We start from the raw sequence: 141,872 nt of genomic DNA, 5'->3' as shown, positions 1-141,872 counted from the left end.
CCCCCCCCACCCCATCCCCACTCCCCGTGAGTCTGCGCCAGTGGTAGAGCTGCCATTACGGCAGCTCCGGCAGCCCCACCATTGTCAATCCCCTCCCCCATCAATTCTGTTTCCTCGTCTCGCCTCCCACCTGATTGCCTGTGCTCCTCCCCCTGCCCCTTCCTCCGAACTCACCTCCCCCTCCTTTTCAGTCAGGCGATTACACCTGACGAAGGGCCCAGGCCCAAAACATCGATGACCCTTCCTATAGATTTCCGCATGACCTGCTGAGTTTCTCCAGCACGCTTTGTGCATTAAAGGAGAGTCTTAAAGTGGAGGAGGGGGAGAGGAAGTTCCAGAGCTGGGGGTGGGGGGGTGGCGGGTGGGGCAGGATTAAAGGTGGGAATGAGTTAAGAAGCCAGAATTGTGGTGGAGCAGAGATTTGGAAGGTCATCAGCATGGAGCAGATTTCAGGAACATGGTGGGGGGAAGGGGATAAGGAGAGAGTCTGAGGCCCAGGTTGAGGAACACAAATCTACGTTGTGGACGGGGATGGGATTCAGGGTGGGGGAGAACTGGCCGAGCAGGAGATGGGACACGGACAGCAGGGTGTGGTTGAAGGAACTGCGACGTTGGGCTGGGGAGACTGGCCCCATCGCTCTTCAGCTTGTCCCTGGGACCCCACTTTCCGAGCGATAGAGAGTGCCGGAAAAGGAAAACCCATTTAGCCCTGGCTTCATTCTCCCTGATGTGAATCGTTGACCCCTTGACAATGGCAATGATCCTCGTTTCCTGATCCATTATGTAGACTGTCCAGGACCTTCAGCCCATGATGTTGCGCTGCCCTATGTAAACCGATTCTACAACAATCTAACCCTCCCTCACACCCATAACCCTCTATTTTTCGTACCTGTCTAAGGGATGTTCCTATTGTTCCAGTCTCCACCTCAACCGCCCAGCCATGCACTGCAGGCACCCGCCACTCTCTGTGTGAAAGGCATACCCCTGACGTCTCCCCTAAACTTTCCTCCCCTCACCTTAAATAGGTTGACCTCGGGTATTTGCTCTTGTCATCCCGGGATAAAGGCGTTGGCTGTCCACACCATCCAAGGCCCTCATAATCTTGTAGACCTCTCATCCTTCTTCGCTTCAAAGAGAAAAGCCCCATCACCATCAACCTTGTTCTCTAATGTTCTCCAATCCAGACAGTGTCCTGGTAAATCACCTCCGCTCCTCCTCCAAAGCTTCCACATCCTTCCTGTAAATGAGGCGACCAGAAGTGAACCTAGTACTCCCAGGGCTCCCCAGGATAGGAGTGGGCAACATCAAAATGATTGACCTTCACACTAACGTTCCTTCAATCTCCAGAGAAAGCAGAGCATTGAGAGAAAAGAGGCTTGAAGATGTTCTGACAGATCCCTCACTGGGCCTTATTGATACCAGGCTAGGTCCTTTTCAGAGATTAACCTCAGCCCCAAAATCTCCTATCGACACTCTGTGTCACAGAAGCATCAGAAATGGGACCAGGAGGAACCCATGGGTCTCCTGAGAAGAACAACCACTCAGTTGGTGTTGTACCTTGCATCTGCTTTGCCATTGATAATCTTTTGTCTGCAGTATGGTTGGGCCCTGAGGAATGAGGTAGATCAGAGGGATCTGGGAATACAGATATATTGTTCCCTGAAGGTGGCATCACAGGTAGACAGGATTGTAAAGAGAGCTTTTGGCACATTGGCCTTCATAAATCAAAGAATTGAGTTCAGGAGTTGGGATGTTATGGTAAAGTTGTATAAGACATTGAGGCCAAATTTGGAGTATAGTGGGCAGAAAGATAAATAAGATAGAAAGAGTGCAGAGAAGATTTACTAGGATGTTGCCTGGACTTCAGGAACTGAGTTACAGGGGAAGGTTAAACAGGTTACGACTTTATTCCCTGGAGTGTAGGAGAGATTTGATCGAGGTATTTAAAATTATGAGGGGGATAGACAGGGTAAATGTAGGTCGGATTTTTCCACTGAGGGTGGGTGAGATCCAAACCACAGGACATGGGTTAAGGGTGAAAGAGGAAAAGTTTAGGGCAACATGATGGGAACTTCTTCACACAGAGAGTGGCGGGAGTGTGGAACGAGTTGCCAGCTGGAGTGATGAATGTGGGGTCAATGTTAACATTTAAGAAGAATTTGGACAGGTACGTGGATGGGAAGGGCACAGAGGGCTATGGACTGGGTGCCAGTGAGTGGGTCAAGACAGAAAAATAGAATGGCCGAAGGGGCTTGTTTCTGTGGTGTAACGTTCTATGGTTCCAATACGCTGATCAACAGTGACGTGGACTGAGCCAATTGCCCATGGTGAATTGGAGTTTAGGTGATACAGGAACTGGAGGACATGGGCAAGGGTGAAAGGTGGGATGTTTAAACAGAACATTTGGTGATAAGTGTGTGGAACGAGCTGTCTGCCGTAGCGGTGCAGACTTGAATTTGATATTCCACAAAAATGTAAATAGGTATATTGCTGGTCTGTGGGTAGGTCAATGGGACAAGGCAGAGTAATAATTCAGCATGGGTTCCATGGGCCAAAGAGCCTATTTCGGTGCTACAGTGTCCTAAGGTTTTGATAGAATCCCAATCCTGAGAGAAGAAATTTCTGCTCATTTCGATCCTTGGCCTTGCCCTGGAATCCTCTCTGCACCACTGCGGCCAGACCTCAGTCAGAATTCTCACTTCAGTCATATTGCTGCTTGCTCCCTTCAGCTTCAGAGCAGTGGTCCTCTCTGCTTCATCTCCCCTCCAACAGAAGGATACCTCCCCAACCTCGTGACCTCCGCCCAACCTCCTTGTGATGAGACATGAAGGCGGAGAACATCAGTTAACCTCCTGCAACATGCTGGAGTCAGGCATGATCAAGGCAAGTGCTGACCCAGTGGCCCTCCACGGTAACATTAGTGAAGTCCGCGGTCAAGGAATTCAAGGTGTTTTACCCGACACAAGACCCAGCAAGTAGGTTGTGATGCCCCCCCCCCACCTCCACCAGAGCCACGATTTGCCAATGGCTACTCCCGCAAAGATCAGGGGTCTCTGGTCATTCATTGTATTGTTGGGTCCCAGGAAATTGGTGTGAACTTCAGATTCACCTAAATTTGGTGTGAACACCAGATCCACCTGAACCGGGTGTGAACTCTGGGTTCACCTGAACTGGGTGTGAACTCTTGGTTCACCTGAACTGGGTGTGAACTCTTGGTTCATCTGAACTGGGTGTGAACTCTTGGTTCACCTGAACTGGATGTGAACTCCTGATTCACCTGAACTGGACTGTTCAGACATCAGACTCCATGTAGCGACCCAAGGCCAGGTTTCTGACCAGGGTTCTCAGTAACCCAGTGGATAACAGATGCACATTGCCCAAACTGAGACAAATTGAGAGAAAATGGGCAGTTCCAAGATTATGGCCAAATTTCCTTTGACTACTATATATCTACTGGCACTTTTGTAGCACCTTGCACATCCTGATGTCTAAGCCAGATATCCAGTGATATCTTTTGAAGTGTTACCTCTGTCGTAGAAACCCACCCCCCCCCCCCCACCCCCGGTCAATTTGTGCACAGCAAGGTCCCACAAATGGGATAATGGCTGGCCAACCAGCTTTGGAGAGGGTGTCTTAGCAGTAACTATTGGCTGGGGACAGGGTGGTGTTTTATTTCCACTAGAGAGGAAGCAGTTGTTCCCGAGGGAATGGGAACCCCACTGACAGTCACCAGGGGAGGAGAACCAGATGTAGTGGCCTGGAGAAGTCTCTTTGTGCCCGTATATTCCCATGCACAGGAGCGAGAAAGCAAACACTTTCCTTCCCCGTTTCACAGCCTTACATGGACACACAGGAGTCCTCCACCATGCCCAAGGGCTCAGTCTGTCCGAAGTGGAAATAATAAAGGTTAAGGATTTAATTTAAATTTAGACATACAGGCCATTTCAGCCCACGAGCCCATGCAGCCCAGTTGACCTACAACCCCCAGTACATTTTGAACAGTGGGAAGAAACCGGAGCCCCCGGGGAAAACCTACGCAGACACGGGGAGAGCGTACAAACAGACAACCCAGATCCCGATCGCTGGCGCTGTAAGGATGTTGCACTAATCGCTACGCCAACCATGCTGCCCAAAGAATTGCTGGAGGAACTCCACAGGTTAGACAGGGTCTGTGGGGAGGACTCAACAGGTTAGTCAGTGTTCAGAGGTAGGACAATATCCATGGGAAGGGCATCAGGCTGCACTCCCCCTGCTTTGTGCCTGGTGTTGAGCTCATACCTTGAGGTTCAGAGTATATTTACACATCATCCCACCAGACAATTTTCTTCCCTAAATTCCTGTGTGAGCTGGGTTCTTTCAACAACCCAATAGTTATAAGGACATTTTTTTATATATACAAGATTCAAGATGATTTCATTGTCAATTAATAAAACAGAAAATATGATATTACTTGAAATTTCCTTTAGTAAAGCAGACAAAGGTTCACCATCAGCAGAAATTGCCTGGTGCCCCCTTACAGCCAGAGAAAGAGAAGCAAAAGTCTCCTCGGGGTCATTGAACATCTGTGGCTTTGCCTCCAGAGCTCCTGCAGCCTCCCCAACCTTCAGTCCAAACCTTTCGCATCCCGGTTCCGATACCTGGTGCCCTTTTGATCAGTTTCGAGCCAGTCTCCAGCCGTCCACAGCCTGGTGCGAGTCCCTTGACCGCAAATGCCAACAGCTCGCAGCCTGCGCGTTCCTCAGCCGCAGAGCCCATCACCGTCCCGTGGGGTCACCATCTCTGCTTCTCCTCAAATGGGGGAGGGGGAGGGGAGGTGGTTTCTCCATTTACTGGTGCCGTACACCCCTCATGGCCGCTGACGAACACAGGCACTGCTACCTTAGCCCAAACCCCGCGGCTGCAGGATTTTAAATAAAACCACTGTCGGCTCCTTTAACAGGCTGCTCAAAGCCAGTGCAGAGCTGATGGAGTCGGTCTGGGTGGTTGGACCCAGACTTCGCTCCCCACTCTCCGAGTTGCCATGGCCTAGATTTGAATTCACGTCTTCAGTTCCAAGTGGCACAACCACTGCTTTTAGCGACTTAAAATTGGCCGCTCTACCCAAGGATAGGTTGCTGCGGAAACCTTGTACGCTGTATCTCAGCACCCACCTTCCTCACCCCACACTCTCCACAGATCTTTTAATGACCGTATCCCCCGCTGCTATTTTGACAATCGTTGGGGATTTGTGTATGTCAGTGTATATTTATAAAGGATTTTATTGAGGATAGATGGAGCCAATTAAAAAGAATGCACCTCAAGACTGAAATTATTGACGAGTATCCTGGTGTGTGTGCTGTGTTCACCGAGATGCCTGGGCGCTCTGTATTTTAATGCCAATAATTTTCCAGATTGTTTTACCTTCTGTACACTCAGAGTTGTGGCCATTCCTTTCAGGGCCCCTCTTTAATAAAATCTAGTGGGTTACAATCACTGAGTCTTCTGTATTGTCTTTCCATTGTAGAGGTGTATTTAAGAGGTCCATCTCGAGTGGGATATCCTACCAAGGTCCTCACTGGTGGTTCAAGTTTATTATCAGCTGACTGTAAGTACAGTAGAAGTCCAACAATCCAAATTGCCAGAAATCCAGACCACCTGACAATTTGGACGTTTGGAAAACGCTCAAACTTTGAACATTTAGCGGGTTGTTGTGTGCATGTGTGCGCACGTAAGCGCCACAGATGCAGAGCGGCAACAAGCAGCCACTTTATTTTCTTTAAATCTGCTTGTTTTGACAACGGAATCACGCTGTATTTGCTAATGAATAAACTATCAACGTTTACCTGTTCATCTCTTCTTTATTCCTCTTTCAATTGGAATTTTAAAAGCACTGCCCAAAAATCTGGAAAATCCAAAAATCCAGACTGACCCAATCCCTGAGCGGCCCGGATTTTAGGACTTCATATTCACTTCTCAGCTAATTGTACCAGTACAACCTGACAGAACAGCGTGTGACGCGACTTCGGAGACAAGTGAGGAGTAAATTGTTATGTTATGTTATTTGTGCAGGGAGGTGGGACTAGAGAGGGGTGTTTGGTTCGGTGCGGACTAGAAGGGCCTAATGGCCTGTTTCCGTGCTGTAAATTGTTATGTTATGTTATTTATGTTATAAACACGCTTTTAACAGCTTACAATCAATGGCCAGTAGACACAATAGTCCTCAGGTGAATCTGAGGTAAGGCAGGAAACCCAGGGTTTATATTGGGGTAGGTGAGGATGGAGCCAGGCATCAGAACAATACATGGACAGTGAATTCCAGTTCACTCTCTGGCCCTTGGTACAAAACATGAAGACACTCATACAGGCATAACGCACATATAGACAGAACCTATATACACGTCTTTTACATATACACACAGGACCTATCTATCTATATTTATATATAGATACATATATATACAGAACCTATTGTGTATATATATTTATCTATAAATTGTGGGGCGCTGAGGTAGCAGCGAGCAAGCACAAAACTTGAAAGACTACAACAGGCTTTATTCCAGTAAAAGTCTGAACACCAGTTTATGCTTCGGTGGCTCCTGTGTGACTGGCTCAGGAGGGGCCGGCTCAGGTCTATATTCAGGTTGGCAGGTGGTCTTCCTGCAGATACAGAGATCGCCCCCGTGTCGTAAGCTGGTGGTTGGAAAATGATAAGGGGAACCTGAGGGGAAATTTCTTTACGCAGAGGGTGGTGGGGATGTGGAATGAGCTTCCGACAGACGTGGTCGAGGCGGGTTCATTGGTTACATTTAAGGAAAGACTGGATCGTTACATGGAGAGGAGAGGACTGGAGGGGTATGGACCGGGTGCTGGTCAGTGGGACTAGGAGGGTGGGGATTTGTTACGGCATGGACTAGTAGGGCCGAACTGGCCTGTTCTGTGCTGTAAGTGGTTATATGGTTATATGGTATCACCACATATATAGATATAGATACATACATACACACACACTGTATATAGAGAGATAGATAGATAATATTATTAATAAATAGCAGAGTCTGTTCATTTCGTTGTTCAGCGTTCTCACTGCCCGTGGGAAGAAGTTGTTCCTCAGCCTGGTGGCGCTGGCTCTGATCCTCCTGTGTCTCTTCCCCGACGGGAGTAGCTAGAAGATGTGTGTAGGATGGTAGGGGTCCTCAATGATTTTGTGCGCCCTCTTTAATCAACAATCTCAGGGATCCTCTCTGCTGTTTTCATGGTCCTGTGGATTAGCCTCCGATCCATTTCTCTGCAGCCACTGTACCACAATGTGACACAGCCGGCCAGGACACTCTCGAAGGGCTCCTGTAGAAAGTTGAGAACGGATAATATTTTTCTCCGATCGGTTAAGTTGACAGAATGGTGGCCGGTCGCTTCACTGCCTCAGTCTTCTTGCTGTTGCCCCTTGCTGACAAGTGAGGAGATGTGTGTCCATGACAGGTCACTTCTTAAGTGGACTTTGAGGAACTTGGTGCTCTCCACTCCTTTTTTTTTCGAAACTTTATTTATTAATTTTAATATCTGAAGAAAGTAAGTAATTCACATACAGAAAAAATACAAAATAAAGAAATACAAGTACAAAGTAACATAGTTAATACAATACCAATCTCGGCATCTCCCCCTAACAACTAAAAACTAAGACTAAAAAAAAACTATTTTTAACCCCTAAACCCCCCCTCCCCACCCCCACGATAAAGAGTGAAGAATTAATACTATTAGTATAATAAAAAAAATAAAAAATATATATCTTAAAAAAAGATCGATATATATATAAAAAAATATTAATTAAGTATTAATTAATCCAAAAAATTTTATTATATAAGAATATATATGAAAAAACAAAAACAAAAAGAACTTAAACGAAAAAAAAACAACTAATAATAAAAAAAACTAAAAAAAAAATAAAAAAATAGAAAAATAAAAGAAAACATATATATAGAAAAAATATATATATATCTCCACTCCTGAGCTATTAATATGTAGTGGAGTGTGGTCAATATAGACCATCAGATTTTTTTTTGTTTTGATTTTCAATGTTTCACCGGCCCACAGTGCGCACACATAATATACATATTAAAGTCACGTATACACGTAATGATAACATATTAAATATATAACAATATTTGGAATAATTTACTTGGTAATAGGATATTGTTATTCAATCTCATGTCCAGAGGACAGGGGTTAAGGGTGAAAAGTGATATGTTTAAGAGGAACTTCTTCACACAGAGAGTGGTGGGAGTGTGGAACGAGCTGCCAGCTGAAGTGGTGAATGCGGACTTAATTTTAACATTTAAGAGAAGATTGGATGGGACATGGATTGCAGGGCTCTGGACTGGTTGATGGGACGAAGGGGATTAAATAGCTCCGGATGGACTAGATGGGCCAAAGGGCCTGGTTCTGTGTTGTAGTATTCTATGATTCTACTTTTGGACAATACAGACACAAGTGGGCAGAATGGCCTCATTTTGTGCTACGAATTTTCACCATGAGATTACTATTGGAGAAATGTTGGAACATAGAGCATTATTACACATTACAGCCCACCATGTTGTAAATCGACTCCACAACAATATAACCCTTCCCTCCCTCAGTCCCATAACCTTTGATTTTCTTTACATCCGTGTGCTAGGAGTCTTTGAAATATCTCTATTTTTGCCGCCGCTGAAGAATCGACCAGGACAGTGGGAATATCTCAGAAAAAGTGGCCAAAGAATTTCTAACCCAAGTGATGAGTTGAGGCCTCATTTCATTTCATTTCTGACAATGAGGCATCTCAGTACTGCAGTGGAGAACAATACACAAACAGTGAATTCCAGTTCACTGCACAGCACTCTCTGGCCCTTGGTACAAAACATGAAGACACTCATACAGGCATAACGCCCTTGAGAGTCACAAAGTGTTAGTGGGCAGGTGCAGCAGGAGATCGAGTAGGCCAATGGGACGCTGGCCGTCGTTGCTGGAGGGGTCGAATTTAGGAGCAGGGAGATTCTGCTGCAACTGTACAAGGTCCTGGTGAGGCTGCATCTGGAGAACTGCGTGCCGTTCTGGTCTCCTGACTTAGGAAAGGATTGACTGACCTTGGAGGCGGAGCAGAGGAGGTTCACCAGGATGGTTCGGGAGATGTGGCATTGATCGTATGGATGACCAGAGGCTTTTTCCCAGGGCTGAAATGGCTAAGACGAGGGGGCATAGTTTTAAGGGGCTTAAAAGTAAGTACGGGGTGGGGGGATGTAAGAAGAAGGGTTTTGACACAGAGAGTGGTTTAATTTCATTTAGACAGACAGCTCGGTAACAGGCCCTTTTGCCCCACGAGCCAGTGCCGTCCAAATACTCCTGTTTTGGCTGGTGAGAGGAAAGTGGAACCCCCGGAGGAAACCCACAAAGACACAGGGAGAACGTACAAACTCCTTACAGACAGTGCAGGATTCGATCCCGGGGCACAGGCAAGAGTGGTGGGTGCATGAAATGTGCTGCCGGCAACAGTGGGAGGCAGGTACAATAGAATCTTTGAAGAGTCCATTAGATGGGTACATGGAGCTGAGAGAAATGGAGGGTTATGCAGTCGGGAAATTCTATGGGGTTAGAGGAGGTTATTAGGTTGGTGCAACACAGAGGGGCAAAGGGCCTGTACTGTGCTATAGATTTCTATGCTCTATGAGGAGAGATTGAATCACCTGAAACTATACTCACTGAACACTGTTCCCTTGAAGTTGTGCACGCGAGAGCGCATATACACGTTTTACAACCAGTGCACTAAGGAAATTAATGTGTGCACTAAAGGTTAGTCATCTAAAATAACATAGCAATTAATAATTATACTTATTGAAAATAATCTTTGTTAACTAGTTAAACAAGTTAATCATATTAAAATGTGCCAATAGTTTTATTAGCCATAAGAGATGGTCTGTGCCCAAATGGTCTCGAAACAATTTCAAGTTTACATTTGCACAAGCATTCAGTCCACACATACTTTTGTCACAGGAAACACATTTGCACAGCATAAGATTTTTGTGCACGCTGACGACTAAAACTTAGAGGGAACGTTGTGACCTGGAGTTTCGAAGGATGAAAAAGGATCGTATAGAGACATTAAATTATAAAAGGAAGTGATCAGAGAGAAGCAGGGAGGTTATTTCCATTGGCAGGCGAGACTAAAGTGAGGGGATATAGCCTCGATATTCAGGGGAGTACATTTAGGATGGACTGGTGAAGCCTCACTTAATGTAATTTTAATTTAGATATACAGCGCGATACCATCCATTTGGGCCCACGGGACCATTCTGCCCAATTTACACCCCATTAACTGACAATCCTACACCCCTGGTACATTTCAAACTGTGGGAGGAAACGAGCACTCGGAGAAAACCCATGCAGACACAAGGAGAACATACAAACTCCTTACAGACCGTGTGGGATATGAACCCAGGTCCCAATCGCTGGCGTGGTAAAGGCATTGTGCTAACCACTACACCAACCGTGCTGCCCTTGGAGTATAGGGTACAGTTTTGGGCACCTTATTGAAGAAAGAATGTGGTGGCATTGGAGAGGGTTCAGAGAAGATTCACAAGAATGACTCCTGGAATGAAGGGATTAGTGTATGAGGGACGTTTGACGGCTCTTGGACTGGACTCCTTGGAGTTCAGAAGAATGAGAATGGACCTCTTAGATTAATTTTAAATGTTGAAAGGCCTGGACAGAGTAGATGTGACAAAGTTGTTTCCCATGGTAGGGGAGGACAAGGGGGCACAACTTCAGGATTGAAGGGCACCCATTTAAAGCAGAGATGAGAAGGAATTTCTTCAGCCAGAGGATGTTGAACCTCTGGAATTTGCTGCCATGGGCAGCTGCGGAGTTGGTGTATTTAACGCAGAGATTGTTCGGTATCTAAATAGTCAGGGTATCAAAGGTTATGGGGAGAAGGCAGGGAAGAGGGGGCCAAGTGGGAGAACGGATCAGCTCATGAAGGAATGGCGGAGCAGACTCGATGGGCCAAATGGCCTACTTCTGTCCTATATCTTATGGAAATAATTATGAACTTTTTCTCCCAGAGGGTAGTGAGTCCATGGAATTCTCTGTCCGAGGAAGCAGTAAAAGCTCCCTCATTAAATGTATTGAAACACAGATAGTTTTATTGGGGAAATTAGTTCCAGGCAACAGGCAGGAAAGTGTAACCAAGTCCACAGGCAGGTCAGCCAAAATCTTATTAAAAGGCGGAGCAGGCTCAATGGCTGACTCCCGTTCCTGTTCAGCTAGATTTTCACACTGGGCTACTAGGAGTGGAATTTGAACCCACAACTTTGTGAGATGAGGGAATTGCCCATGGCTGAAGCTCATAATTAACTCTTGTGGAAAGCCTTGGCTGTGGGAATGGCCGATGGGGGTTCCGGAGATGAGGAATTGATCGTGTGGATGAACTGAAGAGAAGGAACAGACAGTCGAACTGAGTGCCCCTGAGTGGCTTGCTGGCCGGACCTCTTCACATCCAGCTTGCCTCAATTCAAGGAAGTCCCTTGTCCTCTCTGGTCCAGGTGACCAAAGATTAGGAAGTTAAAGCTGAAGATGAGGAACAACACATTCATACATTACAGGTCAATCTTAAAGAGGGCTTTTGGGACGTTGGTCTTCATAAATCAAAGTATTGAGTACAGGAGTTGGGATGTTATGGTAAAGTTGTATAAAACATTGGTGAGGGCAAATATGGAGTATTGTGTGATAGGAGGCCTGTGATTAGTGATGTGCCTCAGGGATCGGGGCTGGGACCATTGTTGTTTGTCATCTACATCAATGATCTGGATGATAATGTGGGAAATTGAATCAACAAGTTTGCAGATGTCACTGAGATTGGAGACGTTGTGGGCAGCGAGGAAGGTTTTCAAAGCTTGCAGAGGGATCTGGACCAGCTGGACAAATGGGCTGAAAAATGGAACGTAGAAGAATGAGGGGAGATTTGATCGAGGTATTTAAAATTATGAGGGGATCGACAGAGTAAATGTTGGTCGGCTTTTTCCACTGAGGGGAGGTGAGATACAAAACAGAGGACATAGGTTAAGGGTGAAAGGGGAAAGGTTTAGGGGGAACTTCTTTATATAGAGAGTGGTGGGGGTGTGGAACGAGCTGGCAGCTGAAGTGGTGAATGTGGGCTCAATTTTAACATTTAAGAAGAATTTGGACGTTTATGTGGATGGGAGAGGTCTGGAGGGCTATGGATTGAGTGCAGGTCAGTGGAACTGGACAAAAATAAGTGGTATGACACAGACTAGAAAGGCTGAAGAGGCCTGTTTCTGTGCTGTCATGTGCTATGGTTCTAGGTTCAGACTTTATTCCCTGGCTTGTTGGAGAATGAGGGGCGTCATGGATGGCATAGCAGTTAGGTCAACTACTTTACAGCACCAGTGATTTAGACTTGGGTTTGAATCCCACACTGCCTGTAAGGAGTTAGTACATTCTCCCCATTTCTGTGTGGATTTTCTCTGGGGGCTCCAGTTTCCTCCCACACTTCAAAAACACACAGGGGTGTAAATTGGGCTAAAATGGCCTGTTACTGTGCTGTATGTCTAAATTTAAAAAAAATTGATAGAGGTATACAAACCTATGGAGGATATAGACAGAGTAAATGCAGATCGGCTTTTTCCACTGAGGGGAGGTAAGATACAAACCAGAGGACATGGGTTAAGGGCGAAAAGGAAAAAGTTTAGGGCAACATGATGGGAAACCTCTTCACACAGAGAATGGTGGGAGTGTGGAACAAGCTGCCAGCTGAAGTGGTGAATGCGGGCTCAATTTAACATTTACAAAGAATTTGGATGGGTACATGGATGGGAGAGGCATGAGAGAGGGCTGTGGACTGGGTGCAGGTCAGTGGGACTAGGCAGAATATTAGTTCGGGACAGAGTAGCAGGACCGAATGGTCTGTTTCTGACCTGTAATGTTCTGTGGTTCTATGATTCTAGAGCCAAAACAGGACTTTCTGTCCAACCCATCCATGCTGACCCGGTTGCCTATCTGAGTAAGTTCCATTTGCCTATGTTTGGTCCACATACCTGAACCATTCTTGCTCAATTATCTGTTTGAATACCTTTTAAATGTCCCCATCTCTACCATCTCCTCTGGCAGTTCATTTCACACACCCACCACCCTCTGTGTGAAGTAGTGCCCCTCAGGTCCCTTTTAATTCTTCCCCTCCCACCTTAAGCCTATGTTTAGTTCTGGGCTCCCCTACCTGGGAAAAAGCCTGTCACCATTCACCTTGTCTATATTCCATATAACCATAGAACTATTTACGGAGCAGAAACAGGCCATGTTGGCCTTTCAAGTCCGCACCGGTTCACTGATTTTGTGCACCCCCTTCAGGCATTGGTCCCGGTCCCTTCGAGATTTTATAAACCTGGATATAGCCACCTCCCAGAAGTAAAACACAAAGGTTTGCAGACACTGTGGTTGAAGTAAAAACACGATGCTGGAGAAACTCAGCAGGTCAAACAGCGAACTTTATGTAGCAAAGATAAAGATACAGAACCAATGTTTAAGGCTTGATCCCTTCATCAACATATGGAAAAGTGATGGCAGGTGTCCAAGGTAAGGGGCGAGGGGTGGGAGGAGGAGCTTGTACCCAAAGGCAGGAGGTAATAGGCGGAGAAGGGAGGGAGGGCACAGCAGCGAGCAGGGGGAGGGGGATGGCTGGGTGAAGGGAGAAGGAAGGGGGTGGAGGAAAGGAGACAGTGATGGGGAAGGGAAGAGGAAAGGAGAGTGGGCTAGCAGAATATTGGGCCCCTTGAGGATTAGAGAGGTCAGCTCTGTGAGAAGTCTGAAGAGATGGGGGAAATTTTAAATGATTTTGTTTTCTTCAGTATTCACTAAGGAAAGGAATATCGAGTCAGATGAAGTGGGGAAATCTGGTCATGAGGTCATGGATAATATACAGATTAATGAGGAGGTAGTACTGGCTATTTTACAGAGAAGCAAAGTGGATACATCTCTGGGTCCTGATAAGATATTCCCTGGGACCCTGAGGGAGTTTAGTGAACAAATAATGGGGGCTTTGACAGAATATTTAAAATGTCACTGTCCATGGGGGAAGTGCCAGAGGATTGGAGGGTGACTCATGTTGTTCCACTGTTTAAAAAAGGCTCCAAAAATAAACCTGGAAATTATAGGCCTGTGATTCTGATGTCGGTGGTGGGTAAATTAATGGAGAGTGTTCTTAGAGATGGAATATACAATTATTTGGAAAGACAGGGATTGTTTAGGAGTAGTCAACATGGTTTTGTACATGGTAGATCATGTTTTACAAATCTTATAGAGTTTTTCGAGGAGGTTACTAAGAAGGTTGATGAGGGGCAGGTGGTGGATGTTGTCTACGTGAACCTGACAAGGTTCTGGATAAGCAGTTAGTTCAAGCATTACGTATTAATGTTGAAGTAGTGAACTGGATTCCACAGTGGTTGGATGGGAGATGCCAGAGAGTAGTGATGGAAAATTGTTTGTCAACTTGGAGGCCAGTGATGAGTGGAGTGCCTCAGGGATCAGTACTGGGTCCACTGCTGTTTGTCATATATATTAATGATAGGGTGGTTGTAGAGCTCGTCGAAAGAATCAAAGACTTGTTGACCCAAACCAAGGCTTTTATTAGCAAAAGACAGGAGCTCTTCACAGGTGGCCGACCAGTCTGGAATGATCCAACCTGGCTAGGGACACAACCCTTTAAGGCCCAGACAGTAGGCGTGGCTAAGCTCTCAGCCAATCGCTGTAAGCACAGTCTAGATACTGTAACTATATACACTATGTACATTGGTGATAGATCTGTACTATCACAGCGGTAAATTGGATTAGTAAGTATGCAGATGATACAAAGGTTGGTGGTGTTGTGGACAATGAAAAAGGTTTTCAAAACTTGCAGTGGGATATAGGCCAGTTAGAAGAGTGGGCTGAGAGGTGGCAGATGGAGTTTAATTCTGAGAAGCGTGAAGTGCTATATTTTGGTAGGAATAATCAGTAAAGGTCAATACACATTAAATGGTCGACAATTAAAGGGTGGAGTAAAACAAAGGGGTTTAGGAATTCTGGTACATAATTCCCTGAAAGTGGAGTCACCCGTAGATAGGGTGGTGAAGAAGGCATTTGGTATGTTGGCCTTCGTAAATCAGAGTATTGAGTTCAGGAGTTGGGATGTTGTTGAAGTTGTATAAGGCATTGATGAGGCCAAATTTGGAATATTGTGTGCAGTTTTGGTCACCGAATTATAGGAAGAATATAAACAGTATAGAGAGAGTGCAGAGGAAATTTACAAGAATGTTGCTGGGGTTTTAGGGTTTGAGTTACAGGGAAAAGTTGAGCAGGCTGGGACTTTGTTCCCTGGAGTGTAGAAGATCGAGGGGTGATTTTATAGAGGTATTTAAAATTATGAAGGGGACAGATAGAGTCAATATGGATAGGCTTTTTCCACTGAGAGTGGGGGAGATTCGAACAAGAGGACATGGATTGAGATTGAAGGTGGGGGGGGGACGTTTAGGGAAAACATGAGGGGGAATTTCTTCACCCAGAGGGTGGTGGGAATATGGAATGAGCTTCCGGCTGAAGTGGTAAATGCTGGCTTGATTTTAACATTTAAGGAAAAGTTGGATAGGTAAATGGACGAGAGAGGTATGGACGGTTATGCGCCAGGTGTGGGTCAATGGGACTAGGTGTTTGGCATGGACTAGAAGGGCCGAACTGGCCTGTTTCTGTGCTGTAACAGGAGCAAGGGGGAGACGGCAGCCCCGGCCTCGGTCGAGTGAGGCAGGCGGAGGCCCCGATCCGGGCAGGGAGTTGGAGGCGGCGGCCCTAGTCCAGGCACAGGGAGAGCAGCAGCGGCCCCGGCCCCGGTCCGGGCGAAGGGTAGACGGCGGCGGCCCCGATCCGGGCAGGAGCAAGGGGGAGACGGCGGCCCCGGCCTCGGTCGTGTGAGGCAGGCGGAGGCCCCGATCCGGGCAGAGAGTGGGAGGCGGCGGCCCCAATCCAGGCACAGGGTGAACTGCGGCGGCCTCGGCCCCGGTCCGGGCAGTATGGACCGACCTAGGAGGGGAGGCAGGCCCCTCCAGCCCGGGTAAGAAACCTGCATAGGAGAAGGCCACTCCGATATAAAACCTACGACCCAAGGACCTCGCTGCCACGTCCCAGCTTGCTTGGCCACGGCACACGAACCATGGGTGTAAAGGGTGGGGCCAGTACTGCGCGCACTGCACTCCACCTAAAAGTTCCGTTGCGCAGGCTAGAGGACAGGTCCACGTCCTCCCCCTCCACGTCCTCCCCCTCCACGTCCTCCCCCTCCACGTCCTCCCCCTCCACGTCCTCCCCCTCAAAAGATGCTCACAAACTCAAGCTAGCATGCTGGAACATCAGAACCATGCTAGACAAGGCTGACAGCCACCGACCTGAACGTCGGTCTGCCCTCATTGCACATGAACTCCTCAGACTTGACATCGACATAGCCGCTCTCAGTGAAGTCCGCCTGGCAGATGTAGGCAGCCTCCAAGAACGCGGCGCGGGCTACACACTCTACTGGTCTGGCAAGCCTTCGGATGAACGACGCCTATCTGGTGTAGGTTTCATGGTCAAGAGCTTCATTGCCTCCAAACTCGAAAACCTTCCGACAGGCCTCTCGGACCGAATCATGTCCATGCGACTCCCACTTCAAAACAAGCGTCGCATCACCCTCATCAGTGTCTATGCTCCAACCCTCCAGGCGGAACCAGCAGAAAAGGACAAGTTCTACACCGACCTGCGCAACCTCATCCAACGCACCCCTACAGCCGACAAGGTTGTCATCCTGGGCGACTTCAACGCTCGTGTCGGCAAAGACTCAGAAACCTGGCCAGGAATCCTGGGCAAGCATGGTGTCGACAAGTGCAACGACAACGGGCGCCTCCTGTTGGAGCTCTGCGCAGAACAGCGGCTTGTCGTTACAAACACCCTTTTTCAGCAGAGGGACAGCCTTAAGACCACCTGGATGCATCCCCGATCCAAATACTGGCACCTCCTGGACTACATCCTGGTGCGAGAAAGTGACAAACGAGATGTGCTCCACACCAGGGTCATGCCCAGCGCGGAATGCCACACTGACCACCGGCTGGTTCGCTGCAAGCTCAACCTTCACTTCAAGCCAAAGCCCAGGAACAATAAAGCCCCCAGAAAGAGGTTCAATGTTGGAAACCTGCAGTCAGACGAAGCGAGAGGAAACTTCCAGGCAAACCTCAAAGCAAAGCTCGACGTTGCAACCCGCCTCACGGACCCGTCCCCTGAAACCCTCTGGGATCAGTTGAAGACTACCATACTGCAATCCACTGAAGAGGTACTGGGCTTCTCCTCCAGGAAAAACAAGGACTGGTTTGATGAAAACAACCAGGAAATCCAGGAGCTGCTGGCAAAGAAGCGAGCTGCCCACCAGGCTCACCTTACAAAGCCGTCCTGTCCAGAGAAGAAACAAGCCTTCCGTCGCGCATGCAGCCATCTTCAGCGCAAACTCCGGGAGATCCAAAATGAGTGGTGGACTAGCCTCGCCAAACGAACCCAGCTCAGCGCGGACATTGGCGACTTCAGGGGTTTCTACGAGGCTCTAAAGGCTGTGTACGGCCCCTCACCCCAAGTCCAAAGCCCGCTGCGCAGCTCAGATGGCAAAGTCCTCCTCAGCGACAAGATCTCCATCCTCAACCGATGGTCAGAACACTTCCAATCTCTTTTCAGTGCCAACCGCTCAGTCCAAGATTCCGCCCTGCTCCAGCTCCCTCAACAGCCCCTAAGGCTAGAGCTGGATGAGGTTCCCACCCTGGATGAGACATATAAGGCAATTGAACAACTGAAAAGTGGCAAAGCAGCAGGTATGGATGGAATCCCCCCAGAAGTCTGGAAGGCTGGCGGCAAAACTCTGCATGCCAAACTGCATGAGTTTTTCAAGCTTTGTTGGGACCAAGGTAAACTGCCTCAGGATCTTCGTGATGCCACCATCATCACCCTGTACAAAAACAAAGGCGAGAAATCAGACTGCTCAAACTACAGGGGAATCACGTTGCTCTCCATTGCAGGCAAAATCTTCGCTAGGATTCTACTAAATAGAATAATACCTAGTGTCGCCGAGAATATTCTCCCAGAATCACAGTGCGGCTTTCGCGCAAACAGAGGAACCACTGACATGGTCTTTGCCCTCAGACAGCTCCAAGAAAAGTGCAGAGAACAAAACAAAGGACTCTACATCACCTTTGTTGACCTCACCAAAGCCTTCGACACCGTGAGCAGGAAAGGGCTTTGGCAAATACTAGAGCGCATCGGATGTCCCCCAAAGTTCCTCAACATGATTATCCAACTGCACGAAAACCAACAAGGTCGGGTCAGATACAGCAATGAGCTCTCTGAACCCTTCTCCATTAACAATGGCGTGAAGCAAGGCTGTGTTCTCGCACCAACCCTCTTTTCAATCTTCTTCAGCATGATGCTGAACCAAGCCATGAAAGACCCCAACAATGAAGACGCTGTTTACATCCGGTACCGCACGGATGGCAGTCTCTTCAATCTGAGGCGCCTGCAAGCTCACACCAAGACACAAGAGAAACTTGTCCGTGAACTACTCTTTGCAGACGATGCCGCTTTAGTTGCCCATTCAGAGCCAGCTCTTCAGCGCTTGACGTCCTGCTTTGCGGAAACTACCAAAATGTTTGGCCTGGAAGTCAGCCTGAAGAAAACTGAGGTCCTCCATCAGCCAGCTCCCCACCATGATTACCAGCCCCCCCACATCTCCATCGGGCACACAAAACTCAAAACGGTCAACCAGTTTACCTATCTCGGCTGCACCATTTCATCAGATGCAAGGATCGACAATGAGATAGACAACAGACTCGCCAAGGCAAATAGCGCCTTTGGAAGACTACACAAAAGAGTCTGGAAAAACAACCAACTGAAAAACCTCACAAAGATGAGCGTATACAGAGCCGTTGTCATACCCACACTCCTGTTCGGCTCCGAATCATGGGTCCTCTACCGGCACCACCTACGGCTCCTAGAACGCTTCCACCAGCGTTGTCTCCGCTCCATCCTCAACATCCATTGGAGCGCTTACACCCCTAACGTCGAAGTACTCGAGATGGCAGAGGTCGACAGCATCGAGTCCACGCTGCTGAAGATCCAGCTGCGCTGGATGGGTCACGTCTCCAGAATGGAGGACCATCGCCTTCCCAAGATCGTGTTATATGGCGAGCTCTCCACTGGCCACCGTGACAGAGGTGCACCAAAGAAAAGGTACAAGGACTGCCTAAAGAAATCTCTTGGTGCCTGCCACATTGACCACCGCCAGTGGGCTGATAACGCCTCAAACCGTGCATCTTGGCGCCTCACAGTTTGGCGGGCAGCAACCTCCTTTGAAGAAGACCGCAGAGCCCACCTCACTGACAAAAGGCAAAGGAGGAAAAACCCAACACCCAACCCCAACCAACCAATTTTCCCTTGCAACCGCTGCAATCGTGTCTGCCTGTCCCGCATCGGACTTGTCAGCCACAAACGAGCCTGCAGCTGACGTGGACTTTTTACCCCCTCCATAAATCTTCGTCCGCGAAGCCAAGCCAAAGAAAAAAAAGATAAACTGGAGAAGTCGATGTTAATGCCATACGGCTGGAGAGTGCCCAGAAGGAAAATCAAGTGTTGGGCTTGATTAGAAAAGTGGGCTGAAAAATGGCAGATGGAATTTAATGCTGATAAGGGTGAGGTGCTTCATTTTGGTAAGAAGAATCAGAACAGGACATACGTAGTAAATGGGAGAGCATTGATGAATACAGAAGAGCAGAAAGATTTAGGAGTAACGGTACATCGTTCCCTGAAGGTAGAAACTCATGTGAATAGGGTGGTGAAGAAGGCTTTTAGTATGCTGGCCTTTATCAATCATTGCATGGAATATAGGAGTTGGGAGGTGATGTTGAGATTGTATAAGACGTTGGTGCGGCCTAATTTGGAGTTCTGTGTGCAGTTCTGGTCGCCTAATTATAGGAAGGATATAAACAGAGTGGAGAGAGTGCAGAGAAGGTTTACCAGAATGTTACCTGGGTTTAAGCATCTAGAGTATAGGGAGAGATTGGACAGATTAGGTCTTTATTCTTTGGAGCGTAGAAGGTTGAGAGGGGATTCGATAGAAGTATTTAAGATTATGAAAGGGATAGACAGAGTGGATGTGGATAGGCTATTTCTGTTAAGAGGAGGAAAGATGAAAACAAGAGGACATGAGTTAAGAATTAAGGGGCAGAGGTTTAGAGGTAACATGAGGGGGAACTTCTTTACTCAGAGAGTGGTAGACTTGTGGAATGATCTTCCGGGAGAAATAGTGGCGGCGGAGTCAATTGTATTATTTAAGAAAAGGTTGGACAGGTATATGGATGAGAAGAAGATGGAGGGTTATGGGCATTGTGCAGGGAGGTGGGACTAGAAAGGGGTGTTTGGTTCGGTGCGGACTAGAAGGGCCTAATGGCCTGTTTCTGTGCTGTAAATTGTTATGTTATGTTATGTTATGTTATTCCTCCAACTTATGGGTGATCTTGGTGGGAAGGTACATGAGGCCATGGTCAAACATGTGAGTCTGAGAGTGGGATGCAGAAATAAAATGGTTGACCACTGGAAAGTCCCTGTTACTGATATGGACAGAGTGAAGTGATCTCCCAGTCTGTGCCCAGTCTCTCCAACATAGAGGCCAGAGGGTCGCCCCTCAGCCACCGACACGCCTGGGAATGAATCCCAAATCATTCTATCTCCCTTTAAAACTCAAGCCCTTCAGCCCTGGCAGCATCCAGGTGAATCTGTTCCATTCCCATTCCTGGGAGGGACAGATCTTTGGAGGGAAACACGAATGTCTGCCGATGCTGGGGTTGAATGCAGTACACTACAGTGCTTGAGAAACTCAGACGTTTACACAGCATCCGCAGGAAGTAAAAGGCCTGGGCCCTTCATCCGGAAAAGCAGGCGGACTCCTGAATAGAAAGGTAGGGGGAGAGGACAAAGGAAAGGGCAAGGGGGAGGAGATAAGAGATAACAGATGGGACAGTGGGAGAGACAGAAGCTGAGAAGTGATGGGGAGAGGGCAGAGGGGCTAAGAAGCTTCCTTTAGACCAGCCATTCTCGGTGGTACATACAGAAGCTATTAAAACTTGACTGCTTCACAGGGAAAGGGGGGGGGGGGGGGGGCATAATCTTTGAACAAAACCCTAAGGGGCCACAGCCCAAAATGATGGCTGCTTTAAACCCAGCGTCTCTCCTCTTAGTTTGGGAGAAAATCAATTTGAACTTTAATAGAGGCAATTAAAATGTCACAATGACTTTGTGATGCATTGACATTGTTAATTGCTGATTGGAGAGTGTTTAAAACAGGCCTCGGTGATTATTGGAGAGATTAGTTTAGGCAGTGCGTGTCTCCTCAAAATTTGGCTCAGAATGAGGTTTGCTGTAAAATACCAACAATTGCGTGGTGTGGTCAGAGCTAAGAAGAGGATGAGTTTCAAGCGGAAAAGCCGATACTCCTCCTATATCTTCAGGGTGCTGAAGCAGGTAGGGTTTCAGCTTGATTTCTGGCTAGGGTGTGAGCCCAGTCTACTGGGAACTGGTTATGTAAAGTTTCATTAGATGGACAACAAAAAGCATCTTCTGGAGGGGAGGGGAGGGGAGGCTAAACATGAAAACCTGCAGATGTTTTTGATTTAGTTCATAGAACAGTTCATGCCCTTGATGTTGTGCTGACCTATATTTCCTTGAAAAAAACCCTCCCTACCCTGTAACCCTCTTTTTCTTCCATCCATGTGCCTGTCTAAGAGACTGATGTTCTAGCCTCCACCATCACCCCTGGCGAGGTGTTCCAGGCACCCACAACTGTCTACTTTTTAAAAAAAAAACCACTTATCCCTGATGTCACTCTCTCTGAACTTTCCACCCTTCACTAAAAAAACTCAGCAAGTTATGAAGGCATTTTTGTGTATATATAAAAAAAAACATTATTTTTAATGTGGAACTAGTCCTTTGTATCTGTTTGTTAATTGACTAAGATATAGGAACAGAAATAGGCCATTCAGCCCAATGAGTTTCCTCTTTCATTTTTCCCTTCTCCCTGTAACCTTTGATGCCCTGGTTCACCTATCAATCTCTCCCTTAAATACACCTGCCTGAGGCAACATATTCCACAGATCTGCTGCCCTCTGGCTGAAGAAATTCTCAAAGTGAGATGCTCTTCAATCCTAAGGTTTTTTAAATTTTAAAAGTTAAACCTACAGCATGGAAATGGGTCCTTTTGGCCCATGATTCTGTGCTGCCTGAGTACACCCAAATGACCTACAACCCCGTATGTCTTGAATGGTGGGAGGAAAGTGGAGCCCCCGGGGAAAACCCATGCAGACACAGGGAAAACATACAAACTCCTTCCAAACAGTGTGCGATTTGAACGCTGGTCCTGATTGCTGGCTCGATAAACAGTCTAATGTCAACTGTTCTGCTGGTTTTGTCCTCTTGTTTCCCTCCAGGGGAAACAACCTTTCTACATTGGAGTTGTTGAAGTTGCATTTGTATTATGGGACTGTTCTCCACTGGAGAATCTTAACCATACAACATTCCCTCCAAATTTGGCATCGAAGCCTCTGTTCTATGTTTGTCTGCTTCTAGCATGGAAGTCTGTTCCAACCCCCTATATATTTTTAAAATGGCTCGCATTCTCCTTTAACCCCTCCCTTCCCAACCCCTCCATTTAAATATGTGCACCATTTTTACCCAGGTAGAAAAGATTCCAACTATCCGATCTTGTAGCCGTGCTGTGGAAAAGGTCCTCTTGGCCCAACTTCCCCACACTGACAAAAATGTCCCACCCGTGCTTCCTCCAGCCTTGGCCCATCTTTAAAATTCTAACTTCTGCTGCTGCTCCTCCTCAGGTCACCTGACCTCTCTTCCTCCAGTCAGCTGACTTTTTCCTCTGGATTAGTAAGTGCTGAAGGTTAGGGGGTTGAGAGGAAAACCGTCCCAGCTAATTTTTGTGGTGGGCCTGATGGTGTTCCTTGGTCTTGTGATCCAAGGTCTTCATTTTAAATCTCAACCTTTTCAAATCTTTCTCACAGGTGCACCCAGAACATGGTTCTGTTGGTATTGTACGGATGAACTCTCTGGAGCAGATAGCAACCGAGGCAGCCAGGTTGTCCCTCTGCAGCAAGAGACGCACCATCACCAGCCAAGAAATTGGCAATGCTCTCCACCACCTTCCTCCTGGGCAGTGATCTGCATTTGCTTCATTGAGTCAATCCTTTGTAGAAATTAGATTTTTATCAATAAAACTTAATTTTAATACCTTAAGTGACTAGTCTATTTATTGTTAATTCCTTGAATGGTGCTGCCTTTTGTTCCACAAGATCTAGAAGCAGAAGTAGGCCATTCAGCCCATTGAGTCTACTCTGCCATTCCACCATGAGCTGATCCATTCTCCCACTCAGACCCTCTCCTTGTAACTTTTGATACCTGACTATTCAAATACCTATCAATCTCTGCCTTAAATACACCCAATGACCTGGTCTCCACAGCCACCCATGGTAGCAAATTCTGGAGATTTGCCACACTGGCTAAAGAAATTCCTCCACATCCTTTCAATCCTAATGTTATGCCCTACCATGGGAAACAACTCTGTCCAGACCTTTCCACATTCACAATGCTTGAGGTCCCCCTCATTCTCACGAACTCCAAGGAGCCCAATCCAAGAGCAGTCAAATGTTCCTCATATGCAAACCTTCCATTTCAAGAATTATTCTTGTGAATCTTCTCTGAACCCCCTCCAACACCAATGCATCCTTTCTTAAATGAGGAGCCCAAAACTGTACACTATACTCCAAGAGGCCTCACCAGTGCCTTTAAAGACTCAACATCACATCCCTACTCTTGTATCTCATTCCTCTAGAAATGAATGCCAACACTGCATTCGCTGCCTTCACCACTGACTCAACCTGCAGGTTCGCCTTCAGGGTCTCTTGCATGAGAGCTCCCAAGACCCTTTACACATTAGAATTTTCTACCCTTTTATTCCTTCTACCAAAGTGCATGATCATACACTTTCCAATGTTTTATTTTATTGCCATTCTTGACATCTAAGCCCCTCTGCTTCTCTTTATTATATTCAGAATGTTCTGGAAACTTACAACCACGAAACCTATCTGGCTTGCTGATCAACTTCAAAACGGGTATGAAGCCAAGCTGCTAAAACGTCAGGAAATTTAGAGCAAACGCTCTGCTGCAGGAACTTGGCAGGTCAAATTCATCAGTGGGAGTAAAAGAATGGTTTACATTCCCAATCAAGACTTGAAAGGTTCAGACATGAATGTTAACCATTCTTTTTCTGTTTCTCAGGCAGTTTGGGTTTTTTTTTGGCTTTTACAAATCTGTCTAAAAATGATTGTACTTTGGGCAACATGGTTAGTGTCAGCGATTGGGACTGGGGTTCAAATTCTGAGCTGTTTGCAAGGGCTTTGTATGTTCTCCCTGTGTCTCTATGGGTTTTCCCCTCAGGGTCTCTGGTTTCCTCTCTCTGTTTGAAACGTACCGGGGGGGGGGGGGGGGGGGCGGGCAAGGGATTATGAACTGAAAAGGGCCTCTTACAGTCCTGTAAGTCTATTTCAAAATAAAATGTCCAATGGGAAGACAGGAGCAATTTGTTTATGGCAGCATATATTACCATAGATTTGTTTTTAAAAATCTAACCATGTCTGGCAGGCAAACCGTGACTTAAAAAAAAAAGTCCTTGCCAGAGATGGCCTTAACTTTAGAAGTGGTTTAGGGGAGGAGAAACCAATGCACTAAGTTCAAGTGGGAAAAGTATCACCAGACTTTTTTCAAATCTGGCCTAAGACCTAGGATTAGAAATGAGCCATTCAGGCCTATCATTTAATCATGAGCTGATCTGTTTTCCCACTCCCTGGCTTTGTCCCAATAACAGTTCAAGTTTATTGATCATCTGATTGCACAAGGAAAACCCGAAGGAACAGCAGTCTCCAGTCCCCAGTGTGAACACGCAACCAGACATAATGCACATACAGACAAGTGATATATATGCGGAACAAGTATTTGGACATTAAAAATAAATAATTTAAATGGGAAAAACCCTTGGGTTCTTGATTAGCCAGGGAATCGATCCATCTCTGCCTTAAATACATCCAATTACTTGGCCTTCATAACCACCAATAGCAACAAATTCTACAGATTCACCATCAAAAGAATATTTTTTGCATCTGTTCTAAATGGACGCCCTTCAATCCTGAAGTTTTGCACTTTTACTGCTTTCGAGTTTCAGGGTTAAATACTTTGCAAACATTTTCATTTGAAAATCAGATACTCGTGTCCATACAAATCTTAAAAACCACAATGCTTCATCGTCATTATCTTTCTGTTCTTCACATACGCATAGAATGCCTTGGGGTTCTCCTTCATCCTATATGCTAAGGCTTTCTCCTGCCCTCTTTAAGATCTAAATCCTTTCTTAAGCTCCTTCTTGGCTGTGGTGATACAACCACTACTATAGCCACACTCCTACCGGCCTGCTGCAGTGGGCAATCAGTGTACCTGCTGGTAAGCAACCTGGGAGGCTGGCCCCACCTGCCGGCTATCTATCACCTCCTGTCTAAAGACTCGAGCCAGCCCCTTCGGGGACAGTCAGACATGTGGAGCCAGCAATACACTGAGACCTGGTGTGTACAAGTCTAAGCTAGTTGAAGTTTGTGGACTTTGCATCAGAATTATTTGCTCAGAATTTAATGAGCTTAAAATTAGAAGACCACGGAGAAGTTCGACACCATCGAGAGGCTGGATATCGACCCTCAATATCCAGACGGTCCAGCATACTTCGAGATCTGGAAGCACGCGATCAAGGTGGTCATCCACGCGCAGGCTGAGGTCGTCAATACAAACCAGAAAAAAACTCATGCACTTCACACCAAGCGGGGCCTGCGCGCTTTCCAGGCTATCCGAGACTACACAGATTCAAACCAGCAATGGCCACCCTGGAAGCCATGTACCGGCCCCCAACTAACATACTCTATGCCTGGTACCTGCTCAGTATCAGGATACGGCAGCCAGGTGAGATGGCAAACACTTACCTGGGGGCACTGCGAGAACTAGCACACCCGTGCACAATTAAAGCTGGGGTGACCACTGGCGAGGTGGAGCGACTCGCCTGAGATGCCTGCGTGTGAGGGTTGCGGTCGAGGGCGACTCGACAGAGACTGTTGGAGGAGAATAATGCCTCCTTTACCAGGATCATGGAGGTGGTCCACTCCCTAGAAGCTGCACCTCACCAAGTAGAGGTCTTCAATGCTCGCCTCCCCCATCCTCTGGTCTGGCTAACGCCAATGACATCAGTCACTGAGGGGGCCAATGTGGGTCCTACCTTGGCTACCATATATTTCTCATGAGCCCTTCTTGTTTCCTGCTTCCTCCTTCCTCTTGACTAGTTGCCTGACAGCCACGATTCCCTTTTCCTTCTCTCAGTGGGACAAACCTATCCTGAACACAGCACATGGTCACTAAACTTCCTCCATATTACCTTTGTGCTTTCACCCTTGAACATCTGTTTCCAATTTACTTTCATTAGTTCCTGCCTTGTCCCTTCATAATTAGCCCTTCCCCAGTTAAACACTTGCCCATTTTGTCTACTTTTATCCTTTTCCATAGCTATGTTGAAGCTCAGGGAGTTGTCGTCACTCTCTCCAAAATGCTCCCCCACTGAGAGGTTCGCCCCCTGACCAGGTCCATTACCCAGAACCAGATCCAGTCCGGCCTCTCCTCTCGTCGGTCGGTCCACAGACTGTGCCAGGAATCCTTCTTGGACACACCTGACAAATTCAGCCCCATCCATCCCTTTCACAGTCAGGAAGTGCCAGTCAATATTGGGGAAGTGGAAATCCCTCATAACTACAATCCTGTATTTCTCGCACCATTCCCAAATCTGCCTGCTTATCTGCCCCTCAGTGTCCAGAGGGCTATTTTGGGCTCTATAGACTATGCCCAGCACAGTGAAAGCTCCTTTCCTATGTCTGACTTCCACCCACACCTACTCAGTGGACCTTCCCTCTGCAGCCTCTTTCCTTTCTATAGCCGTGATTCTATCCCTGACCAGTAATGCTACTCCCCTCCTTTCTACCTCCCATCCTATTCATTTTAAAATACCTAAACCCCAGTACCTGCATCAGCCAATCCTGCCCTTCCTCCAGCTAAGTCCCTGTAACATCCACAACATCGTGGTTCCACGTACTGATCCATGATCTAAGTTCATCTCCTTTATTCCTCATACTCCTAGCATTGAAATAGAAACATTTCAACCCTTCGAACTGGCTGCCTTTGTTTTGTCCCCGCTTGTCCTTCCTCACTAGCTCAGAGCACATAGGATCATTGCTTTTGTCCTTCTACCCTAGTCTCTCCCCTCACATTCTGATTCTCCCCCCCCCCCCACCCCCAACCACCAAACTAATTTAAACCCTCCACAACTGCTCCAGCAAACCTCTCTGCCAGGATATTGGTCCCCCTCCAGTTCAGGTGCAGCCTATCCTTTTTGTACAGGTCAGACCCTCCCCAGAAGAGTTCCCAATGATCCAGAAGTCTGAACCCCTGCCCCAACTCTTCAGCCACGCATTCATCTGCCACAACGTCCTGTTCCTACAGGCAGCAATCCCAAGATTACCGCCCTTGAGGTTCTGCTTTTTAACTTCTTTCCTATCTCCCTATATTCCCTTTTCAGGACTTCATCCCTACTCCTATCCATGTCATTGGTCGCCACGTGGACGACAACATCCGGCTACACACCCTCCCCATCTAGAATGCTATGAACTTGATCAGAGACGTCCCTGACGCTGGCACCTGGGAGGCAACATACCATCCGGGAGCCTCGATCTTGTTCACCAAACCTCTGATCTGCTCTCCTAACCAACAAGTCCCAAATTACCGAAGATCTCTTCTACCCCCCTTCCCTTCTGAGCCAAGGGGCCAGCCTCTGAACCAGAGATGTGACCACCACAACTTGACCCTGGTAGATTGTTCCTCCCCCAACAGTATCCAAAACAGTAGACTTGTTGTTGAGGGGAGTAGCCACAGGGACGTTCTGCACTGTCTTCCCCTTCCCTCTCCTGCAGTCACCCAGTTACCTGTCTTCTGACTTTTAGGGGTGATTGTCTTCCTGAAGCTCCTATCACTGCCTCTGCCTTCTGAATGATCCCGAGTTCATCCAGCTCCAGTTTCTTAACACAGCCTCCCAGGAGCTGCAGCTGGATGCACCTCTTGCAGGTGCAATCATCAGGGACAATTGTGCTGTCCCAGATTTCCTACATCCTGCAATCGGAGCATTCGACTGCCCGAGCTGCTCTCTCCATTATCCCTTCCTAATTTAAGTTCTAAGATCTTACCTTAGTGGAATCAAGCTTGTTAAAGCCTCATGAGCCAAAGCCTCCAAGTCCCACTCTTACCCTGAGCCTCTCACACACTGGCCGCTCCGCTTGAGCTACCCCTCTTTTGTCACTGCCCCTTATCTTTATTACTCCTCCCACCAATCACCATTCTGTTTAATCATTAACTTGCTTTTTAAAAGCATTCACCTCCAGCTGGCTCCCGACAATCCCAGCTCTCTCAAGTCCCACGCTCCTCCTTTTTCGGTAACAGTCCCGAGATGTACCTCAATCTATTGATGACTGGCCCAAAACGTTGGTTACTTCCTATGGACGCTACAAGACCTGTTGAATTCCATTAGCATTTTAGTGATTTTATTAATGATTGCTGTGTCTTCTGATGTGGACCTGAACTCCACTACACCTGTCTTGCTCCACCTTGCGATCCCCTTGAGGTGGTTCTGTACCCTATCTCCACCATTCACATCTCTCGGTGATTGGTATCAGCCATACTGATCACAACTTCTTCTGGTTTTCCTGTTGTGGTCTCTACATCGGAGAGACTGGACTCAGACTGGGAGATTGCTTTGGCGAGCATCTCAGCTCTGTCTGCCACAAAAGCAGGGACCTTCCAGTGGCCACCAATAGCCCCCCCCCTGTTCCTATGCCGATATGTCTGTCCATAGTCTCATGCACTGCTAGACTGAAACCACCCACAAAGTGGAGGAACAACACCTTGTATTCTATCTTGGCACCCTCCAACTTGATGGCATTGACGTCTCTGAATTCAATTAGCCCCCTGTGGTGCCACCACTATACGTATGTATTGTATGAGCAGGCCCATCCCCTGAACCTGTGACTCCTCTCTCCCGGAAATCCTTATAAAGGCTGTTACGCCCAAACTCCTCCCTCAGTATCTTCCTCTAGTTTTGTCTTTCTCTTCCCCTTTCCTTGTCTCCTTTCCTTCAGCTCTGCATTCACAAATACACCCTCTCCTCTGATCAATTCTCACCTTCCCTCTCCTGCCCTCCTACCCATGAACAATGAACACAGTCTGTTGGTCTTTGTTCTTTCCCCTGCATTTTCTCCCCAGCCTTGTAAATCAGGAACTCGTCTCTTCTTTTTACTCAGACCTTGAAGAAGGTGTGGTGATATGTAATTACACCACTAGGTCACCAGGGATCATCCCGGTGACCTTGTCTATAAAGCAGTCCAGAGCTACAGTCTAGCCTTCCGGGTTCGTCTTGTAGAGAGACAAGACCTCTTAGTGTACATATTAGCTTATTAAAGCTGTCTTATACTCCCACTGCTGTTGTGGTTATTGTCAGTACAGAAGGGCTGAGGCCTGAAACGTCAGTTCTATATTTTTACCTCCTAAGGAGGCCTCGAGACCTGCTGAATGCCTCCAGCATTTTACTACAATCACAGCGTCTGCAGACTTTCAGTTTCACTTTATCCTGTTGGAATCTGCGACGACCTTCTACACTATCCACAACGCCTCCAACCTTTGTGTCATCCGCAAACGTACTGACCCACCCCGCCTCCTCCACTTCCTCATCCAAGACCACAAAGGGCAGGGGGTACCGGAAAACCCATGAGCCACCAACCTCCAGGCAGAATACATTTTATCTACTAGAGCTCTCTGCCTTCTGTGGGCAAGCCAATTTTGGATGCTGTGAGACCTGCTGAGTTCCTCCAGCATTTCTGAGTTTTTACACCCTTCTGTCAGGCAGAAGATGCACGTTTGACATTGCACTACGAGATTCATGGACTTTTTTTTCTTTCCCCATGCCGTTATCAGACTATTGAAAAGTTCTCATACAAAATGATACTGTCCTTGCACTGTTTTAATGGAACTTTCTCTGAAACACCATACTCTGAACTTTTATTTTGCAGAACTTGCCTCTCCTGGATAGCATGCAGCACAGTATTTTTCACCTTATCTGGGCACAATTCAATGTGGCCACAAAACAAAACATCCCAGAGTGGTGACCAAAGCCAATTGTGCGCACTTCAGCAGTTTAATGAGAATTTAAGGTTGTTTGTAGGGGTTTGCCTTGCTGGAGGTCAGGATAGGTGCTTGATCTGCTTGGAAGGTGGAGAAGGAAGAGAAATATTCTGTAGCAAAGGTGAGAACGTCCTGTGGCTTGCGGAGGAGCAGTGACTGCAGGAAGTCTGCCAGGATGCACTTCAGTTCGGGGTGGTGTCTGACGTAGCTGCTGTAGTCTGCTTTCAGAGCCTCCTGAAAGACCAGACGCACTGTCAGTGACTGTTGGTATCCTTCGTCATTTCCGCCATCTGCAATTTGGACCCCATCACCCTTCCAGCTCTCCCCAACCATTTGTGTCCGGCAGGGACTGCTCCCTTCCACGTGCATCCCTCCCTACCCGCCTTTCAGTCACCCATGGAAATGCAGGACGCAAAAGGCCTGGACAGTAAATTTAAATTTTCGACATGCAGCATGGTAACAGGCTATTTCAGCCCACGAGCCGGTGGTGCTCAATGACACCCAATCAACCTACCACCACAATACATTTTGAATAGGAGGAAACCGGAGCCCCCAGCAGACAAGGGTAAAATGTACAAACTCCGGTCCAGATCAGCAGTGCGGAAACGGCATTGTGTTAACCGCTACGCCCACCGTGCTGCCCTTTAGATGTGGCAAAGTTGTTTCCCATGATAGGGGAGTCTAGGCCATGGGGGCACAACTTCAGGATTGAAGGATGCCTAGTTATTTCTTTAGCCAGAAGGGCACATCTGGTGCCATATCTGGAATTTGCTGCCTTAGGTGGCTGGGTCACTGGGTGCATTTAAGAGGTACCTGAGGCAACTTTTTCACTCAGAGGAACGAGCTGTAGAAGTGGGTTAAACACAGTCACAGACGTAGCCAGGCAGTAGGCAGTTTTGTGTAATATTACGTTCTGTCCCATTACATGAAAATAAAGGAATCTTGATTCTATTTCCCCCAGATCGGAAAGACGGTGGGTTAATTGGCTGCTGTCTGTCGGTGGGTGGTCAAATCTGAGGCAGCATGTGGGAGAATGAAAGGAGATTACTGTAGTGTTTGTGTAACCCATTTCATTGTTATCCCCAGGTGAGGTAACTGACAGGGCAACAGCAATCTGCTAGAGGAACTTGGAGGGCCGATCAACCCCGGTGGGAGAAAAAGAACAGTCGGAATTTCAGATTGGCTGTGCTGAGGGAGATGGCCAGTATAATGAGGACAGGGTGGGAGGGATTGGACGGGGGCCACTGGGTGAACCAGGGAGAGGTGAACAATTATGGACATAGGCAGGTGCCAGATAAAGGGAGCGCAAGCAAGAGAGAAAAAAAAATACAGGTGTCACCATAAGATCTAAGAGCAGAAGTAGGACATTTGGACAGATTCATCAATGGGAAGGGTTTGCAAGAATATGGAGCAAAAGCAGGTAAATGGGATTAGCGCAAAGTGCCAACATGGTCAGCACAGACAAGTTGGGCTGAGGGGCTTATTTCCGTGCTGTGGTGATTTTTGGTTCTAAGGCCTATTCATGCTGTCTGATTCTGTTCAGCGGCACAGTGTGGGTATCGCATCCATCTACAGAGAGACATGGGAGCTATTCCGTCCCCTCTGCCTGTGCTGCCCTTCAATTTGATCTCAGCTGATCGGCTGCACAGCCAGGCAGCGGGTAGTACAGCTGCCTCAGGGTTTGAGAGATTCAGGAGTATTCAAATTTCCCCGTGACCTCCAAAATCTGTTTTTTTCCCACATCCCAAAGATGGACTTTTAATTTAATTTAAAAAATTTAGACATACAGCACGGTTACAGGCCATTTCGGCCCACGTGTCTGTGCCGCCCAATTTACACCCCATTGACCTACACCCCCGTCACATTTTTAATGGTGAGAGGAAACCAGAGCCCCTGCGGAAAACCCACGCAGACACGGGGAGAACATACAAACTTCTTAAAGACAGTGCGGGATTTGAACCCCAGTCCCGATCACTGGCACGGTAATGGTGTTGTGCTAAACGCCACGTCAACTGTATGGGGTGGGCCAACTGGCTACTGTCAATCTCCTCTAGTCTAGTCATTTTCAGCAGGGGGTCTATGGACCTCCTGGGGCTACAGCACATTTAAAAGCCTTGTTTTCTTTTCAACTTGTGTAACATAAATATTTTTGATATTTTATATGTAGTCGGTAGGAGAAAAGTATAGAAGAAAACAAAACGACCGCTTCACAGGGAAGGGGGCCCATAAACTTTGAACAGAGTCCGAAGGGGGCCACGTCAAAAAAAGTTGAGAATGGCCAGAAAATCCCTGCCACCCTTACACCCCTTCATCTCTTTAGCTCTCTCTCGTCCCTGTACTGCTGCCTATCTCTCTCTGCCCCACTCCAGTCCTTTCACCCCTCATGTCATTGCAGCTGCCTCCATTCCCTACATCATTCGCTATCTCTGTAACCCCTTCCAGTCCGTACTCCACTCCGTTTGTCTTTACTCTGTGTGGTCCACACCTTTCCCTCTCCTGGCTTGGTAACTTGAAATGTCCAGTTATGCAAAAGGCCAATTTAGGGCATGATTCCAACCTCCTGTCCATTCCAGACATCTATGTGGAGTGATCAGAAAGGACCCACATCACCCTGATACAACTTCTTCCCACTGCACTCAAGATTCTAGGTTCCTTTATCATCATGTAATAGTACAGAACATGTAATTTTGCATGAAATTGCCTACTGCCTGCCACATTAGTGTTGCTTGGCACTCCTTTACAGTATGAGAGAAAGAGAAGCAATTGAGAGTCCCTTTAGGGGCACTGAGAGCACATGGATTCGCTTCCAGCACTGGCATTCTCTACAGTCACACAGACTCCCGTTCGATCCATCAGCCACCCGAGCTTCAGATCCGAACTTCTGACATGATCAGGAAGCCTTCAGGAGCCCTTCTTGCCCTTAACATCCTCTTGAATTTCGGTTCCTTACCTAGTTCCCATGAGCCAGTCTCTAGCAGTCTGCCACCTACGTGGGTCCCCCCGATTGCAAGTCGCCTGCAGCTTGTGTAGGTCTTTCAGTTGCTGAGCTCCTCGCTCATCCACCGCCTTGGTCAGCTTCCCTGCAGGGTCATCCCCTCTGTTTCTCCCTCTCAATGAGGGGCAGGGGTGTTTCTCCCCATTTCTGGTGCCCCCCCACCAGTCCACTGCTCCCCCAGAGTCTGCAACTCCCCGTACCCACTGCTGAGCACGTCCAGCGCCTCTCCATGCTGCCCTAACCAGAACACTACTCTCGTTCCAAAAATCTATAGCACTATTTAAACCTCACCTTCATCTTATGCAAAGTAACTTGCTATGTCACAAGATTTACATCAACTCATGGCCTTGTGCGCGGCCAAACCAAGGCCACCCATAAATTGGAGGAGCAACACCTAATATTCGGTCTGGGTACTCTCCTACTGGTCGGCATTAACATCGACTTCTCCGGTTTCTGCTAGCCCACTCCCCGTTCTCCCTCCCTTCCCTTTCCCACTGTCTTCTTTCCTCCAGCTCTCCACCCTCTTCCCTCTCTATTCACAGAACCATCGCCCCCTCCCTGTTTCTCTTCTGTTGTCCCACCCTTATCCACCTATTGCCTATGGACCTGTAGTCCTCCCCTGCCCCTCCCCCACCATGTTATTCAGGTACCTGCCTGCTTTTTGCTCATACCTTGTTGAAGGGCTCAGGCCTGAAACCATAACACATACAGTAGGAGCATAAATAGGCCATTCAGCTCATCAGGTCTGCCTGCCATTCAATCACAAGTGGATCCATTTTCCCACTAGCCCCATTGCCTGCCCTTCTCTCCGATAACTATTGATGCCCTGACTAATCAAGAACCTATCAATCACTCCCTTAAATGCATCATCAGTATTTCTGTAGAAAGCAATAACAACTCAGGCAATGTTGGCTCAATACAATCCCAGACTTCAATTGACAAGACTTTATTCTCTGGTTGTCTCTTAAGGTCTCCCAATAAATACCGCCATCCTCTTTGGGGAGGGGAATCTACACAGGTCTTTCTAACTAGCCATCAGGAACCACAGAGTTAGTTAATGATGGGAGGTTATTGTCATATACATGTATAGAGGCACTAAAATCTAAACTTACTGCTGCCACATAAGTGTGACAACATTGTATTAGTATTAATCTTCAGTTATAAAATATATATATTAATAAAGTTATTTTTGTGGGTTTGGATACAGGGACGCACAGACACACACAATTACACTCAGAAAGAGAAGCCATTTTGGAGTTGCAAAGTCTGGTAAGCTACCCCAATAAAACGAGAAGTGTTTGTTCACTGGAATATCCAGGACAATGGGATTGCTCATGGAGGCCATCTGTTTAAATAAAAGACTCTTTGATTGTTTACTATGTTGTTAGAATTGAAATTCAAATGAGGAGGACTTTTGATTAAATGGCCAGTAGACAGGTCGGAGTCCGTTGGCTCATGCTTCATACTGTTGAAGAAGGCATTATGAAATTCAAAGACAGAAATGATCTCATGTGATGAGACATATGACTGAACCAGAGGCATTTTGAAACCAGAAGAAGTTGACCAACCTATGGGGAAAACAGGATTGAAGACACAGTAGCCAGAAAAGGTACTGCTACATGTTGTTTCTGGTCAAATAAGTCTTATGAGACAAACTTAGCAGAGCTGGAACTTCTCTTTTTGAAGCGCAGAATGATGAGAGGAGACTTAATAGAGGTCTACAAGATTCTGAGAGGCATAGACAGGGTGGACAGTCAGTACCTTTTCCCAGGGGTGGGAATAGCAAACAACAAAGGCCATGTGTACAAAGTGAAGGGAGGGAAGTTTAGGGGAGATTTCAGGGGTAAGAATTTTTTTATACACAGAGTTGTTCCTTGCCAAGGGTGGTACTGGAGGTTGAGACAGGGGCATTTAAGAGACTCCTAGACAGACATATGGATGGAAGAAAAATAGGTTATGGGAAGGGAGGGTTTAGTACTTTTGTAAAGTAATATATGGGTCAGTACAACATTGAGGGCTGAAGGGCCAGTACTGTAGTGTTCTATGTTCTCTAAATATTCACAGTTACAGCTAGTGCCAGTAAAAATGTGTTCTTTCAGTAGCAATACACAAATGTGTTGGAGAAATTCAGCAGGTAATGCAGCATCTATAGGAAGGAAAAAGCAACCAATGCTCTGGGCATCCTCATATCTGATGTTTCAGTCATCCAGAGAGATTCTTTGTTGGTACCAGAGTAGTTTATGGTTAGAATAGTACGAGGAGGTTCGAAAGCCTGATAGCTGTTGGATAAAAACTGTTCTTGAACCGAGAGGTGCTGGTCTTTAGGCTTCTGAACCTTCTGCCCGAAGAGAGCAGCGAGAACAGGTTGTGACCAGGATGATGGGGGCTCTTTACGGTATTGGCTGCCTTCTTGAGGCAGCGCCTCACAGAGACGTCTGCGATGGCTGGGAGATCGGAGCCTGTGATGGACCTGGCTGGGTTGGCCTCTCTCAGTAGCCTGCTGTGTTCCTGGGGAGACCTTTCCAAACTAGGTTGAGATGCAACCTGTCAGTACACCGTCCACAGTACATCTGTTCTTAGTGGAGCAATTTGGGTGGCATGGCTAGTGTAGCGGTTAGTGCGACACTATTACAGTACCAGCGACCCACGTTCGAATCCAGCGCTGTCTGTAAGGAGCTTGTATGTTCTGCCCATGTCTGCATGGGGTTTCTCCTGGGTGCTGCAGATTCTTCCCACCCTCCAAAATGTACGAGGTTGGTAGGTTAATTGGATGGCACAGGTTTCATGGATTGGAAGGGCCTTCTACTGTGAACATTAAAAGTTAAAGTTGGTGATGGTTGAGTGCCTTTTTGGGTGGGGATCACCACATTCACCCAAGTGTGAGCATGTCATGTGGAAGCTTATTCCTCCCGCCCTTCAAAGACGTACAGGGGTTGTAGGTCAATTGTAATTGAATGGCCCGGGCTCATGGGCTGGAAGGGCCTATTACATGTGTGGTGATATGTAATTACACCACTAGGTCACCAGGGGTCATCCCGGTGACCTTGTCTATAAAGCAGCCCAGAGCTACAGTCTAGCCTTCCAGGTTCATCTTGCAGAGAGACAAGGCCTCGTAGTGTACATATTAGTTTATTAAAGCTGTCTTATACTTGCACAGCTGGTGTGGTTATTGTCAGTACACCATGCTACATGTCTAAATTAAAATGAGTAGCCCATTATGCAGCGATTCCTTGCAAGGCAGCAGTGACTCAGCAGGTTCCAACTCAATGCATGCACCAATGAGCAGGAATGCAGCACACTGCATCTCAATACCATGCAACAAAGCATGTCTGAAGTTTTTTTTAGTTGAGTTTTTTTGGGTAGAGGGGGACGAATTTTCATATTTTCGGAATCTTATATCCAGACTGAATGCAAGTCTGGTTCGAAAATATGAGCAGGTACCGTTTTGTCCAAAAATTTAAAGTACAGCTGTATATCTTCCTCCCAGTTCAGTGGCTTCTTCTCAAAAATTGGTTTGGGGTCTTCCACATCTGTGAAAGTTTAAAAACAACATTTCTTTAGTGGGTAATAATGTGAAAGTCTTGTGCAATGACACAGCAAAGAATGGATCTCACAAATGCTAATCAGAGGAGATGGCTAACCATCTGGGCAGCTAGGAGAAGATGGGGCTGGGATTGCTCTGGATTAAATCTGGGACCTCTGATTACTGGGCAAACAACTGGTGGAAAGGCATGCCCATCCAGCACCTGCCCCCTACTATGCATCCTGGCTGTGGAGTCTGAGGATCTCAGGAGCAGGTGAAAAGCTGAAGTCCTCAAATGCAGGACAACATTGTGCAGTAGTCTCTGGCTGAAGGATGAAACATATCTTGATCTTTAATACCCCTACAGTAAGTGGTGAATGCGGCTCAACGTAATAAAATTTTGCTCCATCGACATCTCCCAGTGCCTGGGAAAGGCAGCTGACCTACTGAAGAACACATCGTGCACCCTGGATACACTGTCTTCTCCCTCCTCCCATTGGGGAGAAAGTGTAAGAGCGTGAAAGCGCACACCAACTGGCTTAAAGGCAGTTTCTACCCTGCAAACATCGGGCTGCTGAATGAACCCCACAGCGGTGCTCTCACGTTGGCCTTGCTTGGTGCTAATATCTTCCTTTTCATTGCAATCCTATACCCTGTAAATTGTGCTCTTTACACGGCCATAGGAATGTTAGAGATAATCTGTTAATCTGCTCACAAAAGAATCTTTCTCAGTGTGCTCAGTAATTTGTCACAACTTAAAACTTCAACGTAAAATTTTCACTTAAATTTAACAAACATCTTTGGTTACTCCCAGACTCTACAACTGTTTTCCCTCCTACCCCTTTATTGCGAACTGTTTAACGACGTCCTTTTTGAAAAGCCTGGCTCTAATATTAAAATGTTCTGGACTAGCCCACCAGAGAAAACAGTTTCTCACCACTTTTCCTGCTATCTCCTTTAATTCTCTTGAACACCTGTCTGAGTGAACAAGCTTGTTCATTCTTTCCACATTGTTAAACTCCTTCCAAAGAACCCATGCTGCATCATTTACATACAACATAGAACATTACAGAGCAATACAGGCCCATTGGACCACAATGTCATCTGCCAATGTTGGACCACAATGTTGGCCTGGCAAAAACAAAAGGAAACCCTCCCTATGTCATAACCCTCTGCTCTTCTTGTATCCATTTGCCTAAGTGTCTCTTAAATGCCCCTATTGTACCACCACCCCTGGCAATGAATGCACCTACCAGTCTCTGTGTAAAAACAAAACTTACCCCTGATAACTCCCCAAAACCTTCCTCCCCTCACTTTCTACAGATGTCCTCTGGTGTTTTCTACTCCCAGCCTGGGCAAAATGGGTTGACTAAGAAAAAATAGGTTGAGAACCACTGCTCAAGACAAGAAGGCACAACCTCAGAATTGAAGGGCACTCATTTAAAACAGGATTTTCTTTAGTCAAAGAGTGGTGAACCTCTGGAATTTACTACCATGGGTGGCTGTGAAGGCCAGGTTGTTGGGTGTGCCTGAGGCAGAGATTGATATTTGTCAGAATAATCAGGATATCAAAGGTTATGGGGAGAAGGTGGGGAGTGGGAGAATGGATCAGTTCACGATAGAATGGCAAAACAGATTCAATGGGCCGAATGGTCTACTTACCCCCCCCCCCCCATATCACTGGTTCTCTTTTTTTCCACTCATCTACCACCTTAAGAAATCCCTTACTAACCACAGAGCACCTGTAGCACTGGTGGTGGTGGAGACTGGAACAATAGGGTCATTTAAGAGACTCTTAGTCAGGCACATGGATGAAAGAAAAATAGAGGGTTATGAGGTAGGAAGAATTTAGTTTTTTTTAGGTATATAATAAAACCCCTGGTATCCAGCACTTATGGGGATTGGTAGATGACGGATAAGTGTATTTTCCGGTAGCTTGAAACTTACTCTTACAATGCCTGACTTCCATTAAGACAGTTTAAAAAACAAGAATATACAGGGTACTGTACTTGCACTGAACATGAATATATAAACCTTAAAGCATTTTACTTTATTTTCAGTCACATTCTTTCACAACATTTAACTATCACCGCATTTGCAGGTTCCTCCCCCTCCAGGGAGCTGCCTGAAAGACGAACAATAACGTTATAGATAATTAACCCCCCCCCCCCCCCCCCACAAAGTTTACAGATAAAGCCTCTGACCTGGGTGACTCTTGCAGAGCAGGGATAAGAAGACACTTTAAGAGAGTCGCCCCAACGATGAGCGGCATCAACCAGCTCTTCATCCTGGGCGACGCCATCGCTGTTTCACGCAACTTTATTCAAACAGCTGCTACGAGAAAAGCCCAACCAAGGCCCTCCGCTGGCTGAATATTTGCTCCCATCTTCACCACAGGTTTAGTTACAGGTTTATTTTTACAATTTTAAACTTATGCATTTTTTACCCATTATTTTATTCTTATTTATTTTAATTTTTAACATTTATTTTCCTCAATTTTTTTGCTAGTTGCTTGAGGCTGCCAGCTGCTTGAATTCCAGATATCATGGGTTTTATAATATACAGGTCGGCATAATATTGTGGCCGAAGGGCTTGTACTCTGCAGTAATGTTCTATGTTTTAATACCTGCTCCCATTATTCTCTTTATCAAGCTGATCACCCATTGTCTATTCAAGGTTCCTCCAGACCCCAGTGCCTTTCAGGAAATTAATTCAATGTCGTAGCAACAGGCTATGAGTGGAACATTTCTCGAGTGACAAAGCATGGTTAAAATTCAATACCTGTTTCTTTGATGTGAGGTAGTTGTTTAAGCTGCATTGTAATGGGAGACCCCACCTGTACCCTGCTTGTTAAATGTCTGAAAGAGGAACAGATTGCACAGAGACATGAACACGGAATCAACAGGAGCATTGTCAAACAAACACCGACGTTTACATGGCTCCTTTGACAAACCAATGAGTTGTTAGGGAGGGCCACCAAATGCTTGGAAGGGTTGAAGTATTGTCTTATGGAGGAGAGAGAAGTGGAGCAAAGGAGGTTTTAGGGCCAAGACCACTGATGGCACTGCCCAACAGTGATAGAGCAGTTGAGGTGTGGAGGCAAAGGGCACACAGGTTTAAGGCAAAGTTGATGAGCAGAGGAGGAATCTTTTGACCCATTGTTGTCAAGGGGGCTCTTTGAAGTGGCTGTCCAAATTCTGTTTCCATGTCAAATGACTCTTTGACTTGTCAATATATCATCCAACATATTATCCTCTGCAATTTCCATCACTTACCATGTGATCCCACCACCTGACACATCTTTCCCTCCCCCTCCTCCTTTCCTAGGGACTGCTTCCCTAGATACCCTTTCATCCACTCATCCCTTCCAACTAATTGCCTACCTCTGTGACCACAGGAGATGCTCCACTTGCTCCCAATCCTCTTCCCTCACCACCATTCGGAGCTCCAGTCTTTCATAAGGAAGCAACACTTCACTTGTGAATCTGAAGGGGTCATCTACTGCACCAAGTGCTCTCATTGTGACCTCCTCTACACCAGGGAGACTGGACACAGAATGGGAGATCGTTTCGTTAAGTACCTTGGCTCTGTCCGCTGCAATGGCAAGGACCTCCCAGTGGCCAACAATTTTAATTCTATGCCCCATTCCCACCCCACTATGTCCATCCATGACCTCGTGCATTGCCCAACTGAGGCCACCTGCAAAGTGGAGGAGCAACACCATCTGGGCACCCTCCAACCAGGCGACATTAACACCAATCTCTCCATTTTCTGTTAACCCACTCTCCTGGCCTCTCTCCTTCCCTAGCCCTCGGCCTCCTTTCCTCCAGCTCCCCACCCACTTCCCTTCTTCTATCAGAAAGCTAGCCTTCCCAGCCCTTTCCAACTATCATCTCTCAGCTTTCCTTCTCTTCCACGCTCCCATCTGCATCCCCCTATGACCTCTTGCCTCCCCGCCTTATTCCTGATGAAGGTCCCAGGCCTGAGACGCTGGCTTTACCTTTTACTTCCTGTGTGATCTGCTGAGGTTCTTCAGCGCTTTGGTGTACCACACTCTGACTTTATTCTATCATGTGCTCCTGGTGGAAAGGGTTTGGGAAGATAGAGGTCAGTCACGGACCACCGGATACTCTATTATCACTGGGAACCCTCAGTGGCCCAACCAACACAGATCACAAGATATTGGAGAAGAGTGAGGCCCGTTGAGTCTGCCCCACCATTCTATCATGAGCTGATCCATCCTCCCACTCAGCCCTACTCCTCAGCCTTCTCTGCAAAACCCTTGATGCCTTGACTAATCAAAAACCTGTCAATGTCTTCCTTAAATACACCTAACAGCCTTGCTGCCACAGAATAAATTTTTTCACATTTCTGTTCTAAATTGACACCCTTTGATCTTGAAGTTGTGTGCTCTTGTCCTGGACTCCCCTACCATAGGGAAGAACCTTGCCACATCTACTCCATCCAGGCCTTTAAGCATTCAAAATGTCTCCATGTGGTCCCCCCCTCATCCTTCTGCACTCCAACGAGTACAGTCCAAGAGCCATCAAACATTTCTCATATACTAACCCTTTCATTCCTGGTATAATTCAAGTAAATCTTCTCCAAACCCTCTCCAATGCCAGTCCATCCTTTCTCAAATATCTGTTTCCAGCCAAGGAGCTTTCATCAGAACCTTACAGGGTCCAACCTGACCCACTGAATATTTCCAGCAATTTTGACTTGATTTTAGATTTTAAATTTCAAGTCCTAGAGAAGGGGAAAGTTTAAAGGAGATACGGGGGTGGGGGGGGGGGGCAAGTTTCTTTTGGCACAATGAGTGAGTAGTGGGTGCCTGGACCAGGCTGCCTGGGGAGATGGTGGAAGCAGATATGATAGTGGCATTTAACAAGCATTTACAAAGGCACACACACACACACACACACATATATAAACACACACAGGGACTGGAGGGATATGGATCAGGCAGAAGAGATTTACTTTAATTTGGCATCATGTTCAGTGCAGACACTTTTTGCCAAAGAGGCTTTTCCTGTGCTGGACTGTTCTAAGTCCCATCCTTCCTATAATGTGGTGAACAGAATCACAGAATGGGTTCACCACAGACTGAAGCGGTTACAGTTTCTTTTTTCACCCAAACATTAATGCTTACCACATTCACGCTTCTTATGGTGGAAGTGGAAGCAGTTATCTGGCTTTCAAAAGGGAATCGGATAAATCTTTGAGGGTGAAGTACTTCCAAATTACAGGAGGTATTTTGACAATAGCTGTGGAGAAACAGAATTGACTGAGTTCAGTTCTGGTCTCCTTACTTGAGTGGTGCAGAGGTAGTTCACCAGCAGTTTATACAGTGTGGTGATACCTGCAGAAGAGCACGGGGGACAAGGCAACACCTGGCCGGCTGTCAATCAGCCGACCTGAATGGACCAAGCCCCATCCGGTCGAGTGTCAATCACCCTCCGGGATACAAGCTAGATCCGGGCCTTCGAAGACAGTCTCAGAGCTTGCAACAGAGCTTGCTCACTGCCAGCTCTGTGGAAGTTTATGTTGAATAAAGCCTGTAGAACAGACATTATGTTTTGTGTGTTTGCTTCTGTTCGATAGCGCACCACATACAGAGGATCATTAAATCAGCCAACAGGATCACTGAGGTCTCCCTTTCCTTTACTGATGACATTTACTGAGAGCGCTGTCTAACAAGGGCTCAAGGAATTATAGAAGACCCGATCCAGTGCACAGTATCTTCAAATCAAGGTTATTGTCATCTGATTGCAACCCGACAAAACAGCATTATTTGGGGCTCGATGCAGAACACACAGACACACAACTAGACACAACACATACAGACATATAATACATATGCAGGACAAGTATTTCACCTCTACAAATCAATATTGTTTCATGAATATGAAAGTCTCGGAGGGTCAGGGTGAGCTGTTCCTTTGGTCGCTCAGCAGTCTCCCTGCCCATGGGAAGAAGCTGTTCCTCAGCCTGGTGGCACCGGCTCTGATCCTCCTGTAGGTCTTCAACCAACTACCTTCAAAAAGAAGGTACAGGAGCAGCAAAGTCAGGACTGGTCAGCAGGGGATTAGCTTCTTCCCACAGCCTCTGAGGCTGATGCACAGTGTCATGCAACCGTGATAATCATCCCAAATATTGATTCATATTTATTTTGCTTATTTATATGATCTTTACGTTCTGTGTTTTTGTGCAAAGACGATGGTCTGGAGAGATGCTGCTTTGTCGGGTTGTAATAAACTTGGAACTGATTCTGGAGATGAGGGGCTTAGCCTATGAGGAGAGATGGAGTTGCCTGGAACTCACTGAGGAAGGACGGGAGGGGATTTTATAGAAACATAAAATTATGAAAAGAGTAGATAAGAAAGAACCGGAGAGGTTGTTTCAACTGGCAAGTGAGACTAGAACTAGGGGACACGGCCTCAAGATTCAAAGCGGGGGCGGCGGGGGGGGGGGGGGGGGGTGGTGAGATTTAAGACAGGGAGGAGTGGATCTGTGGAACTTAGTGCTGAAGGATGCAGTAGAGGCTGCCACATTACATGTATTTAAAACACCAGAAGATACATTTTTGCATAGAAGGGGGCTTGAGGGTTATGAAGAGCTGAGTCCATGGCCAGGTGGGTGCTGGTTCTTAGCAATTTTTACGCCGATTCTTTGATGCAAACTCTATAACCCACAGATCCAGGGGCACCAACAACAGGCAAGAGAGCAGAGAGTTTGGAGCGTGAGAGATTCTGTTTGATTTTAAGTGTCTGTTAAGTATTGTACCAGTGCTAAGGTGGGCCTCAATTAGGAAAATTAAAGAATAAACGTGATTTGAGTTGAGATTTCCCAGAACTTACCCATCTGGAAGGAAGCTGCATTGCCAGCACATGGGACCATTTGCCTCTGAGTGAATTGTTCTCTGGATGCTCAGGACCTCACACTCTCTTTTCCCAATCGTCAACATCCTAGGTCCTAGGTTCAACTGTTTAAAAAGTAGGGAGACAGTACAGATACATGGATGAGAACACTGCCAGGGCTGGAAAATTATGGTTGTGAGGATAGAGCATCTAAATCAGCCATTCTCAATCTTTTTTTGGCTCTAGCTCCCCCAGGACTGCTCAATTTTTATGGGCCTGCTTCCCTGGAAAACATTTAATTTTTGGTTTCTTCCATAATCTCTCTTACTGAGTTCATAAAAAGATGTTAAAAGTACTTATGGAATGTGAAGTGAAAAGGAAACAAGGCTTTTACTTAAATCTGCTGTGGCCCATTTAGAAAATGGCTGATCTAGATTTTCTTTGGAACAAAGGACATGAAGGGGAGACATTGAGTGGCCCAGTGGTAGAACTGCTGCCTTGTGGCTCCAGAGACACGGGTTTTATCCTGACCTCCAGTGCTGTCAGTGTGGAGTTTCCACATTCCTCTGGGTGCTCCTGTTTCCTCCTACATTCCAAAGGCTGGTAGGTTAATTGGCCACTGTACATTATTCCTGTGTAATAGCTATTTGTGTCTGAAAAAAATCAGTTGCACTCCAGGGATCTGTTCAAAGTTTACATTAATTGTCAGCGTACATACATGACATCTCATACAACCCTGAGATTCTTTTCCTGCGGGCCAGGCAAAATTTCTGCTTATTGGTAGTGTAAAAATACTGTACTCAAGAAAACATATGTATATAAAAGAGAGAAATATGAACAAAGAATGTAAACAAACTGACTATGCAATACAGAAAATAAATATTCACAAATTAATAAAATGCAAAGTAAGATCCTTAAATGAGTCCCTGATTGAGTTTGTCCTTGAGGAGTTTAATGGTGGAGGGGCAGTAGCTGTCCTGATCCTGGTGGTGTGAGTCTTGTGGCACCGAGACCTCTTTTCTGATAGCAGCAGTGAGAACAGAGCGTGTGCTGGGTGATGTGGGTCTTTGATGATCGCTGATACCCTCCAACGGCAGCATTCCACATCGATTTTCTCCAAGGTGAGGAGAGTTTTTCTGTGATATACTGGGCTGTACACTGGATTTGGGCACAGGGGTATCATTTACCGTACATACTCGTGGAATAGTCAAGTTTTGGGGATCAACTTTTCAGGTCAAATTTGGGTGGTTGACTTTTACACAGATACGACTTTTGACGTCAGTAAGTACTTGTGTGGTTCAAGGCGCTGGGAGCTCGGATGTCAGGACCAGGTGGTAAGTCCATATTTGAGGCTTCAGTAGCTCAGATAGGTGGGCAGCTGAGATGATGATCTGTGGTCGTGGCATTGGGAGCTCCAGTGGGCAGACGACCGGGCCATCGGGACCTCTGATGAGCAGGTGGTCAGGGCGTTGGGAGCTCAGGAGTGTAGGCAGTCGGGCGTCAGGAGCAGGCAGGCAGTTGGGAGCTCCGATACGTAGGCAGCTGAGGCAAGGGTTCGCGGTTGGGGCATTGAGAGTTCAGATGGATGGATAGTTGGAGCCAAAAATGGAGGGAGGGGTTGACTTCTACATAAGGATCGAGTATTACATGAGTTTATACGGTATTGTCCATTTCTAAATAGGCAATAAATAACTGTAGTCCTTCTAGAGGAACAGCTGTCACAGAATGCTGCGTGGGAAGTTACAAGACATATCCATAATGACAGACCAACAATATAATTTCCAATCAGAATGGGGAATTGAACTAAATTGAATTATTATCACATGTATCAAGAAAATACTTGTTATATGTGCTATCCAGCCAAATCAATCCATACTTGTACCAGTGATGGTGCAAACTAAAATGCAGGGTGTAGTGCTACTGAGGAATACTGCAGTTAAAACACATGAGGTGCGTGCATCAGGATTAGTGAAGACCATTTTATCGCACTCAGGAGTTGTGGGGAGTCAGGTGTGACTTGTCTACCCAACTTGTGGCCTGTTCTTGCACTCACAATATTTATCTTGGCACTTACATATGTGGAGATGCAAAGCTGCATTTCAGTGTCAAAAGAGAGGAAGACCATGTTGTCAGGGACATAGTTTTGCTGGGCCATGATCCGTAAAAGCACCAGGTTACTCGCTTCCGACACAAAACCTCTCAGATCTGTCAGGTTGAAGCTCAGCGTCTCGGACTTCACGTTCTATTTAAGGAAAGTTAATGTTTTAGTACCGGGTACAATAACAGCCTGGTTAAACACTGAACCTATAACACAGAATGGTTGCCGATGGTTTGAACTGAACGAGTCTTATGCAAGCTGCAGAGACTACAGGAGTGCTGGTGGCAAATCCATAGACATTCAGTGACTCTGCAAGGACTCTCTGTTAGCAAGGAGTTCTGTCCGGACAATGCTCATAGTGAATCCTTGTCTGCTTTATAGCAGACTAAAGGCAATTTTATGAATATTATATTTTTCTTTTATTACATAGAAATCATAGAAAATTGCAGCACAGTAGACAGACTATTTGGCCCTTCTAGACGGTGCCAAAACATCATTCCTCTAGTCTCACTGATCTGTACCCATTCAATAACCCTCCAGACCTCTCCCATCCATGCATCTATACAATTTATTCTTAACACTTAAGAGTCAACCCACATTTATCACATCAGATGGCAGGTCGTTCCACACTTACACCACTCTCTGAGTGAAGAAATTCCCTCTAATGTTTCCCCTAAATCTTTCCCCTTTCACACTAAAGCCATGTTCTCTCTTAGTTATCTATCCTAATCTAAGTGGAAAAAACTGGCTCACATTTATTCTGTCTATACCCCTCATAATTTTGTAAACCTCTATCAAATCTCCCCTCATTCTTCTACATTCCAAGGAATAAAGTCCCAACCTGTTTAATCTTTCCCTGTAACTTAACTCCTGAAGTCCCAGCAACATCCTAGTAAATCTTCTATGCACTCTTTCAATCTTACTGATATCCGACCAGAACTACACACAATGTCTTATACAACCTTACCATAACATCCCAATTCCTGTACTCATTACTTCGATTTATTAAGTCCAAGATGCCAAAAGCTCTCTTTACAACCCTGTCTTCCTGTGACACCACCTTCAAAGAACTATGTATCTGTAGTCCCAGATCCCTTTGTTCATCCACACTTCTCAGGGCCCTACCATTTATTGTGATTTCCTACCTTGGTTTGTCCTTCCAAAATGCAGCATCTCACACTTGTCTGCATTAAATTCCATCTTTCATTTTCTGTCCCATGATTCCAGCTGGTCCAGATCCCTCTGCAAGCTTTGAAAGCCTTTCTCGCTGTCCACAACGCCTCCAATCTTGGTGTCATCAGCACACTTGCTGATCTAATTTCCCACATTATCATCGATATAGACAACAAACAATAATGGTCCCAGCACCGATCCCTGAATCACACCACTAATCACAGGCCTCAAGTCTGAGAAGCAATCATCCACTACCACTCTCCGTTTTCTCCAATTCCACCAATTTAAAATCCATTTTATAACCCTTCCTAGATACCTAGTGTCTGAACCTTCTGACTAACTTCCCATGTGGGACCTTGTTAAAGGCCTTAGTGAAGTCCATGCAGACAACATCCACAGCCTTTCCTTCATCTACTTTCTTGGTAACCTCCTCAAAAAATTCTAAGATTCATTAAGAACGACCTACCATGCATAAAGCCATGCCGATTACCCTTAATCACCCCTTGGCTGTCTAAATTCTTGGATATCCTATCTCTCAGAACACCCTCCAATAATTTGGCCACTATTGACATCAGGATCACTGACCTGTAATTTCCTGGTTTACCTTTGGAAAATTTTTTAAACAACAGAACATTTTCAGTGTCAAAAGAGAGGAAGACCATGTTGTCAGGGACAACAGGAGCTCCCCTCCCATCCTCCAGCACCTCCCCATAGCTAAGGACATTTTAAATATGTCTACCAGGGCCCCTGTAATTTCTTCACTAGCCTCCCTCAAGGTGCGAGGGAATATCATGTCAGGCCCTGGGGATTTATCTACCTATATTCACTGTTTTGTTTCCCTTTCTTCCTTGTACACCATGTCAGTTTTCTGAGTAAATACTGATGCAAAAAACTTGACAATAAATAGTACCTGTATATGATCTGATTAGAAATGGTCTGAGCGAACAGTTTTTTTTAAACAGATAGATACAGCACGGTAACAGGCCCTTCCTGCCCATGACCTTGTGGTGCCTAAACCCATATGTATTTAAGGGTGGGAGGAAACTGGAGCACCCGAAGGGAACCCATGCAAACACGGGAGTATATACAAACTCTACAGACAGAGCAGGATTTGAAGCCAGCTCGCTGGCTCTGTAACTAACTACTATGTTAACATGCTGCTTCTCTAACCATGGTACCAAGTTTTAGACTTTGAAGAGGGCTATAAATGTTTGGAATTCTCTCCCCCCACCCCAGAGAGTTGTGGAGGAGATCACATAGTATGTTTTAGGCATGGTCAGTATGAGTGTGGTGGGCTGAAGGACCTCTTTCTGTGCTCCATGGTACATAGTCCCAAAATTATATGGCATCTTGTCATGAACCCACTTCACTTTGATGTTTACAAGCAGAGTGCTCTAAATTGTGAAACAAACTTGATGTTCACTTACCTGTCCCATAGTGATATCCCTAGTCATGACATAAAAACCTTGTTCCTTCTTCATGACTGTCTCCTTCACCAGAGAGTGATTCTTTAGCTGTAATCCAGTACCAAAAAACAGATGAGAATTGCTTTCAATATACAGTAAAACCACCGTTACCACGAATTCAAGCAACAGGCAGCCTCAAGCAACCAGCAAAAATAAAACGAGGAAAATAAATAGTTAAAAAATACGCAAGTTTAAAATTGGAGTACCCCGCCGTTAGTTCGCCAATCATGCAACATATATTTACTAATCCCCGTAGGTGCTGGATGCCAGGGGTTTTGCGGTATGTCCCATAGAAACTAAGCAGCATAGAAATGGGTGCTCTCAGCTCACTTCAGCAACACCTGTGATATCTAACTACACTAATCCTAGTCCCTCCACACCTTTACTCTGATATCCAAGTACCTGTCCAAATAGAACATAGAAATCTACAGCACCGTACAGACCCTTTGGACCATAGTCTTGTACCTGTCCTAATAACCTATTAGGTTAGTTGTCCTAACAACTGCCTGGAATTTCCCAACTGCACAACTCTCCATTTTTCACAGTTCCGTGCACCCACCTCTCTCAGTGTGAAAAGCATGCCTCTTACATCCACCTGTACTTTCTGCAAAGCCCCTTAAAACTATGCCCCCTCGTGTTAGCCATTTTAGCCCTGGGGAAAAAGCCTTTGGCCATCCACACAATCAATACTCTCTCATCTTCTTGTACACGTTTATCAGACCACCCCTCACTCTCTATCACTGCAGGATGAAAAGACCAAGTTCACTCAACCCATCCTCCTAAGGGCATTGTCACCCTGGGAAAAAGGTGCTGGCTGCCCACCCTATCTATGCGTCTGATAATCTTATCTACCTCTATGAAGTCACCTCTCATCCTTTAGTGCTCAGTTCTGTCATCCTTGCTACATCCTTGTAAATCTCCTCTCTTCCCTCTCCATAGCTTCCACATCTTTCCTGCAGTGAGATGCCCAGAACTGAACACAATATTCCAAGTAGTGGCTAATCAATGACTTGTATAGCTGCAACATTACCCCATGGCTCTTGAATTCTATGATTTTCAAATGGTGGAACGAAGTCTGTCTGCATGATCTCCTCTGGCAGCTCATTCCAGGTAAATAGATAACACGCGTGTGAAAAATTTCTCCCATCTCATCCTCCAGTTCTGGTCTCCCCTGTCCTGGGAAGAAGGTTCTTAATTCTATCTACACCCCTGAGAATTTTATAAACCTGTACAAGGCCACCTCCCAGCCTCCAACATGCCAGTGAGAATAAATTTAGCCTATCCAATCTCTCCTCATATCTGTAGCCCTGCATCCCAAGCAACATCCTGATGAATCTCCTCCGCACTCTATTACAATCACACCCTTCATCTACAATGCAAATTATAAAATCAAGGGAAGGAAATAGTCACATTGCAGAAGCAGGCCCTTTGGCCCAAACTGACCAAAATGTCCCACCTACACTCGTTCTACCTGCCTGCAGTTGGCTCATTCCCTCTAAACCTATCCTATCCAAATATCCACCCAATTTGATCGTAAACTTTACAATTAGCACTTGCCTCAATCACCTCCTCCAGCAACTCATTTCATATACCCCACCCTCTGTGTAAAAATGTAACTCCTCAGGGTCCTGTTAAATATCTCTCCCCTCCCCCCCTTAAAATTATGTTCTCTGGTTATCAGCTCCCCATCTCTGGGTAAAAGACTCTGCGTTCATCCCGATCTATTCCTCTCATGGTTTTGTCCACCTCTGTGAGATCACCCCTCATCCTTCTGCCCTCCAGGGAATAAAGCCCCGGCCAGCTCAACCTCTCCCTGTAGCTCAGGCCCTCCGAGTCCTGGAAACATCCTCACACATCTTCTCTGCACCCTCTCCAGCTCGACACCTTTCCTGCAGCACGGTGACATTTATACTGGAGAGTGTAGAGTTTCACCAGGATGTTGCCTGAGGTGGATACTTTAGTTACAGGGAGGTTGCAGAGAATGGAGTGAAGGAATCAAAGAGATACATTTTTACAGTTGTCTAATGATCAGAGCCTTAGTTTGGATAGATAGTAAATCTATTTCAAGCCATAAGGTGTTGGCCATCCAGACTGAGAAATTCTGTTTCACAGAGGGATGAGAATTTTCTTTCTCAGGGCCTGAACACCCTGGTAAATCTCCTCTGCACCCTCTCCATAGCTTCCACATCCTTCCTATAATGAGGTGACCAGAACTGAACTCAATAAGTAGAGATGCCACTTAACTTCTCTACTCCTGAATTCAATCCACTATTAATGAAGCCCAGCATCCCATAGTCCTTCTTAACTAGCCTATCAACCAGCGTGGCGACCTAGAGGGATGTATGGATTTGGACCCAATTCACACTCTTAAGTAACCAACCATTAACCCTGTACTTACCCTTCTGGTTTGTCCGTCCAAAATCCATCACCTCACACTTATCTGGATTGAACTCCATCTGCCACTTTTCTGCCCAACTCTGCATCCTGTCTATATCCTCTTGTAACCTTTGACAACCTTCAGCTCCATCCACAACTCCTCCAATCTTGGTATGATCCGCAAACTTACTGACCCATCCTATTTCCTCTTCGTCCAGGTCATTTATAAAAATCACAAAGAGCAGGGGTCCCAGAACAGATCCCTGTAGCCCCTCCACTGGTCACCAACCTCCAGGCAGAATACTTTCCTTCCACTACTACCCTCTACTTTCTTCTGACACCAAATGTTTTATCCACACAGTCAAGGTTCCACTGATTCCGTGCCTCATGATGTTCTGGACGAGTCCTTCGTGGGTGACCTTGTTAAATGCGATATCAGTAAGATAATGAAAGATAATGAAAGATACACTGGCATCACTAGGGGGGTGCGGACCACACCAGGTGCCACTAACAGAGGGGGTGACACCAAAATGACTGTCTATAAAATAATTGTTCAGTGTTTCAGCAGAAATGTATTTTTTAGTAAAAATATCCATGTAGTTACAAAAACATTTTTCGTAAGCCCAGCTTACATGAATTAATATACCTACAAGGCTAAAACTCGATGCTCATTTAATTTTGGAACCTTCTAATGTGCTCCGATCAGAGCCATCATTATTACCCAATTACAATGATGCTTTGAATCACATGGTTTCGTCTGCACGTGCTACAAGCTGTTGTTTTCTTTGGTGCTGGTGTTTTTTAGTCACTGCTTTTGTCAAATTTCGGATATTTTAGATACAATATTGTGGTAATCAGTATCTGTGAACCTATATCATTAACTTTTTTGAGAATAAAGTAGTATTTATTGTAATTTAAAGGTGTAATTTTAATTTTGCTTGTTGTTTATCTCACTGCTATTGCCATTATATTCAGTGATATACGAGAATTACAATTTACCAGTAACATTAGTACAGAAAACATTACTAAGGATTCTGTATGATCTGATATGTGAGGAGGATCATAGGGGTGGTGGGTGGGGGGGGGGGAGTGGGGGAGAAATGACACCATGAGTTACTGCACTGGGTGCCATCAACCCTAGTGACGTGACGCCACTGCAATTACGAGCTCTGGGGACATGTGAACTGCCGCTGCTCTTACTTCCTGCTTATCTCAACTACTCCATGTGCTGGTACTATGCTCATTCTCTCTACCCTCCAAGTAGAGTCGTTTAGTCTGGATCATTATTGGATTTATTGTCAAGCACCTTAAATTGATGGCCCTAGTTTTGATCTCTCCTTGGAACGGAAACATTCAATGACGAGGCAGAAATTTACCTTTATATATTCATGGTGATGTAGCGCCACTGTTTCAAGTTTACTGGAGATGTGGGCTGGAAAATAAAGTGTTGTTATAGAAGTTAGTTGTAACATTTATTGATAGAGTTTAAAGTACACACAGCACGCTGTCACACCAAGACACGACCAAAAAGTTTTGTTTACTGTTTCCCTGTCAAATACCAGTGGACCTACGCAAGAAGTAAAACACGAAAGCCTGCAGCACTGAGACTGAAGTAAAAACACAAGGCTGGAGAAACTCAACAGGTGAAAGTTTTGACCTGCTGAGTTTCTCCAGCATTGTGTTTTTACCAGTGGACCTACTTCAGGTTTGTGTGTGTGGATGAAACCTTTGCCAATTCCGAATAGTCCATCAGCATACCCTGCCGTGCACTGCCATCAAGATGGGCTAAATGAAGAACACGTTGCTAAAATGGGCAGCACAGTTAGCACGACACTATTACAGCGCCTACGATCTGGGTTCAAATCCGGCGCTGTCTGTAAGGGGTTTGTACATTCTTCTCATGTTTGTGTAGGTTTCCCCTGTGTTCCCTGGTTTCCTCCCACCTTCAAAAATGTAGGTTAATTGGGTGTTAGCGAGCAGCAGGGGTTTCATGGGCTGGAAGGGTATTCTACCTTGCTGGTTAGTTAAAAAAAAGCGATGCCTTCTCTAGAAACAACATATGGGAGAAGGTGGAAAAGGAAGCTGGAGATGGAGTTCTGATGTAGAGCCTTCAATCTAGAACGATGACTGCTGCTCTTTCCACATATTGAACATAGAACATTGCAGCACAGTACAGGCCCTTTGGCCCACGATGTTGTGCTGACCTATATAAATCCATTCAAAAAATGAAACCTCTACCTCTTAATCTTTAGTTTTCTTTCATCCATGCACCTAAGAGTCTTTTAAATATCCTTATTCACCAGCCTCCACCACCACCCCTGGCAATGCATTCCAGGTGCCCACTACTCTGTGTAAAAAAATTATCCTGATGTCTCCCTTAAACTTTCCTCCCTTCACTTTGTACAGATGTCCTCTTGTGTTTTCTAGACTCACCCTGGGAAAAAAGTGCTGTCTTTCCACCCTATCTAAACCCCTCATAATCTTGTCGACCTCTAATAAGTCACCTCTCATCCTTCTTTGCTTCAAGGAGAAAATTCCCAGCTCTGGTAACCTTGCCTCATAAGACATGGTCTCCGATACAGGCAACATCCTTGTAAATCTCCTCTGCCCCCTCTCTAAAGCTTCCACATCCTTCCTAATAATGAGGCCACCAGAAAGGAACACAATATTCTAAGTGTGGTCTAACCAGAGTTTTATAGAGGTCCCTGTGAAGAGAACTCTACTGTCCTTAAATGGTCAGAGCTTATACACGACTCCAGCACATCATCAAGGTGAAAACAAGGAGATGCTCCAGGAACTCGGTGCACCAGATAGCATCCAAAGGTAAATATAGTCAGCCAGAATTTTGGGTTACTGAGATTAAAGGGTCCTGACTAAAAACATTGACTGATCATGTCTCCCCTGACCTGCTGAGTCTCGTTAAAGAATTCTTCTCTGCAGGATTACCTCGAGAGGGTGAGAATGGAAGTAAACATAAAATCAGAATCAGAATTTATTGTCATGATCAAGTCATGAAACTCGGGGTTTTGCGGCAGCGTCAAAGTGCAAACATTCAGATTATAACTATCTTACAACATTAATATAAAAAATAAAAAGAATAGAGCAAGAAAAGTAAGGCAGTGTCTTTGGTTCATTGATCATTCAGGAATCTGATGGCAGCGGGGAAGAAGCTGTCCATGTGCCACTGGGGGATCGTCTTTAGGCTCCTGTACTTTTTTCCCAATGGTAGCTGAATGAAGAGGATGGTGGAGGTCTTTGTGGAGAGAGGCTTGTGTCCTGGAGCCATATATGCCCCCAAACCAAAATCAACCGATCAAATCAGTTGGTAATTGTAGATGATATACTCCAGGTATAGGAAACAATGGGGAAGATGTACTGTATTGATGAAATTGGACAAATGGTTCCCATGACAAAACTCAACATGGAGACATACATTTGTATTCAGATAAAAAAAAACCCTGGAAATAAAAAGCTACCGGCAGCAATAATGACTAAATTTATGAGGTTATCATTGAAAAGGTCCCATTTGTCGAACTCTACTGGAGGTTTGGTATGTCATTGGAAACCCTGGCAAACTTCTGCACATGTTTAGTGGAAAGTGTGCTGACCGGCCGCATCACAGTCTGGTATGTGGACACCAACACCCCTGAGCGGAAGCCCTGAAGAGCCAAGTAAACCACAGGCAAAAATCTCCCCACCATTGAGAACATCTGCAGGGAACGTTGCAGTCGGAGAGCAGCAGCGATCATCAAGGACCCACCCCACTCAGCACATGCTCTGTTCTTGCTGCTGCCGTCACGAAAGAGGTCTCAGGGCCACAAGACTCACACCACCAGGTTCAGGAACAGCTGCTGCTCCTCCACCATCAGACTCCTCCACGATAAACTCAGTCAGGGTCTCATTTAATGACTCTGACTTTTCACTTTATTATTATTATTTCGTAGCGGCGGCTCCTCTGCTCCTGCAATAACACACACAACCAGACAGGTTGAGCTCAATGAGCAGGCTAGTTTATTGCAGGCTGCTGGGGTGCACTTATAATCCCATCCCGGACCTGCTGAGAATCGTGCTGGAGGGCGTTGATGTCACCCGGGCGACACATGGTCCCCCAGCGCGGGTTTCTGAGCCCCGTGCTGGAAGGAAGGGAAATCCCCGACGGCGCCATTTTGGCTGGCTGCCCCGCCGCGTGGCTTACAAGCGGGGCCAGTTCGCCTGCCTTGTGGTGAGCCTCCACACAACCCCCCTCAGAACTGGCGCCAATGTTCTTTTTCGCTGAGCAGCCTCACCTCTTGGGCTGGGCAACAACCACGGGCTCAGTGGGATCGAGGTGCACTGGCTTCAGCCTGTCCATGCTAAACAGTTCCCGCCTGCCGCTGATGTCCAGTGTGAACATCGAGCCGGAACTCTGTACAACCTGTATGGCCCCTCATACAGTCGCTGCAGAGATGCCACAGTCGGGCCCCACCAAACGAAAACATACTCCGCGGAAAGCAGTTCACCGGGAACGTGAGATGGGCGGGTGCCATGCATGGGTGGTGGTGGGGGTTCGAACGAGTCCAAGCATGCCCTGAGGTGAGGAATTAGTTCATGCGGCAACCGCTGGAGATTGTGAGGTGCGTTGACGAACTCACCAGGTACTGCCAGCAGCGCACCGTAGACCAGCTCAGCTGAAGACACCTGCAGATCTTCCTTGGGAGTGGAGCGCATGCCCAGGAGCACCCAAGGCAGTTTGTCTGCCCAGTCGGGACCGGTGAGGCGGGCCATGAGTGCCGACTTAAGGTAGCGGTGCAGACATTCAACCAGTCCATTGGCCTGTGGGTGGTAAGCCGTGGTGCAGTGTAGCTGGATCCCCAACCTGTTGGCGAGCTGTGCCCAGAGTGCAGATGTGAACTGGGCACCCCGATTGTTGGTGAGGTGACCCGGGATGCCGAACCGGGCAACCCAACCATGCAACAGTGCTCAGGAGCAGGAGCAGGTGGAGGCATCTGGCATTGGGATCGCTTCGGGCCAGTGAGTGGTGTGGTCCACCACCGTAAACAGGTAACGGTTGCACCGGGTAATGGGTAAGGGCCCGACGATGTCTACGTGAATGTGGCTGAACCGTTCCCGGACGTGCCCACACTCCTGTATGGGCACCCTGGTGTACCTGTGCACCTTGGACGTCTGGCAATGGGTTCATGTTCTGGCCCAGCTTGCGATCTGCTTCCGCAGCCCATGGCATACGAACTGTTCTGCCACATCCGGACCATGGACCTGATGGATGGATGTGAAAGGTTGTGGATGTGATGGAAGGCCTGCCTGCGCCACTGCTGGGGAACCACTGGCCGCGGGGTGCCCAAGGAGATATCGCACAGGATGGTGCCTTCGCCGCTCGGAGTCAGGAGGTCTCGGAACCGCAGGCCCGTGATGACGGTCTTGAAAGCCATAATCTCCTCATCAGATTCCTGGTCTCGGGTAAGCTGGTCGGTCGAGGCCGGGCGTCAGCGCGCAGATGGCCGGTCGCGAGAGTGCATCGGCAACCATATTGTCCTTCCCCGCCTTGTGCCGAATGTCGGTGGTAAACTCCAACATGAAGGAGAGGTGACGCTGCTGGCGGGCCGACCAGGGATCCTTTGCCATCGCGAGTGCCTGGGTGAGGGGTTTGTGGTCGGCGAAAATATTAAAAGTCCTCCCCTTCACAAAATAGCAGAAATGCCGCACCGCCAGGTACATGCCCAGTAACTCACGGTTGACGGCACTATATTTGCATTCCGGCAGGCAGAGCAGGTGGCTGAAGAATGCCAGTGGCTTCCAATGTCCATTCACTTGCTGCTCCAGGACGGCACCGACGGCTGTGGCGAGGGCATTGACAGAGAGTGCCATATACAGGTCGGTGTGCGGGTGGGCGAGCATGGCGGCCTTCGCGAGGGCGTCCTTGGTGGCCTCGAATACAGTGCAGGCTTCTGGGTTCCAAGCGAGCGTTTTGTGCTTGGCTGTGATGAGGGTGAAAAGCGGCTGCATGATGCGCGCAACTCTCGGGATGAAGCGGTTGTAGAAGTTGACCATACCCGTGAACTCCTGCAGCCCCTTGAGGCTGTCCGGGCGTGGGAACTCCCTGATAGCGGTGATCTTTGCAGTGGTGGGCGTGGCTCCTTCAGCCATGATGGTATGGCCCAGGAACTGCATGGACTCTTTCCCAAACTGGCACTTGGCCGGGTTGATGGTAAGGCCGAAGTCGGCCAGCCAGGAGAAAAGGGCACGTAGGTGGGCCTTGTGTTGCGCCCTGTCCTTGCTGGCAATGAGGATGTCGTCCAAATAAATAAAGATGAAATTCAAGTCCATGCCCACAGAGTCCATGAGGCGCTGGAAGGTCTTAGCGGTGTTCTTGAGCCCGAACAGCATGTGCAGGAATTCGAACAAGCCATAGGGGGTGATGATAGCCGTCTTGGGAATGTCCTCAGGGTGCACCAGGATCTGGTGATATCTGTGCACCAGGTCAACCTTGGAGAAAACCATCGCACCATGCAGGTTGGCCGTAAAGTCTTGGATGTGAGGGATGGGGTAACAGTCAGGAACGGTTGCCTCGTTGAGCCATCGATAGTCTCTGCAGGGACGCCAGCCACCAGAGGCTTTTGGGACCAGTTGGAGCGGCGAGGCCCATGGGCTGTCGAACCGCCGAATGATGCACAAAATCCTTACAGACAGCGTGGGATTTGAATCTGGGTACCTGCCGCCAGAACAGCATTCCACTAACCACTACGCCTCCCAATGGAGCTGAGCTGAGATCACGCAGCTCTTTTTAGGCAGAACACTTGCTAGCAATAGAGGAATTTTTGGTTCCATTAGTCTGGGATGTGTGTGTACTCCAAATTAAATTTAAATTTAGACATAAGGCAGAGTAACAAGCTATTTCAGACCATGAGCCCCTGCCTTTGAATTTCACCCAATTCACCTCCAACCCCCAGTACGCTTTGAATGGTGGGAGGAAACTGGAGCACCCAGAGGAACCCCATGAAGACACGGGGAGAATGTACAGACTCTACAAAAGTGCGGGATTCAAACTCTGGTCCCAATCGCTAGTACTGTAACAGTGTCACACTCCCTACTACACTAACTGTGCCATCCCAAAGTTCCACTCCCTTCTGATGGGAAAAACAGAAGTTAAACAATAAAAGTCCACAGAGACTGGGGTCGAGCTGGAGAAACTCAGCAGGTCACGGAACGTCTGTGAGAAGTAAAAGGGAAGAAACGTTGGTTACCCTGTACGTCCAGCGGATGACCTACTGCTTTTCTCCAGCATGGTCATACGTTACACGGAGAACAGGAATTGTCGGGGAAGGGAGTCTGCTAGATCCAAGAGAAACACTAATCTCTGAATCTGAGCACAGGGGAGCTAAACAACAGGAAGACCCAGGACTGGAGGGGACTAGGTGATGTACCTGAGATTGATGTTCCACAGGGAATGTTGTCAATGGAGCCTTGGCTACTAGCTGTGACGTTGACCCCTGGAAGTCCTTCACAGATGATGGGTTGAAAGGAGATGATGAATTCACCTAGCTCTTTCCCCGTTTCAGAAACAGTCACTAGTCTATCAGTGAAGTGCGTCAGTGCCAGATCCTTCAAAGCTGAAATAGAGAATTTATCTCAGTGAAAATCAGGGAGGTTGTTATAGAGGGGGGAACAAACTTCCATATAACCATATAACCACTTACAGCACAGAACAGGCCAGTTCGGCCCTACTAGTCCATGCCGTAACAAATTCCCACCCTCCTAGTCCCACTGACCAGCACCCGGTCCATACCCCTCCAGTCCTCTCCTCTCCATGTAACTATCCAATCTTTCCTTAAATGTAACCAACAATCCCACCTCAACCACGTCTGCCGGAAGCTCATTCCACATCCCTACCACCCTTTGCGTAAAGAAATTTCCCCTCATGTTCCCCTTATAATTTTCCCCCTTCAATCTTAAACCATGTCCTCTAGTTTGAATCTCCCCCACTCTTAATTGAAAAAGCCTATCCACATTTACTCTGTCTGTCCCTTTTAAAATCTTAAACACCTCGATCAAGTCCCCCCTCAATCTTCTACGCTCCAGAGAAAAAAGCCCTAGTCTGCACAACCGTTCCCTGTAACTCAAACCTTGAAATCCTGTCAACATTCTCGTGAACCTTCTCTGCACTCTCTCTATTTTGTTTATATCTTTCCTATAATTTGGTGACCAAAACTGTACACAGTACTCCAAATTTGGCCTCACCAATGCCTTGTACAATTTCATCATAACCTCCCTACTCTTGAATTCAATACTCCGATTTATGAAGGCCAACATTCCAAATGCCTTCTTCACCACACCATCTACCTGAGTATCAGCCTTGAGGGAACTATTTACCACAACTCCTAAATCCCTTTGTTGCTCTGCACGTCTCAATCGCCTACCATTTAATGCATATGACCTATTTAGATTTGCCTTTCCAAAATGTAACACCTCACACTTATCTGTATTAAATTCCATCAGCCATTTCTCAGCCCACACCTCCAGACTTCCTAAATCACCTTTTAATCTACGGTAATCTACCTCACTGTCCACAAGACCACCAATCTTTGTATCATCCGCAAACTTGCTGATCCAATTCTCCACCCCTACTTCCAGATTGTTAATATATATAACAAACAATAGTGGACCCAGGACCGATCCCTGAGGAACTCCACTAGTCTCCGGCCTCCAATTGGACAAACAATTGTCTACCACTACTCTCTGACACCTCCCATCCAACCATTGCTGAATCCATTTCACTACCTCCTCATTTATACCTAATGCCTCCACCTTTTTTCCTAACTTCCTGTGGGGAACTTTGTCAAAAGCTTTACTAAAGTCTAAATAGACAACATCCACAGCTTTCCCTTCATCAACATTTTTTTGTAACCCCCTCGAAAAACTCAATCAGGTTTGTCAAGCATGATCTACCCCTGACAAAACCATGCTGATTACTCCCTATCAATCCCTGTACCTCCAAATATTTGTAAATACCATCCCTCAGAACACTTTCCATCAACTTACCCACCACAGACGTCAGACTCACAGGCCTATAATTCCCAGGTTTGCATTTGGACCCTTTCTTAAACAGCGGAACCACATGCGTCACCCTCTAATCCTTTGGCACTACCCTTGTGGCCAGTGACATCCTAAATATCTCTGTTAATGGCCCCACTATCTGTCCACAAGCCTCCCTGAGTGTCCTTGGGAATATTTTGTCCGGTCCTGGATATTTATCCACCTTTATCTTTTTCAACACAGCCATCATTACCTCCTCGGTTATCCTTATATGCTTCATGACCTCCCCACTATTTTTCTTTACTACAACTGGTTCAATATTTTTTTCCCTAGTGAATACCGAGGCAAAGAAATCATTCAAAATTTCCCCCATTTCCTCTGACTTCTCACTCAGCCTACCTTCGCTATCTACAAGGGGTCCAATTTTATCCCTCACTAATCTTTTACTTTTAATGTACCTATAGAAACCCTTTGGATTTATTTTTACTCTGTCTGCCAAAGCCTCTTCATGCCTTTTTTTGGCCTTTCTAATTTCTACACTCCTTGTCGTCCTCCTTCAAACTCTCAGCTCCCTGCTCTTTATACCTCTTGTACACCTCCCTTTTTCTCCTAACCAAATTTTCAATATTCCTCAAAAACCAAGCCTCCCTATGACTTCCAGCCTTTCCTTTGATCCTCACTGGGACATAACTACTCTGTACCCTCAAAATTTCTTTTTTGAATATCCTCCATTTTTCATTTACATCCTTACCTGAAAATATCCTGTCCCACTCAATACTCCCCAAATCCCTTCTTATTCCTTTGAAATGTGCTCTTCTCCAATCCAGAACCTCAACTTTAGGCCCCTCCTTGCTCTTCCCTAAAACTACCCTAAAACTAACAGAGTTATGATCACTAGACCCAATTTGTTCTCCAACATTAATGTCCGATACCTGACCTAGCTCATTCCCTAACAGGAGATCTAGTATTACACCGTCCCGAGTCGGTTCTTCTACTAATTGATTTAGAAAACAATTTGAACACATTTAACGAACTCTAGCCCATCCAGCCCTCTAACTGTATGGGTATCCCAATCAATGTGAGGTAAGTTAAAATCTCCCATGATCACTACCTTATGTTTCTCACACATATACGTTATCTCCCTACAAATTTGTTCCTCTAATTTTCTTGGCCCATTTGGTGGTCTGTAATACACCCCTATTAGCACCCTCATGCCTCCTTCACCCCTCAATTCCACCCAAACAGCCTCATTGGACGATCCCTCCAGACCATACTGCCACCTCACGGCAGTAATGTCTTCCTTAACAAGCAGAGCAACTCCTCCTCCTTTTTTACCCCCTGATCTATCACATCTAAAACAAATGTATCCTGGAATATTAAGTTGCCAGTCCTGCCCCTCCTGTAGCCAGGTCTCACTAATTGCCACAATATCATGACCCCAAGTATCTGTCCATGCTCTAAGCTCATCTACCTTGTTCACTATGCTTCTTGCATTAAAATATATGCATCTCAGAGAATGACCCTCACCTATATTCTCTTTTCTACCTTTTACCCTAATCTCCATCCTACCTTTGTTATCGTTTTTATTCCTATCTAGGTGGCCATTCTCCCTTGACACTGCTCTCACACTCTATTCCCCACCCTCCTGCCAAACTAGTTTAAACCTTCCCCCACAGATCTAGCAAATCTGCTTGACAGCACATTGGTCCCCCTCCAGTTCAAGTGGAGTCTGTCCTTACAACACCTTGAGTCCCACTTCAGTCCTCAACGAGTGATCTTGTACCATAACCTACGGAGCTTCACCGGAGCTGAGACAAGAAGAGAAATGTCACCAGACTTTCACAGAACTGTATAGAGAGAAGCTGGTCAGTGTGTAGTTGATTGCATCTGTGCAATAACTTTGTATGTAACAAAGGGGTGGTATTGATTTACGGCTTATCACGAATTTCCAACAACATAAATAGTTGTACTTCTTTAATCATTTAAACCGTTGATGATAGGACCTGGCCATTGCCAGACCACAGAAAATGCCGGAAAACAGAAATTGACCCCTAAGGGAACCCTCTATGTAAACATATCAAAGTTAGAACAAAGCTTAAAATGGGAATTAATACTGTGGGGCAGCACGGATGGCATAGCGGTTAGCGCAACACCTTTACAGCACCAGTGATCGGGACCGGGGTTCAAGTTCCGTGTTGTTGGTAAGAAGTTTGTACTAACGGTGGCAGATTCAAACATGCCGGACCATGGGAGTTGCCGAACGACAGAGCGCCAGATAATAGGGGTACAACTTATAGTTCTGTGTATAGTTTGTCTAGTTTCATAGGGTTGGTGTTGTTTGAATAAACTTTTGTAAAATAAATGCAAGCAGGCTTTTTCAACTGAGGCTGGTGAGACAAAAACTAGAGGACATGGGTTAAGGGTGAAAGGTGAAATTTTTGAAGGAAGTATTAGGGGAACTTCTTCACGAAAAGATGGATGAGACTGTGGAACGAGTTGCATGAACGCAAACTCAATTTTTACATTTAAGAAAAATTTGGATAATACATGATTGGGAGGGGTATGGAGGGTGTGCTGTATGACTCTATCGCCTTTCTCCCAGGGTAGGGGAGTTGAAAACTAAGAGGGCACGGGTTTAAGGGGAAAGATTTAAAAGGGACCCGAGGGGCAACTTTATAGTGGTAAAACAGCCAGAGGCAATTATGTTTCAAAAGAATAGACAGAAAAAAGGATATAGACTTAATGCAGGCAAATGGGATGAGCGTGGATAGTCATCTTGGATGAAAAAGGCACCATACTTTGAAGGGCTCAACATGAAATGTCAGTAATGTATCTATAGATGCTGCGAGGCCTGTTGAGTTCCTCCAGTATTTCTGTGTTTATTATGGATGAGATAGTCTGTTTGAAATAGCCTGCTTCTGTGGAAGTAGTAGAGGTGGGAAGAATAGGAATGTATGAAGGGCATTTAGACAGATACATGGATATGAAAGGTTTAAAGGATCTGTGTCAAACGTAGACAAATGGGACTTGCTCAGGAAGACAACTCGGTCATGTATCGTTGCTATATAAAGTACACAGTTTCTCCAGCATTGTGCTTTTACAGACAACTAGGTCAGCTTGGACAAGTTGGATAAAGGGCCAATTTTCATGCTGGGAATCTCTTCACCTGTTTTAGACATACAGCTTGGAAACAGGCTATTTCGGCCCACAAGCCCGTGCCGCCCAATTACACGCAATTAACCTACAACCCCACATATGTAGGAAACTGGAGCCCCCGGGGAAACCCACGCAGACACAAGGAGAATGTACAAACTCTTTACAGACAGCGTGGATTTTGAACCCAGTTACTGCAACAGCGTTGCACTCACCACTACACCAACTGTGCCACCTAAAGAGTAATGGATTTATTCAGCACAGAAATGGCCATTCAGTCTACTTCTGCCAAATACTAAGTAGCTATCTACAGCCACCCTATTTATCAGTACTCCCATGACCTGGTGATTGCACCCCTCTAAATACTTTAATGCTGCATCAATCACCCATACAGACAGTGGGTTCTAGATTCCAGCTATCTTACAGGTAAAATAAAATTCGCTCATATCTCCCAAATCTCCTGTCCCTTACCTAGACCTGTCCCCTTGGTTTACAGAGACCTCTGCAAAGGGGAAATGCTTCTCACTGGGCTCCTCATAATTTTGCATATCACAGTCTACCTTCTCTGCTTCAATGAAAACAAACCTACTGAGTCCCTCCTTAATTTGAAATGTTCCACATTAGTACCACTCATATGATGGATGGTTTGTTGAAATGGAGATTAAGGTTTTCCCATATTTTGAGCATGAGTAAGGAAGTCATGTTGCAGATGTATAAAACTTCTCCCCGGCCTTTTTTATTCAGGAGCCTCCCTGCTTTTTGTTCATACAGGCCCAAAATATTGGTTATATATTCTTACCTCCTGTGGACACCGCTGAGTTCCTCCAGCATTTCTGTGTTTTTAGTATAAAACTGTGGAGAATTGCATGTAATTCTGGATGCCCCATTACAGGAAGGATCTGGTGATTTTGGAAAGGGTACCGAAGAGACTTAATGGGCGGATAAGAGATGATAAGATAAAAGGAGAGGTTGCTCAAACTTGATTAGAAGGTGTGAACTCTTGGGAGAGGTTGGGCAAACTTGGGTTGTTTTCTCTAGAGCTTCAGAGGCTGAGGAGAGAAATGACAGGCACGTATAAAATTCTGAAATAGATAGGACAGAATCAAACTCTTTTCCCCAGGGTAAAAACGTCAAACAATATCAAATGTCGTGCCTTTAAGGTGAAGAGGATGAGTGGAGTTTAAAGGAAATGTACAGGGCAAGTTTTATTTTACACAGAGTGACAGGTGTGGTGGAAGCAGTTCCAACAGCGATGCTTAGGAGGCTTCTAGACACATGAAATATGCAGAGGATGGAGGGATGTGGATCACGTGCAGGCAGAGTTTTAGTTTAATTTGGTGCGTTCAGCACAGACACTTGGGTTGAAGGTCCTGCTCCTGTGTTGTACTCTTTCACGTTCCATAATTATCACATGGGCCATGTAACATGCACATGCACCTCTCGTTTCAAGAGGAATTGAATACAAGACTGGAGAGATACTCAGTCATTTAGGGCACAGTGAGACCACACTGGAATATGTGGAATGTATTGTATTATTATTATTTAAGGTTGATGTTATTGCTTTGGAAATAAGACGTCTATCATTCTGGTACCTAGAATGGACAGATGGTCTTATAAGGTTGAACAGAATTGAACTAAGCTTGTATTTGAGAATACTGAAAGGTGACCTCATTAAATTGTACAAAATACGTGTGGGACTTGTTTCCTAAGGCTAGATTAAAAACACAATGCTGGAGAAACCCAGCAGCTCATACAGCATATTTTATATGGTAAAGATAAAGACACATAACTGACTTTTCTGGTCTGAGGCCTTCATCAAGGTATTCAGACAGACACCTAAATAAAATGGAAGGGCGGTGGGGGAAGGAGGGTGTTAAAGTTGGGGGGGAGGAACCAGGTGCGGGGTGGGTGAGGGGCTGGGAAAGCCAGGTTGGGGGGAGAGGATAAGGCTGGTGAGATCAGAGAGTGGAGGTGGCAAACAGGAGAGGGCAAGAGGGGGAGGGAGCAGGCAGGGGAGCTTAGAGGACAGTTGTGGGGAAGGACATGAGAGGTTCTGAGGGGTGGGTAGAAAGTGAGACCTCAAGGGAGTAGATGGGAGGATGAGGACGGAGAGATTTGAGGAGATGAGTGGGGGGGGACTAAGGAGTGCTGGTGGTGGGGGGAAAATGAGCCTGTGGGATCTAACAGCTGGAGGTCTGGCACAAGGGCATCACAGTTAGCTCTTACAGTGCCGGTGACAGGTACGGGGAGTTCAAATCCCACCCTGCCTGTACGTTCTCCCTGTGTTTGCATGAGTTTACCCTGTGGGATCCAGTTTCCTCCCACCCTTCAAAATGTACCGGGGGTTGTAGGCCATTTGGGTGTAACTGAGTGGCATGGGTTCATGGTCTGAAAGGGCCTGTTACCGTGCTGTGTCTAAATTTAAAAAAAAGGAAATCACAGTCTCCAGTACGATGAATAATAATGCCAGGCAAACATGAGGGACTTCTCTTTCCTTTCATGGTGTGATCAGAAGAAGGGACATGGAAATTAGGTTAGACTGCAGAACCTTGGATGATCATGAGTACAGAGTGGAAGGAAACCTTCCCTCTCTTGGGATCATTGCAGAATCCTGCAAAGGGTATAGTTCTCGATGGGGCTAGCACCACCTCCAGCTATGGTAGGAACATACTTACTGATTGAAGCCAGGAAATTGATGGCTTCTGGGCTGGCTGCTTTCAGAGTCAATGGAGTTGGTGACACCTGAATGGGTTGATATGGAAATGCCTGGGTTCTCTGCTGATCCAGACTTTCGAGCTGTTCAGTGGAAAGATTTGGTTCTGAGCTTTTTATCTCTTCTGTGGATGTTCTCTCTCTTGTAATAATTTCCTCTCCTGGAGATGTTATATCTCTTCTAGTTGTTGGCAGTGATGGTGACCTTTCCTCTCTTGGAATCAATGCTTCTACTGGAGGTGTTGTCTCTCCTGGAGATGTCATCTCTCTCAGGGATGCCGGCTGTGAAGGGGATCTTCCCTCTTTTGGGATCATTGCATCTACTGGAGGTGTTGTCTCTCCTAGAGATGTCATCTCTCTCAGGGATGCTGGCTGTGAAGAGGATCTTCCCTCTTTTGGGATCATTGCATCTACTGGAGGTGTTGTCTCTCCTGGAGATGTCATCTCTCTTGGGGATGCTGGCTGTGAAGAGGATCTTCCCTCTTTTGGGATCATTGCATCTACTGGAGGTGTTGTCTCTCCTGGAGATGTCATCTCTCTCGGGGATGTTGGCTGTGAAGAGGATCTTCCCTCTTTTGGGATCATTGCATCTACTGGAGGTGTTGTCTCTCCTGGAGATGTCATCTCTCTTGGGGATGTTGGCTGTGAAGAGGATCTTCCCTCTTTTTGGATCATTGCATCCACTGGAGGTGTTGTCTTTCCTGGAGATGTCATCTTTCTAAGAGGTGGCTGCCCTGGGATTGTTGCCTTAGTAGGAGATATTTCCAGTGAGATTGCTGTCCTTGAGGACTTTGCCTCTTCTGAAGCCATTAGATCTTTCAGAGATGGTACCTCACTTACAGACCCTCCCTCTCTCAGGGACAATCCCTCTTCCAGGTTAAATGGTGGTTCCTGATTTTCGGAGGTTGACATTTTCAACGTGCTCCCCTATCAAAAAATGGAAATCTTCAGTAAAATTTCTTATTAGTCACGGTGTGTGAAAGGTTAAACACCTCTGACTCTCAAACAAGCACAGAAAAACTCAAAAGCATCAGCAGGCCATTTGGCCTCTTGTACTCATTCTATCATTCAATTTGTTTAAGGTTGATCAATGACCTGTCTCTTTGCTGCACTAATCCCTTATCCCTTGAATTCAATCATGTTAAAATTGATCAATTTCTGATTTCCAAAGATTCACCTACCTCTGGCTGAAGACATTTCCTGTTGACTGGTTATCTTGGGACTAAAGTTGATAGTGTAGCAGCCTGCTAACCAGGACGTGACCCAGTACACAAAATGGCCAACGAATGCAGCAACCACACAGACCCTGTAGGGGCCAATGACCTTCATCCCAGGTGACTGCCCGCACAGCAAGCAATGGTGGGAACACCGCCCAGTCAGAGGTTGGCGCTTATGTGATGTCACTCCCATCGTCACCAGCGAAGAGTGAAAACAAGCAGAGCTGCCAGTGCAATGAATCAGTCTTTGACTTCAAGTGTGTGTGTGTGTGTGTGTGTGTGTGTGTGTGTGTGTGTGTCCCATCACCCTGGTCACAACCTCTTCTTTCTGCTCCCTTTGGGCAGAAGGTACAGGAGCCTGAAGACCGGCACCTCTAGGCTCAAGGGCAGTTTTTTTCCAACAGCTATCAGGGTCCATGTAATACTCATCATGGACTGCTTCGACACCACAAAAGGATTCTGCACCATTTTCTGTACTAGAATTTTTGTGAATATTTATAGAAACATAGGTGCAGGACTAGGTCATTTGGTTCTTCAAGCCTACCCCGCCATTCAATATGATCATGGCTGATCCGGTTCCTGCCTTCTCCCCATACCCCCTGATCCCCTTAGCCACAAGGGCCAAATCTAACCTACTCTTAAACATTGACAAGGAACCGGCCTCAACTACTTCTTCTGTCAAAGAATTCCACAGATCCACCCCTCTCTGAGAGAAGAAATCTTTCCTCATCTCTGTCCTAACAAACTTCCCCCTTATCCTTAAACTGTGACCCCTGGTTCTAGTTTTTCCCACCCTTGGAAACTACCTTCCTGCATCTAGTCTGCCTAAACCCTTAAGAATTTTATATGTTTCTATAAGATCCCCCCCTAAATTCCAGAGAATACGAGCCTAGTCTATCCAACCTTTCTTCATATGCAAGTCCTTCCATCCCTGGTATCAGTCTATTTTATATATTTATGGTCTTCATTAAATCAATTGTTTACTATTAATTTTAATAACAATTTTAGACATACAGCCCTTCTGGCCCATGAGCCCGTGCTGCCCATTTACACCCAATTAACCTACAAACCCCAATCGTTGTTGAATGCTGGGATGAAACCAGAGCACCGAGATGAAACCCAAGCAGACAGAGGGAGAACGGACAAATTCTTTACACAGCACCAGAATGGAACCCTGGTTGTGTCGCTGAAAGAGCGTTGCGCTAACCACTACACTAACAGTTCAACCACTTTTACGAGCACCAGTTCTGCTGCAGCAGGTAAGAGTTTGGTGCACATGTACATTGTACAATGAATATGACAATAAACTCATTATCCATTCTGAGTGAACAAACATAACGATGAAGAGAAAAATTCCGTAAGAGATTGGCACATTCAGAAATCAATGAGAGAACAGAATATTGCACGCTTTGTGTTGTGGACTGACTTTTTGGGTTGGAACCCTTCATCAAGTCACCAAATGCATCTGCAGTCTCTTGTCTGTCTCAGGCTTTTTATAAATCTTGTGTACATGGCAACGAATTGAACACCGAAGCTTGGAATTTTCGGGATTTGGCCATTGGTGGTAAGGACAACATGTATTCATGATCCTTTTTTGTCCCTGAGATGATTACCTTGAATGGCTGCATCCTTTTGGCTAGTAAACCATGCAGATTGTGATTGGTTATCAGGTAAAAGAGAAAGAGAATAAAAGAAAGAAAGAGAATACAAAAAAATCCGCAGATGCTGTGATTGTAGTAAATAGACAAGATTGCTGGAGAAACTCAGCAGGCCCCGCAGCATCCATACGAGGTAAATATATATATAGCCAACATTTCGGTCAAGGTATGAGCAAAATAAGGGAATAAAATAATAATTTTTGGGTTAGGACTATGTGGTTGGTAGGAACATTGTTCACAATCTGATTTGAATTGGGGGTAATTTTATTCACTTTTACTCATGGTACAGAACTAAAGGGCTATGAGGAGGATCCAAAATGGTTTTAGAGGAAATCTACAGGTTAGGCACAGACAGATAGAATATAATGTGGAAACATGTGAGGTCTGATAAAGTGGAAAAATGGTGTATTTTTTAAATGATGAGGGATTGAAAGATGATAGACTTGAAAGGGTCCAGAATATGCCCGCAATCAATTCACGGACAGTTGCCAGTGTTACGGGTTATATTATATTTTATATTATATATAAATATGTTTTTAAAAGAGGTAGATTGTGGGGGGTTTAGTGTAGGTCACTTCACAAAAAGATACTTACACTTCACATCTCATTTAAAATGCAGGAGCTTTGCTGAACGTAAACACATTACATAGACGTGTGTTTAGAATTAGAAGGGGGTTAAGTTAGGTTCAGTTAATAGTAATAAGTTAAAGTTTGATCCAGTTTTTAAGTTAAAGAAAATTAAAAGCAACTTTTGTTTAAGTAACCATTTGTCTTGGTAAATTTCTATTGGTGCTGGGTTTTAGGGTCTTCTGGGCTCGTAACTCCAGGCAGGTATAAAAAGCAGACAGACAGTGTGGCTTTCATTGCAAGGGGATCTGGGGTGAAGAGCAGAGATGTCTCTCTCTCTCTGATAAGATAGGATATGCGGAAAGTTAGAGGGTTTTCAGGATAAATGCAGACTTCAATCTTTCCCTGGCCTCTTTTAATATATATTGTCCCCTTTGGAGGCTAGTGATTGGATAAACACGCTAATTCTCTGTTTCATTTCTCTTGTATTAATGGTCTCCAGTTGTGGACTTGGTCACAAACTCCAAGGGATACTGCCTTGCTTCTCTTGACAGAACAACCCTCTCATCCCAGGAATTAACCTGGTCAATCACCTGGTGATTGGATAAACACATTAATTCTGTTTAATTTCTCTTGTATTAATGGTCTCCAGTTGTGGACTTGGTCACAAACTCCAAGGGATACTGCCTTGCTTCTCTTGACAGGACAACCCTCTCATCCCAGGAATTAACCTGGTCAATCACCTAGTGATTGGATAAACACGTTAATTCTCTGTTTCATTTCTCTTGTATTAATGGTCTCCAGTTGTGGACTTGGTCACAAACTCCAAGGGATACTGCCTTGCTTCTCTTGACAGAACAACCCTCTCATCCCAGGAATTAACCTGGTCAATCACCTGGTGATTGGATAAACACATTAATTCTGTTTAATTTCTCTTGTATTAATGGTCTCCAGTTGTGGACTTGGTCACAAACTCCAAGGGATACTGCCTTGCTTCTCTTGACAGGACAACCCTCTCATCCCAGGAATTAACCTGGTCAATCACCTAGTGATTGGATAAACACGTTAATTCTCTGTTTCATTTCTCTTGTATTAATGGTCTCCAGTTGTGGACTTGGTCACAAACAGAAGAAAGAGAGATTTATATTTACACAGTGACTTATACTTCCTCAGATCATCTCAAATATTTGGTTTTTGGAAATGTACTTAATGCAGAAATCAATGAACAGACAGTGAGATCCCGCAAACAGCAATAAGGACAAGATAATTGGGGACGTTGGCTGAGGGGTCAAGCTTGACCCAGACATCAGCAGGCTCTTCTTCAATGTAATATTGTGGGATCTTTCACACCCACGAGAGCAGGTGGGTGTCAGACTGGCACTTCAAACAGTGGAGAACTCCTTCAGTACTGCCTAGTGGTATGAGGTTAGAATGATGCCAAAGGATCCACAGATGAAATGCACTTTACCCTCCTCCCTCTCTCACTCACACACTCTTTCTTGCTCTCTCTCACACTCATCCCCCCGCCCCCTGTTCTCTCTGGCTCACACACATCCCCCCACCCCCTGTTCTCTCTGGCTTTTAATACCTTTCATATTTGACCAAATAAAATCAGCTCATTTAACATTCACTTTTCCAGGGTTCATCTGTACTCATTGAGTATGGCCTCGAAAAGACATTTCTAGGTGTTTGAATACTCTGCTGTACCATTTTATAATACAAAATGGATGTACTTTAAATAAAAATTCTGTAAGGTACAACATGTTGTTCATACAAACCTTCCTGTCAGTGTATGTGGGCGGTAATACATCTCCACATATTGTACAGTCAGCAACTTGACAATAAACATTATTTCTTTAATGTGGCTAGTCATACACATGAACCGGGCTTCTAATATTGGACAGGGAGAAGGTGTGTGAGGCAAAATTTTTTCTTCAAGCCACAGTTCTGCCTCAGGCAGAGGTTCGGCTGGAGGAGCACAGTGGGTCAGTCAGCATCCGTGGGGAGAGGGAGTCAGTCAGCATAAAAAAAATTGTGCTGCTGCCAGAGCTGTGGGTGTGAACCCGGTCGCTGCTCCGCAGGGTCCTCCTGGCTGGTCCAGGCAAGATTTCAACAGCCTGTATTTTAAAAACAAATCTGCATCGTGGAGCTCTGTGCCCGAGATGGCGGTGCCTGTGCTGGACAGTGTACCCCAAAGGGAGGCAGGCTCCGGCACAGGGCACCAGAAATAGGGAGAACCTTCACCCCACCTCGTGAGAGGAGAAGCATGGGAGACGACCATACAGGGAAGGTGAGGACAGCAGTGGATCAGTGAGGGGCTCAGCAGCTGAAGGCTGCCTGTGGGCTGTTGGGAAGTTGCAGTCGAAGGACCCACTTGATTTATTTTTTGCATTACCAATAAGTAGTAATTCTGCCTCGCCCGAGGGAAAAAGGAATCTCGGGGTAGTATGTGATATCCTGTGAGTACTCTGGCAATAAATCGGAAATAGTGCAAAGTGAGTGATGGCCAATGAGAGAAAATTGATGAAAAGGGTGTAATTGGGTAATAGGATAGTAACCCTGGGCTGAATGGCCACTCTCTTCCCCCTCCCCCTCCCCGCCCTTCCCCCAATACCAGTCCTTTACTAATTTCACCAATCAGGAAGCCTTGACTGACAGTCAAATTGACCAATCACTGGCGCAAACATGGATGAACAGCCCACCCACCGAATTCCTCACCACTTAACGCGCGGCGAGGGAAGGACCCGCTTTGATGGACGTCGGCGGCAGCCAATCGGTGGAGAGCACCCGTTACCCTGGCAACCAAGACAAGCAATCAATGGTTTGAAGCTTTCCCGGCTCGAGAAAAGCGTTTCGGCCGCGGTAATGGCGTTGGTGGGAACCGCGATTCAACGCAGCGATGCTCGTTGGCCGCCTCGGTCGCTCACCGCCTCCGTTATCTTCCCAACGCGGCTGGACGGCGGCTTCCAGCCTCGCCGAGGACCCCTCCCCGCCCCGTCACCCTGGCAACCCTCAGCCTCTCCGAGCACAGGTGTTCTCGCTATGCCTGCGGTCGTCATGGCAACAGACCCTTTTTGTACCTGCAATAAATGCAAGGTTTTCCACCATCTGCAATCTCTCTCGGTTCCCTAACGTGTTAGGAAATAAAACCCATCTATTGCAGAGAGAAAGAAAGGGAAACACTGTTGTAAAAGGCCTCTTGCCGTGCCCAGGGCCTCTCGCCATCCCCAGGGCCACTCGCCGTCCCCAGGGCCACTCGCCGTCCCCAGGGCCACTCGCCGTCCCCAGGGCCTCTCGCCGTCCCCAGGGCCTCTCGCCGTCCCCAGGGCCACTCGCCGTCCCCAGGGCCACTTGCTGTCCCCAGGGCCTCTCGCCGTCCCCAGGGCCTCTCGCCGTCCCCAGGGCCACTCGCCATCCCCAGGGCCACTTGCTGTCCCCAGGGCCACTTGCTGTCCCCAGGGCCACTCGCCGTCCCCAGGGCCACTTGCTGTGCCCATGGCCTCTTGCTGTCCCCAGGGCCACTTGCTGTGCCCATGGCCTCTTGCTGTTCCCAAGGCCATTTGCTGTGCCCAAGGCCACTTGCTGTCCCCAAGGCCACGCTGTCCCTAGGGCCACGCTGTCCCCAAGGCCACTTGCTGTCCCCAAGGCCTTCCACTTCCCAAAATCTGGTTTATTGTCAAGAATATGCCACAAAATTTGTGGTTTTGGGGCAGCTGTATTGTGCAGAATTGCTATTAAATTACAGCTATGTAAATAAAATAATTAAGAATTAGATAATTAGTGCAAAAAAAAAGCGAAGTATGTTGGGGTGGCCAAACTGCGGCTCTTTTGACACAATGGAAATATATCGGCTAAGACTGGAATTGTGAGAGTCAGTGCTCACTAACAGATGTGTTAGTGACAAGAAATCTAAATATGCATGCAATAGTCGATACCACGTAAAAGTCTACCCCCCCCCCCCCAGCTCATCTGAATTTCCAATTCCCGACCACAGATTCCCACATAAGGCCCCAGCTGCCTGCCCACTCCCGATGCCCTGAACGACACAGGCACTTATGCGTGTAATAGTTGACCCCCTATATTTTACCCTATAACTTGGTCCACAAAATTCAACTATTACACGTATAAGGTAATGTGGACTTTTTGTTTATTGAAACTAACACAAATTAGCAGTTTAAAAATTACATCTGTGAATAAGTGGCCTGGTTGGCATAGCAGTTAGCACAATGCCTTTACAGTGCCAGGGATCGGGAATCTTGCATTGTCTCTAAGGGGTTTGTACACGACATACGTGGACCCTGGGGGCTCTGGTTTCCTACCACAGTTCAAAACAATTTGGCATAATGGACTTTGGGGCCAAAATGACCAGATGCCGTGCTGTATGTCTAAATTTTTTAAAAATTAAAATTACATATGAAAAAAATAATTAAAAAATGCATGTAACAAAATGTGCATGAGTAAACATGCATGTTGTAGCGGCCTGCGCAGAGACGTGGACCAGCTCACGAAATAGCCAACGAACGCGTGGACCTGGGGGTGGCACCGGCTGTCGTCACAGGGGACCTCCCACATGGCAAAAAGATGGTGAAATGTGGCGGGAAAGTTGGCCAATCGCAGGCCGGCACTCCGATGGCACGGGGTGCTGACATCAGCACCTTTGGCCCATATAAATGCAACGGCCAGAGCAATAAACCAGTCTCGACTTCAAGGCTTTGATGCAAATGTCTTTCTTCTCCAAACCCACATAATGCAAATGCTATAATCTAACTTTTTTCATATCTTGCGGCTCTCAAATATCTTAAGTACGTGGCTCTTACATTTTGCAAGCTTGGCCATTCCTGTAGGTTTGGTCCATTCAGAAATCTAATGGTGGAGGGGAAAAAGCTGTTTGTGCCGTGCTTTGGGTGTTTGCCTTCAGCCTCCTGTAAAATGTAATATTTCAAAGTTATCCATATTTGTTAATGAGCTTGCATTTCATATTTAGTTAATCCAGGCTGCTGCTGGTCTTCAGGTCACCTGACCTCTCTTGCTTCAATCAGCTGTCTTTCTTTTACATTCTAACTGCTGCCATTTTCAGACCATAATTGTACAGTTGAGTAAAGCAGCCACCAAGTTTTTTTTTCATTCTCACAACTTATTCCAACTTAATTGACAAGCATGGAGATGGTGTGGAGGCCCAAGTACTTAGAAATTGAGTGGCGCCACTGGCATACAATTTTCATGAACTACGTTGACGACTATGGGGACAAGATACCAAACAATCACAGAACATTTTTAGGCTGTGGAGTTGCAACTCTTTCAAATACATGTGAACATCTTGACTCAGCTATCTCCAAGTTGGTCAGTTTATATGTGAAGACTGCCAATGAGGTTTTTGCCAGACATTTACAGGCTACCAGGCAGCAGTCATAGACAATCCAGGACTTCTCCATGGATTGTCACCTTGTCATGGTGGAGAAGCTTGTGTGGTCCTGTGATCCCAAGAGCGATGCCATCTGGAGCTACGCTCCTGGGAGGGCTACCCATGGCAGTAAGGTTGAGGGGGAGGTCCTTGACAAAGAACAATTCAACCAAGTCCTCAACAGTGGAGCAGGTGGACAAAATTACTCTGAACTCAATGGGTGTGAAGGCGGACGAAGGCTGCAGCAAATCCATCAGCTCCAATTGTCATGGTTTTCAGGCCAATGGAATTAGTTGATTCATTTATGAAGCATCGTGTGTTCTTGGAATGCAACATTTAAATAAGTACACGCACAGGTGTCTTCGCTCTGTGGATCAATGGAACGAAGGCCATTATCTTCGACTCTGGGGGATAGCCACAATGCAGCAGAAGCCAGGAGAATTAGTATATGATTTCTTCAGGGTTTTGGAAAAGTTAATAATTTTCGAGATCGTAGTGCGGAGCAGGGTGGAAACAAAGCAATGCTTGACGAGTTTATCGCTGGTATTGCTTCACCTGCAATATGGCAGAGTCTCTTAGAAAACAAAACACTACTTACAGACTGCTTATAACCAAGCTACTCATTAGACATTGCTCAACCCAATAATGATGCGAACTCTACCCCGCCAGCCCATAGAGCTGCAGTAGTGAACCCTGAACCGCTACAGGTACTGCAGGTATGTGAGAAGGATTCTTTAGCAGGGCTGCCTGATAACCTTCCGTTTGCTCTTGAGAGACGGCTGTGGCTGCCACTTATAATACAAGACGGAAATGTTTCTTCTGTGGTTTCTCTTACCATTTACGGGATAACCGTCCACCACGCAAGGCTACTTGTTATAATGAAGGGAGAAGGGACATTATGCCCTCACCAAGCTCAGTGGCAACAATGGTCAATTCTCAGGTATTGGTTACACTTACTAATGGGCCACAAGGACTCGCTCAAGCCGCAACCTTTGTGAATGGTAAAAGGTTAAGTGCTCGGTTGGATTCGTGCAGTGCTGATAGTTCTTTGGCTTGGCTTCGCGGACGAAGATTTATGGAGGGGGTAAAAAGTCCACGTCAGCTGCAGGCTCGTTTGTGGCTGACCAGTCCGATGCGGGACAGGCAGACACGATTGCAGCGGTTGCAAGGGAAAATTGGTGGGTTGGGGTTGGGTGTTGGGTTTTTCCTCCTTTGCCTTTTGTCAGTGAGGTGGGCTCTGCGGTCTTCTTCAAAGGAGGCTGCTGCCCGCCAAACTGTGAGGCGCCAAGATGCACGGTTTGAGGCGTTATCAGCCCACTGGCGGTGGTCAATGTGGCAGGCACCAAGAGATTTCTTTAGGCAGTCCTTGTACCTTTTCTTTGGTGCACCTCTGTCACGGTGGCCAGTGGAGAGCTCGCCATATAATACGATCTTGGGAAGGCGATGGTCCTCCATTCTGGAGACGTGACCCATCCAGCGCAGCTGGATCTTCAGCAGCGTGGACTCGATGCTGTCGACCTCTGCCATCTCGAGTACCTCGACGTTAGGGGTGTGAGCGCTCCAATGGATGTTGAGGATGGAGCGGAGACAACGCTGGTGGAAGCGTTCTAGGAGCCGTAGGTGGTGCCGGTAGAAAGTCATGCGGGAACTCAAACTAAAGGTTCACCCATCCAGTAAAGACATTACGCTATGGCTCAGAAAACTAGTGCCCAAGGATAAGTTGTCGTTGACCTAAATCAGTCTTAATACCCTGCCTTATGCTGCCACACGAGTTGGTGGAGTGAAGGATCCATGTTCTAATACTTGGTGAGGATTTCCACCGTCAGCATTGGAGTGTGAAGTTTGAATACAGAGGACCTCTGTCTGAGCCAACTGGGAATGGTGCTGACAGCAGCAAAAAACAGAAGAGCCGTCCCTCTTTCCAAACATCACTAAGCTGCAAACCAAGACGCTTTAGCAATGCAGAGGAAATTTGCCAATTTCAGAAGGCATAATTGAGACGTGCATATCACCAGGGCGAGCCCAAGTGGTAGTTGTGAAGGATCCTACCCACTGACACAAAAAGTAAATGTGTGGGTTATTCATAATCGATCAATATAGGCAATTGGATGCTTACCCCTTGCCAAGAAGAGAAATGGTGAATGAACTTGCAAAATATAGTGTTCTCTCTCTGCCTTTGACCTGAAAAATGCTGTCATTGAAGGAGTCAGATAAGAAGTATACGGCTTTTGAAGCCAATGGACGTTTATACCAATTTTGTAGGATTCCATTTGGAGTCACGAATGCTGTCTTCTAGCAAGCTAAGGACAAGATAGTTAGAGAAGAAAAACTGCAAGGTACCTTCCCTTACTGTGATAACATTACTATTGCTGGACATACACAAGAGGGAGATGATCAAAATGAGACCATCAGTGAGAGGTTCCTAACACTTTAATGATTCAAAGTCTGTGAATTCCACCAATGTCCTTGGATACTGTGTGGGGAAAGGGATCATTAAGCCAGATCCAGAGAGACTTCTCCCACTATAAGAGCCTCCTCCAACTGAAAACTTGAGATCCTTAAAAAGGGCCCTCGGGATGTTTGTTTGATATGCCAAATGGATTCCTGGGTTTTCTAACAACGGCAAATACAGAGAAGTTTCCAATGGAAGGCCCTGAACACTTAACTTACTAAAGAGAGTTAGAGGAAGCCACCCTGCACTTGGTGAATAAAAACTTACCCTTTGAGGTAGAGCGTGATGCATCTAATGGGGCTATTTCTGCTGTCCTTAACCAAGGAGGTCGGCCTGCCGCATTCATGTCAAAGACGCTATAAGGAAGTGAATTGTGTCACATTTGTGGCCCAAAATGTGAAGTTAATAAAACATCAAACACTAATTTTATCAGGTAAACTTCTCAGTGTCTTTATTTTCCAGTTTCCTTTGTTCTCCTGCTTGTGCTCTTATCTCTCTCTCATACCACGTGACTTCCGGTACATCTCATACATATTCATTATCATGACATCCCTCCTTTAATCAGAAATAAACTTTACCTTCACTTACCAATATCCCTCGGAAACCTACAAACATCGTAACTAATGGTAATACTATAACTCAACTACATAAAATTTACTTCCTACAGCACTCATACTTGCACTTTATGATATAAGATTAAATACTGTCCCAAAGTTCTTATTAAAACTATGGCACAAAGTCTTCGTATCGTTTGGGCGCTTTCCGGTTTCGTTTTGGCCTGCCTGCGATATTGTTGTCGCTTCTCGGTTGTTCACTCTCAGCGTCGGAAATACTGCTCGCCACGGCTTCGCGTGTTTCTGGCGCTCTAGTCACTTCATCAGGAGTGCTGGTAACTGCCTCTGGAACATCATCAGGTCTCTCAGTTTCAGCATCTCGTATTGGCCTTTCAACCTCTTCGCTCGATGTATCTCTGGACTGGTACCTTTTTACACCTGATACATTTCTCTTATACAGGACTCCAGTCGGAGACTTGACTGTCACCATACTGCCACTTCTGGATACGACAGTATAGGGTTGATGGTAATAAGGTGTGTCTAGCTTACCACCAGTTTCATGCCTCACTAGAATATTATCTCCTGGCATGATGTCTGAGTACTTGGCTCCACGTTTCGAATCTGTGTACAGCTTTGCTGCACCTTTCTTTTCAGCATCGTGGTCCCTCATATCCTGGTCATCTCGGATTTCCTTCATTTCTGGCATTTTTGTGCGGATTTTTCTCCCAAAAAATGCTTCTGCAGGACTTTTTCCAGTGGTTGCATGAGGCATTGCTCGATAGACAGCCACATAAGATAGCAATGTTTCTCGCCAATTTTGTCCTTCTGCGTGTGCAATCCTCAATCGTTTTTCAATGGACTGATTTTGTCTCTCTACTTCTCTGTTGGCTTGCGGCCATTTCGGAGTTACTTTATGATGGTGGATACCTGTGGTCCTCATGTATTCCGCAAATGTCTCTGAAATGAATTGTGGACCATTGTCAGAGTATAATGTAACAGGTAATCCATATCTTGCGAATATCTCTGCTAACGCTTGTATTGCTTTTTCAGTGGTTGTGGACTTCAACACCACGTACTCATAGTATCTGCTGTAGTAATCTATTACTACCATAATTGATTCACCCGTCGGTAAAGGTCCAAGAAAATCAACAGCTACGTCGATCCATGGTCCTGTCGGGAGTTGCGTACTCCGGATCGGTTCTGGCAGATTACTCCTTCTTGTGATTTGACATCCGTGACAAGTTTTAACAAATTTCTCTGCGTCTTTATCACAACCTGGCCACCATACCTTGGTCCTGAGGTTTTGCTTGGTACCAACAATACCTAGGTGTCCTTCATGCGCTAAGGATACGATCTTCGGTCTCAATCTTTGCAGTATCACCAATCTGCAACCTCTTAGTACACACTGTCCAATGCAACAAAGTTCATCTCTAATGGGAATGTAAGCCTTGTGAGTACACTTGTCCCATTGTCCACTCTGTATGCATTCTCTTACTTCCATGAGTTCTGGATCACGTTCGGATTCTCTCTCGACTTCCTTCGTAGTCACAGCTTTCGGTGTCGCCTGAATAGCTACGAAGCGTACAAAGCACTCTGTTTCTGTTCCCAATTCTGACTTGGATTGTGGACCTCCATCCTTCACCAATCTGGACAGCGGATCAGCAATGTTTGCTTTCCCTGCAATGTGGATTACTTTATATTTGGAGGGTTGTAGTCTGAGTACCCATCTCTCTATTCTGGCACATGGTTTGGATCTAGGTGCATAGATCACCTCTAATGGCTTATGATCTGTGATGAGTTCAAATTCAATGCCGTATAAATATGCATGGAACCTCTCACAGGCCCATACAAGTCCGAGTGCTTCTTTCTCTGTCTGAGAGTATCTTCTTTCCACATCTGATAACGATCTGCTGGCATAGGCAATGATTCTTGGTCCTCCATCATGCATCTGGACCAAAACGGCTCCTAAACCAACCGGGCTGGCATCCGCTATGACTTTGGTTGATGCCGCCGGATCGTAATATCCAAGAGTTTTTGCATCTGTCAGGCTTTGCTTCAGCGCTGTGAACGCTTTCTTCTGCTCAGATCCAAAATGAAATGGTACACCTTTCCTGGTTAGTTTCCTTAGTGGTTCTGCCACTGTAGCGAAATTAGGAATGAACTTTGCACAAAAATTAACCAATCCCAGGAAACTCCTCACCTCTGTTGCGTTCTGAGGTGCACGTGCCTCTTCAGTAGCTTTCACCTTGGCCTCTGCAGGGTTTAGTCCTTCCCGTGTAAGTCTGTGTCCCATGAAGTCCATTTCTGACATACCGAACTGGCACTTGTTTCCATTCACGGTAAGGCCTACCTCCTGTAATCTAGATAGTAAACGCCTCAACCGTTTGTCATGCTCTTCCTTCGTCGGTGCATGGACTATGATGTCGTCAGAAATGTTGGCAACTCCAGGAATGCCTTGAATCACTCGATGGATTTCATACTGGTAGATCTCCGAAGCTGCATTAATTCCAAATGATAGTCTCTTGTAACGATACAATCCACAGTGAGTCACAAATGTTGTTACATCTCGGGAACCTGGATCCAGCTCTAATTGATGATAGCCCCATTTCAGATCAATTTTTGAGAATACCTTGCTGGTAGTTAGTTCTTGAAGTATTTCCTCCACTGTTGGTATAGGGTGTCGTTCTCTAATTATAGCTTCATTGGCCATTCTCATGTCAACACATAGTCTTATGTCACCCTTTGGTTTGGGCACAATCACTATGGGACTGACCCATTGTGTCAAATGTTCCACCGGTTAAATAATGTCTTGTTCATCAATTCTTTAATTTTGGCTTCGACTTTCCCACGAAGTCCAAACGGAGTTCGGCGCATTGGTTGTGCCTTGGGTTTGACCGTTTCATCTACCGCTAGCTTCAATTGTCGACCTTTCAGCTTTCCTACTCCTTGGAAGACTGCGGGGAATTCTTGCTTCATATCCTCGTATTACTGAATTGAATTGACACAAGCTCCAATATGAAGTATTGCCAGGTCTTGCGCTGTGCTTCTACTCAGCAATGGTTCTCCCCTCTCTTCTATGACCATAAACTGCTTCGGTGTACTTATCTCCAGCTTCAACAGTTGCAGTAAAACATCCAATGGTCTGCAATGGCTTGGTTGCTGTGTATGGATACAGTTTCTTGGAACACTTCTTTGAGGTACAGATGATCTTTTTCCTTTTCAACTTCTCCCATAAATGTCGATCAATCACATTACTGTCACTGCCTGAGTCTACAATGGCCTGCACTGTCACTCCACCAATGATCACTGGGACCTTCTCATGATGTACATCATTCAACGTAAGTTGGTAACAGCTCTGTCCCTCCTGGGTATCATCATCGTCACCGTCTATCTGGCGAATGGTGTCTTTCTTTCCAGGATACTTTCCTTTCCCCCAGGCTTTGCCTTTGGAAATTGTATTCTTCTTCTGGTCTGCATTGGACTTGCTTTTGCACTTCTTTGCAAAGTGGTCCTTACCTCCACACTTTCTGCAAACTTTGCCTTTGGCCGGGCAATATGGGGCTTTTCCAAAGTGACCTCGGTTTCCACATCGATAACACTCCACGTCCTGTGTCGACGTATATCTTGGCTGGTTATGGCGATGTGAGAGCCTCTTAATTTGCTGGCTTGAGTTGTCTTTCAGGGTCATGGTATGAAATTGCCCTTCAACAGCCTCTAATGCAGCAGCAATGGCTAAAGCATCGGTGAGTTCCAACTCACTCCCTCTTTCCAGTAGACGTCTTCTGAATTTATCTGATCTGCAGTGCTGTATGACTTGATCCAATAATTGGTTGTCCAAATCAGCTGGCATGTAATTGCATCCAACAGCTAGCTGGCGTAGTCTCGTCACGTATTGAGCAATTGTCTGGCCATCTTCTTGTCTCATTCTCCGAAACAAATGGCGTTGAAATGTAGCATTCGGCGTCACTACATAGTGTGCATTTAATGCATCTACCACTTTCCGGTACTCATCCTTTCTTCCAGTATTCAAAAGTGTCTTAAATGTTTCCCGAACTGCGGGACCAACAGTGAAAAGAAGTAACGCCCTCCTCTGCGCTTTTTGTTCAACCGTACCGGTATCTAGAAATAGGCCACGACTGTTGGCATAGGATTCAAATTCTTCTAGCCATGCCTTCCATTTCACACTTACAGTGCTTGCATCACCTGTTGGGTCAAAATGAGCAATTCCACTATGTGTTAGAAAGTCACCGTCTGTACCAGCCATGAGGAAATATTCCAGCCCCAAAAGTATTGAGTCAAAGAGAAAATTCTTATCACCTTGAAGTTCTCTTTAATCCTCTGTAATCTTCTTTAGTCTTTAATTTTCTTCAAGCTTATCCCATCCTCATCGCCAATGTCACATTTGTGGCCCGAAATGTGAAGTTAATAAAACATCAAACACTAGTTTTATCAGGTAAGCTTCTCAGTGTCTTTATTTTCCCGTTTCCTTTGTTCTCCTGCTTGTGCTCTTATCTCTCTCTCATACCACGTGACTTCCGGTACATCTCATACATATTCATTATCATGACAAATTGCACCACCACATTGTAGAGAACGAAGCGACTGCCATTATTGTGCGCAAATGGAGCCACTACCTGGCACGTTGCCACTTTAGCTTGGTTACTGATCAGAGGTCAGTGCCCTTTATGATTGACAATGAAAAGCGTACAAAGATAAATGCAAAGATTCAAGAATGGAGGCTGGAGCTTGCAGCATTTAGTTACACAATAAAGTACCGCCCTGGGAAAAGAGAATGTGGTCCCTGACACATTTAGTCGGCGTACATTTGTTCAGCCTTTACTTCCTCCACACTCGCTGCCTCCATCAAGTGTTCACAACGGACTTTGTCATCCAGGAAAAACTCAGCTGCTGCATTTTGTTAGAGCAAAGAGTCTCCCTTTTTCTACAGAAGATGCCAAGAAGACTTGTAGGGTCTGTGCTGAACTAAAGCCTCAGTTCTACCACCCATCAGGGGGAACTCTTATCAAGGCAACAAAACTTATGGAACAGATTAGTATTGATTTCAAGGGACCTTTGCCTACAACTTCCTGTATCCTTATCAACGCTTACAGTTGTTGATGAATATTCATGTTTCCCTTTCCCTTCGTCTCTATTCTAACTCTGCATTCACGGAGCCACAACCATCCTCATCTCCCCCAAACTGCAATCAATTCTCACCTTTCCTACCCTCCAAATATCGCCTTTTGTCTGGTCTGCACTCTTCCCCCCTGCCCTCCTTTCCCAGCCTTTTAATTCAGGCACCTGCCTGCTTTTTACTCACACCTTGAAGAAGGGCTCTGGCTGAAACGTCGTTTATATAACTTTACCTCCCATGGATGCTGCGAGACCTGCTGAGTTCCTCCAGCATCTCTGGGGTAATTTGAACTCTTGTACCTGATGTATTCTATGTACTGGCCAGCTGCAGCAAGGAAGAATTTTGTTGCCTCTGTACACTGTATAGGACAATACACACATAATCATTATCACTCCTGTTTATTAAACCCATGGGGGTAACAACTGCTCTGTGAATGAATCATGGTTTCACACACATTAATTATATTACATAGGAGGAGGAAAGGTAATTTTGCTACTTCACCACGAGAGCTTCCGGCTCTCTCTGAAACCAGTCAGCCTTCCACCCTACTGCACAGAAACAGTCCCGCTGGCCCAACCTCTTCTCATCCAGCTGTTAGCAGGAGGATCACTGCAGTAACAACAAACTGCTCTCCAAAAGTGCTTCATTAGGTAGTTAAATGCTTTGCAAAATTCCTTGCTCAACAAAAGCAATCTGGAAATATGAGCAGCTCTTTTCACTTTCTTTGCAGTAAATCAGCGGAGCTGGCTGTTCATTTCACCAAAAATGTACCATTAAAATCTTTTATTATTAAAAAAATCCATCAAGGATATGGTCCAATTCACCCTCCCCTTGATAACTCAATGATCCTACTGGGGCGGCATGGTTAGTGTACCAGCTAGCACAATGCTATTACTGTACCATCGCCCCAGGTTTGAATCTGGAGCTCTCTGCAAGGAGTTTGTCTGTTCCGCCTGTGACCTGCGTGTGTTTCCTTCGGGTGCTCCAGTTTTCTCCAATCCTCCAAAAAGTACGGGAGAATTTGGGCGGCACAGGTTAAAATGGCCAGAATCGGCTTCTACCTTGCAGTAAATAAATAATATTTATTTAAAGAGTCGGGGGAGGTGTTCCCAATACCTTTTGCTTCAACTGACGTACTTTAAAAGGATCGTCTGGTTAATGCTGTGCTCAAATTAGCAGCAAAAAAAGTTACCAAAATTATTTAACTAAATCATGTCACAAAAATATAACTAAAGAAATAGTCGATGGTGCAAATATGAAGTAAAGATAAAATGTGCTGGAGACAGTCAGAATGGATGAAGAGTGAAACAAGAGTTTTGTGTTTCAAGTTGAAGACCTATTCCTGATGAACATTTTACCACAAAATACTAGAGCAAAAAAAGGCTATTCAACCAATCGAATCTGGCCCATTCCCTGGCCTCAATCTTTGATGCCCTGGTTGATCAAGAACCTATCTCTACCTTAAATACACCCAATGACCCAGCCTCCACAAATGCCTGTGGCAACAAATTCCACAGATCTGCCAGCCGCTGGCTAAAGAAATTTCCCCACATCCAAGTGGACGCCCTTCAATCGTGAAGTTGTGCCCTCTTGTCCTAGACTCTCCCATCATGGGAAACAACCTCTCCACATCTATTCTGTCCACGCCTTTCAACATTCAAAATGTTTCAATGAGATCCCCGCTTATTCTCCTAAATTCCAACGAGTCCAGGCCAAGAGGTGTCAAACGCTCTTCATGTGATAACCCTTTCATTCCAGGAATCATCCTGGTGAACCTCCTCTGAGCCCTCTCCAACGTCAGCACATCCTTTCTGAAACGAGGAGCCCAAAACTACCCACAATCCTCCACGTGAGGTCTCGCTTCTGCTGCACCATTTGATTAACTACAAAGCTCCTGAGCTATTTTGAGCCTGCATTTATTTAGATCCCAATTACAACTTTTGTTTTCACCCTTTGAGTGGAACGGTTGCCAAATCCTGATTCAGTTGCAACCTTGTGAAAGAACAGAGGGACCTTGGGGTCCAAATCCACAGATCTATCAAAGTTGCTGTGCAGGTTGATAGGGGAGTTAAGAAGGCCTATGACATGCTGGGCTTCATTTGAGGTGATTGAGTTCAAGAGTCCCTTGGTAACACTGTAGCTCTATAAAACTGGTTAGACCATACTTGGGATATTGTGTTCAGTTTTGGTCACCTCATTATGTGAAAGGACGTGGAAAATGGAGAGGGAGCAGAGGGGATTTACCAGGATGCTGTCTGGATTGGAGAATAGGTCTTAAAGCCAAGACTAGCAGAACTGGAACTTTCTCTTTGGAATGAAGGATGAGAGATGACAAGAGGTCTACAAGATTATGAGAGACAGATATAGGGTAGACGGCCAGTGCCTTATTTCTGGAGCAACAATAGCAAATACCGGAGGGCATCTATTTAAAGATGAGTGGAGGAAAATTTAAGGGACATGTCAGAGGCAAGTCTTTTTTTAAAAAAACCACAGAGTGGTGGGTGTCTGGAATGCATTGGCGAGGGTGGTAAATAGGGACATTCAAAAGTCTCCAACATTGGCACGTGGATGTAAGAAAAAGAGGGTTGTGGGCGCGAAGTAGGGAAGGGTTAGACTGTTATGGAGTAGATTTTCAAAGGTTGGTTCAACATCGTGGGCCAAAGGGCTTGTACTGAGCTCTGATGTTCCATTCCTCTGCCTCCATCGCGGCTTCTCAACCTGCTGACATCCTCTAGCAGCTTAGAATATAAACGTGCTGGAGAAACTCAGCCAGCCACACGGCATCTATAGGAATAAAAGGGTAACCATGGGTCTGGGTCCTTCAAAACATTAGTGACCCTTTCCTTCCTGTGGACACTGCAGGACCTGCTGAGCTCCTCCAGCACGTTTGCATATTGCACTTGACCCCAGTGTGTTTAACTTCCTCCAGCTCTTTGTTTCTTTGCCCCAGATTCCAGCATCTGTAGTCTCTTGTGACTGCAGTTCATCTGCTCAAATATTGTGGACATGAGCTTGTGGTTTTGAATCATCTCGAGACACAAGATTAATGTTTTAAAGTCTTAGGTTCTGAGAACAATTTCCTCCTGCCTTGGAGAATGATTCCAGCTATTACATATTCTGAAACAAATGAGAAGAATAGTCCCAAAGAGTACAAGATGTTGATGAGGAGTCACTATTAACAACAGATTTTAAGACCATAAGAAATAGCAGAAATAGGCCATTCAGCCCATCAAGTCTGCCCCACCATTTAATCATGAGCTGATCCATTTTCCCACTCAGTCCCTCTGCCCAACCTTCTCCCCATAACCCATGATGCCCTGGCTCATCAAATACCTGTCAGTCTCTGCCTTAAATATACCCAACGATCTTGCTTTCACAGCCAGCGTGACAACAAATTCCACAGACTCCAAACCCATCTATCTCAGCCTTAAAAACACCCAATAATAATGGGGCTCTTCTCTAGGTACCAAGTGTGAATCCTAAACCCTCACTGAGAAGGTAAAATTAAAGATGGATCTCCATTTACACTGTATCATCAACCATTCAGTTTCAGTACGAATTTGGACACAAGTGAAGCTCCCCCGTATCACACACTGACCGCACAGGAGACACACTGTAAAGCTGCCACCTTCAAAACCAATTCAGTGCAAACATCTACTGCCACAAGAAGAAAACCGATGTTACAACCATCTCTTCGTGCAAGTACTCTGCCTTTTGCTGGATTCACATTTGTCCCTCGGATTTAAAGAAAAAGACAATTCAACGAACACTGTCAAACCTCTTCCAGTATTGGCCCTTCTAGTGGTTATAACTTCACGTACAATATATTTTGAACAATTCCCCTGAATTCAGGCCAAATGTTTGGTTTTGGTAATCTATAAATAGAGAATCTACAAAGAGAAGTTTTTGAGGAGTTAAGAAGGCCTATGACATGCTGGGCTTCATCTGAGGTGATTGAGTTCAAGAGTCCCTTGGTAACACTGTAGCTCTATAAAACTGGTTAGACCATACTTGGGATATTGTGTTCAGTTTTGGTCTCTATAAATAGAGAATCTATAAAGAGAAGTTTTTGAGGAAAAAATTCCAAGCCGCAACTGTACATCTGTCCAGGTGCAATTTAAAACACTCACATTTAGTAATTACTGTTCTCACATTTGAGAGACTGTTTACACTGGGAGGGGGAGGGGGGATTGATATGTTTACTAAGTTCCTTATTCTGACAAATCCAAGGCCAAAATTGTGCAGATAGAAAGCTTCCAAGTTTCATGCGACTTTCTGGAATGTTCTTCCCTCAAGCTTCCCCCTTTGATCATTGATTGTAATGTTGTAAAACATTTCCTATGAAGAAGGGAGGGCAGCAGCATGGAAAATAACAATGGCAGGTGGGAACAGGGCAAGATGAAAGGTCATGTGGGGGGGGGGGTGGAGAAAGAGGCCCTGCTTCTGCAGAACTTGGTGTTGGAATGCTATCTACAATTAAAAATATCTTTCCGCTTCCGGACCTCCTCCAGGACCCGGGATCTGAAAAGGGTCAGGTCCTCACTGGGTTCCTGCTCGATACCGAGGGCACCGTGCAAGTTGCTCGAATGAGTCCGCAAGAAAGGGTTGTATTCTTTCTCCTCTCCGATCGTCGATGGGCACTGCAAATAAACAAGAGGCACTGCTTTAGAAGGGGAGCAGAACCCATCTTGTCCAGAAATGGAAAGATTAGGGTGACGATGCAGACTTGGCCTGCCTCGAACAGGTTCCAGGTCTGAAGATGACAAAACTTGGAGATGGTGGTGTAATAGAAGACATATACTATAAACAGTAGGGCATTGAGGAGTGCAGAGAACAGAAGAATCTAGGAATACAGACACACAATTCCTTGGAAGTGGCATCACAGATAGATAGGGTTGTAGAGAGAGCTGTTGGAGCATTGGACCGACTATTGGAGTTGGGATGTTACAGTGAAGTTAGGCGAGACAAGAACTAGAGGACATGGATTAAGAGTGAAAGATGAGACATTTAGGGGGAACCATGCAGAGTGGGGAACAAGCTGCCAGCTGAAGTCATGAATGTGGGCCCAGGATTTTGACTTTTAAGAGCATTTTGGTCAGGTACATGGATTGGAGGGGTATGGAGGGATTATGGTCCAGTTGTAGGTCAATGGGGTTGGGCAAAATAATAACTTGGAAAAGACCAGATGGGTCGAAAAGCCTGTTTCTGTGCTGTCGTGTTCTATGGTTGAAATGAAGGTAAGGGCACACTGCCCAAATAATCCTGAACAAGCGGCAGAAATTCTTGCCGAGGAGCAAGGTACCTCCTTTTGGGTCCTTATACAGGAATGTTCAGTGCTCATTTGTTTAGATTTTGGCAATTTAAGCAACGGGAATAGATATTTTTCTGGAAAAGAAAAGCAGTATCTCAGATTTGCATTAAACACGGATGCAAAGCTGTGGCGTGCATTTGTAATCAGAATGTTCATAATCATTCTGTTATGGCAACTATATCAAATTACTGATCCAAGGCAAGGCTCCAATCTTCTGGAATGGTGGAAAATCTCGTGATATGATGCAAGAATAACAACGTAAAGGAGATGATTGTGGACTTCAGACGGACCAGGGTTGACCAGCTGCCACTACACATTAATAGGTCAGTAGTGGAGAGCACCAGTTCCACGGAGTCCACTTAAAAAATAATTGATCCTGGACACACGTCTCCTCACTTGTCAGGAAGGCCCAGAAGGCTGAAGTGGGAAAGGCTACCGGCCACCATTCTATCAATGGGTGGTACAGTGGCTATAGAGAAATAGATGAAAGGTCAATCCACAGGACCATAAAAGCGGCAGAGGGGATCACTGGGGTCTCCACTATCCCACCACCCCTCTCCCATCATCACTGATGTAATTCACTGGAACTGTCATTAAAAGTGGGCTCGCAAAAATCAGTGAGGACCCCTTCCACCCCGCACACAGCTACTCTCATCAGGGAAGAGATAAGAATATCAGAGCCAGAACCACCAGGCTGAGGAAAAGCTTTTTCCCACAGGCAATGAGGCAGCTGAACTGCTAAAACTCCCTACTACTTATTGATAATATCTATTTTTACTATATAGGTTCTGTTTATCTACATTGTTTGTCTGTGTGTTTGCACTGTTTTTGCATCGTGGACCAGAGAACACTGTTGTACTGGAACAATCGGATGACAAATAAATAAACTTAGACTTCCATTTTGAGGAGATAAGACCATAAGACTTAGGAGCAGAAATAGGCCATTCAGCCCATCAAGTCTGCCCCACCATTTAATCATGAGCTGATCCATTTTCCCACTCAGTCCCTCTGCCTGACCTTCTCCCCATAACCCATGATACCCTGGCTCATCAAATACCTGTCAATCTCTGCCTTAAATATACCCAACGACGAATGGGAATTGTGAATAGATTATCCTTGAAGCCTCCCACGGCACAAGTGCCGAGTTAAGCTGGTTGAGCTTTCGATATCAGGAATACCGAGTGGCCGCCTGCGGTACACTGCGGGAGCTGTGGTTAATCAGCTATGGTGGCATAACAATCCTAAAGGACGGAATGCAATGGAAGAGTTAAAAGCAAATTGTAATGGAATTGCTGCCTTGCAGAACTCAGGCCTTGAGAAGGTACCCGCTGAAGATAATAACAGCTCGTCTTAAAATAAAGATGTCTGTAAGAGAAAACACGTCGATGACATGAGACATGCAGAAGATAAGATAAAGTATAATTGGGGAGTGTGATGCACAAATCCTCTCCTAGCAAGTTCGCTTTGCTCTTCCATGCCAAATATCTGCACATTTAAGACATGTACAAGAAACTAGGCAACTAGGAGAAAGTGCAGGCTCTAGTTTGTAGTTTTAATGGTAAAAGTGTGGGCTGTGAACCTGCCCAATGACCTTCAAGATGGGTACCAAGGACTGCTAAGCACCAGGCTAATTGTGGAGTCCCTGAATGGCATCAACCCAATTCTTATTTGGTGTATTTGGAGAAAAATTATTTCAAAATATTTATACATATTACTTTTGTATAATATTTATGTATAAAGGTGATTATTGTGTGCTGTGTGCTTGTATGCACCATGGTCCAGAGAAACACTGTTTCCTCTGGTCTGAGGATAAACTTGAATTTACATTGGTCAATTTATTATGTATTAGTGACTTATGTTTTTAATCAGTGTTCTTGTAGTAAAACTACACGTGGTTGAGTTGTGTTCCAATAAACATTTTTTTTTTAAATGGAAATTGGTTGAAAATCCTCTCTTCATCATGACTGGAATCTTTAAAACCTGCTGTTATTGTAACAGCCGGGGCACCACTGGGAGGATAGTAGTTCACGTTTATTGTCATATGTCTTTTCTTTGGCTTGGCTTCGCGGACGAAGATTTATGGAGGGGGTAAATGTCCACGTCAGCTGCAGGCTATATATATATATATATATATATATATTAAAAAAATATATATATATATTATATATATTAAATATATATATATATATTTTTTAAAAAATATATATAATATATATATATTAAATATATATATATATTTAAAAAAAATATAATATATATATACACACACACACACACATATATATAATATATTATATATAAATATATATTTATATAATAATATATAATATAAATATATATTTATATAATAATATAATATAAAATATATTATATATAATATATAAAATTATATATATATATAATAAATATAATATAAATATAAATAATATAATATATAATATAAAGAAAGTCCAACTATTTACCTTATCTATGGCCTCTACAAAGCTCCCCCTCAGGCACTTCAGGTTTAAAAAAAAAGTTCAAAGGATATTTAAGTAGATAGGAAGGGTTTAGAAAGAAATGGGCCAAATGCCGGTAAATGGGATTAGACCAGAATGCCGACCAGGTCAGCATGGACAAGTGGAGCCAAAAGGACCTGTTCCCTGCTGCATGACTGTCTGCAGGGGGCGATCAGGTTCAGACACAAAGAGGAACACTAAGGGAAGGTGGCACACTCATACTCACAGTGCAGCGGCTCAGATGCCTCTGGCGCAGAACCCATTCGAGCTTCGTGAAGATAGCAGGGTTGTTCGGTTCGACAGACGCCGCAAACATCAGGTTATCCTGTGCGTACTCGTGCCCTGCAAGCAGGTTCCTTTTATTTTCATACAATAATACATTAAAAATGTAACACATAATATACTTCAACTTTTGACTGCCATTAGGCAAACAAAAAGTCACCATGAGCATTGCCAGGAGTCACTGAGTGTCTGTAGCTTCACCTCCAGCCTTTGCAGCCACACAGACTCCTGTTTGATCCACCTAAGCTCCAGGTCCAAAGCTCCAACACTATCAGGAAGGCTTCAGCGTCCGAGGCCCTTTGGGAGCCCTTCTTTCCCTCAGTGCCCCCTTGAATCCTGGCTTTGAAACCTGGTTCCCAAGAGCCAGTCTCCAGCCCGTGTAGATCCTCCGACAGCAAGCAGCCAGCTTGCTGGGTCCTCTGACCACTAAGCCCCTTGCTGGTCATCTTCTTCTGGCCATCCGTCCCATAAGATGATGGTTCCTTTCAGTCAGTTTGTAAAGTTTGATGAGGATACCCCACTCTTCAGGAAGGAACAGTGTGTGTATGAATGGAGTTTAGGTAAGTAGGTAGTTGCACAGGTCCAAACCCACTCTCTCAACATCCCCTCCTCCTGGATTTTGGGGGGGTGGGGGGGAAGAGTTCTGTTGCAGTAAATGGCCAGATGAAGCTTTGATGCAAGGGATGCCCTTTCTGCGTTTCATGACACGTGTTTGCCAGATGGCCAGTGACCCTACAAGAGGGTTCGTCCGCCCTTTGACACATCTTGTTTTTCATCCTGCAGGGTGTCCAGCCATCCTCCGCGCCAGGCGAGCCTGGTGGGGGAGCCGATTTATCCGCCGACCACCCAACCATGTTACAGGTAGTACTGGGTTACGTGAAACCAGTAACATTCTGAAAGTAACCTGACCGTTGCTGGTACGTTGCTATGGTCACCGTCCTGTAGGGACTCTTTTCCTTCTCAATGGGTGAGAGGAGTTATGGTCTCCCTCTGAGATGCCAACCCCACTATATCAAATACCTTTCAACTTAAACTCGAGCACAAACTGGCACGATAGGAATTTTCATGCACATTTGTTCTTGATCCACTGAGACAAGCTGGTGACAACCTACTAAGTAACATGTAGCATTTAATCCATACTCTAGTCATGAAGTTCTATATAACCCACGAAAACACAGGAGCCATGTCTGTATTCTCATTTACACACAAGAACTACCACCGTCATTTGCACTGGGCTCCTGAGCCTCCCAAACCATTATTATAGGACCATCAAAAGATCAGTAGGCACCCTCTGAAACATCAGCTTTTTATGTACCTACTGCAATTGTGAATACTTGTATACCCATCCTTTTGTACTTACCTCTATTTCTAGCTCATGGGACATTCTAGTCATTTAATTGATGCTATGTTAGTGCATTATTTGTGTGGCTGCAGCGAGCAAGAATTTTGGTGCATCTGTACATTTAAACCCTCCTATTATAAAAATGCAGATGTTGGAAACAAAGACAAAATGCTGGATACACTGAGCAGGTTGGGTAACAAGTGTGGAAAGAGGAAACGATCATTCAACTCTTCTGATATTCACATAGAACATTACGGCACAGTACAGACCCTTCGGCCCATGATGTTGTGCCGACATATGTAAACCTACTCCACAACCACCTAACCCTTCCCCGCCTCACACCCATAACCCTTCATGATTCTTACATCCATTTGCAAGGATTTTTTTTAATGTCCCTATTGTGCCAGCCCTCACCATCACCCCCAGCAATGTATTCCTGCTGAACTTTCCAGCATTTTCTGTTTTATTCCAGCTGGGAGTATTTGATGGGTGAGTATTGAGGGAACTCTAGTCTACACCAAACCCTGCTGTCCTCCTTCTGCCAGTTTTATGAAGCATTGCTCGGGAGAGTTCCTTCCTGAATTTACTCAACAAGCAACAAGTATTCCACCCTGTCAACCTGAAACCAGATGCAAAAAGCAGGCTGATCTTAAAACCAAGGCCCACGTTCTCAAGGTGACAGGATTGGTTTCACTTTCCATCAGCAGACACGGGAGTGAAAGTGCATGGGTGAATTTCTCGGGATCTGATAAATATAGTGGGGAATATACCTGGGAGGATGGGGGGGGGGGGCACAACATGCTCAATAGGGCTCCAAAACCACAGGATTGCGACCACTTGTCAAGATTCTTTAATTGTCATATAATATTACACAAAATTGCAATTTCTCTGCCATAAGGCAGGCAGATTCCCTGACAGAAGAAATTGCCTGGCATTCCTTACAGAGAAAGAAAAGCAAGAGTCCCTTCAGAGCCACTGAGTTGCCAGTGGATTCACCTCCAGCGCCCCCGCAGCTGCACAGACCTCAGTCCAAACCAATGGCAACCCAAGCTCCAGATCTAAATGTCTGACATGATCCAGGAAAATTGTGAAGGAGAAAATCGAATCCTGTGCCTCAAAGTTCCCAATTCTAAACATGGGGCACGACACCGAATATTGAATCTTAGTTCCACGGAGTAAAAAAAATGCATCTTAAATTTGGGGACTCCCATTCCTGACCAAGGGCTCAGGCCTGAAACATCGACTGCCATTTACTTCCGACAGATGCGGCATGACCTGCTGAGTTTCTCCAGCACTTTGGGGCACTGAACCCCAACATCTGCTGAGTTTATTTCTTAACCGCGTGTTATGCCTCCATCTCCTAGGTATATTCCCCACTATACTCATCAGATCCCGAGAAATTCACCCATGCACTTTCACTCCCATGTCTGACAGTTTGGCACTCAATTTTCCAGGTGATCAGATGGCTGTTTTTGCTCCTCCTCAGGAGATGGAATATTTTACGACACTAAACAGGTCTTGACAGAGCATGCTTCCCATCCCACGTAGGCGACACTTGTATGGAACAGACCCTTCTCATCCTCATGGGTATTCAGCAAGGGCAGGAGGAAAGAAGAAAAGGGTCTTGGAAAATGCCCAAGTTTATTTAGGAGCACACTTGAACCCCTTTACCTGGCCAAAGTAATGTCTCATTCTCCAGGGTGCCCACGACATCCAGCGACGACAGCATCAGTGAGGAGCTCCCTTCAAAAATTCGACCTGAGAAAGGACACAAAATCAAGTCAGGGTAGTAGAAGAATGTGGCACAAGTCCAGTCAAGCCTCATCAGGAAGTCTCTGTTTAATTACGCTTTTATCCAAGGGAATACCAAGGCTTCAAGAAGGGGCAGTGGAATCCTACTGGTTACCAACACCACACAGAATGAGGGTCTAAGAAGTTGCACCATTTTGGGGAAGAGTAGGTTCTGATGAGAAATCTTGCACCTTGATCTCATGAATGCTAATTTATATTCTCACTTTTCCAGCTTTAACAGTTATTGATCTAAAGTATTGACTTCTTTTCTCTCCACAGACACTGCCTGACCTTGTTTTTACTTTCACATTGCCAGCATCTGCAAATTTCTGATGCGGGGGCGATCTGAAGGAGCTGTCGAAGTTGATGATGGGAATGCATTATATTGAAGATTGACAGTTTGTCCCAATTAAAACTGGTTCTGGAGATCCATGGGTCAAAATATTTGACTATACAAAACATTTTTTGTTGGGCACAAATTGCCTCCTGCATATTAGGGGCGGCACGGTTTAGTGCAATGCTGATACATCGCCAGTAACCCAGGTTCCAATCCGGTGTTGTCTGTAAGGAGTTTGTACGTTCTCCCTGTGTCTGCAGGGATTTTCTCCCATTGTTTGAAACATACAGGGTTGGTAGCTTAATTGAGGTATTTGGGCAGCACTGGCTGCCTGGAAGGGCCTGTTTTCATACTGTCTATCTAAAAAAGAAAAATTGGTGATAGCAGGGTTGGATACTGGGCAGGTGTTGTGTGGGAAGGGAAACAAGTTCGAAGGGTTCAAAGAATAGTGGGTCTGGACACAGGTTGAATGCAGAAATAATCTTTGTTGAAACATTCACAAGGTGATTGCAACAGAGATAATACATGCAAGTACTCTCAATCACACAATACAGTAGAACCCAGTCACATTGGACGTAGCACTACCAATACTAGCAACTGTTTAAACAATTTTCACATCCAAGATCTACAATATGCTACCTATCGTTCTTTGTCTTATGTGGGCACGGCTCAAATGCTATCTACAACTACAACAATATACAACAGCCCCGATCCCTATGTAGTGCACATTTTACCGATAACTCCTCTAGCACTGTTGTCTCAGGGCAGAAGAGAAAAAGAGAAAGGGCTACGGCACATGGTGGACTTCGCAGTACAGTAAGCTGGAAGGTCTGGCCCAGGTAATCCCTGGGTGATTAAAGGATGGAGAAAGTCCAATCTTGATTGGTAGGTGACCAGTTTCCAGACAGAGGTCACTTGATCCTCCACAATCCCACTAGGGTCCAGACAGTGAGGTCACACGTCCCTCCACAATCCACACTACTGCTGGTACCTCAGCACTTGGAATTCTGAACCAGCAAATTCTCTGGTGACCTCAGGAATAAAGGTGCCAATGGAATCTACTGGATTGTGATCAAAGCTTGTTTCACTTGTTTCCTTTCTAGAACGCCCCACCCTCACCTACTCTTTGCCTTGTAGAAACATTAAAAAGGGGTAGGAGTAGGCCATTTGGCCCTTCAAGCCTACACCACCATTCATTCTGATGATGGCTGATCATCTACTCAGTACCAACCTTCTCCCTTTCTCCCTGATCCCCTTAGCCACAAGGGCCAAATCTAACTCCCTCTTAAATGTAGATAAGGAACCAGCTTCAACCACTTCCTGTGGCAAAGAATTCCACAGATTCACCACATTCTGAGAATTTTTTCTCTCTCATCTCAGTCCTAAAAGACTTGCTTTAAACTGTGACCCCTGGTTCTGGTTTTCCCCAACATCGGGAACAAGCTCCCTCCATCTAGCCTGTCCAATCCATTAAGAATTTTATACATTTCTATAAGATCCCCCCTCAATCTTCTAAATTCCAGTGAGTATAAGCCTAGTCGATCCAACCTTTCTTCATATGCAAGTCCTGCCATCTCTGGTATCAATCGAGTGAGCCTTCGCCAGGATGTCTTTCCTTAGCCAAGGAGGCCAAAACTGTACACAATGCTCCAGATGTGGTCTCATCAGGGCCCTGGTCAGCTGCAGTAGAACCTCTCTGCTCTTGTACTCGAATCCTCTTGCTATGTATGCCAACATACCATTCACCTTCTTCACTGCCTGCTGAACCCACATGCCCACTTTCAATGACTGGTGCACAGCGACACAGAGTTCTTGTTGGATCTCCCTTTTCCTAATCAGACACCACTGAGCTAATAATCTCTCCTATTCTTGCCTCCAAAGTGGATAACCTCACACTTATCTACATTATATGGCATCTACCATGCATTAGTCCACTCACCTAACTTATCCAAGTCACCCTGCATCCTCTACACAGCTAACCCTGCCACCCAGCTTCGTGTCGTCTGCAAACTTGGAGATGCTGCTTTTTATTCCCTCATCTAAGTCATTGATATTTTTTTTTTTTTTCTTTGGCTTGGCTTCGCGGACGAAGATTTATGGAGGGGGTAAAAAGTCCACGTCAGCTGCAGGCTCGTTTGTGGCTGACCAGTCCGATGCGGGACAGGCAGACACGATTGCAGCGGTTGCAAGGGAAAATTGGTTGGTTGGGGTTGGGTGTTGGGTTTTTCCTCCTTTGCCTTTGGTCAGTGAGGTGGGCTCTGCGGTCTTCTTCAAAGGAGGCTGCTGCCCGCCAAACTGTGAGGCGCCAAGATGCACGGTTTGAGGCGTTATCAGCCCACTGGCGGTGGTCAATGTGGCAGGCACCAAGAGATTTCTTTAGGCAGTCCTTGTACCTTTTCTTTGGTGCACCTCTGTCACGGTGGCCAGTGGAGAGCTCGCCATATAATACGATCTTGGGAAGGCGATGGTCCTCCATTCTGGAGACTGTGGTCCCAGCAATGAGCCTTGTGGTACCCCACTAGTCACTGCCTGCCATTTGGAAAAAAAACATTTATTCCTACTCTTTGTTTCCTGTCTGTCAACCAATTCTCTATCCACCTCAACACCATCCCTCCTATACTGTGTGCTTTAAGTTTGTACACTAATCTCCTGTGCGGGACCTTATCAAAAGCCTTCTGAAAATCCAGATATACCACATCCACTGGTTCTCCCTTATCCACTCTACTGATTACATCCTCAAAAAATTCTAAAAGATTCGTCAGACATGATTTTCCCTTCATAAAACCATGCTGACTCTGTCCGATGATATCACTACTTTAATAACTGACTCTAGCATTCTTCCCACTACTGACGTCAGGCTAACTGGTCTATAATTTCCCAGCTGGGTCACTGATAAAAGGTGGAATGGAGAAGCATCCAAATCAGTGACAAAAATCTGGCCCTGCCACCAGTGAGTAACATCAGAAAAGAAGATGCTGGAAATGCTCAGCATCTGTGGGGGAAAAAGAACAGTATGAAAACTTCCAGTCCATGACCCCTTTGTCACAAATGAGGTGGAGAGAAGCTGCAGGGAGGATGGAGAAGTCTCTTGCTAGGGTAAAACTAAACTGATAATAAGCTGGACACAATGGAAGAAGGAATTAGATAGTGTGAATGTGAATAAATTATCGCTTCACACCTCAGCCTCCGAGACTGCAGAGAAAATAATCCAAGTTTTCCCAATCTCTCTTTACATCTAATATTCTCTAATCCATACGGTTTAGTGGTGAATCTCTTCTGCACTCTCTCCCAAGTCTCCACATCCTTCCTGTAATGCGGAAAGCAGAAAGACACATCCTATGCCATGGATGGCTTGGGAGATTTTTGTGATGAAGAAAAGACTGACCGGGTTGAGCCTATACTCATCGGAGATCAGAAGAACGTTATAGATAGCACGGAAACAGGCCATTCGGCCAAAATTGTCCATACTGATCAAGTTGTCTACCTGAACTAGTCCCACTTGCCTGCACTGCACTCCTACTGAAACATGGGGGGGAGATTTAGAATTCAGGAAAATAGTTTCAAATTAAGAGGGAGATGAGGAGAAGAAAATTTTCTCTCAGAGGTCAGTGAATCTTTGGAATATTCCACTTGAAGGAGCTGCGTCATTGAACACATTCCAGAGAGAGACTGACAAGACACTTGAACTGCAAGTCGAGGGACACGCAGAAACATTGCAAGCCCATGATCCGAAGTGGCAGGAATGAATTGGCCATAATCTTATTGAATAGCAGAGGAGCTCATATGCTCCTGTTTTCTTATTTAGGGAACCAGTTGGCTGCAACAGTCTAGTAGTTCATGATTACCTTTGCAGTGCATCTCCTGCAGGGTTTTTATTTCAGATTTCTCACATCTGGAAGCTTCTGATTATAGATTTGGAGGTGTTCCAATGGGGATCCAGATGGAATTATATTCAAGTTTGGCTTTACGGGGACAGAATAAAGCTCCTTCTGCACTGTTCTGCTACACACACCTACACAATTGGAGCACAAATGTACTTGCAGAACAAAGCTCCCTCTACATCATCGCATGAGACATTTCCAGGGCAAAATTATGAAGGGTATACAGAGTAAATGCAATCAGGATTTTTCCATCGAGGTTCTGTGAGACAAGGTGCTCATGGGGAACATTAGGGGGAACTTCTTAACACAGAGAGTAGTGGAACGATCTCCAAGCTGAATTGGTAAATGCAGGTTTGATTTTTATATTTAAGAGAAAAATGCATAGGTACATGGATGAGAGTGGTACGGAGAGCTATGGCCCAGATGTAGGTCAATGGGACTAGGCAGAATAGTTTGGCAGTGACTAGATGGGCTAAAGGCCCTGTTTCTGTGCTATAGCATTCAATGGTAGGGTGAACTTGGATTAGGTGCACACTGAAGATCTCGCTACATCATGCCATCACATATTCCAAGGTCAGGCACATTAGAAATGGAATATCCACGCAAGAAATCACTGTTGTAGTTAAAATGATCAGTTCTATGTGCATCAATACCTCAAAAGGTTAAAACAGGGGAGCGATATGTCCTGGGGAAATACTCACCACAGCCAGAGAGGAAGACCAGATCTCCAGAGAAGAGGGAAGCAGGACTGTTGTGAGCTGTCCCATCCAGGACATAGATCATGTGACCCACTGTATGGCCTGGGGTGAAGAGAGCCTGAAACCGCAGATTGCCTACTTCAATCGTCTCTTTGTCCAGAATGGGGCTGAGGGACAGGAGAAAAAGCACCAAGCATTCATCTCAGGCTAAAACTTCAACCTTACACCCCCACTGTGGCCACCTCCAACCAGGAGAAATATTCTCGCCACTCATGTCAATCTGATTTGGAGCAAGTCAAGAATCTAGAACAGGAAGACATCTCCTGTGTTTCTTGTAAGGGGGGACAGGGAGAAATAAAAACTGCAGGAGCTAGAAATTCAAAATGATGCTGGAAACACTCAGCAATTTAAGCAGCTTCTGTGGAAGAGAAACAATGAATGTTTTTTGGGTGTCATGGTTAACATAATGCTGTTGCAGCGGCAAGTTCGAATCGGGCACTGTTTGTAAGGAGTTTGTGCATTCTCCCCGTGTCTGCGTGGGCTTCCTATGGGTGCTCCAGTTTTCTCCCAAATGTACAGGGGTTGTAGGTTCATTAGGGTATATGGGCGGAGTGAGATCATGGGATGGAAGGGCCTATCACCATGCTGTATATCTAAATTTAAATAAAATTAAAATTTTTGGCCAAAGACCCTTCAGAGGGAATGGAAAACAAACTCTCACTAAAGCAGAGGCTTGGGTTCAATTTAAAACTACACCTTGTATTCCATCTGAGAATTCTCAGAGCTCAGATGGTATCCAAATAGTCAAGAGTATCAAGGGTTATGGGGAGAAGGCAGAGGAGAGTGGATCAGCTAATAATGGAATGGCAGAGTGGTCGATGGGCTAAATGGCCTACTTCTACTCCTCTATCTTATGGTCTCCAACCAAATGGCATTGACATCAACTTCTCCAATAACCCCCCCCTCCCCACGAGCCTCTTTCTCCACCCTTCTGTCTTCCTTCCTCTGGCTCCCCACCTTCTTCCTTTCCTTCTCCTATCAGAGAGCTATTTTTCTTAGTCATTTGCCCTCTCCCATATCCCTCTTACCCTGTGCTCCTCCCCCACCCCCACATTCAGGCATTTGGCTAATTTTCAAACATTCCTGATGAAGAGCCCAGGCCCAAAAAGTCTGCCTTTTACTTTCTGTGGATGCTGCATGACCTGTTGACTTTCTCCAGCATTTTTGTATACTGCACTAGATTCCAGAATCTGCAGATTTCCTTGATAACATCCAATTTAAAACTTTTGAAAGAAGTAGGCTCATGTGGGTGGATGGAGTTAAGGCACAGATCAACCCTGGCCTACTGAATGGTGGCTCAAGAACGCGGGCTAAGTGATCTATTCACTGTGTGTAGTTACTGTACCATTCCTACCCATTTCTTGGGGGCCCTTAGACATATTAATTTTGCTGTTTTGGGAGGAGAGGGATCTTACAGGAACAAAATTATTGAAGAAATAATACAAGATAAAAGCAGGGAGATTGTTTCGACTGGTAAACAGGATGTCTGCAGATGCCAGAAAACTGGATCAAGACACAAAATGCCAGAGGAACCCAGTTGGTAAGGCAGCATCTAGTCGACGTTTCGGGCTGAAACTCTTCTCGAGGAATAGCAAGGACAGAACAGATAAAAGGGTGGAGGGAATACAGGTGGGAGAAGAAAGAAGAGGCAAGAGGCAGAGGACTGAGAAAGATGCACTGTGATGGAAGGGAAGGGGGAGTTGTCCCTGCCCTGGAATCCATCATTCAACTCCAAAGCCACTCGCATTAGTGTACGCTTTACTTTTGCTTTTGCTAAAGAAACAATGAGAAAACTATGAAGAGGCTTCCGTCACCAGATTCCAAAGGAACCTACAGAAGAGAGGAGGAGCCGTTGGCTTCTGCCCATCTGATTGTGAAAGAGCACATTCTGGCCAGTTGTTGTTAGTTAGTTGTCATGACCCAAATCACTCACTCTCCTTGGCCCAATGCGGGAGCTCCCAAAGAAAACATCATCTCCACTGCACAGTGACTGATGTGTTGATGGGGTGTGAGATTTACCAGCTGCTTGGGATAAGGCCACTGGCTCGGAAGAAAGTAATTGCCAGATGCTGTTCCCATCCTCAATTTCAACTAGGCAAGGGAGAAATGAAAGAGGCAATGAGGATTTAAAACAAATGTGGGTCTACCCTGCAAGTTAAAATGAGAGCAGAATAAAGCAACTACAGAAGTATTTGGAGACAAGAGCCAGGATTTTTATCCCAGCTCACCTGTGAGCATAGATGGCAAACTATTAAAATAAAGCAGAATATATAGATATATTTTTAAATCTGAAAGATCGTTCATCTCCACAGCTAGACAAAAGAAGCCGGTATTCATTACAGCTACACAAAACACCCAAGTAGTTTAAGATTCTACAGATACTGCACCTTCAACAACATACGGGGGTTGTAGGTTAATTAGTGTATTGGGGGGGCATGGGCTCATAGGATGGAAGGGACCATTACAGTGCTGTAGGTTTAAATTTAAAAGGATGCTTCTGTTATTCTTGGCGTTAGTATCGTGAACAAGACTTAAATTTAACACAACCAGTGTGGTATTCAGTGGAAGAGTGAAGGGGGTGGTGGGGAATTTGATTGAATATTGAAAGAACCAGATGGAGGACAGTGTTAATGCATTTACTTTGGTTAGAAAGTTTGGGACTGGAGCAAGAAAATACTTGGGGTACAATTCAGAGGGAAGAGGAATTGGTAAATTAGGAAGCTTTTCCATAAATGGCATTGGAAATTGTTAGATTTTTGCTAAGTCTATTTAAATAGAGTGTGGGGGAGGGTTAGACAACTTTTGACACATCTACAAATGCCTTTTGGTCTGTTCTGATGAAGTAGCTGACCCTTCTCACAGAGAAGAAAAAGTGAGCAAAGATACAGGGTAGGGAACAGCTATTCAGCTTATCGTTGATTCAGTCATGAGGAAGGGCTCACCAGCTGCTGCAGTTTTTGAGAAGTTCAGCCCGTCTGCTACCAAAGACTCTTGCAAATGTCCACAGGTGTACCACGCAGGGCATTCTGACGGGTTGCATCACTGTCTGGAACTGACACACCAATACACAGGACAGGAAGAGGCTACAAAGGGTTGTAAATTCGCCCAGCGCCCTCACGGGCATCAATCTTCACTCCATTAAGGACATCTACAACAGGCTGTGTCTTAAGAAAGTAGCTTCCATCCTCAAGGAACCCCCGTGCCCTCTTCACTCTGCTACCATCAGGAGGGAGGGACAGGAGGCTGAAGACGTGCACAATGGTACAAAAACAGCTTCTTCCCCTCACCCATGTTCACACAATAAACCTGATTCTGATCATTTCTGCTGGCCCTTTCAGTCTATACTATTTGTCCCACTCCAAATCTCTCTCTCTCTGGAATCTTGCAATTGTTCTCCCTATTAGATATTTATCCATTTGCCTCCCAGGCAGCACATTCCAGATTTTCTATCTATTTATTTATTTAAAAAATTATTTACACACATTCCAATGGCTCTGATGCCAACCAACAGCCTCTGGGTACAGATATTCCTGCATCCAGAAATAATTTCTCCTGATTGACCATCTCAAACCCTTGCATGGGAAAATAATTATTTTTTTCATCCACAGACCCAGATTATTCAGCCAAGACAGAACAATTTCTCAAGGAGGTTTCAAGTGCTGGAAGAACATCCCACTGCATCCTGCTAGGCTCAGGTCTCTGTTTAATGACCCCATACATGATTGGGGAAAGACACTTCATCTTCCTTTCAGCTATTGTGTTATACAGCTTGGAAACGGGTTGTTTGGCCCATCATGTCCATGTTTCCTTCTACTCACCTAATCCCCTTTACCTGCATTAGGTCTGTAGTCTTCAATGCCACGGTAAGTCAACTATTTGTCTCAATGCTTCTTAAATGTTGAGAGTTTCTGCCTTACTGCCTCTTCAGGCAATGTCTTCCTCCCTCTCCCCCCCACCCATAGTCAGAACTGTTACGAGCCCAAAGGACCCCAAAAACCATTCACCAAGACAAGTAGTTAAACAGAAATTGTTTTTAATTTTGAAAACATGAAAACAGAATCAAACTTTAACTTATCTCTATTAACTCAACTAACCCAACTTAACCCCCCTTCTAATTTTAAATGCACTTTTATGTAGTGGGTGTGTAAATTTAAGAAAAGTTCTTTGGTTCACAGTCCAATCTCACTTCTTATTCCTTCAAGTTCACTGTCTGCAGGCAATTCTTATACTGTGCACAGAATTTAACATGTATAAAGTTCACCAGGCTTTGGTGCTCGAAAGGTAAACTTTGGTGCTCATGAAGGTTCTCGTAGGGTTTGCACGTTGTGTTGTTCCAGGATTTCCACAACTGAGGCACCACCATTAGTCACCTCAATGTCTCGCTGATGAAACTTGCCCCATCAAGGTTCTCCAGAAGATAACCTCTTTCTTTCAGGCTACCAGTTCTTTTCTATTCCCCTTATTCCAAGAGAAACATCAGACAGATAGCACTTCCAGCCATCCGCCACTCTGGAGTTTTTGTTTTAGTTCCAACAAGCTACTCCTGCTTATTTCAGCTGTGACTCTTCAATCTCTCTCTCTCTCTCTCTCTCACACACTTGCAAATACCCCCCCCCCCCCCCCCCATCACTTCTCCAGCAAACAATAGGAGTTAGTTTTCTGCTCTTATCTGTTGTTTTTAGGTCAACAAGAACCCAGGGCGACCTTTGAGTGAGCACTTTGCAGAAAGGTCGGAAGTCTTGTAAAAATGTTCAACACAATCGGTCTCCAGTCCATTCATTTCATGACATCATTTCAATTAGCACCTACTTGTGAAATGTGTATAGTTTCTGTAAAGTCACTGAATATGAATTCTTCAATATTTCAAATAAGATCTGTTTTAAAGTGTGTGTATGCATGTATGTAACCTACTCTAATTTTACCAATTTATCTCCCAAATACATTTACAAACATTACATCACAGAACCCCTTCACCACCTCCATTCATTCAACTCATTTTATCCCTATCAGCTCCCCTGCCCAGGTTCCACCACTTATCCACACTCACAGCAATCAAGGTGGCATGGTTCACGCAACACTATTCCAGCGCCAGCGACCCAGGTTCAAATCTGGCGCTGTCTGTAAGGAGTTTGTACGTTCTCCCTGTGTCTGCGTGGGTTTTCCCCGGGGGCTCTGGTTTCCTCCCACTGTTCAAAATGTTCCGGGGTTGTAAGTTAATTGGGTGGCATGGACTCGTGGGCTGGAAAGGCCATGTCAATATTTAAAAAATGTAAAATAAAATTTCAATACCAATTTAATCTCGCAAGCAGCTTTTCCCTGCCCCCTCCCACCACCGAGGTGCCAGGAACCTACGCCCCTGGAGGAAGCCCACACAGTTAGAGGGAGAACGTGCAAACTCCACACCAAAGGCACCAGAATTGAACCTCATTCACTGGAAGTTCAAGGTAGCAGTCCTACTGGTTGCATCCCTGACGTTTGAGCACATTACAGCCTTCGTTTTCAGCACTGATACAACTTCAGAATACTCACTTTCTCTGTTGATACCAGCTACGTCTGCTACACATCAAGCATCCATGCTATTAGCTGTTTTGCTCTCTCCACTAGCACCCCCTGACCTACTGAGTACAGCCCATCGTCCTGCATTTCCTACTCTTTTGTTTCTATGATCACCCTCCATAACTGCCCTCATTAAACTATCAATCACAATATACCCGACTGTGTAATCAGATCCTGGATTTCCTCACCTCCCTAAGGATTGGCAAGAACATCTCATCCACAGATCACCATCAACACCGGAGCACCACTGGGATGAATACTTAGCCCCTGCTCTACTCACTTTACACCCAAGAATGTGTGGCTCAGTTCGACAATACCATTTACAGACTTGCTGATAATACCATAGTGGTGGGTTGTATAAAGTGGGCGACAAGTCAACATACAGGAGGGAAACTGAAAACTTGGCTGAATGGTGTACCAACCACAGCCTCTCACTCAATGTCACCAAAATCAAGGAGCCAACTGTGGACTTTAGGAAAGGAAAACCAGAGGTGTGGGATCTAGTGATGGGGGGGGGGGGGCGGGGAAGAGTGAAAAAAAGAGGTGGAGAGGGTGAGCAAATTTCAATTCCTGTCACTATCTCAGACCCCACACATTGTGAAGATAGTCCATTGACACTTCTACAGTACTTCCTCAGAAGTTTGCAGTGGTTTGGTATGACATCAAAAACCTTGACAAACTTCTACAGGTGTGTTGTGGAACTGACTGTGTGCATCCATCACAAGGCACCAATACCTCTGAATGTGAAGTCCTGATAAAGGTAGTGGACTCAACCAAGTCCATAACAGACAAAACTCCCTAACCATCGAGAACATCTATGAGGAACACTGCCGTTGGAGAGCAGCAATTATCAAGATCCACACTACCCAGGACACGCTCTGTCCTCACTGCTGCCATCAGGGAAAGAGGTGTCGGTGCCACAGACACGTACCACCAGGTTCAGGAACAGTTTGTTCCCCCTCCATCATCAGACTCCTTAACAACAAACTCAATCAGATGACTCTAATTGTTTGCATTATTTATTATTGAATATTTTCTGCATTGCTGTTTGGCTACATTTCTCTCTTCTGTATAAGTGCCTTTTCTAGGGTACAGATTTTTTTGCACTACTGACAAGTAGAAATTCTGCCTGGCCCACAGGAAAAAGAATCTCAGGGTTATGTGATGTTATACAGGTACTCCGACAGTAGATTTGAACTTTTATCCCTACAATCATCTTGGCCTCACCCTAATATAAATATTCCTGTAGCGACTTTTTTCCTATTGCTTATATAGTCGCTTGGAGGTTAAGTTAGGGGTTTGTCTGCCGTGCATTTTCAAACATTTTCAGTAAAAGTTCAGTTGTATTCAAATAACACGCAAAACTTAGAATATCAGAAAAGATTACATGTAATAGATTCTTCTCAACAAAAATTCATATAAAAGTTAACGAGGCCTAGACGATGTTCAAATGATACTTAACGATTCTGAAAGTGTGGCAAGATGAACATCAGAAATTGTCAACCCCTAACTTCCCCTCCTGCTAGTTTCCAATTGCCGACGCTGACCGTAGAACCTAAATGTGCACACAACTCCTGCACATGCTCCTTGGTGTGGTATGCCGGCCCCAGCTCCAACCACTGTGATTCCGAGGCCAAGAATGCATGTGCCACCACTCTCCAAGGTGCATGCATTCAGGGCGACATGCCAGTCCCCCGGCTAATGCCACTGAGGCTGAGCCAACCGTGCATGCGCTGCCACGCTCCGGCTCCATAAACAGTGTTGGATGCCAGAGGATACCGCTAACACCTGTGACTGCAACAGGTAAGAACCGAGCCTATGGGTCTTACACCGGACCCTAATTATAATGAGATGTAATGTCTTTTATAATGGTAATAACATAACTATAATCCATTATATAATGACATAACATTTGAAACGTTACGCAGGTCTTCTTTCTTCATCTTTACCTCCACCCTGTAGTCTATATATGGTCAAAGTACAAAACAAAATTCAACAAAATAAAGTCAGTTTGTACTCTTTACAGTTCCTTCATCTTCTGTAGAATTCTTGAGTTACAAACATCTACCAGTAAACCTCAGATCTTCCTCAGACAGAATAGACACAGCTTTCCGCTTAACTTTAACATGAGGTACATCTTGAGCATGTCGTTTGGATTTCTTCCTTTTTTTCCAGCAATCCGTTTCTCATCGTAAGAATTTGAACTTTTAGTGCCAGATTTGCTCATCTTCCCCCCCACCCCATAGTTGTTCATGAGTAAGATTCAAACATTAGTTCTTCAAACTCACCAACAGCCACAGCATTTGTAGAATCCTTCTTTAAAGAAGTAGACTGGTCTCACTAATGGCTCCAACAAATTTCTTTAACTAGAACTGCAGTCTCTTCAATCACTCTAGCTTCTAGTCTTTTCCTGCAATTCCAGATCCAATTTCATAACTTTCAATTCAGTCCCATTTTCTGACAGTTCATTTTGAGGCCTTTTATTACACTCTCTGCGTTCCATTCTTTCGATAAGAAAGTAATTCTCCCATCATCTTCCAAGAGGTTACTAACATGATCTGGAGTTAAAAGGTCATATGATACATGGGTATTTCTGCTTTCAGCCCTTGTATAGTAAACTCGAAGAGTCTGAATTTCTTCATCTTGTTTGTTACATTGCTGCAATGCAATTTCTTTCTTTCTGAATTGTTATTAGCTGGGCCTTCAAGTTATATTCTGGATTGTTTTCAAGTCAGCTGTCCTGTGTTATTAACCAAAGACTTGTTCTCTTTTAAGGCCGATTCTCTTTCATCATTAAGTGTATTAATTTCTTCGGCAGTTATTCATTTCTTCGGCTTTCTGGCCTTGTGAATTATATCTACAGTTAAATCTCCATTCTTGTCAACTGCTCTCTGGACCTTTTCCTTGGTCACCTTCGAAACTGAAGAATCATTTGATTCATTTTCAAAGTTAAGATCTTTCTGTTCACCGTTTTTGTGATTATTCAATATTTTAAGTCCTCTTTCAACATTTTGTTCTCTGAAGGCAGTTTCACCAAATCATCAGGTCATATGCTCCTTTTTCCACCAATGCAATTTTCTGCTTTCTCCAGTTTTGCATGTTGTGAGATTTCTTCATTGGCCTTTACCTGCTGTTACCTCTGAGCTACAGAAGTTACCGTTTTCATGATTATCCAAAATTTCCAAGTCCTCTTTCAATATTTTGTTCTCCAAAGGAAGTTGCATCACATTGTCTGTGCTCCTTTATTCCTTTGGCACAATGTCTGCGTTCGCCAGTTTTGTAGCATGATGATCTGTAACCTCTGAGCTATAGAAGCTACTTTCAGATTTGTTCTCAGTCTTTTGTTTTAGTCCTGCCTCAAATTTAATTACAAAGGAAAAATAACTAGCAGTATTTGCAACATCTTCAGAAACTTCATTTTCATGTATTGTTGGTGAAAATAACTCCTTCGATATGGGTTTAGATACTGTACCTTTGAGTTGTTTTCACATTGATCTGTTTCCTTTTCTTTAGAAGGGAATTCTTTATTTACAGTTTTTTGCTGTTCCAATAATTCATCCTGTTTCACAACTAAAATCCTGTGACATTCTGTCCAAAGGGGTTATTCTTGGTGTTCGAGCCCCAGCTCGAAGAGGATTTGTCCAATATATATTCACGTCCTTATGACCGTGATACAAAAGGTTCGTTCTGCTTTAGCATCAAATGCTCCTATTTCATTTGATGACTTCTTATCATCTGACCTCGCTTTGAACAACAGATCCTTTTAAACTTGTCAATACCTTCTCTTCAGACTTATCAGGAACCAATTTTGATTTCAGATCCAATTGTTCCCTTTCTCTCCTTAGTTCCCATTGCTGCATTTTTTGCTGCTCCTCCTGTTCCCTTTGCAGCATCACTAAGGCGCATTTCTTATCAAGAGCATCCATTTGTGCTTGAAGAACAGCGAACTCGGCCTTAGCCTTTATACGTAGAGATGACACAATTGAAACATGGAAACCCCGGAGTCCACTTTGGAACTTCTGTTGCTACCCCTGCTCCCTGGTTCAAGAAATGCATGTGTACGTACCATTGCATTTCTGCTCTCAGCCTTCACAGGCACTTTTGAGCATTGGCCATTATCCTTACCAGCCCCAGTAAGGCCACTCGTCTGAATCGAGGCTACAATGCTGTTTTCTGCTAGATTTACTTCTGGCACATTGATTATTGCCCAGAAGTCCACACTCCATGGTGGGGACCACACACCGGCCCCCCAGCTGACACCGCCGCCATTGGGGATGAGCCGACTGCTCATGGGCCACCACGCGCCATGGCGCATGCGTACACCAGGCCCCCGGCTGACATCGCCGCTGCCGGGGCCGAGCTAGCCGTCCACGTGCCGCCGCACTTCAGCTCTGTAAACTGTGTCGACCCTCATGCAGGCGCCAATGGGAAGAGGCCTACACACCCCAGAGGATACTGCCGACGCCCGCAACCGCAACAGGTAAAGACCGAGCCTTTGGCTCTTACAATTCCCTTTGTTCTATGCCTTCCTCCTTTCCTACAACTTTTAACTTTCCTTTTAAAAGATCCCTAACGATGTCAATGTCAAGGCATTTATCCCTTTAAAGGAAAAGGATTTTGGCATATTTTAAGAAAATGAAGGTTGATATAGCATTTTTTGCAAGAAACTTAATTGAAAAAGAATGCCAGATTAAAGAGAAACTGGTTTGGGTATGTTGCAGCTTCTTCATTTTATTCAAAAGTTAGAGGAATAGCAATTTTAATATTCAAGAATCTTCTGGCTACAATAAAAAAAATGTAGTTACTGATCCTGCAACTACATTTATGGTACATTGTCAATTTTTCAGAATACCAGACACATGAATATATATGCATCGGATGTAGATGAAAAATTTATACAAGAAACATTTATTAATTTAGCAAATACAAATGGAAAATATATTAATAGAGATTTTAATTTTTGTTTCGATCCAGCTCTAGGTAGATCTCAACAACAGCAATAACAAGAACGAAAGCAGCTAAAGCTACACTGTTGTTAATTATTTAAATTTAATAGACGCATGGAGAATTCATCCAAGTCAAAGATTACTCCTTTTATTCAAACAGGCATGATTCTTATTCTAGGAATGACTTTTTCTTAACATCTGCGCAATATGGTCACCATCTTATGTTACCACAATTATAATAAATGGTAATGCAAGTCAGTGCAAGCTTGTCAAAAACACTTTTGAACTTCATATGACCTTAAAGGTTAAATTCAATTTGGTCATAACGTTCAGCATCAAACGTTATCCAAATGAACCTCCATGGACATTTCTAGAGTGCTCCATATTGATTTGCATGGAGAACAGACAAACATGCACAAATACAAATTTGCTAAATGATATTGAGCCTCTGAGAAAATTGAAAGTGGAAAAAAAATCAAGAACGTTTGTTTCATAAATCCTTGGAAAATCAGAAAGTTTGGACTGAACAAAATGTCTTACTTGTAGAAATGTGAAAAAAAAATGACTTGGGTAATTTAAATTTTGCCCTCAATTATTCAAAAGAAGCAAAATTATCTCTAATAATAAGTTCTTTAAAATTTTTGATACATAGTCTACATCACGCCCTAAAATCTGTATCTGACAAAGATTAAAAAAAGTGATTAGCTATAATAGGACTGGCGAGAGAAAAACTAGGGGTTCCAAAAAATTTCTAAATTGTGTCCATATTCTCAACCTCTGCCTCATTATCAGATTGCCTGTTAATTTAGAAAAAGGTAAAAAGGATTGCCAACATAGATGAATTTTTAGAAAAAAGGCAGTCAACTAATTTACCAAATTTTAACAAAAGAAGCAAATTATGTATATTGAGCACCCAATAGTAGAATCTGAAATTTGGAATGACAGTCCTCCACTCCTTTCAGTTTTTCTGAAGATGCGCTTTGTTTAAATAAGGTTGTTTTCTTTGCCATATATATGAAGAAATAAACAAATCCAGTGATTCAAAAAGATTTAGGGATAAAGATTGTTATAGATTGGATGTAAAAATTTCAGTAATATATTAATTCTAATTGAATTAATATGTCCAATTATAGTAATAGATAAAGGTGATCTTCCCAATAATATTACTTTAACATGATTAAATGTTGCAGAAAATTTTTCCTTTAAATAAATTTTTATAACTCTTAGTAATGTAATTCCAAGGTATCTACACGGATCATTCACTAACTTAAAAGGGAAATTGGAATATCTTAAAGAAGACCCCCTTGTAATGGACGATTTAAACCATAACCATATATATATATAACCATATAACCACTTACAGCACAGAACAGGCCAGTTCGGCCCTACTAGTCCATGCCGTAACAAATTCCCACCCTCCTAGTCCCACTGACCAGCACCCGGTCCATACCCCTCCAGTCCTCTCCTCTCCATGTAACTATCCAGTCTTTCCTTAAATGTAACCAATGATCCCGCCATTGACCCCCTGATCTGTTTTTTACTTTTGCGGCCTTTGCTTCTGCAGGGCTGAGAACCTGCTTGTTTTTTTAGAATCAGCAGACACAAGCTAAATTCCACCGAGGGGCCAGAGATGCTGTTATCTGACGAAAGGACATCTGTGTACCAAGAACATTTAATCTTCCTGCTTGTTTTGGTCACACACTGTCAGAGGCCTAGCCTTGATGCAAAATAATCCATTGCATTCAAAGTGATAAGCTGAAAATTATGTTATTCGATAGAAGCCTAGCATGCTAGCTTGCTCCCTTATCTTTCTTGCTGTGCTGGGAATAGGTGCTTGGGTAAGCAGTTTTTGGGTAATACAAGTCATGGTCCTGCTGCTGAAGTTTGAGACTCTCCGAGAGGTGGCAACATCTCTTAGCAAGAAGAAGAACTTCTAGAGTCCAGCCAATATCCCGGTCAGGGGAGGTGGAGAAGCTGCTACCGGCGCCCTAACAACCTACTACAAGTGTGCAGTCGTTCGGCAGTTGGGACCAGTTCAGGCGTTGATAAGTATAGTTGGGAAGGGCTTGCATATTGTAGTGTGAAATCAGCTTTTGAATTTGTAATAAACATTTGTATAAACTGAACTGCTCTCGGTGTCTATTTTCTTTCGGTAGCTCAAACACTGTGACCAATCTAAAATGAACAAAATGAGAGGTATAAGTTTACCCAAGACTTACACAGATTACACTAGCCTGAAAACTGGGCCATATGGGCAAATAAGGTTAATATATTTGGTATAGCAATCTCTGGATGTGAAATAAAAACCAAAAAATCATCGGCATATAAAAAAACTCACTGTTCAAAACCATTCCTAATTATCCCTGAAAAATCTCTGCATTCCTATAGGGCTACAGCAAGAGGTTCTAATACCAAGTCAAAAATCAACCGGCTTAAGGGGCAACCTTAAGCCTGAAAAGTTTTGACTGTTGTGAATTGGTACAAATTGTGGTTGTAGGATACAAGTACAGTAATTTATTCCATTTAATAAAATCTGGGCCAAAATTAAACTTTTCTAAAATAGCAAACAGATAGTCCCATTCTACCCGATCAAAAGGCTTCTCAGCGTCTAATGAAAGAACACATTCAAGAGCAGAAGTGGAGAGTAAATAAGATATTTAATCATCGATGTATAATAAGAATAATTATTTTTAAAAATATTTTATTTACAGATGCCATACAATGAATTACATCACATATATTTCATTCACAATCAATCATACATGGCTTTTACAAGTTGAATAGGAAAAAAGGGAAAGAAACGGAAGCCCCCCACAAACCACTCAATCCCCAAAAATCCTGAGAAAAAGAAACCCCCCCCCCTTATTGGTGCCTAAGGATATAGCACCACCCCCCTCTTCATACAGGATGAAGCTCATTGCTTCAATGAGCCTCCGAACAGCGGATGATGGACACCCTTCGCTTCGCAGGTATTACACCAAAACAACATTACCAATTTACTAGTCCATCGCCTCATTCCAAATAGTTCCTTATTAACTCAGCCTATTGAAAGGCAGAGTTTCCACAATATCTAATGCCTGTTATAATGTATAAAAATTTATTTTATCATCTGATAGTACAATTTCCATCGTCGCTGGGAAACGTAACATAAACTTGTATCCCTTGCCCTCATCTTTACTTCACAATTCTTGCTAAATCATTTTCAAATTTTCCATAAATTGATGAAACCATGAAGAAAACTTCATCACTGAAATCAATTGTCTCGACAATAATTTGACCTTACTTAAAGGATCCATTTTCCTTGGCCCAACGCCATCTTGTCCAGCCAAACAGCTGATCAAACTTGATGCTGTTCCAGCAACTCAACTCTCTAACAGGCCCTGGTCATCACTCCAGATCTGAAATTCTCTGAATCAGAGGTCATATTTAAGAACAACACCTTCATCCGCTCCAGCAACAAGAATTTGCTTCTTCAAAGGGTAAATAGTTCTCCTTCATATATAGTCTCTGTTAACTTCATTCAGGTCATCAATGGCACCCTTCACTTCCCACGTGTTACATCAATACAAAGCTTCTAATTTACATTGCCTCATTCCGAATAATTTCCTTAGCCTACTAAAAGGCAAAGTTTCCACAAAATCTGATGCTTGTTTGCAATCCATTAAAAAAATTATTTTTGCCATCTGGTAGCATAATCTTCATCATTCCTGAAAAACGTAACGTATCTAGACCAATAATTAATGGTAAAATATTCTCCAAGTACAGGCCAAAATCTGCAATTTTAACATTTTTTCTCCTCTTCCCAATTCTAAAACATTAACAAAATTTACCTCTCCACAGTTTTCTCCCAGTGGGGAAAACCTGGCTGGAAACGCTGCTAGTTCTGGAATGGAGGTCTTCATGCTATACATGGAGATGATACGGGGGTGAATTCATATGAACTCTGAAGTAGTTAGGGTGTCGGGAAAAGCATTTAGGTTGTATAGGCCTGACAGATTAATGTCAGGATAAACAGAATCTCTCTCACGGCCCAAACAGCAAGCCACCTTCCCTTGCAGTCCACAGGAGTTCTCATTTTCTAGATTTAAAGTCACACTTACGTGATACTTACTTTGTGAGAGCAGGGATATTATCTCTGGAGGAACCATAAACTCTGCAACTTTTGTGGATTTTCTTTAGTACCTTATTTCCACCACTATGATCCCTTCAAAATAGCGGAGAGAAAAAGGGGTTAAAAAAAAATCAGAAAGAGAAAAATGAAAATATTCTTCACTCATCATCAATTCATAAGCTTTACTATCAGATCCACTTTTTTCAATAGAAAAATAAATTGCACAAAGTTAATGCAAAACAAAACACAATGGTTTGCATTCATCCTGTTTAAATAAATCAAAGTCGCACTAATTAGCCATAATTGATTTGGTTGCTAGTTGAATAGAACAATTATTCTTCACAGCCAACCCTGGGACAGGGGCAAGTGGAAAAAGAAATAGATTAAAGATGATCTTAAGCACCAATCATTACACAGTGTCTCTCACTCAGTAGAAATATTCCCATGTTTTTAGCAACTCAAATTCAGCTGCCATGGCCTCTACAGTTGAGCAGCTCATCAGTATGAACTGTAAAACATAAAAGTCTGCAGACACCGTGATGGAAATAGAAACACAATGCTAAAGAAACTCAGCAAGTCAAACAGTGTACTTTATGTAGCAAAGATAAAGATACAGAACTAATGTTTCAGGCACCTGCCTACATTTAGCTCATACCTTGATGAAGCCTGAAATGTTGGCTACGCATCTTTAATTTTTGCGATATAAAGTACACTGTTTGATCTGCTGAGATTCTCCAGAATTGTGTTTTTACTTTATATCATATCAATTGCCTAGGACATCCCATTTAACACAATTTTAAGAATTTTAGAAAACAATTTGGACAGGTACATGGATGGGAGGAGTATGGAATGGGTTGGCTACAGGTCAGTGGGACCAGGCAGAATAATAGATCGACGTAGACTAGAAGGGCCAGAGGGTCTATTTTCTCTGTTGTAGTGTTCTACGGCTCTATTTAAGTTAACTGGTGCCCGTGGTTCAACCCAGAGCCTTCAGTGCAGGATGAGGAAAGCAAACTCAGAGTAAAATAAAACTTGACAAAGAAACAGAAGCAGTCTGCAACTCACCAATGTTTGTGTGTTGTGAGAATTGCTTCCAAGGTTGCACCCTCTTCCTCAAGACATGCCTAAGAAACAGGTAGGAACAAAATAAGTCTTTCACACTTTGTACTGAATGAAACAGGGGTCTAAGATCCAGCTTTAATAACAAAACGTTTAAGTACATAGGCACCAAAATTCTTAATTATTACTGCCGAACAAGTATCTCTATTTAAAAAAAATAGAAAATTATGTTAAATTAAAAAGAGAGAATGCAAAAGATAATAAACATTCAGAAGTAAAATATGGAAGTTTGCAGACACCATGGTGGAATAAATATTCAGAGTCCCCATCGTGCAAGGAAAAATAAAAGTGGTGTTAAAATAGCTGTTTTTGTGCACCCAGATCAGTATTAAACAAATTGTAGTTCCCTTCAACAAGAGACCATTAAAATAAAATTTTAAATTTTATAACAGGTTTTAGATTGACATTGACCCATCAAATATTCACAGGACAGTGACGGCATAGTTTAGATACAAAAAGACCCCTCGTTACACCATCCCATTGAAGACACCCAAGGGAAGGATCAGCACAGGTTGACTAGAATACATCACTGCATCAACAGGTTTTTCATGCCAAGAGGTTAACCCTTTCTTTTGTAGGAGTATAAAAATAAATATGCCTATCTGTCCTTGCCCAACAAGGACACTGAACAGGGTATTCTTCTCAAAGAGTATAGTGTGCAATTCTGGTCGCCACACTACAGGAAGGTAATCATGAGATTATAGGAGCAGAATTAGCCATTGGGTCCAACGAGTCTGGTCCTAGCTGCTCTATCTTTCGAATATCCAGTCTGCTTCCCATAACTTTTGGGGCCTTTAATAAAGAATCTGCCAACACTTGAACCATATCCAATGACAGCCCTCACAGCTGTCTGTGGCAACAAGTTCAACCAACTCACCACCTGAAATTTCTCCTCTTCTCTGTTCTAAAGGGATGTTCTTTAATTCTGAGGCTGTGGCCTCTGGTCCTAGACTCTCCCTCTGTTGGAAATATCTTCTCTATGCCCACTTTATCCAGCCCTGTCAATATGTGGTTGCATTAGAACAAGTGCACAAGAAACATACCAGAGAATTGCCTGGATTGGAGAGTTTTAGTTACAAGGGGAAATTGGATAATTGGTTTGTTCTCACTGGAGTGTAGGAGTCAGAGGTGATCAGTTTATAAAATGAAGAGGAGCAAAGATAGGGTAATCTTTTCCCCCAGCGTAAAGCATGCGTTTAAGAAATGCCCGAGAAAACATCTAAACAAAATTTTTTAAATGGAGGAGAAAAATTTAAAGGAAATACGAGGACAGTCATAGTCATTCAGCGTGGAAACAGGCCCTTCTGCCCAACTTGCTCATGCCAAGCAAAATGACACAGTATGAACCATCCACAATAGCCTTTACATCCATCCTATCCATGCATCTGTCCAAATGTTGCTTAAATGCTGTAATAATACCAGCCTCAACTACCTCCTCCAGCAGCATTGCATTCATCCACCATCCTCGGTTTAAAAAAAAATTAGCCTTCAGGTTTCTCTCCAATCTCTCTTCCTTCAACCTCTATCCTCTGGTTATCGATTCCCCTACTCTGGGGAAAAAGGCTCCCTGCGTTTGACCAATCTCATCGTGGTTAACCCTCGGGTCCAGGATGATGGTCTTCATTCCATTGGCCTGTACTTGATGTTGCACCCCAAAAAGCACATGATACTTCACAAATCAACCAACTTGTTCCACTGGCATGAAAACCACGACTGGAGCTGATGGATTTATTGCTGCCTTTGTCCGCCTTCACAGCCGTTGAGTTCAGAATAACTTCGTCCTCCTGTTCCACCGTTGAGAACTTGGTTGGATTGTTCTTTGTCAGGGACGTCACCCTCGATCTTACCACCATTGGTGGCCCTACCAGGAGCATGGTTCCCGACGGCATCGCTCTCGGGATCACAGGACCACACAAGCTTCTCCACCACAAGGTGACAATCCATGGAGAAGTCACCCAATCCATTCCTCTCATTATTTTGTACACCTTCGTGAGATTACCCTCATCCTCCTGCGCTTCAAGGAATCGACCCCCAGCCTGCTCAACCTCTCCATAGAGCTCAGAAGTTACTTGTTTCACTATGTTGGTCTTACCCAGGTTAGACTTTTCAAAATGGAGAACCTCACATTTCTCTGTATGAAATTCCATTGACCATTCTTTATCCATCTTGCTGAAATTTTTGGCAACCATCTTCATTATCTACAATACCAACAACCTTATTGTCATCCGCATATTTATACAGAGGGGGACTTACCTGGATAATTTCTGGATCTGCAGGATCAATGGCCACTGCAAGATTTGAGGCCACATCTACAATCAGGTAACTGTAATTGTCAGACAATATCGGGACTGGAAGAATTTTCACTCCTGAAAGTCAAAGAGGGAGAGGTGAGGACACAGGGAAGTATCAGCAAGGCAGCACTGGATAGATAATGGCCCATGTCCATCCACACACCCAAACCCTTTTGCCCAAATACTAGAAAACGAGTGTGTCACCTTCGGGTAAGCAGGCTAGACAGCATCTTAGGAAATAAAATCAAGCAGGTAGTAAGACAAGAACTAGAGGACATGGGTTAAGGGTGAAAGATGAAATGTTTAAAGGGAACATGAGGGGGAACTTCACACAGAGTGGTAGGAGTACCAGTTGAAGTGGTCAAGGAAAATTTGAACAGGCACATGAATGGGAAGAGTATGAAGGGCTGTTGTCTGAGCACAGGTCAATGAGGACTAGACAGAATAATACTTCAACACAGACTAGAAGGGCCAAAGGCTTTGTTTCTGTGCTGTAATGCTCTATGGAGGAAGTTCCAGTACAACCAGACTTTGGAAACAATAATTCTGTAAGTTTCTAGATAGTTGAAAAGGGACAGCTGGTTCCCAAGTCCTAAATATCCTGATTTCAAAGTTCAAATTCAGATTTTTTGGCAGAAGTTCAATAAAACTGATTGCGCAATACAGCAAAATTAGGTAATGTTGGATAACAAAGGATATTCAAGGCTTGATCAGAAAAAATACCAAACCTTTGGGCTGGTGGAAGCACCAGGAATTAAGGAATTATCTTAAGGAATTTAGAGGGTGTAGGAGGGAAAAAGAAGAAATTAGGAAGCACAAGGGGTCAACAAAATATCCTTTGGAATATGATCAAGGAGAATCTGTATGAGCAGGCAGTAAGAATAAGCCCAGTCCCTTCAAGGGCCAAACCAGTGATCTATATGTGCAGCCAGACATTGTAGACAAGGTCCTAAATAAATCTCATCTGTATTCATAAAGGACATGCACATGGAAGATGGCAAGGTCAGGAAGGGGCATGTATAATCTGGAGGAGGACAGTATTAAGTAGGAAGTGTGAAATTTAAATTTAAATGTTACATTTTAAATTTTAATGTTGAATTTAGACATCCAGCATGGTAACAGGCCCTTTTGACCCATGAGCTCCTTCCCCAACCCCCCCAATTACACCCAATTGATCTACAACCCCAGTACGTTTAGAAGGATGGGAGGAAACCAGAGCACCTGGAGGAAACCCACGCAGACACAGAGAGAACATACAAACTCCTTACAGACAGCGCAGGATTTGAACCCCAATCGCTGGCCCTGTAACAGCTTTGCTCTAACTGCTGTGCTATCCATGGCACCCAATCTCCTAAGGATTAGTACAGAGGGCTGGATGTGGTCTATGTTGTGTAACTATGGGAAGAAAGCAAGGAGATGGAAGAAGGTGAATGCAAGAGCCCACAAGGTAACAACATTAGTCATCCTCCCCATCTGAACTGGAGAACAAGCAGTTTTTTATACTTTAAAAAAAAAGGGCAGCAGAAATAAGCTAGGTAACTATCTGTAACTGCTGAGGGTTAATTCCATGGTGGAGAAATTACTGGAAAAATCTTTGGAACAGAATTTAATTACATTTGGAAAGGATTATTGGCTGAATTAACAAGTCCGTGTAGAAGAAATCCTGTCTTATTAATATAATTGTTCTTTCAGGAAGTAAATCAAGATTATTCAAGTTTGTACTTATTGTCACATTATCTGGTACCACGAGAAGAGTTCTTCTGCAATTGGTCGAGTAGGTCAATTCCAACATTCAAAGTAGCAGGGCAAAGAATACAGTTACAGACCCACAGAACATCACAGCAAGAAAATAGGCCCTTTCAGCCTTCTAGTCTCATTTACCGAAACCCAGCCCATACCTCTCCCATCCATGCAACACCTCACACTTGTCTCCATTAAAATTTATCTGCCAATTTGCAGCCCATTTCCAGCTGGTCCAGATCCCTCTGTAAGCTTTGAAAACCTTCCTCACTGTCCACGACACCCTCCAATACATTGATCTCCAAGAGGAACAATTTTGACCCTCACTATCCTTTTACTCTGAACATACCTTAGTATTTTCTTTCAGCTTGTCTGCCAAAACAACCTCATCTTTTAGCACTCCTGATTTTGCTTGTCTTTTTTCCCTGCATTTTAAAAAAATTACTCAAGTACCTCATCTACTTGTGGCCCACCTCTCTCTTCATCTTAACCAGATCCCCAGTATCCCTCAAAAGACAAGGTTTCAATGTTAAAAGGGTTAAACCTAAATTAAAATGTATTAAAATTGCTTTGGCAATGGCTAGAAAATGTATTGTAATAACTTGGAAGGCAGATGTAGAATTGGGACGGAAAAGTTGGCATGCAGAAGTTCAAAAATGCATACCACCTGAAAAAAATATAAATATAACCTGAGATAAATATAATACATTTTGTGAACTATGGAGCCCATATTTACAAAGTATTGATATCGATATTTAAATGAAACTCTGACATTTCCTTTCTCCTAAAAAGTCTCAACATATTACAAGTTTTACAGTACTTCTGTTGGGAGTGTCTTGTACTATATATCTATCTTTTTTTGTAGGGGGTTGGGGGGATAATAGAAGGGTTCATTTTATAGACAGATACCACATATTTGTAATGGATTTGTAATATAATAATTGAAGTCTTTTTTAATGGTTATAAAATTTAAAAATAAAAATGAAAGAAAACCAAGGTTCCCTATGCATGTTAACTTTGTCCTTAATCCTGACAGGAACATACAAACTCTGTACTCTCAAAATTTCCCATTTGAAGGTCCTCCATTTACCGATCACACCCTTGCCAGAAAGCAGCGGAGCCCAATCCACGCTTTCTAGATCCTTTCTTGTTTCCTTAGAATTGGCCTTTCTCCAATTTAGAATCTCAACCCAAAGCCCAGACCCACCCTTCTCCGTCGTCATCTTGAAACTACGACATTATGTTTCCCTTCGTAGGAGCGATCCAGTATTGCACACTCTCTAGTTGGTACCTCAATACATGGATTAAAAAAAACTCTTCTGAACACTTTGACAAACTTTAAACCATCCAATCCTTTTACATTATGAAACTTTAAAAACACCTGCCATCACATGGGCAGAGAATTCCACAGATTTGCACCTCTCTGGGAAAAGCAGTTTCTCCTCATCTCAGATTTTAAGCCTGTGTTGGTGCACAATTTCACTCTTTAAACCTCTCCACAAAGGGAGGAGAAAGAGAGCACGTCTGGGGTGGGATGGGACCTGCAGTATGTTGGCTGCCTTACCTAGGCAGTAGGGAATTCATGGGGAGGGGAGTGAAGGCTTGCATGGTTTTCTGAGATGCATTTCCACCTTCTGTAGCTTGGTGCAGAGTAGTTCCTGGCCCATGCCGAGATACATACGCAGTTAGTGTCCTGCAGCTGTCAGCTATCTCTCTACAGATTTGCTCTCTGACTATTGGGTGGTCCCATCATACCTTTCCTATTTTTCAGCTCCATCCTTGTAGCCTCAGTAGATGAGCCCTTAGTCTGCCCTGTCTGAGCACAGCTGTGATATTTTCCCTGATGAGCAATGCTACCGTCCCACTCCTGCTCTATTGCATCTGATCAATGAACATAAAGCTAAGGTGGGAAAGACTGCAGTAACTGAGGGGCATTCAATAGCCTGATGCTTACAAGGAAGAACACAAAAATAAGGAGCAGGAGTCAGCCATCTAAGCTGTCGAGCCTACTCAGTCATTCAACAAGATCATGGCTGATCTGACCACGGACTCAGTTCCACCTACCTTTTTTCCGCAACCTTCAAATCCCCTACTATACAAGAATGACATATAATGAAGTTCATTGTTATACATATTGCAGAATGTACCAAAATTCTTACTTGTTACAGCTGAACAGGTACAGGTTTAACAAAAAAAGATAATGAGATAGGCTCTACAGCTCCCATGGGCAGAGAATTCCACAGATTTGCACCTCTCTGGGAAAAGCAGTTTCTCCTCATCTCAGATTTTAAGCCTGTGTTGGTGCACAATTTCACTCTTTAAACCTCTCCACAAAGGGAGGAGAAAGAGAGCACGTCTGGGGTGGGATGGGACCTGCAGTATGTTGGCTGCCTTACCTAGGCAGTAGGGAATTCATGGGGAGGGGAGTGAAGGCTTGCATGGTTTTCTGAGATGCATTTCCACCTTCTGTAGCTTGGTGCAGAGTAGTTCCTGGCCCATGCCGAGATACATACGCAGTTAGTGTCCTGCAGCTGTCAGCTATCTCTCTACAGATTTGCTCTCTGACTATTGGGTGGTCCCATCATACCTTTCCTATTTTTCAGCTCCATCCTTGTAGCCTCAGTAGATGAGCCCTTAGTCTGCCCTGTCTGAGCACAGCTGTGATATTTTCCCTGATGAGCAATGCTACCGTCCCACTCCTGCTCTATTGCATCTGATCAATGAACATAAAGCTAAGGTGGGAAAGACTGCAGTAACTGAGGGGCATTCAATAGCCTGATGCTTACAAGGAAGAACACAAAAATAAGGAGCAGGAGTCAGCCATCTAAGCTGTCGAGCCTACTCAGTCATTCAACAAGATCATGGCTGATCTGACCACGGACTCAGTTCCACCTACCTTTTTTCCGCAACCTTCAAATCCCCTACTATACAAGAATGACATATAATGAAGTTCATTGTTATACATATTGCAGAATGTACCAAAATTCTTACTTGTTACAGCTGAACAGGTACAGGTTTAACAAAAAAAGATAATGAGATAGGCTCTACAGCTCCCATGGGCAGAGAATTCCACAGATTTGCACCTCTCTGGGAAAAGCAGTTTCTCCTCATCTCAGATTTTAAGCCTGTGTTGGTGCACAATTTCACTCTTTAAACCTCTCCACAAAGGGAGGAGAAAGAGAGCATGTCTGGGGTGGGATGGGTCCTGCAGTATGTTGGCTGCCTTACCTAGGCAGTAGGGAATTCATGGGGAGGGGAGTGAAGGCTTGCATGGTTTTCTGAGATGCATTTCCACCTTCTGTAGCTTGGTGCAGAGTAGTTTCTGGCCCATGCCGAGATACATACGCAGTTAGTGTGCTTTCAATGGTGCATTTACAGAAGTTGTTGAGAAACGTGTGGGACCTTGGTGTGCCTTTTGACTGTCTTGTCAATCTGTTTGGTTCTGATCAGGTCTTTGAAAATGTTTTCTCCTAGGCTATCTGCCCTTTGCTTTATTGATGTTGAGAAAAAGGTTATTTTGACACCATGTCAGAAGACTTTTAATCTCCTCTCTGGATTCAGTATAATTATTATTTGACATTTGGCCCATAACTGTTTGAAGATGGAGTTGTACTGGTGTTTGGCTGTGCAATCATGCCCACTTTTCAAAAAAAATTCAATGTTCATCAAAGGAACGATTCCACTATTGAGAAAAAACTCTTATCTATAATATTTGCTCTGCAGAATTTTGATGTGCATCTCGGTACCTCTCATGAACCAATTGTGATATTTACTGACCACAATCCTCTGGTATTTTTGAATAACTGAAGAATAAAAACAGAAGATTGTTAAACTGGAGTTTAATATTACCAGAACATGCAAATTAATCATATCAGATATCATATACAAATAATGTGATAGCAGATTGTTGGTCAAGATGTATAGAAATATTCTCAAAATTGGGTTACTTTATTATAAAATCTTGTATATTGTGTATTTTTATACCTTTAGTGATTTTAAAGTCAGTTATAACTGAATTTTAACTAGAGTTAAAATTCCTTTAAACGAGGAAAAATGTGAGAGTATATAGATATGTTTTTGGGAGATAAATTAAAACAGATCTTATTTGAAATACTGGAGCTCTGCTAATGCTAGACATATTGGCTCCACAGCTTTTGCAAGTGCGTTGGAGAGTGCCCAAGAGACTTCACTATGGATTGTTGTTTACAAAAGGCAACAAATGAAAGATCTTATTGGAGCTGCAGATTGTCTGGAGTTGTTCTAAGAGGGTCATGTGGTTTTGGAAGCAGAGAGAGTCAAACATGCTTTCTCTGAGAGAAGCACAGAGACAGAGCGAGAGCGATAGAGCAATCACTTCTACAGTGTTACAGCTGGCAACAACAGCTGGGACTGGAACAGGACAAGCTGGAAAGCTTGTGAAAGCCCCAATTCGATGACGGCCTGGTCAAAGCCCTTGTGGTTCATGCAAGAGGAGAGGACTGGCTGTCTAATGTTTCACTTGGAATAAAAGAAACAAAAAGGAACTTGGTGGTGACCTGAAAGAAAGAGGTTATCATCTGGAGAACCCTGAAGGGGCAAGTTTCATCTGCAAGACACTGGAATGGCTAATTAAAAAGGAATCAGTTGTGAATACCTGGAACAACAAATCTCTCTCTGAAAACAGACAAGAACTTTCCTGAGCGGTAACCATTTACCTTTCAAGCACCAAAGCCTGGCGAACTTTATAAATGTTGAATTCTGTGCACAGTATAAGAATTGCCTGCAACCAGTGAACTTGGAGGAATGAGAAGTGAGATTGGACTGTGAACCAAAGAACTTTTCTGAACTTACACACACATTATATACATGTGCGCTTAGAATTAGAAGGGGTTAAGTTAGGTTAGCCAAGTTAAGGTAAAGTGTGATTCTGTTTTCATGTTTTAAAGATAATTAAAAGCAACTTTTGTTTAAGTAACCATTTGTCTTGGTGAATTTCTATTGCTGCTGAGTTTTGGGGTCCTCTGGGCTCGTAACAAGCGTCTATAGGAAGTAAAGGGTAACCAACATTTAGAGTCCAGGCCAGAAATGCTGGTTACCTTTTATTTCCTATGGATGCTGCATGACCTGCTGAGTTTCTCCAGCACTTTTATGTATTAGGCATTGCTATGGAATGTTGACGAACACCATAGTTCCCTGAACATGGCTACGGAGGTAATGGGGTGGTGAAGAAGGCACACCTCATGTCGCCTTCATAAATCAAGACAGAGAATATGTTATGTTGCAACTGTACAGACTGCAGTGTTATGTGCAGTTGGTTACCACACTGTAGGAAGGATGTGGTTGCAGTGGAAAATGTGGTCATAACAGCAGGACGTTAGTTATTCGGAGACATTGAAAGGGCTAGTTTTCCCTGGAGCGAAGGTGGCTGAAGGATTGCAGAAAATAAATACAGAAGTTTAAAATAGGTACGCCTTACTAATCACACAACACACAACATCAAGCATCAGGAAAATTCTCTTATCCGGCATCTATCAATCCCCATGCATGCCAGACACCAGAGGTTTTATTGTACATTGAACTATGATACTGACTGAAGCTACTCTTAAGGTTTCTAGAAAGCAATAGAGAGCCTTGCAGCTCCCCAACAGGAGTTGGCCATCTGGCCCATCAAACTTGCTCAGCCATTCAATAAGATGATGGCTGATGAGGCCATGGACTCAACTCCATGACCTGCCTTATCTCCATAACCCTTCATTTGCCGACTAAGCAAAAATCTAACTCGGGTCTTAAATATGTTTTATGAGGCCAGCTTCTACTGCCTTTTTGAGTGGAGAATTACACAGATGTTCTGCTCTCAGGGAAAAGCTGTTTCATTCCCCCCCCCCCACACCCCATCTTGAGGCTGTGTCTTCTAGTTCTCATCTCAACTGCCAGCAGAAACAACTTGCCCTCCACTATTTTGTCTCTTTCATAATTTTAATTGTTTATATACCAAGGCCTGGTGGTAAGAAGTGCCTCATATTTATATTGCATCTGTTATAACTTTAGAATGAGCAAGCGCTTCACAGCACACAATTAAAAGCCTAGTCACTGTTGTTATGTTGTTTAAGAGGTCAGCCAATGTCAACACAGCATGATGCCAAACACAAATTATTACCAGTTAATCTATTCTTGTGGTCTGGAACAGCCGTTCTCAACCTTTTTTTTGGCTATGGCCTCCTTAGAACTCCGCTCAGTTTCTGGCCCCCTTCCCTGTGAAGCAGTCAAGTTTGGTTGGTTTCTTCTGTACTTCTCTCCTTCGGACTACATATCAGAAATATGTTATGAATTCAGTCCATGGCTTCCCTTAAATGTGTTGTAGCAACCCACCCTGTTGAGAATGGCTGGTCTGGACAATTCAGCTATTTACTCTCAAGCACACACCGTTAAACAGGGCCTGTGCAGGCAGCACATTATTTCTTCAGTACTGCTCGCCAGTCACAGTAGCACTCCCTAGGTGTTACCTGCTGACAGATACGCCCTTCCTTTGTGCAAGTGCTCCCATTAGCTAGGTTTCCTTAGTGGCAACCATCTCCCACCCATTCAGAGCCATCTATCCCCAGCAGTCCAATAACCCCGTCATTGCCATCCCACCCCTCACAGTTTACAGGCTATGGGCGACTGCGGTCAAAGGACTCGCACCAGGTTGCGAACTGCTGGAGATTGGCTGAAGCGTACCAGGTATTGGAGGTTGCTGAGTGCTCGTGTTGGAGGTTCAGATCTGGACCTCGGATAGCTGACGATATGAACTGAAGCCTGTGTGGCTGCAGGGGTGCTGGAGGCGAATGCATGGACACTTAGTGACTCAGAGTGGGGTGGGAGAAGACTTCCCTTTGCTTCTCTTTCTCTGACTGCAAGGGATTACTGATGGCGAAATCTGCCTGCCTTTTGGCAGACTAAAGGCAATTTTGTGTACTATTACACCTGTTTTATTACTTGACAATAAAGGAATCAAGTACTAATCCTAACAGCCCTCCATTCCTCACTCCTATGGTCCCACACCCATAATGGTACAGCACTCCACCAGAATTTCACTTCCTTCACCAGAGACATGGGAGAGATAAAAACAACCCATTTATAAATTCCTCCAAGTCTATAGGCTGGATAAGTAAACCAACAGCGGCCTTGAGGCCGTAACGTACTCATTCAGCTCAGTTGGAAACAGTCAAAACAAAGTTTTGTGACAAAGCTAAGTGACAGGAAGCAATTACTAGGCAGATGATGAAGGAAAAGACTCAAGGGATTTCTTAAAACCTCCCTCAGCACTGCTCACTGTCTGGTACAGAGATGCCAATGCACAAGACAGAAGGCGGCCACAGACTTGTGAACTCGGCCAACACCATCATGGGCACCAGTCTTCATTGAGCACATCTGCAAGAGGCGGCGTCTTAATAAAGCAGCTTCTATCCTCAAGGACTCCCACCTCCTCGGTCATGCCCTCGTCACACTGCTACCATCGAGAAGGAGGTACAGAAGCTAGAAGAAGAAAACTGCTTCTTTTCCTCAGACATCAGATTTCTGAATGGACAATGAATCATTTTCTCATCTTTTCTACCAATTTATTTATTTTTAAATGCAATTTATAGCAATATTTGTTGTCCTAATGCTGATGCAAAACAACAAATACGTGACACGTTCATGACAATAAATTGGATTCGGAGAGCAAGTGCAACCCCTCAGAGAGCAGTTCTGCTGTTGTCAAGCTCCACAACCACATCAGCACCCACTCAGGCCTCCAGCTACTACGTGTCCGTCTTCCTTCTCTCCCGGCCTCTTCCTCCAATCATCTCCTGGCTTCCTACTTTTTCCCCATCTCTTCCCCCTCCTATCTGTATTCAACTATCTCCTACCAACCTATGCTCCTCCCCCCTCCTCCTTTTATTTCTTACCATTCCCGATGAAGGATTTCGGTTTGAATCGTCATTTGTCATGGATGCTGCCAGATCTGTCGAGCACCTCTAGCACTTTGATTTCCAGTCTCTCGTTTAGCCCTCCCTCGGTACACTTGCCTCACCCCCATTAACATCACAGCAGTCCCCAACCCAGGACAACTCAAAGTGGAGGAGCATTAGGAAGTACATAGCCATTACTTGGAAATCAGATACAGATTTAGGAATGGAGAGGTGGCATACTGAATTGCGTACTTGTATTCCACTTGAGAAAATAACAATTTATGCAATAAATATCATATATGGAGCCCATATTTACAATCCGTTGGTTTTAAAATTTGAAGGACTCTCTGAAAGCTCATCCTGTTGGTAACCCTCGGTCCCATTATTATTTGTATTGAGATTTTTTTTTTTTGCATTCTCCCAACTTTCTTTTATCCTCTTTCTTAGATACTTTAGGGAAGGGGTGGGGGAGGAGGGAGGGACAAAGTTTTTTTTTTCCCCTCTATATTTACCACATTTGTACTTAGTTTTATTAATTATGTATACATGGATGTTCCCCCAAAAAATGTGGAGGAGCATTTAGGATGGCACTGGGAGCCTCATGTTCATGCACCAAAAGGGAAGAAGGAGCCCTTTGCCTGACAAACTACCTACCTGCATGTCCCATCAGGTGCCTCCTGTCCTATCTTCCCGAGATGTTCCCACTTTAAATTTTAAATAAAATTTTATTTGCAGGACTGTTGAAGCTGATTCCAGCCACTTAAACCGGTGCCATCCAATTACACCCAAATTAACCTACAACCCTGTACATTTTTGGAATGCGTCACAGACATGGGGAGAACATATAAACTCCTTACAGCCAGCACCAGGTTTGAACCAGGTTGTTGGCACTGTTATAGCCTGTGCTAACCTTGCCATAACTTGTCTCACACTACCTCAGAGATAATGGAGTGCGATCAAGTCACCTTCAATCCTAAGGAACATCACTCTGTTCTCCCCCTCTGACAATACAGTACCTCTTTAGTACATTTTCAGTGTTAGTCTAAACCAGCCATTTGCAACATTTTTTTTGGCTATGTCCCCTTAGGATTCTGCTCAAAGTTTATGGGACCCCTTCCCTGTTAAGTAATCAAGTTTTGGTTTCTTCCATACTTATCTCCTACTGACCACATAGAAACATTTATGTTATGTGAGGTGAAAAGAAAGCAAGGGCCTTTTTTAAATGGGCCCCCAGTGGGGTCATTGGGGCCCTGTTGAGAGTGGCTGGTCTAAAGTAGGCGTTTAAATCTCTGGAGCAGGGCGCAACCTTCTCATTCCAAAGATTGGTCCAGTGCTCATAAAACTGTTAAGATCCAATAATACAAATGGAAAATACTTAGCATCTGTGGAGAGAAAAACATTTCCTCTTTCCTCAGAAGTGAAATATTTCTCACACTACAGAAATCTGGCAAACACACGGCTTTCAAATTTCAGAGTTCCCACATCTGCAGTTTTTGTGTCTTTCCACTCCAATTGGAATTGGATGTTGACAGATTTACAGTTCATTTCCCATGATCTCAATTTACAGCATGCAGATTGCAAACTTCCAAAAAGGAATCGCTGTGGTCAAGGTGGTTATCCCTCAATTAAATGGCACTTACCATTAATGATCCTTGGACAGACAACCGAGTGGCCGCTGGGATAATGCTCTCGCGTCCTTTTCAACTGCTTCTTGTGAAAAATGTACCCTAGCCTGGTCTTTGTATACAAAGAGTATCTGAAACAGAGCAAATCAGACATTAACACAAAGGGAGAGAGGGAGGGGTGGGTGTGAGGTGGAGAAAGCGCTGATGATCTGATCTATTCTCTCACTCAGCCCCACTCCCCTGTTCACAACCTTCGACACTCTATTCAATCTCTGCCTTAAATACACCCAATGAACTGGCCTCCACGGCCACCCCGGAAGCAAATTCAAGAAATTCACCACTCTCTGTCTAAAGAAATTCCTCTGCATCTCTGTTTTAAATGATGCCCTTCGATCCTGAAGTTGTGTCCACCATGCCCCCCACAGACCAGACCAGCACAAAGTTCAGTGGATGAAGGTCGCACACCAGGCTATGGGCTGCTGGGCTCAGATGAATGAGGATGCTGATGGCAAGAAGGGATCCCAGATTGAGAGGGTCTTTCTAACCATATCAGGGATTTGGAACGAGCAGTCAAGGAGGATGACTTGAACGCCTCGAGCTCAGCTCATCGCTGGACTGGACGTCATGCAGTTAGGGAAGGGGGGGGGGGGAGGGGGAAGAAGAGAAAACCAGAGTTCACAGATACTCAATGTCTCTAGTCTTTTCTTGAAGTGGAGCTGGACTAGTGGCACCACTTTGTGCATCTTTACAGGGCACACAATTACTTGTGAACTCTGTGCAAATGACAACAAATGGAATCTGAAATTATATTAAAGGATTAACTGTGCACATCTTGCCAGAGGGTCACTGCAACTTTGATTTGTTGACATCTCAGACTTAGTGACACCCCACCTCAACCATACAGACACCACAACACAGATCAACTCCACCAAATCTTGGCATCTCACATCACAATGTGATCTGACTCAAAATCCATTCAGAGGGATGAACAACTGGATATTTCTGGTAATTTGTACAAATGTTGTACACTGATATTGTGTCAATTGATTTAAAAAACACAGGGACGCTGGAGGAACTCGGCAGGTCTCGCATCATCCACAGGAGGTAAAGATATAGAATCGACATTTTGGGCCTGAGCCCTTCCTCGAGGGCCCGAAACGTCGATTCTATATCTTTACCTCCTATGGATGCTGCGAGACCTGCCGAGTTCCTCCAGAGTCCCTGTATTTTTATTACAAATACAGCGTCTGCAGACTTTCATGTTTTACTGTGTCAATTGATCGTTCAGGCAAGTCACCATAATGGACATCAACGCCATTACCACTGGACCTGTAGTGGTTCAAGGCAGGAGCTGACCACCATTGTGTCAACAACATGCCTGTAGAGAAAAGAGAATAGCTGCAGACACATCAAAGGCTGTTAACGCTCCAGATTTCAGCATCTGCAATCTGCGGGTAGAACTCAGTGGGGCAAACGACATCAGAAGAGGAAAAGAATTGTCCACATTTTGCACTGGAAACCTTCATCAACTCATCCTCCTGCTGATGGTGCTCAACCCAGAGTTCCTCCAGCAGGATACACAGTGAGTGGGTAAAGCTGTTGGCTCACAGCACACACGACTCGAGTCCAATACTGACCCTTGGCGCGGTGTGTGTAGATTTCAAACATTTGTGACGGTGTAAGTTTCAAACATTTGTGACTGGGTGTTCTGGTTTTCCATCACAGCTCAACCCAAAGATTTAGATTTTTAGTTGCCACTGTAAATTGCCCTAAGTGTGTACGTAAGGGGGCATTTATTATTAAAAGGGATTGGTGTAGGATTAGTATAAAATGGTGCTGTGTGATTAGTGTAAACTGTGGACTGAAGGGCCTGTTTCCATGTGATGACAAGACATTGCCTTGAGAAACCATTCCCGAGAATAATCAATAAACTCTCATTACTGAGAGTCATGGACAGGCCAGATTAACCATTTACTTCCCTGAACAACACTGCAAGCTAGTCATTCTCAACCTTTTTATCCCAGCTATACCCCTCCCTCAAACCCAGGACTCTGCACAGTTTACAGACCAAGTCCCCTCCCCCCCCCCACCCCATGTGGGAATAACAACAATCTGATTATTTTTCTGTGATCCAGTCTTTTAATTCCAGTCTTAATTAAGAGATCAAATTCTTCACTGCTGTAATGGGAATCGAACTGGTGTCTTGGGAACTTTTGCCCAGGTCTCCATATTAAATGTAATATTTAAATGGCCCAACAGGCCATTTTAGCCCACGAGTCTTGCTGCCCAATTAAACTACACTGGGAGGAAACAGGAGCCCTTGAGGAAAACCCACACAGACATGGGGAGAATGTACAAACTTCTTACAGACAGCACAGGATTTGAACCCTGGTCCTGATCGCTGGCGCTGCAAAGGCGTTGCGCTAGTTGCTTCGCTCACCGTGCTGTTTATCCACACACGCTCTCTTATCTGCTGAGCATTTGACCGAATCTTACACTAATTATTTTTGTGTAGTCTCTGAGAACCTTGTTCCCAGGATAGTACTGCAGAAACCTTGTACAAAATGTCCAAAGGAACAGATCCACTCTTCACTGTGCACCATGTTACCAGACCTGTACAATTAAAGTACCAAGGAATTTCAGCTAACTTAAAATTTAAATTTGATATGGTGTTGACCAGGTTCAGTTGGCACATGGGTGATGGATCAAGAGGGCATGTGGGCAGCACGGTCTTATGACCATTTTGTTGGGTGGGCTTGTGCATCCACAGCCTGATGGAATGCAAACTCATTATGCTGAGTTTATTTTGTCTGGATTCAGACCATGGAATCTCAACCAAAACAAAAATGCAAGAGCAAACAACGCAAAGACATTCCTTGTGATCGGCCCTGAATCTGAACACTGCAGGGAGACATTACCTGTCCCCATCACTCGATTACTCAGACCTACTGTAGCCCGGGGTTACCCAAACCAACATTAACACTCTCAAGAAAACAGGAGCAAGTCTGGCGTCCACCTTGTCCCTCAACTTCTATAGGTGCTAGAAGATGGGAGCTGCTCTGCTTGAGATTGGAAGAAGCTAAAGAAGGTGGTGAATGAAGCTCAGAAAAATCAAGCAAATTTCCTTTCTCTTCATGGACTGCATCTCCCGCTGGGTAGGAAAGGTAGCCAACATGATGAATGGACCCATCATACCCAAGACACAAAGCTTAAGAGTGCTGAAAACATGCACCAAATGTCTTAAAGAGAGTTTATTCCCTGCAGCCTCCTGAATAAACCCCATAACTGGGCTATCATATTGCTCTTGATTAATGCTAATTGACCTTTTTCATTACAATCCTGTACTATGCAATTGTGCTCTTTTAGATGTCACACGGCACAGGTGTCAAGTATTTTCTAACAAATGATTTTTAACTTGAAACTTAAGACACATATTGCAGAACTTGGAAATAATCTGCATAATTCAACACATTTAACCGTTCAGTTTTGCCACGGTCTGATCTCACTGAGCAGCAACCTGTTGTTAAAAAATTAAGAAATGAAGTCCCAGAACAGAAACTTGAGGACAAAAATCAGACTGACAGATGCAGGGAAAGATTCCATGGCCACTGCACTGAGAAGTTGACCCGCCCAATATTTAATTCTCAATCACACACAACAGTTTTAAGATAATTATTTTTTTGCTTTTGGTGATTGAGAACGTGTGTGCAGGAGTGTGTGCCAACCTGTTCTACTACTTGACGAGAGCATGGCTGGACTTGATCTTGGTCTCAACGCCACTTACTTACTGGATTTCCCAAACCTTCGACTCTCCTGCAGACCAACAAAAATCTACCCGAGGCTTGTGTCCAATCACTAACTCAACCTCCACACCAATCTGGCACACAGAATTCAGAAGACTCTGAAAACCAAGAAGAAATTAGTTTCAATCTCTACCTTAACTGGGTCATCCCTTATTGCGAAACCATACCTGTTCGCTCGGGGGAAGATGCAGAATCCACCTAACCCTCTAGGAATGAGTCTTGCATTTCAAAGGGACCACCTCTCATACTTCTCATTTCCAATGACTACAGGTCCAACCTGCTTTCATTTATTCCTCATCAGACAACGCCTAGATTCCATAAATCACTTGAGTGAATTAGCTCCCATGTAAATGTAACCCTTCTTAAATAGAGACCAGAACTGTTCACAATACTCTGGGTGTGGCTTCACCAACATCTCTACAACTATTGCAACAAAAACCATTTGCCTTTTAAACTAAATATGGTACTACGTGTTAACTTTGTATTTTGTACACAAGATCTTTGCATATTGCAGCTTCTGGAGGGCTTTGTAGTAGGGGCATTCTAGGCAGCTGTTAGAGCAGGTTATTACAGTGGGCCAAAGGGCCTGTTCTGTGCCCTAGATTTCTATGTACTATAATTAAAAACAGGAAGTGTCAGGAACACTCAATGGGACAAGTAGCTTCTGCTGGAAGACACATGGAGCTAATATTTCAGCTCCAGACCCTGTCACAGATCCCTTCTGATGAAGGGTCCACATCCTGAAACAGTTTTTTAATTAAAAAATATAAATTTTACATTTAGACACACAGGCCCATTTCAGCCCACGAGTCTTGCTGCCCAATTAAACTACACTGGGAGGAAACAGGAGCCCTTGAGGAAAACCCACGCAGACATGGGGAGAATGTACAAACTTCTTACAGACAGCACAGGATTTGAACCCTGGTCCTGATCGCTGGCGCTGTAAAGGCGTTGCGCTAGCTGCTTCGCTAACCGTGCTGTTTATCCACACACGCTCTCTTATCTGCTGAGCATTTGCAGCAGTTTCCGTTAGAGACAGTTGTACAGCATGGAAGATGGCCTTTTAGCCCAACCTATCCATGCTTTGTGTTTGGCCTCTATCCCTGAACATTGCTATCTGCATACCAGTCCAAGTGTCTTTAACACTGTAACTGTACCTATGGCATCTAGATCCACATTCCCACTGCCCCCATGAGAAAAATGTTGCCACTGTGGTCTCTTTTAAATCTTTCCCCTCTACCCTTAAACCTATACCTTCTAGTTTTAGACTATCTTTCTTGGAGAAAAACACAGACCATTCACCTTGTCTATGACCCAGATTATCAAGGTCCCTCTTCATCTGACTGCAGATGAAGAAAAAGCTCCATCCTATCCAACTTCTCCAAACAAGATCTCCAATCATTGTTAATCCTTTATTATTTTTAAAATGTCGACATATAGCAGTTACAAGCCCTTCCAGCCCACCAGCCTCAAAATCCTCCTCCACCATTTCCACCCTCTACTATGTGATCCCACCACCAGACACATCTTCCCCCTCCGCTTTCTCCCTATCAATTCTCACCTTTCTACTAGAAACATAGAAGATAGGAGCAGGAGTAGGTAATTCGACCCTTCGAGCCTGCTCCGCCATTCAACGAGATCATGGCTGATCTTAAAGTTCAGTACCCCGTCCCCGCCTTCTCTCCGTAACCTTTAATACCCTTATACTGAAGAAATAGATCTAATTCCCTCTTAAATATATTTCATGAACCTGCCTCTACTGCCCTCTGTGGCAATGAATTCCACAGATTCACCACCCTCTGGGTCAAGAAATTCCTCCTCATCTCGGTCCTAAAGGGTTTGCCTATTATCCTCAAACCATGGCCCCAGGTTCTGGATTTTCCCATCCTTGGAAACATCCCATCTGCATCCATTCTGTCCAGTCCTGCCAGAATTTTATACGTCTCTATGAGATCCCCTCTCAATCTTCTAAACTCCAGGGAGTACAATCCCAATTTGCGCAATCTTTCCTCCTAAGTCATTCCTGCCATTCCAGGTATCAGCCTGGTGAATCGCCTCTGCACTCCCTCCATTGCAAGAACATCCTTCCTTAGATAAGGTGACCAAAACTGCACACAATACTCCAGGTGGGGTCTCACCAAGGCCCTGTACAGCTGTAGTAAGGTATCCTTGTTCCTAGACTCAAACCCTCTTGATATGAAGGCCAACATACCATTTGCCTTTTTAAGCGCCTGCTGTACCTGCATGCTCGCCTTCAGAGACTGGTGTACAAGTACCCCTAGGTCTCTCTGCACTTCCCCATCTCTTAATCTATTGCCATTCAAATAGTAATCTGCCCTCCAGTTTGTATTACCAAAGTGGATAACCTCACATTTATCCACATTGTCGTGCATTTGCCATGGATCTGCCCAGTCCCTCAATTTATCCAAATCACACTGGAGCTTCCTGACCCCCTCTTCCGTGCACACAACCCCTCCTAGCTTAGTGTCATCTGCAAATTTGGAGATATTACATCCAATCCCCTCATCCAGATCATTAATGTAAATTGTGAACAGCTGTGGTCCCAGTACAGATCCCTGTGGCACCCCACTGGTCACCGCCTGCCACTCAGAAAACGAGCCATTTATCCCAACTCTCTGTCTTCTACCTGCCAGCCAGTTCTCAATCCACATCAATACTTTGCCCCCAATCCCATGAACCTTGATTTTGGAAGCCAGTCGTTTATGCGGGGCCTTATCGAAGGCCTTTTGGAAGTCCAGGTACACCACATCCACTGGCTCTCCCCCATCTATTTTACCTGTCACCTTCGCAAAGAATACCAATAGATTTGTCAAGCACAATTTACCTTTTGTAAATCCATGTTGACTCCGTCCGATCCCTTCTCTGCTAGTCATATGCTCCGCTATTACATCCTTAATAATGGATTCCATCATTTTGCCCACTACTGATGCAAGGCTCACCAGCCTATAATTCCCCGCTTTTTCTCTACCCCCCTTTTTAAATAGTGGGGTAACATTAGCTCCTGTCCTCCTAACCATGTGCAATTATAGCTTCTACCTGTTCATCTGTGCTCCTCCTCTCCTTTCTTCCCTCCTCCCCAGCTTTTTAATTCAGGTGCCTGTCTAATTTCTGCTCATACCTTGATGAAGGGCTCAGGTCCAAAACATCGGTTATACCTCTTAGAGACGCTGCTGAGTTCCTCCAGTAAGTTTGTGCATGAAATAGCTGCAAGTAGAATCACAGATAATATTCTGGTGTGGCGACTCACCACAAGGCAGGTGAACCAGCCCCGCTTGTAAGCCACGCGGTGGGGGAGCCGGCCAAAATGGCGGCATCGAGAGTTTCCCTTCCTTCCAGCACAGGGTTTAGAAACCCGCGTTAGGGGACCACGTGACACCCAGGTGACATCAGCGCCCTCCAGCATGGTTCTCAGCCAGGTCCGGGCTGGGAGTACAAGTGCAGCCCAGCAGCCCTCATAAATCTCTCCCCTTGCATCTTAAACCAATACCCTCCACCCAGAGGTTGTAAGCATTCACTTTTCCAAAGCACCTATTATATAAACCTCCATATCAGCCCTCGGCCTCTAACACTCTAGGGAGTGAAGCAGCAGCCTACACAACCTCTCGCTATATCTCATACTCTCCCGATCAACATCATGATCAATCTCCTCTGCACCCCTTCCAGCATTAAAATCCTTCCTAGAATTAGGCGACCAGAGGCTTTGAAAGGCGCTAATGTTTATTGAATTAGGTGTCAACATTTCTGAGGATCAGTCCTGGAGACTCCATGTCGATGCAATCACAAAGGAGGCTCGCCAGCGGCTGCACTTCATGAGGAGTTTGAGAAGATTAGGTATGTCACCAAAGAGACTCGAAAATTTCTACAGGTGTACCGTGCATTCGGACTGGTCGCATCACTGTCTGGTACAGAGGTGCCAACACTCAGGATAGGAAAAAAAACTCCAAAGGGTTGTTAAGTTGGCCTGCGACATCACAGGCACCAATCTTCACTTCATCATGGAGTGGCATGGTTGGCGCAGAAGTTAGCACAATGCCATTACAGCACCACGAATCGGGATTGGGTTCAAATCCCACACAATCTGTACGTTCTCCCCATGTTTGCATGGTTTTCCTACGGGTGCTCCAGTTTCCTCCCAAATGTACAGGGGTTTCCCTAGGGGCACCAGTTTCCTTCCACTGTTGGAAACTTACCGGGGGTAGGGATGAAAATTAATTGAATCTAAATTGGGCAGCAGAGACTCGTGGGCCAAAATGGTCTGTTGATGTGCTATGTCTAAATTTAAACTTAAAACAAATCTACTAGAGGCAATGTCTTAAGAAAGTAGCCTCCATCCTCAAGAACCCCCACCACCATGTCTTCTTCACTCTGCTACTACCAGGAAGGAGGTACAGGAGCCGAAAGACGAACAGTCAGCTGCACAAGGACAGCTTCTTCCCCTCCGCCGCCAAATTTCTGAATAGACAATGAACCACAGACACAACCTCACTTTATCCCATTTTCTTGCACCATTTATTTATTTTTGGAATGTAGTTTACAACAGTATCTGCACTGTTAATGCTGCCACAGAACAACGAATTTCATGTCATGTGATGACAACAAATTCAGATTCTTAATGCAACCTTTCCTGAACACTTTGCAACCTTGGCATCAGAGGCTCGCAATTCCCAAATAAAGTGCTTTGACCAGCCCAAGGCTGTGTAAGGCACTAGACAAATGCAACTTTTCCTGCACACATTGCAACCTCTGCACTCGTGACTCCCAAATGAAAGGGCTAACCAGCCCAAGGCTGTGTAAGGTGCTAGATGAATGCAACCTTTCCTGCACACATTGCAACCTCTGCACTCGTGACTCCCAAATGAAAGAGCTGACCAGTCCAAGGCTGTGCAAGGCGCTAGACAAATGCAACCTTTCCTGCACACATTGCAACCTCGGCACTGGTGACTCCCAAATGAAAGGGCTGACCAGCCCAAGGCTGTGCAAGGCGCTAGACGAATGCAACCTTCCCTGTACACATTGCAACCTCGGCACTGGTGACTCCCAAATGAAAGGGCTGACCAGCCCAAGGCTGTTCAAGGCGCTAGACGAATGCAACCTTTCCTGCACACATTGCAAACTCGGCACTTGTGACTCCCAAAAGAAAGGGCTAACCAGCCCAAGGCTGTGTAAGGTGCTAGATGAATGCAACCTTTCCTGCACACATTGCAACCTCGGCACTCGTGACTCCCAAAAGAAAGGGCTGACCAGCCCAAGGCTGTGCAAGGCGCTAGACGAATGCAACCTTTCCTGCACACATTGCAACCTCGGCACTGGTGACTCCCAAATGAAAGGGCTGACCAGCCCAAGGCTGTGCAAGGCGCTACACGAATGCAACCTCCCCTGTACATGTTTCAACCTCGGCCCCAGAGTTTAACGACTCTCAAATAGGCGCTAGGTAAAGGCAACCTCTGCACCAGAGCCCCATGACGGGGCAGAGCGCTTGATTGACAGCTGGCCAGTGATTGGCAGCTCACCGGCCGTCCGTGTGCATTCAGCCCCTCACGCTTCGGCCCTGCCGCGCCGCCCCGCCCCTCGTACCGCCCACCACAGTCGGACTCACGCGATCCTGAAGAGCGGCTTCTCGGTGCGAGCCATCTGGCCGCACCTCGCAACCCGCCACCGGCGGAAGCCCAGGCCCGGGAGGCCAAGCAGCAGAAGCGCGATCGCGCCGACTGCCAGCACCGCCAGTGCGCAGCCCAGGGCCCAAGTCAGCATCACTGCGCACGCGCAACTTTCAAATCGCGCCCCGCCCCCCGACCGCACAATCAGTGGGTGGGAGCGGAATGATTGACATCGCTGCTCTCAAATCAAAATGGAGACCACGCCTCCTCGTCTCGGCCTCCTCAGGAGCCGAGAGGGGGGCGGGGAATCGGATGATTGACAGAATGCGTCACACAACCCTGCTCCCCCCCCCCCCCCTCTCCTGGAGAGGAGGAGCTGACAGATTTGCCGCCCAAATGGCCCGCCAATTTTCCCATTGGGGCGAGGAGGGGGATTTGATAGAGGGGTTTAAAATGATGAGGGGGATTGACAGAGTAGATGTGAATAGGCTCTTCCCCTTGAGGGTCGGGGAGATTGGAACGAGGGGTCATGAGTTAAGGGTTAGGGGGCAAAGGTTTAGAAGTAACATGAGAGGGGGCTTCTTCACTCAGAGAGTGGGGGGGGGAGTGGGGGGGGGAGTGGGGGGGGGAGAGGGGGGGGGAGAGGGGGGGGGAGAGGGGGGGGGGAGAGGGGGGGGAGAGGGGGGGGGGAGAGGGGGGGGGGAGTGGGGGGGGAGTGGGGGGGGGGGTGGGGGGGGAGTGGGGGGGGGGTGGGGGGGGAGTGGGGGGGGGTGGGGGGGGAGTGGGGGGGGGTGGGGGGGGGAGTGGAATGACCTTCCAGAAGAGATGGTTGCAGCAGGGTCAGTTTTGTCATTTAACAGAAGGTTGGATGAGAACATGGATGGGAAGGGGTTGGAGGGATATGGGCAGGGAGCGGGTAGGTGGGACGAGAGGAGATCCCTTCGACCGGTGCGGACTTGAGGGGCTGAGATGGCCTGTTATAGGGTTATATAAAAGGATTCAAATTGAATATACTGTACTATATAAGGAAGGGGATGATTCACTGAGGATTGAGGACTTCAGGAGGAAGTCAGGAGAATGCGAATCACCCAGGGCTCAGTAGTGGAGAGGATCAAGAACGTCACTGGAGCCTCTTTTCCCTCCATTAATGTAATCTACTGGGATCATTGTCTGGAAGGCGCGCAAAATCAGCGAGGACCCCTTCCACCCTGTACATAGCATCTTTCAGTTGCTCCCATCAGGGAAGGGATACAGGAGGATCAGAGCCAGCACCACCAGGCTGAGGAACAGCTTCTTCCCACGGGCAGTGATACTGCTGAACAACTGATGAACTGCTCACGCAAACCCTCCATGAGTCCACGCTGCTGAAGATCCAGCTGCGCTGGGTGGGTCACGTCTCCAGAATGGAGGACCATCGCCTTCCCAAGATCATGCTATATGGCGAGCTCTCCACTGGCCACCGTGACAGAGGTGCACCAAAGAAGAGGTACAAGGACTACCTAAAGAAAGCTCTTGGTGCCTGCCACATTGACCACCGCCAGTGGGCTGATATCGCCTCAAACCGTGCATCTTGGCGCCTCACAGTTCGGCGGGCAGCAACCTCCTTTGAAGAAGACCGCAGAGCACATCTCACTGACAAAAGGCAAAGGAGGAAAAACCCAACACCCAACCCCAACCCACCAATTTTCCCCTGCAGCCGCTGCAACCGTGTCTGCCTGTCCCGCATTGGACTTGTCAGCCACAAACGAGCCTGCAGCTGACGTGGACATTTACCCCCTCCATAAATCTTCGTCCGCGAAGCCAAGCCAAAGAAGAAATTTTGTGTATGTGCGGTTTGGGCCAAAGGCCCTGTTTCCAAGCTGTGTGACTCTATGATTCAATATCAGCAAGTCCAAACAGCTGATTATAGGCAGAGCTCACTCCATAGTCCACATTAATGGTGCTGAGAGACGAGAGTAGATAGTTTTATATTCCTTGGGGTGAACATCTCCAGTAACTTGAATTGCTTCACCCACATCAACACCATGGATGATAAACCGCACTAACACATTTACTTCGACAGGAGCCTGAAGGATTTCAACATGTCACCTGCATCCCTCAACAACCTCAATCAGACATGATTGCAAGCGTCCTGACTGGGTGAGTCACTATGTTGGACAGGAACTGCTCCACCCAATACTTCAAGAAACTGCCGGGGAATGTGAAAATTATATAAACGGCCCTACCCTATCTCCATCTAACTCCTGCAGCCAACATATTAACCCCATCCTGGCTACACTCTCCTTACTACACCCCTCCCATCAGGAACAAGATCCATGAATGTGAGATCACGCACCTCCAAATTCAAGAACAGCTTATTTTCTGCTGTTATCAGACTCCTAAATGAACCACAAAACAATGCTGCCTTTACTCTGTACTAACTGTTCTCTCTCTGTAACTCTACACTTTTGTACCATGTCTTACACATATATGTGAAATGTCCAATGGTCTCCCCGCAAAACAACCTCTAAATTCTATTTTAATTGAAGTATTTTTAATTTATTTTAAAATATTATCCACAACACGGTAGAAGCCAATTGCAGCCATTGAAACTCGTACTGCCCAATTACACACAAATCAATTTTCAACTCCATACATTTTGAAGGGTGGTAGGAAGCAGGACCCCCCCCCCCCCCCAGGGTAAACCCACATAGACATGGGGAGAATGTACAAACAGTGTGGGATTCGAACCCTGGGTCACTAAAGCTGTAATAGTGTTGGGTTAACCATGATGCTTCTGCCCTGTTGGTTTTGATACATGTGACAATTGTGACAGATTATTTTATATTGTATATAGATATGTTTTAAAGGAGATAAATTGTGTAGGGTTTTTAGTTAGGTCACACACAGATACAAATACTTCAAAACAGATCTCATTTAAAATAATGGAGCTCTGCTCAAGCCAGACAGTCCAGGCTCCCAATGCCTTTGTAAAGGCAATGGAAACTGCTTTGCTGAAGGACTTCACAAGTAAGTGTTAATTGGACATGCTGTGGAGTAATGGATTATTGTTTTGGAAAGCAACAGATGAACGGATTCAGAAGATTAGGTCGAGTGCCGCAGTCTCAGTGTAGTTTGCTGCTCTAAGGGTAATGTGGTTTTCTCTGAGTGAGTGTGAGAGAGAGAGAGAGAATTCAGTTCTACAGTTCAGCAGCAGCTGGGACTGGAACAGGACAAGCTGACAAGCTTGTGGAAATACCCTATTTTGAAGATGGGTTGTGAGTTCTTAGTTCAGCCTGGTCAAGAGGAGATGGCTGGCTGTATAATGTTTCACTTGAAATAAGGGGAACAAAAAGGAACTCTGTAGTTGCCTGAAAGAAAGAGGTTATCATCTTGAAAACCCTGAGGGGGCAAATTTCTTCGGCAAGACACTGAAGTGGCTGATCCGAAGGAATCAGTTGTGGGTATCCAACGAGCAACAAATCTCTCTCTAAAAACCAACAAGAACCTGCCTGAGTGGTAACCATTTACCTTTCAAGCACCAAAGCTTAGTGAAGATTTATAAATGTTAAATTCTGCACAGTATAAGAACTTGGAGGAGTGAGAAGTGAGATTGGACTGTGAATCAAATAACTTTTTTTTGAACTTTGCACATTACATACACGTGCACTTAGAATTAGAAGGAAGTTAAGTTAAAAGTTTGATCCTGTTTATATGTTTAAAGAAGATTAAAAGTAACTTTTGTTTAAGTGACCATTTGTCTTGGTGAATTTCTTATTGCTGCTGTGTTTTGGGATCCTCTGGGTCCATAACACAATAAACTTGGATGGATAAGGTCACCTCCCATTCAATGGGAATAAGTCAATTTGCCCAACCCCACTTCATAAATCAGATTTACAAAACAGCAACATGCCCCTCAGCCCAGCTCTTCCATGCTGTCCATTTGCTGAGCCCTCCTTCGTGACAAATCCCTTTGTCCCAGGAATTGTGGATGGTTACTTTTTCAATCCCTTTCATGGTGAAGTAGTGAAATGGATTCGATTATGTCTGGATGGGAGAATCCAAGGAGTAGTGGTAGATGATGCTTCTCAGACTGGAGGCCTGTGACTAGTGGTGCCTCAGGGATCGGAGCTGGGACCATTGTTGTTTGTCGTCTTTATCAATGATCCAGATGATAATGTGGTAAATTATATC

At 45.0% G+C, this 141,872-nt stretch overlaps 3 protein-coding genes and 1 long non-coding RNA gene across 8 annotated transcripts; 2 read left to right on the top strand and 2 right to left on the bottom strand.

Moving 5' to 3' along the window:
- Nucleotides 1-21,364: 21,364 nt before the first annotated feature.
- LOC138760219 (histone H2B-like) lies at nt 21,365-23,346 on the top strand. Its single transcript, XM_069930558.1, has 2 exons — nt 21,365-21,567; nt 23,115-23,346. The coding sequence occupies exons 1-2, from the start codon at nt 21,454-21,456 to the stop codon at nt 23,268-23,270; spliced, it is 270 nt and encodes an 89-aa protein (XP_069786659.1). The 5' UTR covers nt 21,365-21,453; the 3' UTR covers nt 23,271-23,346.
- A 6,889-nt stretch (nt 23,347-30,235) lies between these two features.
- Nucleotides 30,236-72,249, bottom strand: catip (ciliogenesis associated TTC17 interacting protein). 4 transcript variants are annotated; one of them, XM_069935981.1, is made up of 11 exons: nt 72,167-72,233; nt 71,958-72,034; nt 65,761-66,724; nt 58,324-58,509; nt 52,282-52,337; nt 48,491-48,577; nt 45,867-46,034; nt 43,793-43,917; nt 39,714-39,790; nt 36,851-36,939; nt 30,236-30,648 (listed from the first exon to the last, which is right to left on the bottom strand). In XM_069935981.1, exons 3-11 carry the CDS (start codon nt 66,707-66,709, stop codon nt 30,439-30,441), a joined length of 1,947 nt encoding a protein of 648 aa, XP_069792082.1. In that variant the 5' UTR covers nt 66,710-66,724; nt 71,958-72,034; nt 72,167-72,233; the 3' UTR covers nt 30,236-30,438. The 4 variants fall into 4 exon arrangements, with proteins under 4 accessions (XP_069792082.1, XP_069792081.1, XP_069792079.1 ...); XM_069935980.1 differs by having other exon boundaries at nt 71,946-72,249; XM_069935978.1 differs by having other exon boundaries at nt 71,958-72,249.
- LOC138762280 (uncharacterized) lies at nt 71,951-94,417 on the top strand. Its single transcript, XR_011356869.1, has 3 exons — nt 71,951-72,060; nt 91,655-91,732; nt 94,284-94,417. It is a non-coding gene; the product is annotated as an uncharacterized lncRNA (long non-coding RNA).
- On the bottom strand, nt 83,163-137,957 carry pnkd (PNKD metallo-beta-lactamase domain containing). 2 transcript variants are annotated; one of them, XM_069935983.1, is made up of 10 exons: nt 137,699-137,957; nt 128,294-128,409; nt 122,490-122,546; nt 116,966-117,078; nt 114,659-114,717; nt 113,594-113,686; nt 98,924-99,087; nt 93,885-93,971; nt 90,816-90,931; nt 83,163-87,420 (listed from the first exon to the last, which is right to left on the bottom strand). In XM_069935983.1, the coding sequence occupies exons 1-10, from the start codon at nt 137,851-137,853 to the stop codon at nt 87,247-87,249; spliced, it is 1,134 nt and encodes a 377-aa protein (XP_069792084.1). In that variant the 5' UTR covers nt 137,854-137,957; the 3' UTR covers nt 83,163-87,246. The 2 variants fall into 2 exon arrangements, with proteins under 2 accessions (XP_069792084.1, XP_069792085.1); XM_069935984.1 differs by lacking the exon at nt 122,490-122,546 and having other exon boundaries at nt 137,699-137,954.
- Nucleotides 137,958-141,872: the final 3,915 nt, after the last annotated feature.

This window comes from Narcine bancroftii, chromosome 4 (assembly GCF_036971445.1).
Source record: "Narcine bancroftii isolate sNarBan1 chromosome 4, sNarBan1.hap1, whole genome shotgun sequence".
In the NCBI taxonomy this organism is placed as follows: Eukaryota; Metazoa; Chordata; class Chondrichthyes; order Torpediniformes; family Narcinidae; genus Narcine; species Narcine bancroftii.
This window is presented reverse-complemented; position numbering and strand designations above follow the sequence as displayed.

Excerpts from the sequence above, each read along its gene's own strand:
- LOC138760219 (XM_069930558.1), top strand. The coding sequence starts at position 21,454 with ATGAGGTTTGCTGTAAAATACCAACAATTGCGTGGTGTGGTCAGAGCT. Across the intron at positions 21,568-23,114 it reads TCTTCAGGGTGCTGAAGCAG|GTGCACCCAGAACATGGTTC; the intron begins GTAGGGTTTCAG and ends TCTTTCTCACAG.
- catip (XM_069935980.1), bottom strand. The coding sequence starts at position 66,709 with ATGTCAACCTCCGAAAATCAGGAACCACCATTTAACCTGGAAGAGGGA. Across the intron at positions 48,578-52,281 it reads ATCACCATGAATATATAAAG|CTAAAGAATCACTCTCTGGT; the intron begins GTAAATTTCTGC and ends ACTGGATTACAG. Across the intron at positions 43,918-45,866 it reads AGCTTTGCATCTCCACATAT|TTGAACCTAGGACCTAGGAT; the intron begins GTAAGTGCCAAG and ends CTTTTTAAACAG.
- pnkd (XM_069935983.1), bottom strand. The coding sequence starts at position 137,853 with ATGCTGACTTGGGCCCTGGGCTGCGCACTGGCGGTGCTGGCAGTCGGC. Across the intron at positions 117,079-122,489 it reads TCACAATTGGTTCATGAGAG|GAGTGAAAATTCTTCCAGTC; the intron begins GTACCGAGATGC and ends TTTGACTTTCAG. Across the intron at positions 113,687-114,658 it reads CTCACAACACACAAACATTG|GGATCATAGTGGTGGAAATA; the intron begins GTGAGTTGCAGA and ends GCTATTTTGAAG.